Raw genomic sequence first — 144,179 nt, 5'->3', positions numbered from 1 at the left:
TTGGAGGTGTTGTTCATGAGCCCTCTGGCGAACTCGAAGTTCTATGACTTCGGCTCGCGAGGCAGCTAGTTGATGCTGCAGAGTCTCATTGGTCCTCCTGGTTCTTTCCATTGCTTCTTCAAGAAGACGAATGCGGACCGTGTTGACACCCGTGTTGGCATCAATCTCCACTACTCGGCTAATGGCTGCTCGACCTTGCTCCACATTCCGAGCAATCCTACGGACCATGATACGTAGGGCTTGGTCAGCCGAGCCACCCTCGCTTATGTTAAAAAAGCTTCGGTCCCCATTATAGGGTAAGGGATAACCTCGTTCATCGCTCCAACAATTCAAGTTTGTTGCCCACAAGGGTGTGGGACCTTGAAACGGGGGTCAGCGGTTGTTATTCGGGGATTGACCTACTTCAGGTAGGTTGTTGACTTTGGGCTGCGAGTTAGATCCATCGGAGAAGCCTTCTGCTTGATGATCATCCAAAGGAATTTGATGCTCAACATCAGACTCTGCTTCAAGCCATCTAGCATTGCCGTTGGGTGGAAAGTACGGGTCGTCATGATGATGGAATCCATCCATGATATCTATGCGATAAAAGGGGTAAGGAAATAATTAATAGACGAACTAACTAGATAATTATAAGGTAATCTTTATCAGTTACTCCAATACTTGTCTAGGGCATACCAGTTATATGTATTTCGGAACATGATAGACCTTCCAATAAGTGATCCTAACTCTAAGCCCACAACCAAACAAGGATAGGAAATAAAGCAAAAGGTCACAGATTCTTAGTCTATGACATCCTAGATATATGTAACCTTAGTGTATCCATTGGACAACCAGTGACATACTAATAAAGACCTTTAGTGTTCAGATAAGTAATTATAGTAATACAAAATACTCCTATAGTATTTTAAGTTTAATGTTATGTTCTACTGTTCTTATGGTAGTAGTGTTGATAAGTTTTTAGACATGTTCCAACCTCACAACCATCCTTAGGCACATGCTAGTCACTCCTCGTATAATGTAGTTTATCAGGCTACATCTTCCCAGGGTTGACCATATGTCTCTGAGTTTACTTTTGCTGTCCAACAATCGTAATACTTTTGTTATGTCCTAGTGACACTGATTTTAGTATGAATGCAGATATGAATACTTAGTTAAATATTTTATTATTTAAAAGTATAAAATCTTTATCAGAGTAATTCAATCCTGCTTGTGTTTATAGTTCATATATGTTTTATGGGTTGACACACTCGATTCACTATAAAAGATGCTCTGATACCAATCTGTCACACCCCAAAACCTAAACAGCAGAATCGTTCGGGGGTGGAGGACGTCATGTATAGTATCACAACAATGCAAAGTAGTAAACAAGCAACAACCTCATCCATTACATTAATAATATAATTTCATACAAGTGTGTTCTGTCAACTTATATAGACACCAAAAAGTACATCAAAATAAAAAAGGAGTCTTGAACAAGCTCCATCTTCTCAAAACCCTGGCACCGATACATGTCAACTGGTGACCTGAGATTAAAAATTATTTTGAAAGAGTTTATCAGCTTTAAAGCTGGTGAGATCATAAGTATATTAGTGTCTGAGTTTGTACGAAAGCATTTGTAAGATGTAATGTATAAGTTTTGTAAAGTTTGTATTTGTTTGAACATTCCTAGAAAACCCTGTGTTTCCTACTAAATGTAGCCTTTTACCAAGGCATCTAGTAACTGTGTGTGTCTCTCTTGAAAGAGTGTGTATTTTCCCAAATCCGACTATCATTAACCAAAAATATAGTTTTTACATTACCGTGCATCGTGTGAATGTTCACGAAGTGAATGTAATGGGAGAAATATTATAGTATTGTAGTATTGTATTAAGTAACTACTGCTATGCGAACTACCTTAAACCAATTTTTATTTAAAGTACCATGTGATCGGCCTGTACCCTGTTACCGACTCAATAGTAAAACGATGATGTAAGATGCCGTAAGAAATGACATTTGACACCGGTAGACTTGCAAGTCCCACTGTAGTGAGCAGCAAGGTGTAGGATAGCCAATCCAATATAGATCTATATGCAAACTCATACGCTCTCCAATTAAGGATAATCTGGATACAAAAACAGTCATGGCAAGTAGTGCCATGCCCCGTTTAGTGGCTCAGAAAACTGCATGAATGTATATGTAATGTATGTGCTTGCTGTATTGTGTGTTCTCTCTATCTAGCATGTATAGTAATGTACTGTGTGTACTAGCTGTATTGTGTGTTCTCTCTCTATCTATCAAGTAGTGACTCATGTATGAACTGACTCATTGTATGATTTATTGTTCTAGTAATAGTATTAGTAACTTCCTAAACTATGCCTATTGTAGTTTACTAGTAATATGACTTGTACTTATGAACATGAACGTATAAGCTTGCTACCCAAGGGTATTGAATTGACTCATGGAACTTTTATGTCTATATATGTATACATAGTATATAACTAATATTTAGGCGACCGTCGGACGAATACCTGATGCCCTAAAGCGACATCTAAACAAGGAAAAATAGATAAAGTGAGCTAGCCTTCCTAAGTCCTTTAAACATTCTTATATAACTATCCATACATAGGCATGCATTTGACAATATTAAAGTATAAAAGAAGCTTCGTAAAAAGAATTTGGTATGTAAAAGAGTTTGTAAGATAGTTTGAAGTTAAAGAGTTTGGTAACACAGTTTGAAAGTAAGAGATTCACTTGTTCATAGTTATTAATCACATGTGATTGATATAATAACTATAGTAGCTTTACTTGTATTCCTGCCCCCCCCCCCCCATAAAAGCATTTAAAAACATTTAAAAGGTTAACTAAGGGGTATGAACTCACCTGTAGTGAGTGGTATTGATGAACTGATGAAACAGGATTGCTAGGCGTCAAGTGAAGTGTTGAACACACACAAGGATCCTAGTTGTCATATAATATCACATATATGTATCCAATTAGTCTCTAAACAACTAGTAAACAAAGTTAAGACATCCTAGGACATGCTAAACACCTTATATAAATGTTATAAGTCCTAATGATTGCATCTAAGTGTTGTAGGACAAAGCTATTAAGTTTAGGGTTCAAAAGAACCCCTTTCATGAGTTTACGGTTTTGTGACCACAACCCATTGAGTTTACGGTCGTAAAACCTTGAGTTTACGGTCGTAAGCTCATACTCATTTGACCATTGGTTGATTTGAAGCCTTATATGTCCTTAGAAGTGTTTCCACTTGAAGTATAAGCCTAAGGAAGAAGTTAGAGCACCATTTCCATCCTTTAAGGGGTTTACGGCCCTAAGACCATTTCCTTTTGGGTTTATGGTCGTAAACCCTTATGGATCATGGTATTTTTAGGTTTGCAAGTCGTTAACATATCAATGAAGGGATCCATGTTAGTTACTAAGGTATAGCAAGGGACTAGGGTTACTTTGTCCCCTAAAGAAGGGTTTACGGTCCAAGGTAAATTATATATATATATATATATATATATATATATATATATATATATATATATATGATAGGTCAAGCAATATTATAGATATATATATATATATATATATATATATATATATATATGATATGATATGATATGATATGACAGGTCAAGCAATATTCCAATAAATACAATGATATTTTTAAAGCTAGCTTAAACATTCGAATAATGCAAGGATAAAAGAATCACCTTGTGTGATCCAGGAGGCTCATGTTTTATGGATTGAACACCTTTAAGCCCAAGAAATATACCAAAGCCCACATAGATAGATCTTGTTTCTTTTGTGAAGAAACTGGACACTGGAAGAGGATTTCATCCTCTTATTTGGAAAGAAATTCTGGAAGACATTAATATAATATTTGTAAATGGCTTGCAAATATTTACTGAACAGTAACCAAGCTGAGCACAATTAAGTAGGAACTACACTCTTAGAGTTTAGTTTATTATTTATGCTTAGAACATAGATTACTTGAAGTATAAAAAAAAAACTTATTTTGGAACAGTGTATGTTTTAATTTAACATGTCTAAATTTATGTCTCACTTATTTTATTCAAATGTTTGATAATTTATTCAATCGTTTTTCATAACGATAATATTCATATTCTGAAATGAATAAATTCTATTTATGAGACTAAATATATTAATAGAACTGTAGAGTAAATATCAACATTTTATAAATAAAATTAAGTTCTATATGCCAACACTTTTGACTTACATTTGTTTAAAATCAAACTCATCTTTGACATTGTTATCTTTATGATATAAATGACATTCAAATATTTCAACTTCAAGAAAGGGATCTGTAGCACCCCGACTCTCAGGTATAAATTTTACATTTTTATATTTTCATTTTGAAAGATCGAATCGACGACTTGGATGCAATGACTCGTCAAGTAGGAATTGATTTGGCTGCATAACTTAAGTGACCAACTCGACGAGTTGGAGGACACAACTTGACGAGTTGGATCTGGAGGATGAAACCCTAATTTCTGGGGTTTTGCACCCTATTTAACGAGTTATTAGCCTTCTTTAGCCTCCCTTATAGCCCCCTATGAGTTCAGAAACCCTAAATCGTGTTTTCTCTCCATATTTGTGTGTTGATAAGCTTAGAAGGAAGATCATGTTGCAAGGAGCTTGAAGATCAATAAGTTTGAGGTAAGGCATGGTTGTGGATTTGAAGTCTACTCGAGTTTAGCATCATTTCAAGGTAACAATTCATCACCTAGATCTCCATCTAGCTAGATCTTTCTATATTTTAGTTTTGGGGCCATTTTAGCATGTTGGTGTTTCATTTCGGCTGTTGAACCAAGATCTGAAGTTGCAACTTTAGATCTAGGCTCATCTTTGTCCTTATAATCATAAAGTTTCAGCCTTTAGCATGATAGTGCCTTTCCCTTACCTAGAACCTCTTTTTTAGCTTGATTTGGGCCATTATCACCTTGCATGTACGTAAAGTTTGCAACTTTACACAGGAAGTATGCCTTAGGAGCTTATATCTGCATTATGGAGTTTTAGGGTGGCTTAAAATCATCTGAAAGGAGAAAGGACTGATGGTACTCGAGAAGTTGCATGGACAACTCGACGAGTCTAATGAAGATTAATCTTGAGGGTTTCTGCATGAACTTGGTGAGTCAAAAAGATGACTCGACAAGTTGATTAGGCTTTTCTCGACTTTTGGACACACAGGGACTCGACGAGTTGTCTGGAAACCCGATGAATCAACTGGGGATTTCATGACTTCTCGAGTTCTGGAAGGACTCAACGAGTCAATGAGCTGCACATGATGAGTAGGATCAACATGGACTATTGCCCTTAACAGTTGACTTTGACTTTGACCAAGGGCTCACCAGTTTGACTTCTGGGGGTATTTTGGTGAATTGGAAATTTATGGAATGATTTCACGGTGACTATAGGTGGTAGAGTCCGTGGTTGTGTTTGAGAGTTTGAACTTATTACTTCAGTTCGACATTTTCAAGGTGAGTTTTCCTCACTATACTGAAGGGTTGAAGGCACCAAGGCCGACCCTTTCGATTTTTATCCTGATATGTTATGCTACTATGATCTGTTAGATGGGTATCCTGGTAGATACGATGTTATTATGTTTATATGATATGTTAGACCAGTTTATCTGTTTATAGACTATTATGTGATCATCTGTAATATGTGCACATGTTTGATTGGTGTTTGAGGCTTATTTACTTCGTGCGAAAGCCAATAGACCTAGGCATTCCAAACCGATAGTTGTGGGTCGTGAGTAATCCACCATAAGGATGATTGGACTCGTCGTATGTAGGCAGTCCAAACTGTTGGTTGCTGTCATGTGGTATTCCATCCTGAGGATGATTGGACCTATAGTATGTTGGCATTCCTACCGGATGGTTGAGGGTCTGGGTTATTCCAACCAGATGGTTAACTGGACCCATGGTATGATGTTTGTGATTATATGTATATTGTTGTATGTATGGGTATTTTGGGGGAACTCACTAAGCTTTGGGCTTACAATATCAGTTTTGTTTTAGGTACAATAGATGATCACGGGAAGGCAAAGGAGTGATCGTACAACTCCTCACATTCATGATTTTGTTTCTGGGATACTCAAATATTATACTATTTTTGAAAACAAGTTCGTAATGTTTAACGGTTTTGAAATGTCTTAAAAAGTTTAAATTTGGCATGATTTTTATGGATGTTAAAGGATCTGTTAAGGCAAATAATGTAGCTTCTTTGACATATGTGAACCTTACTTATATATAAAGGATTCCTAATGATATTTTCACTAAGGAGTAGAGAAAATAATTAACAAACAATACTCTTTGGTGTATGACTTCCTTTCTGAAGAATGTGTGAGATTAAGCACAAGATACTAAATCAACTTTTTTTACAACTATAGTACTTTTAATTATATTTTATGTGGTAAAGTAGAATTGTGAAATCTTTGTTAGAGGTTTTAAAAGTTGAGATACAAAGCGGTAAGGACCATCTAAGGCTTTTATGATAATAAAGGATGAATTAAATCCTACTTGGTATGATTTACTTTCTAATAGTTAGAAATATGCCCCTTTAATCTTTTTGGGATAATACTTCAATCACTATTAATTGTATCTTGAATACAAATACCTACTAATAAGTAGATTAAACGCTTTATAAGATTTAGTATGGAAAGGCTTCATCCTCATCATACTTAATCTTTTGTGGATTTAAAGTCGATGTTGGACTAAATCTTCTAAACCCAAAATCTACTAATTGTATAATACTCTAAATGTGGCTTAGATTACTATATGCAAACCCGCCAAGAATAAGTCTTCTTATTCTTGTGAAAGCTAAGTTAGTAGAAAGCAAGCTTCTAATGACAAAGTTAGTGGCTGGTACTTGGAACTTGAAGCAACTTATGAACCATAACCTTATGTAGTAGTAGTTAGCACTAGTTTTAACAAGAATTGTTAAAATTTAATAATAGCTATTGACAAACACAAATTGTTCGCATTAATGGTAGAATTTGTCACACCCCTAAACCTGAACGACGGAAACATTCGGGGGAGGAGGACATCATGTGTAGTATCATAACAATTGAATAGTAAAGAATGTAAACACAACCATCATATACATAATTGAAAAAGCTACATCATTGTAAGCGTTTAGATGTTTCAAAAGTCATTTACAATATGATGTCAAAACTTTTGTTTAACGCCCTAGCATCAAATCTTCAAAAGCTCTTAATAACCTGTCTTACTAATTTCCTGAGAATACAAGTTATTTGAGAAAAAGTGTCAAAATTTAAGTTGGTAAGTTTATAAGCATTTGTATGAATAAATATATGCCATTCAATGAGATGAAATCACATTTGTTTCTAGAAAATCCGACATTTTCTATAAAATGAGTTGTAAGTTGTTTGTTTGAAAAGTAATCGTATTTATCCCAGAAAATCCTATACTTTCCATAAAACTAAACTGTAAACAGTTTATTTGTAAAGTAAGCGTATCTATCCCAGAATATGCTATATTTTCCATAAAAACTAAACTGTAGTCTTATATTATTCCAAGACTGAAAAGTACATGTAACAACGCAAATTTTCAAATAAAATTTTCATTTAAATAAAACAATTTCATTCAAACAATAGTATTTATTCCAAGTTTCATTTCAAAATACAACTAAAAGAATCCCCAAGATCTCCAACAATGGCAGTGTGTACGCATCACGCCGGCGCCTTCCCACGGTCCTCGCTAGTACCTGAAACACATACATACAACTTGTAAGCATAAATGCTTAGTGAGTTCCCCAGTATACGACTTACACACATACGCCTTTCCAGGCCCTGACCTTCCGGTCCACAATACATTGCCTTCCGGCCCGTAACATAATCGCCTTCCGGCCCATCACATGTTGCCTTCCGGCCCGTATCATATTGCCTTCCGGCCTATAGTATATTGCCTTCCGGCCCATAATATTTACAACACATAATACATTTAATATGACACACATAGCACATACATCATACATCATACCTGACCTTTCTGTCACATAATATATCGCCTTCCGGCCCGTATAAACATACATATCATGCATAGCATCTACCTTTCTATTTATAGCATAAATAACACATATCATATACGACCTTCCGGTCTCACAGTCAAACCCTTCCGGGTGAAGTATAGTGAGAAGACTCACCTCGTAGTATGTAAACTATAAACTCTTGAAACTACTCGCACTTGATCCGCCAATCTGCGGACTCCCTATAATACCATATACCCTTATTAATAATCTTATCAACAAGACTACTGACCCTACGAAATTACATGCAGGTCAACTCTGGTCAACGGTCAACTTGACCAGACTCGTCGAGTGCGGAGGCGACTCGGCGAGTCTAGACGTCCTCCCCGACTTCCCTGTTGTTCCCCTTTCTACTCGTTGAGTACCCCTCCTGACTCGACGAGATCCTCGTGGAAGAATCGCGGGGCCACCCCGACTCCACTCGCCGAGTCTGAAGAACAACTCGGCAAGTCCCAGTGAACCTTCAAGCTACTCGCCGAGTCTGAAGAACAACTCGGTGAGTCCCAGCGGATCTTCAAGCTACTCGCCGAGTCTGATCATTGGACTCGGCGAGTCCATGCCATGCAGTCGATCAACTGCCTCCTGTAATCCGCATGGTCCCGAAATATATAATCATGGGACTTTCTGGACCTCTAAACATTCTATTACTGGGATTTAAATGCTTGGGTAACAACATAATAAACTATCTAATCATCAAATGGGTCTCATAAACCCTAGATTCGTGTACACCACCAAAACAACAGAAATGGTCCGAGTATTACCTGAAAAACGTGTTCTCTGTGTCCCCAACCTTCAGAACTCAATCCTCTTGATCTTCCTTTGACCAAAACCTTGCCTCTTCTTGTCTAACAATCTCCTCAAGGACCCAATAGCCTTCCCTTCTCCTCTAGTCGGTCCCGTATAGATATATACACAAGTATCACGCTCTCCGGGTGGAGACTCTGGTTATAAAACAGGACTACCATGGATACCTTTGGTAAGTACGATGAATACGAATGTCTCACAAATTTCCAATGATATATGTGTTTTTGTAATGAATATATTCATGCAAGAAATTTTTACCCATTTCATCATAATTAATATGTACATAAAAATAATCGTATTTTTATATAATCTATTCTCTGTCCTGAACGGCTAAAATAATATGAATGTTTCTCAAACTATACCTAATATAGTTTAAAATATATTATTCCGTTGAAAATGATAATCATTTCGTTTTAACATGTTTTGCGTGTAACCGTTTCTAAATTTGGTAATAACGTTGTGCTGAATGGTTTATATTCTTACGTAAAGCTATTTTAAGGTAATAAAATATAAAACAATAACTTGTATATTAGCACAAGTTTCTTGCGTTTTACTTGTATCCTCCCCTTAAAACATGGAAAAATTTATGAAAATGTAAGGGTATGAACTCACCTTCATTGAGATAACGGTTTCGTTAACTAGATAGAAATGGTGAACTTCAATTTAGAACATGCAATGATAGTCGTATCCTAATGTATAAACACATAGTAATGTGTGAATAAGGTGGTCAAATAACACAGTGTTTTATAAAACACTAATAATATGAAACTAACTTACAATAGTATCATAAGGATGGATGTTCAAACATGTTCCAGGTAGGTTTGATCTTTGCTTCATGAGAAAGGATGGCATATGATTGCTATTTGAGAGAGAAATGAAGATGTTTTCGTTTATTGGTTATAAGAATGAGTATTTAACCTAAGTTATGACTTATATATGAAGGAAGATATAAGAGGTTGAGTTGATGTTTGCATTGATTAACTGGAATTATCACACACAGAGGTTGTATTAGGATAAGATATAAGATATTTAGAAGCGTTTTCAGATTAAACGATGAATAATAAAAGAGGTCGTCGGATTTAAGGTCAACGAGAAAAGGGTTTTCGGATCTATGATCGAAGGGAAAAGAGATTTTAGTCCTAGGTTACTTCATTGAGGGGGTTTCAGACCTATGAGAAAACACAATTTTTTTTGAAAACTCCAAGTTGTCTAATATACTCAAATGAAAAACCTACTTGGTGGGGGCATATACCATGTATTTGATTTAATTCTTTGACTTGCATTGACTTATAATAATTAACTCTAACATGGGTTTTCACACATATACTTATATATATAACCCATATAAGCATGGTTTTCAAAAAGTAAGTATGTATAACTTATATAGGTATGGTTTTCAAAATTTGTTCATACAATAACTTATATAAACATGCCCTTATGGCATTCCAAGTTCTTCTTGTTTAAATGTTATGATGTGAATTCACTTGTACCTGGTTGTAGTTTAGACTTTTATTGAATTGAACTAATGGGTTGTTATATTATCCCCCCGTTAGAGGGAATTTCATCCTGGAATTATTTCTATGGTGAGTACATCATGGACCAGGGAAAAGATGCAGGTACTTTCATTGTATTTGGTCTTCTCGTTCCCATGTAAATTCGGGTCCTCGTTTAGCTTTCCAGCGGACATTCACCATTGACATACGACTTTGTTTTGTTCATTTGACTTCTTTATCCATGATTTATACTGGTTCCTCCATGAATTGTAGGCTCTCATTCTACTCGATTTCATCAAGTGGAATCACAAGAATCTCGTTAGATAGCCACTTCTTTATATTAGACACGTGGAAGATAGGGTGTATGTTATTAAGTTCTTGGGGTAGTTGGAGTTTATAAGCTACTGGACCAATCCTTGCAAGTATTTCAAATGGTCCAATGTAAATTGGATTTAGTTTTTGTGACAACCCCAAATCTATTCCCATTACAAATCCCATTTTCACTAACGGAATGCGTCAACATACATTATTTTATGTGATATTTGGAATCGTCAATATACGAATATCTAATTACATGCATGTCCTAAGATCATTATAAGCAATATAACTCGTACGTGTTAACCTAGTTTAACCTAATAGAGTTGTATTACTATTTCAACCACTTCACCCGGGTAAAAAGTTTTAACCCCATTAAACTTTAGCATCGGGTAGCCGTGTATCGGGTACAATACCCGAGACATATAAAAACGCTTGAACACTACAATTGAACTCTTTTACCACACTTTCACCTCTCTCTCACTACTTTCTCTCTCTAGACCCGAAATCGACTCCAAATCCACGAATTTCCGACTTCCAAACGTAAGGATTCATCCCCTAACTTAATCTAAACATACTTTACTGCTTTTAGAGTCTAAAATCATAAGAATCAAGGACCAAAAAGGAGTTTACGGCCTAAGAAGCTTCATAGACCGTAAACCCCCAAAATCATGCCAAAAACTTTGTTTTTCCTTCCTTTAAGCTTATGGACTAGTTAAGGCATAAATCTAGGGGACTTTGGACACTAAAACACAAGGATTTGACATGTAAAAAGGAGTTTACGGCCCAAGCATGTGCTTAGGCCGTAAACACCTCAAACACCCCAAAAACACTTGTTTAATGTCCCAAAAACTCATCTAGGGTGTTTGGCAATTTAGACTTGACAACAAGGAAGGCTTAAATGCATCAAACAACATCATTTGATGGCAAAAAGAGGAGTTTACGGCCAAAGTTAAGCTTGGGCCGTAAACACCCATATTTTTGTGTCAAACAAGTCCCAAAACCCCTCAAATGCATGTACGGATTTTAGCTAAGGCCTTTGGAAGTGTGTTGTACCATTAAACTTCACATATGAACACAAAATGAAGAGTTTACAGCCAAGGATGTTCTTGGGCTGTAAACTCCCCAAAAATGTATGCCAAATTGTCCCAAACTCACTATAGGGCCTTCTAGGATTTATCTAAGGTGTATGAGACCTTGTTGTACCATTAAAACATACATCTTGAAGGGTTTACTTGAGTTTACGGCCCAAGAACAAGTCTTGGCCGTAAACTCCCCAAAAATGTCACAAATTATGATGTTTAATCCCTTATAATAGTCCAAGACACACACCACTAAATTAAGGAAGTGAAATAAGACCCTAATCATACATTTTGGAGTGCCACAAGAGTTTACGGCCAAGCCTAGGGGGTTTACGGCCGTAAAATTCCAAAGGATGGCCTTTGGGCCATAAACTCCAAGGGAGTGAGCTCGTGGACCCTCCCGTAAATCATCCATGACGTTGTACCACTCCCGGGAACCCCTTCTAGGCCTTAAAACCCCGAAAACGATGCTAGAATGTCCAAATACTATAATGAAAAGCATAAGATGATTAACTTCTTGTAAAATACATATTTCATATGACATTAGGGTCCTAGGAGGTGCTCAAGTGGTTATTGGGTACCAAACGCTCAATCGACACTTTTACCCGATTTACCCGATTTCCGCGATTTCAGGTGAGTTCATACCCCTTAAATGAACCTTTCAAATGTTTTACAAGTTGAATATACATGTTCATGAAAAGTTATACAAGACTATTTTCAGATTACAGGATTAATCACATGTGATTCACAACCTGTAGTTCAAATCACATGTGATTTATCACTATGCTTTATAAATAAATCAATTGTTTTCAAAACTATCTTGAATTAACAAACAAGTTTCAAATGTTCCTTTCGTACAATACTTTTGTCTAATAAAACTCTTTATAAGAATGTAATCATACTAATATACTTATATAAGTAAGACTTGAAGGACTTAGGACCGATAGCTCTCCTTATTTCCTGTTTCTTGTTTGATTGTGGGCTTAGGGTAGTGGTTATCCATCCGACTGTCATTGATTTCTTAATTATATATCTCGTATATTAGTACGGATTATGAGTACTTCTCATTTCATTAATTACCTGAATCACTAACTTGATTAGAACCACACACACTAAATTAACTATAATAGGTATAGTTAAGGACTCTATCCCTTGTTTCCACTATTACTGTACACTACTATAATTCTCTCTATTATGAAGCAATACACTAATAAGAGAATACAATACAAGTTATACGTAAGATTACTACACTATAATACAAGAGAATGCACTAATCATGAGATAATTCACTAATCCACTACGGGATACTCTATACACTATACACTATGCCCGAAGTTTTCCGATAGGAAGACGACCCTATATGTATAGATCTATACGGGGCAGACGCTATTACATCCCGACTGATAATTTAAGTCTGAGCCGCTCAGGCCCAGGGATGCTTTTACTCTACTACACTATGCATGACTGGGAAGGTCATGGGGGTCCGCTATTACTCACACTATTGGGAACATACAAGAAAGACACTATAACCGCACTAAAATACTAAAAGAAAGATGAAGTAATATCCCGAAGTAAATAAGTATCTAATACTAAAGGATGCTGCACCACTATTATATACTCCAAGAATAACTCAATATATTACATTACTTAATGGTGAGTCACTATTACACTTCTATGATAAATGGCATTCAAAGATAGAAACAACATATTTCTTAAAGATTTTCATTTACTATACAGTTCTGGAGAATACGGGATTTTCTAGGTTTTACCACTATTTATGATTTCAAACTTCAGTTTTCATACTAATGACTCTAATGCTTTTTATACAAGTACTCACAATAAAACTCTTATGAACTCACCAGCTTTATGCTGATATTCTTTTCAAAATAACTTGTATCTTCAGGTCAAAGATAGACAGGTACAGCCGCAACATTTTTGGAGAAGATGGAGGATGCAAGACCCATCTCTTATTTTTGTTTACTCTTGGTGTTTGTCAAACATTACAAAACACACTTGTAAATACACTTACTATGTAAATGAAATGGTTGTATGTTTCTTGCTTTTACTATTATACAATTGTGATGATACTGTACACTACGTCATCCACCCCGAAACGTATTCCGCCGTTATCGGTTTTGGGGTGTGATAGATTGGTATCAGAGCATTGTTTATAGTGAATCAAGTATATCAACCTATAAAAGATATACGAACTATAAACACTTCGGGACTAAAACACTCTGACCAAGAATATATACTGTTAAGTATCTTAAAGATTTAACTAAGTATATATACACACATCACTATAAAACACAGAAGTCAGTGTCGTCCTAGAACCAAACAAAAGTATTAAGATTGTTGGATAGCACAATTGAGCTTAGAGACATATAGTCACATTTAGGGGGTTGTAGCCTGATCAACTACGTTTTCCTGGGAGTGACTAGCATGTGCCTAAGTTTGATTGTGGTATTGCAACAAGTCTAAAACTTACCAGCACTACCACAATAACGTTAACATTGGAATACTATAGGAGTATTCTGTACCTCTAAAAACATACATCTGTGAGAACTAAAAAAAAAGGGGTCGTTACTGATGGAGCAATAGTCGCTAAATGGATACTTTCCGGTTACATGTGACTAGGGCGTTATAGACGTAGAATCTGTGATCTTTGCCTTACTTCCTGTTCCTTGTTTGGTTGTGGATTTAGAGTTAGGGTCACTTATTCGACGGACTATCCTGCCCCAATCACATGTAATTAGTATGCATTATGCAAATATTGGTCCAACTCGTGTCGACCGTCTTATAAGTAATTTAGGTTAGTATGCCTATTAACCTTCTTTTCCCCTTTTCTCGCATAGATACCATGGCTGGCTTCCACCCTCCAGGCGACCCGTACTACCCAAACCAGGGTAATGGGGGATGGCTCAGTGAAGAGTCGGACGATGATCACCCAATTCCCTTGGATGACCACCGAGCAGAAGGCTTTCCGGATAACTCCGACTCTGAGCCAGAAGTTAATAACCTACCCCCTGGGGTTCCGAACCCCAACCCCCGTCCGACATTTCAGGGCCCCACTCCTATGTGGGCCATATCCTTGCACAGATGGAGCGAAGAGCAAGGTCAGCCCATGCCATACAATGGAGACCGAAGTTTCTACAACATAAACGAAGGAGGATCAGCAGATCAGGTTCTGCCCATCATGATCCGAAGGATTGCCAGGAATGTCGAGCAGAGTCAAGCTGCTATAGGTCGAGTTGTAGAAGTGGATGCCAACTCAAATCTCAACACAGTTCGCATCCATCAACTCGAAGAAGCCATGGACAGGACAAGGAGGATTAACGAGGCTCTGCAGCACCAGCTGGCTGCATCCCGAGCCGAAGTTGGAGAACTCCGTGTACGCCAAAGGACTCATGATCGACACCTTCAAGAAGTTATGTGTCAGCTAGCAGAACTGAGGATTCACCCGACAAGTAACCTTCGCCAGTAGAGGACGTCTAGTTACCTCAATCTCTTGTTTAATGGATTAACCTATTCACTCTATGATCCGTAGATCTATTATCTGTAAACATTCCTAGCTTGAAAGTACTCTAGTCAAAACTCTAAACTGCCAAACATTTTCTCTATGGTATGATGTAAGACCTATTGCTAGATCAAATTTTCATGAACTTGTGTTGCATCATGAATACCAATATATTGGCAGTTGATTTCTCAATTGCAATAACTCTCATCTTGATCTTGGATTATGTTGATTTAGTCCACGAAACACTCTATTTATATTCGCAATAGGCTCTTACTATTGCTATCATTTCTATAATTCTTCCAGTAAAGGATGCCTCCACGAAAGCGTCCCGCCAGAGGAAGGCCTGCAACTCAAACCCCTACTCCACCATCCCTTCCTCCACAGATCGATCCGGTGCTATTCCAAACAGCGGTGACTGCATCCGTGATAGCAGCCATGGCCCAAATGAATTCTAGGGATGCGAGCGGTGGTAACCAAGGTTGCAGAACTCGTTACTCGGTACCTGTTCGGCCGATTACCGAGTAGCGAGTACCCGGGAGTACTCGGGAGTACTCGGGGAGTACTCGGATTCGGTAATTCGTGTAGAAATATTTTTAGGGAAATTATATATGTCAAAATCATAAGTTAAAATCATAAGTTGATTGAAATATATAACAAAATTAGATACATGTGAATACACAAGAGCTGAAAAATCACATAATGGTCTTACTTCGTGAATAATTACTGAAAATTTAAGATATATATGTAGTAATAATCACATGTATGTGTTAAATAATAAATCATTAAGTATATTATACATATTAATCACCGAGTTGACCATGTTTTACAACACTACTCAGTTTAGTAAATAGGCCGATTGGGGAGTACTCGGTATTTTGTAACTCGCCTCGGTGAGGGGCCGAGTAGCGAGTACTCGGAGGAGTAATCGGCCAACTCGGAGAGTTTTACAACACTAATGGTAACTCCAGGTTCGGTGAAGTCCATCATCGAGTACAGGGATGTGCTTATAAGGATTTCATGAACTGTAAACTTACCTTCTTCGACGGTACTGGAGGAATTCTGACATTATCCCGATGGTTCGAAAGAACCGAAGCGGTGTTTGAGATGTGCTCTTGTCCCGAGGAGAGCAAAATCAAGTTCGCTACTGCTACCCTCACCAACAGGGCCTTGACATGGTGGAACGGCCATGTTAGTTCACTTTCCTTGGTCACAGCCAATGCTATGGGCTGGGACACTCTGAAGGACCTCATGAGAGGAGAGTACTGCCCTAGGGGCGAAGTTCAGAAACTTGAGGAAGAACTCTGGAACCTCAAGATGAAGGGGACCGATATAACGGCTTATACGGCCAGGTTTTGCGACTTGGCAGCTATGTGCCCCAATATGATCCCTTCGGAGAACAAGAAGATTGAACGGTACATCTGGGGTTTAGTGCCCCCGTATCGAGGAAATGTTCTAGCTTCACGCCCTACAACTTTTGATAGCGCCAAGGAATTGGCCCAGAGTTTGATCAACCATGAAATCTCCTCCACTCCAGCGACAGCAACCACAACAACCACTGCACCCCCCACTTCATCTGACAGAAAGAGGAGGCGATGGGATAAGATGAAGGGCAAGAAAACTCAAACCTCCTCAAAGGACCAACAAATTGTGGCGGTCCATGCTGCCACCACCCCGACTACTCCAGCTGCTCCAGCCCCGCCAAAAGCTTACAGTGGAAACTTGCCCAAGTGTCCCAAGTTCCCTTTCCACCACAACGGCCCCTGCCGTGAACTGCAGTGTTCCAACTGCGGTCGAAAGGGCCATACTGTCCGATTTTGTAAGGCCCCTCCCAAACCTATCACGCAGGTTCCTGGTACGGGAGTGACCCCAACTTGTTATGGCTGTGGATAGGCGGGTCATTTTAAGAGAAACTGTCCAAAGACCACAAATGCTGGAGGAACTGGAAGGCTACTCGCTATCGGTCACAATGAAGCGGTAGCAGATCCCACAGTAGTCACGGGTACGTTTCTTCTCAACAACTCCTATGCATGTGTCTTATTTGATAGTGGTGCAGAAAGAAGCTTCGTAAATCATAACTTTAAACACTTACTCAAACAAACCCCTCAACCACTAAAAGAAATGTTCGTCGTAGAAATGGCAAATGGGAAAACAGAAAGCTCTAGCGAAATCTACATAGGGTGCACTCTCATGTTAGACGATCACTCATTCCCAATCGATCTTATGCCAGTCGCAATCAAAAATTTCGATGTCATTGTTGGTATGGATTGGTTGAGTTTCCATTGCGCTGATATCCTATGTTCCGACAAAGCCATTCGTCTGAACCTTCCAAATCACGAAACCTTCTTGATATATGGAGATAAGCCGAGTACGAGCCTTCGTATCATCTCTAGTGTTCAGGCTCAGAAATACTTACGCAAGGAGTATCGCGCCTTTCTTGCCCATGTCGTCGACACTAACCAGAAATCGAAAGATCCAAAAGACATTCCCGTAGTATGCGATTTCCCTGATGTCTTTCCAGAGGATCTTCCCGGCCTACCTCCCAAATGTCAGATTGAGTTCAGAATCGACCTAATTCCAAGAGCTACCCCCGTAGCTAAGTCGCCCTACCGTTTAGCGCCCGCCGAAATGCAAGAACTATCCAGCCAACTCAACGAACTGCTCAGCAAGGGCTTTATAAGACCGAGTTTCTCACCTTGGGGAGCTCCGGTCTTGTTCGTGAAAAAGAAAGACGGATCGTTTCGGATGTGCATCGATTATAGAGAACTCAATAAACTCATGGTTAAAAATCGCTACCCCCTCCCTCGTATCGACGATCTGTTTGATCAACTACAAGGAGCAAGTTACTTCTCCAAGATTGACCTTAGATCTGGGTATCATCAGTTACGGGTACTTGAGGAAGATCTTCCGAAGACAGCTTTCCGAACCCGCTACGGACACTTTGAGTTCGTAGTGATGCCCTTTGGACTGACCAACGCCCCCGCAGTATTCATGGACTTGATGAATAGAGTGTGTCGTCCATACCTGGATCAGTTCGTCATCGTCTTCATTGACGATATCCTCGTTTACTCTCGGAACGAGGAAGAACACAAGGATCACTTACGACGAGTCTTGGAAACGTTGCGATCTGAAAGGTTATACGCAAAGTTCTCTAAGTGCGAGTTCTGGATCCGAAGAGTCGATTTCTTAGGTCACGTGGTTAGTGAAGAAGGAATTCATGTGGATCCCTCCAAGATTAAAGCTATTGAGAACTGGTCAGCACCGAAGACGCCTACGGAAATTCGTCAATTTCTAGGCCTCGCTGGCTACTACCGTAGATTCATTCAAAACTTTTCTCGGATTGCGAAACCTCTCACTATGCTGACACAGAAAGGAGTACCGTTCGACTGGGAGGAAAGACAGGAGAAGGCATTCCAAACCCTGAAGTGAGCCCTATGCACCGCACCAGTATTATCCCTTCCCGAAGGGACAGAAGATTTTGTTGTATACTGTGATGCATCCAACCAGGGGCTCGGTTGTGTCTTGATGCAACGGGGTAAGGTTATCGCATATGCCTCGAGACAGCTAAAGACCCATGAGACGAACTACACTACTCACAACCTCGAGTTAGGAGCGGTTGTCTTTGCACTAAAAATCTGGAGACACTACTTATATGGGACGATGAGTGTGGTGTACACTGATCATAAAAGCCTTCAACACATTATGAACCAAAAAGAACTCAACATGAGGCAGCGTAGATGGGTCGAACTACTTAACGATTACGACTGTGAAATTAGATATCACCCGGGAAAAGCCAACGTAGTAGCAGATGCACTGAGCAGGAAGGAGTATACTAGTCGAAGGACCAAATCGTTGACGATGACTATCCATTCGCACCTCTCCACACAGATCAAAGAGGCTCAGCTGGAAGCCTTAAAGCCCGAGAACGTGTTGGGAGAATCTCTGCGCGGAATGGATAAAAATATGGAGGTTAAGGGTGACGGAGCCTACTACTTCATGGACCGAATCTGGACTCCACGCCATGGAGGTCTTAGAGATTTAGTTATGAGGGAAGCGCATAACACTCGCTACTCCATCCACGCAGTTTCAGATAAGATGTATCTAGATCTCAAAGAGCTATATTGGTGGCCAAACATGAAAGCGGAGATCGCTACTTTTGTGAGTAAGTGCCTTACATGCGCGAAGGTCAAGGTCGAATATCAAAAGCCTTCAGGACTCCTTCAACAACCTGAGATACCAGAATGGAAGTGGTAGCGGATCACAATGGACTTTATAACCAAACTTCCCAAGACAACGGGTGGATTAGATACTATTTGGGTCATTGTCGATAGGTTGACTAAGTCCGCACATTTCCTACCCATCAAGGAAACGGACAAGATGGAGAAACTCACTAGAACATACATTAAAGAAATAGTACGACTGCATGGCGTCCCTATATCTATTATCTCAGACAGAGATAGTAGATTCACCTCTAGGTTCTGGCAATCATTGCAAGAAGCACTAGGGACGAGGCTGTACATGAGTACAACCTACCATCCGCAGACCGACAGACAGAGTGAGAGGACGATTCAAACCTTAGAGGATATACTGCGAGCTTGTGTAATTGACTTTGGTAAGTCATGGGACACACACTTACCTCTTGTGGAATTTTCTTATAATAATAGTTATCATACGAGCATCAAGGCAGCCCCATTCGAAGCCCTCTACGGCCGTAAGTGTAGATCCCCTCTGTGTTGGGCTGAGGTGGGTGACACTCAGCTAGCTAAAGGAAGAGTTCCTGATAGCTCTCTCACTGGTCCGGAGATCATTCGAGAAATGACCGAGAAGATTGTACAGATACGCGAACGACTAAAAGCCGCTAGGGATCGACAGAAAAGCTATGCCGACAAACGAAGAAAACCCTTGGAATTCCAGGTGGGAGATCGAGTCTTGTTGAAGGTCTCACCCTGGAAGGGCACGATACGCTTTGGAAAGCGTGGAAAGTTGAACCCAAGGTACATAGGGCCTTTTGAGATTCTCGCTAGAATCGGCCCCGTAGCTTATAAACTCAACCTACCTCCTGAACTAAGCAACATACACCCTACCTTTCACATCTCTAACTTGAAGAAATGCCTGTCAGACAAGACACTCGTAATTTCCCTTGACGAGATTGAGGTCAATGAGAGCCTCAACTTCGTGGAAGAGCCCGTTGAGATTATGGATCGAGAAGTAAAACGAACGAAGCAAAGCCGTATCCCAATTGTGAAGGTTCGGTGGAACGCCAAGCGAGGACCGGAATTCACTTGGGAGCGTGAGGATCAAATGAAACTCAAATATCCTCATCTCTTTACTTAGTAATATTGTAGTAACGTGTCTGTTGTATTCTAAATTTCGGGATGAAATTCCCCTAACGGGGGGATGATGTGACAACCCCAAATCTATTCCCGTTACAAATCCCATTTTCACTAACGGAATGCGTCAACATACATTATTTTATGTTATATTTGGAATCGTCAATACCCGAATATCTAATTACATGCATGTCGTAAGATCATTATAAGCAATATAACTCGTACGTGTTAACCTAGTTTAACCTAATAGAGTTGTATTACTATTTCAACCACTTCACCCGGGTAAAAAGTTTTAACCCCGTTAAACTTTAGCATCGGGTAGCCGTGTATTGGGTACAATACCCGAGACATATAAAAACGCTTGAACACTACAATTGAACTCTTTTACCACACTTTCACCTCTCTCTCACTACTTTCTCTCTCTAGACCCGAAATCGACTCCAAATCCGCGAATTTCCGACTTCCAAACGTAAGGATTCATCCCCTAACTTAATCTAAACATACTTTACTGCTTTTAGAGTCCAAAATCATAAGAATCAAGGACCAAAAAGGAGTTTACGGCCTAAGAAGCTTCATAGGCCGTAAACCCCCAAAATCATGCCAAAAACTTTGTTTTTCCTTCCTTTAAGCTTATGGACTAGTTAAGGCATAAATCTAGGGGACTTTGGACACTAAAACACAAGGATTTGACATGTAAAAAGGAGTTTATGGCCCAAGCATGTGCTTAGGCCGTAAACACCTCAAACACCCCAAAAACACTTGTTTAATGTCCCAAAAACTCATCTAGGGTGTTTGGCAATTTAGACTTGACAACAAGGAAGGCTTAAATGCATCAAACAACATCATTTGATGGCAAAAAGAGGAGTTTACAGCCAAGGCTAAGCGTGGGCCATAAACACCCATATTTTTGTGTCAAACAAGTCCCAAAACCCCTCAAATGCATGTAAGGATTTTAGCTAAGGCCTTTGGAAGTGTGTTGTACCACTAAACTTCACATTTGAACACAAAATGAAGAGTTTATAGCCAAGGATGTTCTTGGGCCGTAAACTCCCCAAAAATGTATGCCAAATTGTCCCAAACTCACTATAGGGCCTTCTAGGATTTATCTAAGGTGTATGAGACCTTGTTGTACCATTAAAACATACATCTTGAAGGGTTTACTTGAGTTTATGGCCCAAGAACAAGTCTTGGCCGTAAACTCCCCAAAAATGTCACAAATTATGATGTTTAATCCCTTATAATAGTCCAAGACACACACCACTAAATTAAGGAAGTGAAATAAGACCCTAATCATACATTTTGGAGTGCCACAAGAGTTTACGGCCAAGCCTAGGGGGTTTACGGCCGTAAACTCCCAAAGGATGGCCTTTGGGCCATAAACTCCAAGGGAGTGAGCTCGTGGACCCTTCCGTAAATCATTCATGACCTTGTACCACTCCCGGGAACCCCTTCTAGGCCTTAAAACCCCGAAAACGATGCTAGAATGTCCAAATACTATAATGAAAAGCATAAGATGATTAACTTCTTGTAAAATACATATTTCATATGACATTAGGGTCCTAGGAGGTGCTCAAGTGGTTATTGGGTACCAAACGCTCAATCGACACTTTTACCCGATTTACCCGATTTCCGCGATTTCAGGTGAGTTCATACCCCTTAAATGAACCTTTCAAATGTTTTATATGTTTTAGGGGGGAGATACAAGTTGAATATACATGTTCATGAAAAGTTATACAAGACTATTTTCAGATTACAGGATTAATCACATGTGATTCACAACCTGTAGTTCAAATCACATGTGATTTATCACTATGCTTTATAAATAAATCAATTGTTTTCAAAACTATCTTGAATTAACAAACAAGTTTCAAATGTTCCTTTCGTACAATACTTTTGTCTAATAAAACTCTTTATAAGAATGTAATCATACTAATATACTTATATAAGTAAGACTTGAAGGACTTAGGACCGATAGCTCTCCTTATTTCCTGTTTCTTGTTTGATTGTGGGCTTAGGGTAGTGGTTATCCATCCGACTGTCATTGATTTCTTAATTATATATCTCGTATATTAGTACGGATTATGAGTACTTCTCATTTCATTAATTACCTGAATCACTAACTTGATTAGAACCACACACACTAAATTAACTATAATAGGTATAGTTAAGGACTCTATCCCTTGTTTCCACTATTACTGTACACTACTATAATTCTCTCTATTATGAAGCAATACACTAATAAGAGAATACAATACAAGTTATACGAAAGATTACTACACTATAATACAAGAGAATGCACTAATCATGAGATAATTCACTAATCCACTACGGGATACTCTATACACTATACACTATGCCCGAAGTTTTCCGATAGGAAGACGACCCTATATGTATAGATCTATACGGGGCAGACGCTATTACATCCCGACTGATAATTTCAGTCCGAGCCGCTCAGGCCCAGGGATGCTTTTACTCTACTACACTATGCATGACTGGGAAGGTCATGGGGGTCTGCTATTACTCACACTATTGGGAACATACAAGAAAGACACTATAACCGCACTAAAATACTAAAAGAAAGATGAAGTAATATCCCGAAGTAAATAAGTATCTAATAGTAAAGGATGTTGCACCACTATTATATACTCCAAGAATAACTCACTATATTACATTACTTAATGGTGAGTCACTATTACACTTCTATGATAAATGGCATTAAAAGATAGAAACAACATATTTCTTAAAGATTTTCATTTACTATACAGTTATGGAAAATACAGGATTTTCTAGGTTTTACCACTATTTATGATTTCAAACTTCAGTTTTCATACTAATGACTCTAATGCTTTTTATACAAGTACTCACAATAAAACTCTTATGAACTCACCAGCTTTATGCTGATATTCTTTTCAAAATAACTTGTATCTTCAGGTCAAAGATAGACAGGTACAGCCGCAACATTTTTGGAGAAGATGGAGGATGCAAGACCCATCTCTTATTTTTGTTTACTTTTGGTGTTTGTCAAACATTACAAAACACACTTGTAAATACACTTACTATGTAAATGAAATGGTTGTATGTTTCTTGCTTTTACTATTATACAATTGTGATGATACTGTACACTACGTCATCCACCCCGAAATGTATTCCGCCGTTATCGGTTTTGGGGTGTGACAGTTTTCCATGCTTTCCGAAGCATATGATGCCCTTCCAGAGTGAGAACTTTAACAGAACACGGTCACCAACCTAAAATTCCAAGGGTTTTCGTTTGTTGTCTACATAGCTCTTTTTTCAATCTTGAGAGGCTTACAACCATTCACGAATTTGAAAGATCTTCTTGGTCATTTCCCTGATGATCTACGGAGCAGTGAGAGTGCTGTTAGGAACTTGTCCTTTAGCTAACTGTGTATAACCTAATGCCGCCCAGCACAGAGGTGCTCTGCATTTACAACCATGGAGGGCTTCAAATGGAGCAGCTTTGATACTTGTGTGATAATTGTTGTTATATGATAACTAGACAAGTGGTAAATAGGTATCTCATGCTTTACCAAAGTCGATCACACAAGCTCTCATCATGTCTTCTATTGTCTGGGTAGTTCTCTCACTCTACCCGTGTATTTGTGGGTGGTAGGCTGTACTCATGTCCAACTTAGTTCCTAGGGATTTTTGAAGTAACTTCTAGAACTAAGAGGCAAATCGACTATCTCTATCAGAGATAATAGATATTGGTTCTCCATGCAATCGTACTATTTCTGTGATGTATGTTTTGGTCAGTTTTTCCGTCTTGTCTGTTTCTTTGATTGACAGGAAGTGTGCGGAATTGGTTAACCGATCGTCGATCACCTAGATTGTATCGAGACCACCCATTGTCTTTGGTCATCTAGTTATGAAGTCCATTGAAATCCACTCCTAATTCCACTCAGGTATCTCTGGTTGTTGTAGTAAACTTGGGGGCTTTTGGTATTCTACCTTTACTTTGGTGCAAGTAAGACACTTACCCACATAGGTAAAAATTTCTGCTTTCATGTTTGGACACCAATACAATTTCTTAAGGTCCAGATACATCTTGTCTGAACTTGGATGAATAGAGTATTGAGTCTTGTGTGCTTCGTTCATAACAACTTCTCTGAATCCACCAAACTTTGGTGTGTAGATCCGATTCATGAGATAACAAACTCTATCACCCTTGATTTCTAAGTTTTTATCCATTCCTATTAGGGCTTCACTGGTCATGTTTTCTGATTTTAGGACCTCCAATTGGTCTTCTTTGATTTGTGTTGATAGGTGGGAATGGATAGTCATGGTCAGTGGTTTTACTCTGCGACCTAAAAACACTTTACGACTGAGAGCATCTACTACTACTCTGGCTTTACTGGGATGATTACGAATTTTACATTCGTAATCATTGAGTAGTTCAACCCATCGTTGTTGTCTCATATTCAACTTCTTCTGATCGAATATGTGTTGAGGAATTTTGTGGTCTGTAAAGATGGTGCACTTAATGCCGTAGAGGTAGTGTCTATAGATCTTTAGAGCAAACACTACTACTCCCAGCTCAAGGTCACGAGTAGTGTAGTTTACCTCGTGTATCTTCATTTGTTTTGAGGCATATGCGATAACCTTTCCTCTCTGCATTAGTACAAATCCCAGCCCTTGATTGGATGCATCGCACTATACAACAAAGTCTTCTATCCCTTTTGGAAGAGACAAAATAGGCGTGCTGCACAGAGCTTGTTTCAGAGTTTGGAATGCAGTGTTTTGTTTCTCTCCCCAGCTGAAAGTTACACCCTTCTGAGTTAGGGTAGTAAGTGGTTTAGCGATCCATGAGAAGTTTTGTATGAATCTGTGGTAGTAGCCAGCAAGGCCTAAGAATTGGCATATTTTCATTGGTGTTTTTGGTGCTGACCAGTACTCGATTACCTTAATTTTAGAGGTGTCCACATGACCTTGAGAATCTACACTCCAAATCCAAAATTCACGCTTTGAGAACTTCACATAAAGCTTTTCTGCTCGCAATGTTTCCAAGACTTGTTGAAGATGCTGAATATGCTCATCCTTGCTTCGCGAGTACATGAGTATATCATCTATGAACACAATCAAGAATTTGTCTAGGAAATGACAGCATACCATGTTCATTAAGTCCATGAACACTGCGGGTGCATTGGTTAGTCCGAAGGGCATCATTATAAATTCGTAGTGACCATAACGCATTCAGAATGCCGTTTTGGGAACATCGCTTTCCTGGAATTGTGTCACACCCCGAAAACCAAAGGCGGAAACATCTCCAGGGTTGACTACCATGTTGTGTATCAAATCCAATGTACATAGTAATCACAGTAAACAAACATTACATTACATATATATGAAAGTTTACATGTGTTTCAAAAGTAAAGTTATACAAATATACATATGCATCATATAAACAAAAGTTGAGACGAGTCTTCTACGCACTCCGTCTTCGCCAAAAGAGATCACCGGGTACCTGTCTAACTTGGACCTGAGAATACAAGCGGTTTGAAAATCAGCATAAAGCTGGTGAGTTCATAAGTGGTTTTGTTTTGTGAAAATGTATCGGTTTCCTTTAGTTTCCGAAAAGATTTGTTATCCAAGAAAATCCCATATTTTCTTATGTGAAATTGGTTAAGTTATCGTTTGTTACCAATTCGGTTATGTATTGTATTTACCCCAGGAAAATCCCATATTTTCCTAATTGTAAGATCAATAGTATATCACAAAGTATAGTTTAGCACACAAAACTATATAATGAAATCTTGGGATCACTATCCCGAAAGTCATATAAGTTAGTTTGAGATATTCGAAAGTACGGTACAAGATCATGGGACTATCATCCCGGACTAACACGAGATAAGTTAATGTATATATGTAAATATAGATTTGAAACCATGGGATCACTATCCCGAATAAGATACAGCTTTTAGAAACCATAGGATCACTATCCCGAATAATTTACAGATTTAGAAAACATGGGATCACTATCCCGTATATAGATTTAGAAAACCATGGGATCACTATCCCATATAAGTTATCGATATGAAACCTTGGGATCACTATCCCGTATAAGATATAGATTTTGAAAACCTTGGGATCATTATCCCGAATAAGTTATCAATATGAAACCTTGGGATCACTATCCCGTATAAGATATAGTTAAAGATCATGGGGAAAGACATCCGGTACAGATAGTAGACATAAAACCATGGGATCGCTATCCCGAACTAGATACCAAATAGTTTAGTTAATACCATGGGATCACTATCCCGAAAGAAATATAAGAATAAACCATGGGATTCATTATCCCGTATAGGACATAGATATAGAATAGTTTGATAATACCATGGGATCAGTATCCCGAAAGAGACATAGAAACAATACCATGGGATCACAATCCCGAAAGAGAACTAGAATATAGATACAAAACCATCGGATCACTATCCCGAACGAAATAAAGATCCCGAACCCAAACTGTGAATAAACTGGTATTAATACATATTGTGAGTCGGGTAACCATACTGATATGACAACGTGACCTCCTTAACGTTTGTCAGACGTCGAACGATATCCAGAAATTTGTCACCCTAGGCGTGCCCGCCTAACTGTAGCTAGCAGTTAAGGTGTGGGATTGTCAATCCCGAATAGATCTATTCACAAATTCCGCGCTCTCCCTCCAGGAGACTCTGGTTACACTTCCGGAGAGGATTTACTGATCATCCATAAAGGGTAGTGACTATCTCACAAGCTAGTACTAAACTATTCACAGGGTTCTTATAAGATATTGACATACAGAAAGTTATGAAACATAGTACAGTAAAGTATAGATACATATATGAAATCATCGGATAATACATTCAAATGATACGGAGATAAACTGAACAGACATAGTTTATCTAATAATTTAGTATAGATATCAGTATACGATAGAAAGCACAGTAAAGACCCCCAAATTATTCTCATAATAATTTGATTAGTTTGATTGTTTCTTAACTAAAATCCATTTAGTTGAAATCGAGTAGTCATTCCTTATGCTCAGCATAATACATAAGGAGTAAAAGAGTTTATAGATTTGTCAAATATTGTTTGAAACACATCAATGTTGTGATTGGAAAACAGTTATAGTTTGCTTGTATTCCCCCCTGAAAACATTAAAAACAGTGAAAAAGCCGTAGGGGTATGAACTCACCGAACGAGGTATGAGACGGTTTGGATGCTAAGAGCTGAGCCGGGACTTGTAAACGCACGAGGTTCCTAATTATGAAGTAAAGATACACATTTGTATCTAATTAGGACTTAGATTGATTGTCGGATAGGAACAATTGCTTCAGGTCGTGATAACACTCCGATACAAGTGTTTGGTGGGACCCGGGTGGCGTTTAGGGACATGAATGGCACAAGGGACTTGGGAAATGAGTTGGGACATCATAGGAACACCCCCCTTTAAGGGAGTTTACGGCCAAAACACCCTTCCCCATGAGTTTACGGCCGTAAACTCATGATGGGTGGTTTATGGTGCCTTTTGGACTTCCAACACTTAGGGGGTAATTTCTAGACTTGGTTTAAGGACTTGGCCTTTAAGGGAGTTTACGGCCTAGCAAGGCTCCAAGGCCGTAAACCCTTATTTGTCCAAGAAAATGATGTTAAATGGTGCTAGAACAAATCATATGTGATTGGTAGAATTAATCCAAGGCCTAACATGAGTTTGCATGGGACTTATGAGTGATTTGTGGAGTTTACGGCCAATGAAACCCCCTTCATGGCCGTAAACTCTAGTGTGTGAGGCTACAAGGTGTTTCAAGGTCTAGAACATGCATGAATGGTCTTCTAAAATTCATCTAAGGGCCTTAGGGGTGTGTAGTTTGCATCTTAACACCAAATATTTTCGAGTTTACGGCCCAAGAACATGTATTGGCCGTAAACCCTTAGAAACCTTACAAATGTTGTGTTTTTGGCCCTCAAAGTATTTTTGGTTGGTCCCTTGATTTATTCCAAGGCTTTTGGTGGTGTTGGATGGCTTTCTAACACCTTAGAATGAGATTTATGCCAAGTTTAGTGGAGTTTACGGCCGTAAACTCATCTAAGTCCCTCAAAAATCATGTTTCAAGTGTCCAAATGCAAGAATCAAAGTCCCATAATTCATATCTAAGCTATAGGGGTGATTTGGAAGGGTTTAAGGGCATGAAAACCCTCATTATGTGAGTTTACGGCCCAAGAATGATCCTTGGCCGTAAACTCCTCCAAACATCACAAAGTTCAAGTTTTACATGTTTAGATTCCATATTTTAAAGTCTCATAGCCATATCCAAGGTCCAAACTAGTCAAGGAAGGGTTTAAAGGCTCAAAACCCACCATCTTGGGTGTTTACGGCCTAAACACCTTCTTAGGCTGTAAACTCATGCATTTTGTCCAATTTCATGTTTAAATCTCGGATTTGGAAGCTAAAGATGCTATAGTTTAAGGCTAGGGAGGTACCTTAAGGATTTGAAGCCTTAAAATTGAGTTTTGGACACCTAATCTTTGGATTTTGGAGAGAGGTTAGAGAGAGAGAGAGTAGTGAGAGAGGGAAAAAGCTTCAAATGAAAGCTGAAACTCGTTTATATAGTCCCTAAAATTTGCACGCGGTGGAATTCTACCCGATACCGACGCTAACCGTGGCTTTTGGTCGCACCCGATTGAGTTTCCGTCACCCGACGGGAACATTTCTAAAATTTATGAAATAATGATTTTGGGCGAATAACATAAGTTCCTGAGTGCTTTAGACACTCATTAGGATAAAATAAACATATAATTTATACAAATAAATTCCAAAGAGAAATCGGAACGAATCCGATAACGGCGACTTTTCGGGTAGAACGGGTCTTGGTGACGAACAAACTTCGGGTTGTTACAAATTGTAATTGGTGATATCCAGATCTCAGGTAGATCTTTAAAAAGTAGTTTGATACTTGGTGTTGATCGAAAAAGTCGTGTATTCTTGGTAGGGGATATATTTTTTTAATGGTAAGTTTTTTCAGCTAACGGTAGTCGATGCACATTCGAAACGATCCATCCTTGTACTTTACAAATAGTACTAGTTCTCCCCACGGTGAGAACCTAAGTTTGATGAATCCTTTGTTGAGTACTTCGTGTAGTTGGCTGGATAGTTCCTTCATCTCTACTGGGGCTAGATGATACAAATATTTATCTACCGGGGTAGCTCCAGGAATAAGGTCGATTTGAAATTTGATCTATCGCGTAGGTGGTACTCCTGGAAGATCTTCAGGAAATACATCAATGCTCTTGAGGTCTTTTACTTCATGCTCCTCATTCACGATATATGCCAAGAATGCATGGTATTCCTTGCGTAGGTATTTTTGAGCTTTGATGCAAGAAATGATGCGAAGGTTTGTACTGAGCTTGTCGCCGTAAATGACGAGGCTTGCACCATTTGGCAGATTAAGGTGAACTGCCTTTTCGTAGCAAAGAATATCAGCACGATGGGGACATAGCCAATCCATGCCGATGATGACATTGAAACTTTTTATTGAGACTGGCATGAGGTTGATTTGAAAATAATGATTGTTTAGTGTGAGGGTATAGTCTATGTATATGTCGTTATTGTTTTCCGTCTTTCTGTTTGCTATTTCAATGGTGAATGTTTCGTTTAATGGTTTTGGTGTTTGATTGAGTAAATGTTTAAACTTGTGGCTCACAAAACTCCTCTCCGTTCCACTATCAAATAGTATGCATGCATAAGAGTCGTTGAGGAGACACGTACCCGTGACCACAGTTGGGTCTGCTATTGTCTCCACCTATCCCATCGTTACTACTCTTCCTACCCCATGCATTCCTTGTTTTTGGGAAATCCCTCTTAATATGCCCTGTTTCTCCACATTCGTAGCAAGTATGACTTGCTCCTATGTTCTTGTTTGGGGTGGCTTGTTGAGCTGCCTCTTTTGTAGAAACAGACTATGTGTCTTTTCTTATTGCACTTCATGCAATACATTTCCTGGCATGCGCCAACATGGTGGTAGTTACACTTATTGTATTTTGGTAGATTTCCAGCATATTGTTTTGCTGGTGTTGGGACTGCCGGGATAGTGGCGGCGTGAGTGCCACCACTTGTTGTCTTTTAGAATTTTCCTCTATTGTTTTGCTCTTTCTCTTATTCCAAGGTCTTTTTTGGTTGTCACTTTCCTTCAGTTGTTCAGGAGCAGCTGTTATCGTTCCCTGGGTGACTCCATGATCAAGGAGTTGCTGTGCCAACCGTTTTGCGCTGTCGAAGGTTGTAGGTTTGGAAGCTATTACATACCCTTGAATATGCGGTGACAATCCCCATAGGAATATTTCCACTTTATTTTCTTCCAGGGTATCCATTCCGAGACACAATACGGAGAGATCACAAAATCTAGTCGTGTAGGCGGCAAGGTCAGATCCAGTCATATTAAGGGTCCACAATTCATGCTCCAATTTTTCCACTTCGCTTCTCGGGTAATATTTTTCTAACATCAAGATCTTCAGGTCTTCCTAGTTCATGGAATTTTCCACTGGGAGGGTTAATGCTTTTTCATGGCTCTTCCACCAAGTAAGAGCTCTATCGGAGAAGTTGACAGCTGCATATTTAACTTTACTTGTTTCTGGGAACACACATATTTTGAAGACTGATTCAGTCTTTTCGAACCATTGCATTAGTGCGATAACACCTCCAATTCTATTGAAAGTTTTAGGCTTTCCATTGATGAAATCATTGTATGAACATTCCCTGAAGTGTCCGTAACTTTCCCTATGGTTGAGTGGTTAGTACCATTTCCCCCTCCATTGGTGCTACTTGCGTTTATCTCTGTTATGGCGGTTGCTACAACAACAATTACCGCACCTTGGAACATAAAAAAGTCATATTGTGGAGGTGGTGGCGGTGGTAAGTATTATTGAAACATATAGGATTCTTTCTTGGTGGCATCTTTCTATCATAGAGTGAAAAAGTGAAAAGACGGTAAGTCTTCAATATTAATTCTAACTCGGGTGCTAATGAACTAGTTTTATTATGTTTAGACTCATAATGTGATTTGTATGCAATTCATAATAGAATTTATGTAAGAATAGAATTATGAATTTCGATAGTAATACCCTCAATGAAATCAAATGATTGTCAACTTCTTTCATATATATATATATATATATATATATATATATATATATATATATATATATATATATATATATATATATGTATATATATATATATATACATAAGGATTTGGAAAATTTCACGTTATCACTGGTCTATACAACATTAAAGTTTTAAGGAAAGTTTTGATAGCATTACTATTTCCATGGATAATGTAAACACCTAGTCGCCTGGTTGATTTTATATGTAGATAAGACTACTATTTAACGCATATCCGCAGTCCTAATCTATATAAAAAATGTGAATAGGGTAAACATTACTCGTGGCTTGTCTTGCCCTGAGTGCTAAGCTCTGCCACATGGCGCTCTATTTCCATCAAACGCCATTCTAATGTAGCATGATGCTCCCAAAGTGCTCTTATTTGGGTTCGGGAAGCAATTATCTCTTCTTGAAGAGCTTAAGTGTGGTTCTTAGTATGATCATGCTCTTCTTCCAAAAAACAAAGTCTAAGTGCGGTGACTTGAGTAGTAGCGTTAACATCCATGATTTGGTTGACTGATGCTCATGCTTATTCCCCATTATGAACGATACGACGTAATATAATGGGAAGAGCACGATCCGCTGAACCTCCTTTGGAGACATTATAGAATGCTCTTTCCATTCTGTAAGGTGGACGTTTGAAGGGCTCAATTAATGGTTTGGTCTAGGCTTTCAATTGTAATAGTTCTTTTTAGTAATTTTGGTGTAATAGTAGGTCAAATTAGGGTTCACGGTTTTGTGGTGAGTTTATGGCTGTAAACCATGTTTCCGGCCCATGTTCTGTTTGCGGTCATTGTCCCATATAAATAGAGGTTGTGTAGGTCATTATCGGTTGTTGATACCACAAAGAGATCATGGCTATAGAGAACAAGTTGTACCAGAAGTTTTAATCAATAAAAGTGTGTGCAAGCTTGTTTAAATTCTGTTACTACTCCGATTATTATTCTATTTGATTGTTTGTTTGCTTGATCATTGGTAAAGATCCGTTTCAGGACCTTACAATTGCTTCAATTTTGCATCTTACAATCGATTTTTTGGGCGTTTAAACTCGTGTTCTTCACTGTTCGATATTGGGTTTTGCATTTTCACTGCTAAAAGGGATTGAATCCTCTTCAAAACTGTTTTTTCGTGAACTTCTAGGAGTTTACTACCACAAGCTTACAACTGTAAACCCAGTTTACAACCATAAACTCAAGAACATTCAAGGATCGTAAACTCTTTTCAAAGACCGCAAATTGTGTGTCTTCAATAACCGTAAAGTAAGCTTCAAAAACCGTAAACACTCAGACCGTAAACTCCGGACCGTAAACTGAGTTTACGGCCGCAAACCCATCTTTGACCGTAAACTCAAGTTTTGACCGAAAACTGATTATTGACAATTTTGACCGGAAACTGATTTTTGACAATTTTGTTTTAAATATTTTTCTTAAATATTAATAATCAATGGATTCTCAAAGCCAAACACATCATCATGAGCTGGATTCTGTCATGGGCATAACTACACGCCTTCCAAGACTTCTATATGCTGATGGTTTTCCTGAGTGGAAATACAGGATTGAAAAGTACATTAAAATGAAAGACTTCGAGGTTTGGAGGAGCATCATCAAGGGTCCTATCCAAATTACCACCACTGTTGCAGGACAACTAACTGACAAAGCAGTTAAGAACTATACAGATAAAGACTTTGAGAAAGTTGAGAAACAGGAAAGGGCATTGGCCACTCTGACCATAGCTTTATCTCTGGATATAGCTCAAGGCTTCAGAGAGTATACTTCAGCTAAAGCCTTGCGGGAAGATTTAATTGAGGTATATGAAGGAAATGAAGATATGAAGGAAAGCCGCCAGGATATGCTACGTCAAAGGTTCAATATGTTCAACTACATTCTCAGAGAAACCTTGGAGGCAAAAACGAATATAGTTGGGATCTTCTTAACTAAATATGAGATAAACAAAAAGTTGCTTAATGCTCTTCCAAAGTCATGGGACATGAATGTAGTTGTTATTAAGAAGACCAAGGATCTGAATCGCATCACTCTTGTTGATACAATGGCGATCATCAAAGCTTGTGATATTGATGATAAACAGTGAGAGATTAAACATGTTAATTCGTACTCGACTGCAAATCTTGGAAGTTCCTCCAACAATGCTCTTTCATCAATCATTCTCTCTTCAGGTCAAGCATTTGCTGTTAAACAACCTCAGATTCAAACCACTACTGGTGCATCATCAATGCCTCACTCGCAAAGCCAGCTCCTGTCACTCTTCAAGCTGCTCCATCCTCAAATGTACCAGTCGTAGCCTCTTCCTCAAACACAAAGGAATGTGATGATAATCTTGCTTTTGCCATAGGACTAGTAAACTACTATAATGCTCTTCTTACTGGAGATCTTCCACCTCAGTTGTCATTTGTTGATGTAGACCAGATTCATCCAGAAGATGTGGAAGAGATGGACATCACTTGGCAGGTAGCTATGGCAGTGTTCAGAGCTAAGCAGTTTGCCAAGAAGACTGGGAAGAACAACTGGCTATGAATGCTGACAAAAAGGTGGTGTTCAACAAAGGGAAGCTGCGTTGTTTCAACTGTCACGAGCCAGGACATATTGCTCGTGAGTGCCCGAAGCCGGATAGAAGATTGAATAATGATGGGACAATGGTTGCAGTAGGAAACAATCGGGGAGGTGCTCAGGTCAACGATGACAAGGCTATGGTTGCTCAGTCATTTGACTGGGAGGACCAGATTCAGGCGTTGAACATTTCAAGACCGGAGAATGCTCATCTGGCCCAAGTCAATGATGAAGCTCCCATGAAGAATGTTGTAGCTGATCTAGAAGAAAAGATGATGGAGCTACAGTTTGCGCTAATGGTATCTTCCACTTCCGAACCCAAGAAAAGTGAGATAAGTTTACCTTCTTGCTCTCAAGCATGTACTGATTATGTTAAACTTCTTCGTGAGGAAATAGAATCATTACGTAGAGAAGTAGAGGATCTTAGATATGAGGGCTATCAAATTAGAAAAGCACAATACGTTAAAAGACAAATTTGAATGTATCAGGAGGACTACATTAACAAATGTGAAAATTATGACTATATCAAGAGACGGAATGTTGAGTTAATTATTGAGCTTAATACATTAAAAGACAAATTTGAAACTGCATATTTTGATTTTAAAAAGTATGATGTATCAAGCGAGGTAGTTACCAACATGATTGACCATTGCCTGCAGTTCAAACAAAAACAGAAAAAGGGTTTAGGATATGATAAAGTGCCTCATCCTTTCAACCATAATTATCAGTATCACCATGTCTCTAATGAGGAGATTGCCAATGAATCTTTCATAGTTTATGGCAAGCTAACTGGTTTTGTTTCAGGAGCAGTTATTAATGTTGAAAGTTCTAATGTTTCTACTTCCCCTGCATATCAATCCTTAGATCAGTCAAAGCACGAAGTTGAAGGATCTGTTTCTAATAACAAAACTGAGTCTGAACCTGAAGTTTTAGTTTCAAATAAAGAATTTATTGTTTCTGACGTTAAAAATGACAATGTTTTTCGTGATACTTCTGCATCTGCTGATACTGAATTAAACTCTTTTGAAGTGTTTGATGAATTGTTTGATAATTCTAATTTTTGTAATGCTTCTAACGAAAACACACCAATTCCACAAGTTACACCATCTGATGCACCCTTACTTATCTCACAACCTACTTCTTGCACATGTCCTTGTGGGAAAAGTAAGGATGTAAGGAAAGAAAATAAATCTGAGAAAAGCAGTACCGGTTTTAATAATTAACTGTAACAACCCGTCATTTTAGGTCATCAAAGATCGAGTCTTGTAACCTCTTTGAAAAAAAGAGAAAGGATTAAAATATCATCGAAAAATGAAGTATTCAAAAGCTCTGTTTGGAGTACGCTATGTAGTAAATATCGTCTTAACGTTTCCAAACATATAAATAACACAAAAATCCAAGTTATAACGAAAAAGTTGTGACCATTCTAAGTTTTCCGACAAAAACCGGCGATACAAAGTTACGTAAAAATGCAAAGTTTTAATAAAACACTTTTTGACCTTAGGTGTCTAAATGAAAGTCATAGATATCGTTAAACTACAAACGTGCATAAAAAGAACGCTCAAATCGGACGTCGTATGAAAAAGTTATGATTTTTTAAAGAAATTCCTTAATCACGTCATTTTAATAAATAAATAATAAAAATAATTTCGGAATTTTCCGACGGAATCTAAACGAAAGTTGTATATCATAGTCTCACCTACGCGTGGATATAAAGAACATAGAAAACGGAGTTCGTATGAAGGAGATATGAATTTTTGAAGTTTGATAAATTATTAATATATATTTTTATTGAAAACTTCGGTATTATCCGAAGTCTGAGTCACGCAAGTACGCCCTGCGTACACGAGTACGCCCAGTGTACTCAAGGCCTTGTCCTCGAATCGTCCACGTCGCCCCTATGCGAGCCTACCCCCCGTCCCATCCGAAGTCCGAGGCATTCGAGGACTCGGTCATGCGTGACGTACGCGTACGCCCCACGTACGAGCGTACGCCCCGCGTACCGAGGCGGTTCCAGCCTCCTATAAAAGGGATGCGAGGGTTCCCAGAAAAATTGCTCATTCTCTCTCACTTTTCTTGCGTTTTGCCTCGTTTTCCGTGCTCGCACTACCCCAAAGCCCTGGTCATTTTGTGCAAGTCCCGAAGGTCGATTTTACTCCCGAGAAATCCCAAGAAAATCCGCTTTTTCAAGCCAAAGTTCCGCTCGATTTTCGTCACACCTTCTTCAAACTATCAAGTGAGTTCATACCCCTTTCAAACACACTTTAAATACATTTTAAATGCTTTTATACTCCTTGTGACAACCCTATATTTTTCCAAAAGCATTGTAATGCTTAAAAGTCAAATATAACTAAATTAACCTTGAAAATAAAGTATTCAAATATCTAAGTTGGGATGCATCAAATATTAGATATCATGCCAAGATTTCCAAAAACATAAAGAACGCTCAAAACCGGGTTATATTGAAGAAATTATAACCACTCGTATATTTACGACACGACGTTAAAACATTATTGGACGTAAAAAGTAAAATCTTAATAAAATGCATTTTAGCCTTAAGTATCTAAACAAAAGTCGTAGATCTCGTTGAAAGGTGAGCGTGCACAAAAAGATAGCCCAAATTGGACCTCGTATGAAGAAGTTACGAATTTTCAAAGTTTCGCAACAGTAGTAGAGAGCTAAAAACTCGGATTTAAGATCGAGTGTTATTTAGCTATCGCCACCTAAATGGAAGTTGAAGATCTCCTCAGTGGTAATAAAACGATAAAAAGACAAACGAAAACCGACGTCGAATAAAGAACCTATGAGTTTTTAACGAACTTTAGGAGGCCCGACCTATTAAAAATATATCATTAAAATAAAGACAAAACTAGCCGACGGAGTCTAAATGAAAGTTGTTGAGCATAATCTCACCTACGCGTGGATTTAAAGAACACGAAAAACAGAGCTCGTACGCGAAAGTTACGAAATTTAGAAGAGGACAGACCAGATTACGCCCCGCGTTCTCTGGGAGTACGCCCCGTGTACTAGACCCAGAGTCGAGTCCCATCGGCCCGCCCAAGCTACGCTTAGCTAGCCAGGAGTCGTAAGCCATGACGCATTTTTACGCCCAGCGTAACGAGGTACGCGCTGCATACGTGATTACGCCCCGCGTACTCCAAAATTACGCCCCGCGTACTCACTCTTCCAGCACTATAAATAGATGGCATGAGCTTCGAGTTTTGGCACACCTTCACAATTCCTCAGCCATTCTCCCAGTTCCAGAGACCATTTCCTTACCTTGGTTTCCACACTCGAGCCCCCGACGAAGGATCTACACTGCAGAGATTCCCGAGAACCCGAAGACGCAACTTTCCGCGGTCGAAACTCTGCTCAACTCTAGCCTCTCTCTTCAAACTTAACGGGTGAGTTCATACCCCGACTTTTCAATTCTTTTCACGTTTTAGGGGAGGGGAATACAAGTACATTACACGTTAAAGTATCGTTTTATAAACATAAATGAAATTTCTATCTTCGAATATCGATACAAACATCTTATGTATACAAGAGCTATTATGTCACTAAGTTATTTCTACTAAATGGAACATACTATCAAAAGAAACATTTTCAAAAGAAGTAAGGTCATTTCATTGTAAATCTACTTATACTAGGCAATGTGAGATATTCAAACTTCAACGTACATTTTTGTATGCATTTCAAGTCATGTATTATATACCATAATCTCTTGGAGGGAGAGCGTGATACTTGTGTATAGATATATACGGGATTGACAATCCCGCACCTAAACTACTAGCTATAGTTAGACCGGCAGGTCTGGGGTGACAAATGTCATAACACTGCAACACCTGAAGAATGTTGTTACAGGCCGTCAGTGTCAATAGCATGGTTATAAATCTCACATAAAAAGTATAAAACAAGGTTGATTTACGGGATTCATATGTGCATTGCAGTTTTCTATATTATATTTCATACAAAGATCTTTTTATCATTCACGTATAAAAGATACCAACACATTCCAACTTTGGGAACTTTTTGAATCACTTACAAGAAAATATTGGATTTTCTAAAAACCTCGTTTACCAATTTCCTACCAAAAAGGATATACTTTTCAACTCGAGACACTCATGAACTCACCAACTTAATTGTTGACACTTTTTCAAAACCACTTGTATTTCTCAGGGAATCAGTGATACAGGTAACTACCAGCTTTTGGGAGAAGGAACACAAAGAATGTTTTTATTATTGAACATTTATCATCATATTGTAATATTCTTTTGATAACATGTATAACGCAACAATATACGTTTTCATTATATATATATATATATATATACATATATATATATATATATATATATATATATATATATATATATGTTGGTTGTGTTACTTTCTTTACAATATTCAATTGTTGTGATACTACGTGAAGTCATCCACCCCCGAATGTTTCCGCCATTCTGGTTTGGGGGTGTGACAGATTGGTATCAAAGCATTGTTTATAGTGAACTAAGTATATCAAACCGCATAAGATATACAAACTATAAATACAACGGGAACCAAAAACCCTCTGATAAAAACATTTTCATAGAAATATATTTTCTTTAAATATATACATTTTTACCCGCATGTATCAGTATCGTATCATGACAAGTTTTTCTAAAAAGTAGTATGGCAAGTTGCAATACCACGATTGGGCCTTGGGGTATGTAATCAAATCAAGAATAAATATAGCCCGTTCAACTATATTTATCCTGGATTTGACCAATGTACGTCGAGGAATGGTCGTAGTAGTCAACAAGCCAAAAACTTATAAAATCTAGATTCGCTAAATTGAAATACTATAAGTCTATTGTTAAAAATAATTGAACGATAAAATATCGCGCTTAGTAAAAATATAGATAGGCATAGGAAGTCATTAAATAGAAATTGGTCTTCTTATAAAAATCTCATACCTCTATCCCAGTACAGACAAATGGCCGGATTTCCTTTACCGGGAGACCCCTACTGCCTAAACCAAGGTAACGGCGGCTAGATAGAAGTAGACCCGGAGGAAGACCCAGAGGAAATCGAAGAGGAGGTCGAAGAAGAGTTCGAGGAAGGAGTCGAAGAAGAATTCAAAATCGAAGTCGGAGAAGAATACGAAGTCGACGAGGAGATCGTGGAAATTTCTAGCGGAACAGACTCCGAACCGGAAGTAATCAACCCTTCCATCCCCCATCCTCCCGTAATCAGACCATATCAACCGGGACCCATTCCCATCTGGGGAAGCCACCTCTACTACTGGAGCCGTCAGCAAGGTGTACGCCCTCCTTTCGGCATGTGCCGAGATTTTTACAACGTTAGTGGGGGAGGCTCAGCTGATCGAGCACTTCCTGTTGTCGTGAACGCTATAGTTAACCAGAACTATCAGGCAGACCAACAAGCATCCAGAGTTCGCGAGATCAATGCTGCTACCCAAGGTAACGCCGCTGACATCCGCCGTTTGGAAGGACTACATGAGAATACCTAAATCTACACGGGGACACTTCAGAACCAAATGATAACAGCTCTAGATGAAATAAGAGAGATGAAAGAACAACAAGCAGATTTCGAGAGGCAACTGATGGGAGTCAAACGGTCAGATGCCGAATCCAACTCCAAACGCCACAAGTAGAGTTTGTTCAAGCTCCAACAATTTTGATATAGACTAGGACCTCGGATAAAGTTTTTCTCTTATTTTCTTTTGTATCTGTAAACGGAGACCTCTAGATAGGTCAAATTTTCCTAAAACTAGAAGCATAATGTAACACACCTTAGGTGTGACATATATATAAATATGCAGTACTTCTTTATATACCTCTCGAAACCTCTGAAATTAACTAAATTGTTGTATCAAATTTGAAACCAAAAACTAAAGTCAAAACAAATTACAAGATACGACTAACCCTCAACTACACGATTGTCAAAACATTAGAAACTTATAGTATTCATTCTTATTGTCTCTACCAGAACATGCCTCCTCGTAGATCAACACGCAGAAACTCAACTCCAACACCACATCCACCACCCCCTCCAACTATGGATGCAGCTATGTTCCAAACTGCTGTAACAGCCGCTGTAACCGCGGTAATGGCTCAAATGAGCAACAATAGGTCAGGAGGAGGAATAAACAACTTTACAAATGGCCCAAGCCAAGGCCGTTCCGGAGTCTGCACTTACAAAGACTTCACCAATGGAAAACCTATTCCCTTTTATGGGACTGGGGGAGTATTGGCTTTGTCCCAATGGATAGAGAAAACGGAAGCCGTATTTGAAATTTGCGCATGCCCTGAAGAAAGCAAAGTAAAATTTGCTGCCTGTACATTCTCTGAACGCGCCTTGACATGGTGGAACAGCCACGTCAAGACACTAACCCTAGTGGTGGCAAACTCCATGGGTTGGGAAAACTTGAAGCGAATGCTCCTTCGGGAATACTGCCCAAGAGGCGAGATTCAGAAGCTTGAACAAGAATTGTGGAACCTTTTGATGGTAGGCTCGGACATCGCAGGCTACACCAACAGGTTCAGCGATTTGATAACACTTTGACCAGGGATGTTGATTCTAGAAAGCCAAAAAGTGGAGAGGTACATCTGGGGGTTATCACCCCAACTGCGAGGAAGTGTGTTAGCTTCCAAGCCCATGACCTTCGACAGTGCCAAGGAACTGGCGCTATCTCTCGTTGATCATGGCGTCTGCTAAGGAGTCACGACTATCGTAGCTGAACCAACCAAAGGGAACAACAACAACAATAACAATGCCAACAACAACAGCAAGAAGAAATTCTGGAACAAGAGAAAGGGGCAAACCTCGCAAGAACCTTCAAAGAAACAAATAGTGGCGGTTCATGCTGCTACTGCTCCCGCCACAACTCCTACAACCCCGACGCCAACAAAACAATATGCAGGGAACTTGCCAAAGTGCAGCAAATGCAACTACCATCACCACGGTAATTGCTGTGAGATGTACTGTAAGAACTGCGACAGGAAAGGGCACACTGCCCGTTTCTGTAAAGCGCCAGCACGGCTAGTCACTCAAGTTCCTGGTACTGGGGTAAGCCAAGCATGTTATGGATGTGGAGAAACCGGGCATTTCAAGAGGGACTGCCCCAAGACAAGGAATGTTGGTGGTATTGGGAGAGTGCTGGCGATAGGTCAAAATGAAGCAATAACTGATCCAACAGTAGTTACGGTACGTTTCTCCTCGACAAGATTTATGCATGCATACTCTTTGACTGCGGTGCGGAGAGAAGTTTTGTGAGTCATAAATTCAAACATCTACTTAACCAAAGACCCCAACCACTTAATAAAATATTCACTGTAGAAATGGCTAATGGAAAAAACAGAAAGCATAAGTGATATGTACGTAGGGTGCACATTAAATTTAAACGAACACTTATTTCAAATCGACCTTATGCCCATTTCGATAAGAAGTTTTGTTGTAATCATCGGTATGGACTGATTGAGTCTTCACCATGCCGACATTCTTTGCCATGAAAAGGCCGTTCGTCTCAATCTGCCCAACGGTGAAAATCTGATCATATATGGAGATAAACCTAGTTCAAATTTGCAAATCATCTCCTGTATTAAAGCACAAAAATATCTTCGCAAGGAATACAATGCCTTTCTAGCCCACGTAGTAGACCAGAAGAAAGAACCAAAGAACATTAAAGACATTCCGGAAGTCTGCAACTTCCCAGACATTTTCCCAGAAGATCTCCCAGGAATCCCACCGAAACGTCAAGTCGAATTCAGAATCGACTTAATCCCCGGAGCAACCCCAGTAGCAAAGTCACCTTACCATTTAGCTCCAGCCGAGATGCAGGAACTGTCCAGTCAAGTAAACGAGCTGTTGAGCAAGGGATTCATCAGACCAAGCTTCTCACCATGGGGAGCACCAGTCCTATTCGTGAAAAAGAAGGACGGGTCTTTTCGCATGTGCATCGATTATCGAGAACTGAACAAACTGACAATCAAGAACCGATATCCCCTTCCACGTATAGACGATCTGTTCGACCAACTACAAGGAGCGAGCTACTTCTCAAAGATCCACCTAAGATCTGGTTATCACCAACTACGAGTACTGGAAGGAGACATCCCCAAAACGGCTTTCCGAACACGGTATGGTCACTACGAGTTTGTAGTAATGCCCTTCGGATTGACAAACGCTCCAGCAGTGTTCATGGATTTGATGAACCGAGTATGTCGTCCCTTCCTGGACGAATTCGTGATCGTGTTCATAGATGATATACTCATCTATTCTAGAAACCAGGAAGAACACAGCCAACATCTCCGCCAGGTTCTGGAAACATTAAGGGTAGAGAAACTTTACGCAAAATTTTCCAAGTGCGAATTTTGGATTCGAGAGATGGATTTCCTAGGACACATAGTAAGCAAGGAGGGAATACACATGGATCCCTCGAAGCTCAAGGCAATAGAGATTTGGACGATTCCAAGAACCCCTACAGAGATCCGGCAATTTTTGGGACTCGCCGGGAATTACCGAAGGTTAATACAAAATTTCTCCAAGATTTCCAAGCCACTCACCACACTAACTCAGAAGAATGTGACCTTCGACTGGGGAGAAAAACAAGATGCCGCGTTTCAAACGCTAAAACGAGCATTGTGTAGTGCGCCCATCCTAACCCTGCCAGAAGGGGCGGAGGACTTCGTGGTGTATTGTGATGCATCAAACCAAGGACTCGGGTGTGTCCTGATGCAACGAGGGAAGGTCATCGCCTATGCCTCAAGACAACTAAAGACGCATGAAGTGAACTACACAACGCACGATCTTGAGCTAGGAGCATTCGTCTTCGCTCTAAAGATATGGAGACACTACCTCTATGGTACGAAATGTACGATCTTCACTGACCATAAAAGCCTTTAACATATCCTCAACCAGAAAGAACTCAACATGAGACAAAGATGGTGGGTAGAACTACTAAGTGATTATGAATGCGAAATTCGATATCACCCCGGAAAGGCTAATGTATGGCTGATGCACTCAGTCGGAAGGAATACTCAGGTCGCCGAGTGAAGTCCCTAACTATGACGATCCATTCACACCTGTCCATGCAAATCAAGGATGCCCAAATAGAAGCCTTGAAATCCGAAAATGTGGCAGGAGAAGCCCTAAGAGGGATGGATAACAACCTTGAAACCAAGAACGACAGAGTTCGTTATTTCATGGATCGAATATGGACACCGAAGTTTGGTGGATTCAGAGAAATCGTCATGGATGAAGCCCATAAAACACGATACTCCATACATCCCGGCTCCGACAAGATGTATCTCGACCTCAAGAAGTTGTACTGGTGGCCGAACATGAAAGCCGAAATTGCTACCTACGTGAGTAAATGTCTAACGTGCGCTAAGGTCAAAATAGAATACCAAAAGCCTTCGGGTTTTTTACAACAACCAGAAATACCCGAATGGAAGTGGGAACGGATAACCATGAATTTCATAACCAAGTTACCCAAAACGACAAGCGGACTCGACACCATTTGGGTAATTGTCGACAGGTTAACTAAATCAACACATTTCCTACCGATCAAAGAGACGGATAAATTGGAGAAGTTAACAAGGACATACCTCAAAGAAATTGTACGACTGCATGGTGTGCCCGTATCCATTATCTCGGACTGAGATAGTAGATTCACCTCAAGGTTCTGGCAGTCGCTACAAAAAGCTTTGGGGACAAGACTAGACATGAGTACCGCTTATCACCCACAAACCGACGGCCAGAGCGAGAGAGCCATACAAACCCTAGAAGACATGCTGAGAGCTTGCATAATCGATTTTGGCAAAGCATGGGACACACATTTACCCTTGGTCGAGTTCTCGTACAACAATAGCTACCACACCAGTATCAAAGCTGCCCCGTTCGAAGCCTTCTATGGCCGCAAGTGTAGGTCACCTTTATGCTGGGCCGAAGCGGGGGACACACAACTAGCAAAAGGACAAGCAACTGACAACACACTTACTGGGCCAGAAATCATAAGGGAAACTACGGAGAAGATTGTTCAAATTCGAGAACGTCTAAAGGCATCAAGGGATAGACAAAAGAGTTATGCAGATAAGAGACGAAAACCCTTGGAATTCCAAGTTGGAGACCGTGTCCTACTAAAAGTCTCGCCTTGGAAAGGATTAATACGCTTCGGAAAACGTGGGAAACTGAACCCCAGATACATCAGACCATTCGAGATCCTTGCCAGGATCGGTCCAGTGGCTTACAAACTTAGACTACCTCAAGAACTCCACAACGTACACCCTACCTTTCACATATCAAACCTAAAGAAGTGCTTATCCGATAAGACCCTTGTCGTCCCTCTAGACGAAATCGCAATAAATGAAAACCTCCAATTTGTAGAGGAACCAGTAGAGATCATGGATCGGGAAGTCAAAAGGACTAAACAAAGCCGCACACCTATCGTAAAGGTCCGCTGGAACGCCAAGCGAGGACCTGAATACACCTGGGAACGAGAGGATCAGATGAAACAAAAATACCCACATCTTTTTCCTTAAACTGTAAACTCTATCTTAGATTAAATTTCGGGATGAAATTCCCTTAACAGGGGGATGATGTGACAACCCTATATTTTTCCAAAAGCATTGTAACGCTCAAAAGTGAAATATAACTAAATTAACCTTGAAAATAAAGTATTCAAATATCTAAATTGAGATGCATCAAATATTAGATATCATGCCAAGGTTTCCAAAAACATAAAGAACGCTCAAAACCGGGTTATATTGAAGAAATTATAACCACTCGTATATTTACGACACGATGTTAAAACATTATTGGACGTAAAAAGTAAAATCTCAATAAAATGCATTTTAGCCTTAAGTATCTAAACAAAAGTCGTAGATCTCATTGAAAGGTGAGCGTGCACAAAAAGATCGCCCAAATTGGACCTCGTATGAAGAAGTTACGAATTTTCAAAGTTTCGCAACAGTAGTAGAGAGCTAAAAACTCGAATTTATTTTCGAGTGTTATTTAGCTATCGCCACCTAAATGGAAGTTGAAGATCTCCTAAGTGGTAATAAAACGATAAAAAGACAAACGAAAACCGACATCGAATAAAGAACCTATGAGTTTTTAACGAACTTTAGGAGGCCCGGCCTATTAAAAATATATCATTAAAAATAAAGACAAAACTAGCCGACGGAGTCTAAATGAAAGTTGTAGAGAATAATCTAGCCTACGCGTGGATATAAAGAACACGAAAAACGGAGCTCGTACGCAAAAGTTACGGAATTTAGAAGAGGACAGACCGGATTACGCCCCGCGTTCTCTGGGAGTACGCCCCGCGTACTAGACCCAGAGTCGAGTCCCATCGGCCCGCCCAAGCTACGCTTAGCTAGCCAGGAGTCGTAAGCCATGACGCATTTTTACGCCCAGCGTAACGAGGTACGCGTTGCGTACGTGAGTACGCCCCGCGTACTCCAAAATTACGCCCCGCGTACTCACTCTTCTAGCACTATAAATAGATGGCATGAGCTTCGAGTTTTGGCACACCTTCACAATTCCTCAACCATTCTCCCAGTTCCAGAGACCATTTCCTTACCTTGGTTTCCAAACTCGAGCCCCCGACAAAGGATCTACACTGCAGAGATTCCCGAGAACCCGAAGACGCAACTTTCCGCGGTCAAAACTCTACTCAACTCTAGCCTCTCTCTTCAAACTTAACGGGTGAGTTCATACCCCTACTTTTCAATTATTTTCACATTTTAGGGAGGGGAATACAAGTACATTACACGTTAAAGTATCATTTTATAAACATAAATGAAATTTCTATCTTCGAATATCGATACAAACATCTTATGTATACAAGAGCTATTATGTCACTAAGTTATTTCTACTAAATGGAACATACTATCTGAAAAACTATAATGGGTATAGTTAACAAGTCAGTCCTACATTTTACATATACATCTTGAAAAACGAAATACTTTCAAAAGAAGTAAGGTCATTTCATTGTAAATCTACTTATACTAGGCAATGTGAGATATTCAAACTTCAACGTACATTTTTGTATGCATTTCAAGTCCTTTATTATATACCATAATCTCTTGGAGGGAGAGCGTGATACTTGTGTATAGATCTATACGGGATTGACAATCCCGCACCTAAACTACAAGCTATAGTTAGACCGGCAGGTCTGGGGTGACAAATGTCATAACACTGCAACACCTGAAGAATGTTGTTACAGGCCGTCAGTGTCAATAGCATGGTTATAAATCTCACATAAAAAGTATAAAACAAGGTTGATTTACGGGATTCATATGTGCATTTCAGTTTTCTATATTATATTTCATACAAAGATCTTTTTATCATTCACGTATAAAAGATACCAACACATTCCAACTTTGGGAACTTTTTGAATCACTTACAAGAAAATATTGGATTTTCTGAAAACCTCGTTTACCAATTTCCTACCAAAAAGGATATACTTTTCAACTCGAGACACTCATGAACTCACCAACTTAATTGTTGACACTTTTTCAAAACCACTTGTATTTCTCAGGGAATCAGTGATACAGGTAACTACCAGCTTTTGGAAGAAGGAACACAAAGGATGTTTTTATTATTGAACATTTATCATCATATTGTAATATTCTTTTGATAACATGTATAACGCAACAATATACGTTTTCATTATATATATATATATATATATATATATATATATATATATATATATATATATATATATATATTGGTTGTGTTACTTTCTTTACAATATTCAATTGTTGTGATACTACGTGAATTCATCCACCCCCGAATATTTCCGCCATTCTGGTTTGGGGGTGTGACACTCTTTTAGGGGGGGGGGGAGTGGGGGAATACAAGTAAACATACGGTTATTATCGTGTATTTTACAAAGTTTCACTTCACTTGTTTTATCGAATAAATCACTTGGAATTCATTACTACCATGGAAAACTCTAGTCATACTTTGCGTGCATTAGACTTATACAAAGTATATAGTGATTTCAAAGTACCTTTTTTTCGCTAAGTCGTTTTTATACATTCTAAAAACTTATGATTTATGCTTTGTCAAACATTGTGAAAAGGATAAACTTTGCATACAAAACTATCACTTTAATATAGACTTAGTTGAGAATCCATGAGACGTGTATATCTTCAAATACTACTTTCTTATTAGAAAGTAATGCTGCAAGTCCTGTCTATAACTAGAGTCTCTCGTTAGGAGAACGTGTCAAATGTGTATAGATCTATACGGGAAGTGATGATCCCGCGCCCTGACTGTTAGCTACAGTCCTTCCTATGGGGTGACAGTTGTCATAACACTGCGACGCCTGAAGAACGTCGCCACAGGCATCTTATGTTTAGTATGGTTATAAAACTCATCGGATACACAATTATCATAGTACTTCTGATTGATGAACAAGTAGTTATTAAAACTATTCTTTATCTAAAAAACGGAAATCCTCTGATAGATTTATTATATAGATCTATGTTTAAAAGCATGTGACTTGCTTCCAATCTTTATTCTTGAACATTAAACAACTATTAGGTAAATAAGGGATTTTCTTGGTTCAACTATCTACATTTCTCAAACACAAATACTCTCATGCATTTCATACTTTTATAAGAAAATAAGGGATTTTCTTGGAAAACATACACCCATTTTGGAATGGCATTCAATTTTTCTAAACCACTTACGAACTCACCAACTTAATTGTTGACACTTTCTCTTTGAAATAACTTGTATTCTCAGGGAACCGCTAAGCAGGTTTGGAAATCAACTTTTGGGATTGACGCGCTGACGTTAATTACTTCTTTTTGAAATATGTTTATGTATTTATCTTTTGAACATGTAATGAATACAATTATGTAAACATTTTTAAAACCTATATATATATATATATATATATATATATATATATATATGTATGGTGGTGTGTACTTTCCTTTCTATGAACTGTTATGATGCTGAGTATGACGTCCTCCGCCCCCGAATGTTTCCGCCGTTCTGGTTTGGGGGTGTGATAGATTGGTATCAGAGCTTTGTTTATATGGAATTAAGTATATCAAAACCATTTCTTTTTGGTATACAACTATAAACTCAACTGGGCAAAAACACTCTGAGAAGAGTCATACTTTTGAAATTAAATTTATTTAGTTTTTAGGTAAGCATGCACTCATTTCATACTAATAACAGTTCATATCGAATAAATTTAGAAGTATTATAAATAAGTTGTGCAGTGCAGGTACGCCTTGGGACATGTAATCTGAACTGGGAAGAATATAGCCTGATCAACTATATTTGTCCGAGAGACGACTAACGTATGCCAAGGAGTATCGACAGTGGACAATAATTTTAAAACTTACCAAAAGCACATCATTACATAATACTAAGGGAGTTTTTGTGTTGTCATCAACCATTAAACTTAAGAGTAAGTTTCATGTGCTTTAGCTTATAGTTAATTCTTAACCCTATTCTCGTACAGACTCAATGGCGGGATTCCATCACCCCAATGACCCTTACTACCCCAACCAAGGTAATGGAGGATGGATTGAAGAAGATCCTGAAGAAGACAAAGAGCCTATAGAGTTGGAGGAAGGAGATGACTCTGGCATATATTCGGAGCCAGAAATTATCAATCCACCAATCCCACAACCTCTCGTCCACGTGAGGAACTTCCAAGGACCCACTCCTGTGTGGGGAAGTCACCTCCACCATTAGAGCCAACAACAAAGTTTACACCCTCCCTACGGCATGTGTCGAGAGTTCTATGATATTAGAGGCGGGGGATCAGCAGACCGAGCACTTCCGATCATGGTTAGCAAACTCGCCAACCAGTGCTATCAATCTGGAGTGCAAGCCAACCGAATCCGAGAGGTCAGCGTGGAAGTACAAATCCACACGGCCGATATCAACCGCCTAGAGATGTTGCAGAACAACATCCACCTTCACGCCGAAGCATTCCAAGCACAAGCAAATGCAGCCTTCGCAGAATTGAGGGAACAACAAGCTGCGTTTGATAGGCGCCTCATGGAGTCAAAGCAGTCTAACACAGAGTCAAGCTCCAAGCGCAAACCACGCCGCAAGTAGTACTTGCCCGACTCTCAATTTTTGTTATAAATTAGGACTTTGGATAAAAGTATTATTTTTTTTTTATTTTTCTGTATCGGAGACCTTGAGAAAGGTCAAAAACTTTTGTCTAGACCCCGATGTAACACAACTATATGTTTAATATATATAAGGGCATATCCCTTTCTTGTTTTAATTATGTGTAGTTCGTTCAATTCATAAGTACATTTATTCAAACTTTATTTTCAAGCTCAAAACCCTGTGTTGGTCAAACCCAATTTCTTAAACTATTAAAAGTTAACTCAATATCATTCAACTCTGAACTACAAAAACTTATAAATCTTTCATTTTCTTTTGGTAGCGCGATGCCTCCTCGTCCAAACCTAAGGCCCAGACCGGGCACGACACCACCACCACCTCCACCACCAACGTATGATCCAGGCATGGTTTAGGCTGCTATCACAATAGTAATAACTGCAGCCCTCACGCAAATAAACTCCAACGGAAATGGAGGGGCAGGTAGCAGCACGAATTATTCAAATCATGGCACTGGTCGTGGTCAAGTAAGAGAATGTACTTACAAGGAGTTCTCTAACGCTAAGCCAAAAACTTTTAATGGAATTGGAGGAGTCATTGCGCTAATGCAATGGTTCGAAAAGACCGAAACAGTTTTCGAGATCTGCTCATGCCAAGAAACAAGCAAGGTTAAATTCGCTGCTTGCACCTTCATAGATCGAGCCCTCACTTGGTGGAAAAGTCATGTGAATTCGGTGACGCTCACTGTCGCCAATGCCATGAGTTAGGAAGATCTGAAGGTTCTACTACTGGAAGAATACTGCCCAAGGGGCGAAGTGCAAAAGCATGAGCAGGAGCTCTGGAATCTGAAAATGACTGGGTCTGACCAAGTCACCTACACAGTTAGGTTCAACGACCTCACTACATTGTGCCCTACCATGGTCAACCCATAATCCAAGAAGGTTGAAAGGTACATTTGGGGGTTGTCACCCCAGATTCAACGCCATGTCCTAGCTTCCAACCCTATTACCTACAACATCGCTAAACGCCTGGCTTAGCGACTCATCGACCACAGAGTAAAACAGGGTACCATTACAGCAACCACAAATCCATCTAAGGAGGCTCAGGGCCAGAGTAGGCCTTGGAACAAGAGGAGGGGACAAACCCTCCAGGAAAACCCCAAGAAACAACAAGTAGTAGCGACCCACGCTATGACTGTACCTGCCAACCCTGCCCCCACAAGCTCATATAATGGGAAACTTCCTAAGTGCAACCAATGCAAATTCCACCACCACGGTCCTTGCCATGATCTTCAATGCACCAGGTGCAATAAGAAGGGACATACAACCCGCTATTGCAAAGAGCCAACCCAACCATCCGCCCCCACTACTAATACCGGAGTAAGCCGTGCCTGCATTGAGTGCGGAGACACGGGGCACTACCGCAGGGACTGCCCAAAGGCAAACAACCGGAATACCGGCGGAAGGGGCCAAGTTTTCGCAATGGGACAAAATGAAGCCATTGCGGACCCTACTGTTGTTACGGGTACGTTTCTTCTCGATAACTCGTATGCATGCATTTTGTTTGATAGTGGAGCGGAAAGGAGTTTTGTGACTCACGACTTTAAAGGCCTTCTAAAATCAATACCACAATCATTAAGTGAACCATTCATAGTAGAAATGGACAACGGGAAAACCAAAGGCACTAAGGAGATATACTTAAACTGCACCCTAACTTTAAACGATAATCCCTTTTCAATCAGCCTCATGCCAGTCTCGATTAATAGTTTCGATGTCATCGTTGGCATGGATTGGCTGAGTTCTCATCATGCACACATTTTATGTTACGAGAAGGCCGTTCGCCATAATAGCCAACTGGCGGAACTTTCATTGTCTTGGGCGACAAACCCAGTACCACTCTTCGTATCATCTCAAGTATCCAAGCTCAGAAATGCCTACGCAAGGAGTGTCACGCGTTTTTGGCACATGTTCTAGATGTGAAACGCAAAGTCCAGGACGTCAAGAATGTGCCCGACGTATGCGATTTTCTCGACGTTTTTCCTGAGGAACTTTCGGGAATACCTCCTGCGAGACTAGTCGAGTTCAGAATCGATCTGGTTCCCGGAGCTACCCCAGTAGCCAAAGCACCCTATCGATTAGCCCTGGCAGAGATGCAAGATCTATCCTGCCAACTGAATGAGCTACTTGGAAAAGGATTCATTAGGTCGAGCTTCTCGCCATGGGGAGCACCCGTGTTGTTCATGAAAAAGAAGGATGGATCATTCAAGATGTGCATCGACTACCGAGAACTCAACAAACTTACCATCAAGAACCGATACCCCCTACCCTGAATCGACGACTTATTCGACCAACTCCAAGGAGCCAACTACTTCTCCAAGATCGATCTGAGGTCGGGATATCACCAGCTGCGAGTCCTGGAGAGTGATGTTCCCAAGACGGCCTTCCGAACGAGATATAGATATTACGAGTTCGTAGTGATGCCGTTCGGACTAACCAATGCCCTGTCCATATTCATTGATCTAATGAATCGGGTATGTCGTCCATTCTTGGATAAATTTGTGATAGTATTCATAGACGACATACTCATTTATTCAAAGAATAAAGAAGAGCATAGTCAACATCTGAGGAAAGTCTTAGAGATGTTACGGACTGAGAGACTATATGCAAAATTCTCAAAATGTGAGTTTTGGATTAGAAAGGTGGACTTCCTCGGTCACGTGGTTAGCAAGGAAGGAATCCACGTGGATCCATAAAAAATCAAGGCTATCAAAAACTGGTCTGCACCAACTACACCAACAGAAATTCGCCAATTTCTAGGTCTTGCTGGTTATTATCAAAGGTTCATTTAGAATTTCTCCAGCATCGCAAAGCCTCTTACCGCTTTAACCCAGAAAGGTGTGGCCTACAACTGGGTAGAAAAGCAAGATACTGCATTTTAGACTTTGAAACAGGCCCTTTGTAGTGCACCCATCCTTTCTCTTCCAGAGGGGACCAAAGATTTTGTGGTGTATTGCGACGCTTCGAAGCAAGGGCTGGGCTGTGTGCTAATGCAGAGGGGAAAGGTTATTGCATATGCCTCACGACAACTGAAAACGCATGAGGTCAACTACACCACTCATGACTTAGAACTTGGGGCGGTGGTGTTCGCTCTTAAAATCTGGAGACACTACCTATATGGTACCAAGTGCACTACCTATACAGACCACAAGAGCCTCCAACACATCTTCGACCAGAAAGAGTTAAACATGAGACAAAGACGTTGGGTCGAATTGCTCAACGACTACGACTGTGAGATTCGCTATCATCTGGGAAAGGCAAACGTCGTGGCAGATGCCCTTAGTCGTAAGGAGTACTCTGGCCGAAGAGTGAAGGCATTAGCCATGTCGATCCATTCACACCTGTCAGCACAAGTCAAGGAAGCTCAAATAGAGGCCTTGAAACCCGAAAACATGACAGGTGAGACCCTTAGGGGAATGGATAAGAACTTAGAAATCATGAGTGACGGAGCACGCTACCTCATGAACCGAATATGGAAACCCAAGTTTGGTGGATTCAGAGAGGTAGTTATGAGCGAGGCACACAAGACTCCATACTCCGTACACCCCGGTTCAGACAAGATGTATCAAGATCGCTACATATGTGAGCAAGTGTTTGACTTGCGCCAAGATAAAAATAGAACACCAGAAACCCTCAGGGCTACTCCAACAACCAGAAATACCTGAGTGGAAATGGGAGCAGATTTCCATGGACTTCATAACGAAACTGCCCAAAACTCAGGGTGGCCAAGATACTATTTGGGTAATCGTCGATAGATTAACCAAGTCCGCTCATTTCTTACCGATCAAGGAAACTGATAAAATGGAAAAGCTATCGAGAATCTACATCCGAGAGATCGTACGAATCCATGGAGTGCCAATGTCTATCATCTCGGATAGAGACAGCAGATTCACTTCCAGATTCTGGCAATCATTGCAAAAATCCATGGGAACAAGATTGGACATGAGTACAGCCTATCACCCCCAAACTGACGGACAGAGTGAGAGGACGATCCAAACCTTGGAATACATGTTGCAAGCATGTGTAATTGACTTTTGTAAGGCATGGGATGTTCACTTACCTTTGGTTGAGTTCTCTTATAACAATAGTTATCATACTAGTATCAAGACTGCTCCATTTGAAGCCCTTTACGGCCGTAAGTGCAGATCACCCCTGTGCTGGATGAAAGTGGGCGGCACACAATTAGCAAAAGGTCTAGTCCCTAATAGCACCCTCACTGGTCCGAAGATCATCAGAGAAACTACTGAAAAGATGGTGCAAATACGAGAGCGACTGAAATCCTCAAGGGATAGACAAAAGAGTTATGCCGACAAAAGACGTAAACCCTTGGAATTTCAGATTGGCGATCGTGTACTACTGAAGGTCTCACCCTGGAAGGGCATGATATGCTTTGGAAAACGTGGGAAGCTAAATCCTAGGTACATTGGACCCTTCAAAATCATTTCAAGAGTTGGTCCAGTGGCCTACAAACTCCGACTTCCAATCGAGATTAACAAAGTACATCCAGTATTCCATGTATCGAACCTGAAGAAGTGTTTGTCCGACGAAACACTTGTAATTCCACTCGATGAAATCGAACTAAATGAAAATCTTAACTTTGTGGAAGAACCCATCGAGATCATGGATAGGGAAGTTAAACGAACTAAACAGATTCGCATTCCAATAGTAAAGGTTCGATGGAATGCTAAGAGGGGACCTGAGTTCACGTGGGAACAAGAAGATCAAATGCAACAGAAGTATCCACACCTCTTCCTCAGCCCCTAAAACTTTTCTTTTGTATTAAAATTTCGGGACAAAATTCCCTCTAACGGGAGGATGATGAAACAACCCGTCATTTCAGGTCATCAAAGATCGAGTCTTGTAACCACTTTGAAAAAAAGAGAAGGGATTAGAATATCATCGAAAAATGAAGTATTCAAAAGCTCTGTTTGGAGTACGCTATGTAGTATATATCGTCTTAAGGTTTCCGAACATATAAATAACACAAAAATCCGAGTTATAATGAAGAAGTTACGACCATTCTAAGTTTTCCGATAAAAACCGGCGATACGAAGATACATAAAAACGCAAAGTTTCAATAAAACACTTTTTGACCTTAGGTGTCTAAATGAAAGTAATAGATATCGTTAAACTACAAACGTGCATAAAAGAACGCTCAAATCGGACGTCGTATGAAAAGTTTATGAATTTTTAAAGAAATTCCTTAATCACGTCATTTTAATAAATAAATAATAAAAATAATTTCGGAATTTGCCGACGGAATCTAAACGAAAGTTGTAGATCTTAGTCTCACCTACGCGTGGATATAAAGAACGTCGAAAACGGAGTTCGTATGAAGGAGATATGAATTTTTGAAGTTTGATAAATAATTAATATATATTTTTATTGAAAACTTCGGTATTATCCGAAGTCTGAGTCACGCAAGTACGCCCTGCGTACACTAGTACGCCCAGCGTACTCAAGGCCTTGGCCTCGGATTGTCCACGTCGCCCCTATGCGAGCCTACCCCCACGTCCCATCCGAAGTCCGAGGCAGTCGATGACTCGGTCATGCGTGACGTACGCGTACGCCCCGTGTACCGAGGCGGTTCCAGCCTCCTATAAAAGGGATGCGAGGGTTCCTAGAAAAATTGCTCATTCTCTCTCACTTTTCTTGCGTTTTGCCTCGTTTTCCGTGCTCGCACTACCCTGAAGCTCTGGTCATTTTGTGCAAGTCCCGAAGGTCGATTTTACTCCCGAGAAATCACGAGAAAATCTGGTTTTTCAAGCCAAAGTTCCGCTCGATTTTCGTCACACCTTCTTCGAACTATCAAGTGAGTTCATACCCCTTTCAAACACACTTTAAATACATTTTAAATGCTTTTCTACTCTTTTAGGGGGGAATACAAGTAAACATACGGTTATTATCGTGTATTTTACAAAGTTTCACTTCACTTGTTTTATCGAATAAATCACTTGGAATTCATTACTACCATGGAAAACTCTTGTCATACTTTTCGTGCATTAGACTTATACAAAGTGTATAGTGATTTCAAAGTACCTTTTTGTCGCTAAGTCGTTTTTATACATTCTAAAAACTTATGATTTATGCGTTGTCAAACATTGTGAAAAAGGATAAACTTTGCATACAAAACTATCACTTTAATACAGACTTAGTTGAGAATCCGTGAGACGTGTATATCTTCAAATACTACTTTCTTATTAGAAAGTAATGCTGCAAGTCGTGTCTATAACCAGAATCTCCCGTTAGGAGAACGTGTCAAATGTGTATAGATCTATACAGGAAGTGATGATCCCGCGCCCTGACTGTTAGCTACAGTCCGTCCTTTGGGGTGACAGTTGTCATAACGCTGCGACGCCTGAAGAACGTCGCTACAGGCATCTTATGTTTAGTATGGTTATAAAACTCATCGGATACACAATTATCATAGTACTTCTGATTGATGAACGAGTAGTTATTAAAACTATTCTTTATCTAACAAACGGAAATCCTCTGATAGATTTATTATATAGATCTATGTTTAAAAGCATGTGACTTGCTTCCAATCTTTATTCTTGAACATTAAACAACTATTAGGAAAATAAGGGATTTTCTTGGTTCAACTATCTACATTTCTCAAACACAAATACTCTCATGCATTTCATACTTTTATACGAAAATAAGGGATTTTCTTGGAAAACATACACCCATTTTGGAATGGCATTCAATTTTTCTAAACCACTTACGAACTCACTAACTTAATTGTTGACACTTTCTCTTTGAAATAACTTGTATTCTCAGGGAACCGCTAAGCAGGTTTGGAAATCAACTTTTGGGATTGACGCGCTGGCGTTAATTACTTCTTTTTGAAAGATGTTTATGTATTTATCTTTTGAACATGTAATGAATACAATTATGTAAACATTTTTAAAACCTATATATATGTGTGGTGGTCTGTACTTTCCTTTCTATGAACTGTTATGATACTGAATATGACGTCCTCCGCCCCCGAATGTTTCCGCCGTTCTGGTTTGGGGGTGCGACATAAACTTACTTGTTTTAATTGTGGTATTAGTGGACACATAGCTAGGAATTGTGCAAATAGGATTTTTGTACATTATATGTCTCGAATAGGAGAGAAGGAATCAAGAGGAAGGTCTTTAACTAGAAAGTCCTCCAAAACTCATTCTCAGGATGATTATTGGAAGGATGATCAAAGTAGAAAAAGGGAAGTTTTTCAGAAGAACAAAAAGGTGTTTCGTGACAAAGTCACGAATAGTTTTCCAAAACCGAACAAGGCTTCGCCAAGATCGGTTTCGTAAAAGTGCAGTTCCAGATCTTCAACCATTTCTGGTAGAACATCTAGACGCTCAATGCTAACTAATAAGAGACCTATTTCAAAACCACATGTGACTGTTAAGAAACCCAAATATTAGTGGATGAAAAAATTAACTTCTTATCAATCATTAGCATCCTCTAAAAAAGTTAAAGATGACGACTCAAATTTGAAAATTTTAAAAGATCATTCAGAGATAGTGAAAGGTCAACCTAGAAAAGTGATGACCTGGGTTGCCAAATCTAAATGATCCCGCTCACTTTGTAGGGACAGTTGTGGAGGAATGTCGTCAGACCTTGGTTCGTCGACAGCGGCCGCTCTCGGCATATGATAGGAGACATCTCCTAACTGAGAAACATTCAATCCTTTAATGGGGATACATTTCCTTTATGGGCGGAGAAGGTGGAAAGATCACTCAGAGAGGAAACAATACAAATGGAGTGCTAAGCTTTGATAATGTCAACTTTTCTCCCAAGTTAAAACATAGCTTGTTGAGTGTTTCACAAATTTGTGAGAAAGGATATTCTACTCATTTCACCGACAAAGAGTGTATTATTCTCAAGCCAGACATTGTCATCCTAGAATAGTGGATTCTTCTCAAATCATAGCGGGATGGAAACGCTTACATTATTGATATGAACAACAATATTCCTGAGCAAGTGACTTGCCTCTTTTTGAATGTCTCAGAACAGAACACAATGTTGTGGCATCGAAGACTCGATCATGCTAACGCCAAGAACCCAAATCGTCTTGCGAAGAATGAGATGGTTCGTGGCTTACCTGTTAGAGATTTCATAACTTTTGAGAAGTGTGTGTCATGCAGCCAGGGCAAACATCATAGAAAACCACACCTGCCAAAACAGGTTAACTGAATCAATCATGTGCTCCCATTGCTGCATATGGATTTATTTGGTCCAATCAACGTCCTCAACATCAACAAGAATTCGTATTGTCTGGTTGTGATTGATGACTTCTCTCATTTTACGTGGGTTTTCTTCTTATCCAACAAAGTTGGGGTTGCTGATCTGATAAAGAAGTTCATAGTGTTGATTGAAAACCAAACCGATAACCAGGTGAAGGCGCTTCGTATTGATAATGGAACAGAATTGAAGAATGTTGTTCTTGAACTTTTTTGCACAGAAAACGGAATTATGCGTCAATACAGCTCTTCTCACACACCTCAACAAAATGGTGTTGCTAAGAGAAGAAATAGAACATTGAAAGACGTTGCGAGGACGATGCTATGTGACTCTAAGTTACCTGTCATCTTTTGGGTTGAGGTGATTAACACTACTTTCTATGTTCACAATCGTGTCTTAATCAACAAAGCTCAAATAAAAACTTCATACGAAACTCTATATGGTCATAAGCCTTCTGTCAGTCATTTCTACGTATTTGGCTGCCCTTGCACCCTTCTTCACATGGAGTCCAACCCAAAGTTCAATGCCAAAGCCGATGATTGTTATTTCGTAAGATATACTGCACGCACCGCATATAGGGTTTACAATTAGAATACGAAGCAGATTGTAGAATCCTTTGACGTATGTTGGCTGGAAGAGAATGAAACGGATGCATGAGTGGGACCTGATTGGTTATTTGATTACACATCGCTTTTCAATTCCATAAATATGTCTTCAGATGGTTCATCTGGGTCTTCCTTTGGTCCGAAGATTTTTTTCTGAAGACGAAGACGAAGAAGTTGCTTACAGACCTCCAACAATATCCTCTTCACCATCTGAGGGAGAGGCATCTGCTTCACCTGAAGGGGAGTCATCTGTTCCACTTGATAATCCAAAATCTCCAGTTCAAAATGATACTCCTAATGATGATGCTACACCACTTACTCCTGTTGAAAGAGAGTTCATGTCGAGAGTTGCTTCCGCTGTTACTTCAACTTTTATGAAACTACTCCTTCTTGACGAAATTGCTAATGAGTTTGTAGCAGATTCATCTAATGTGGAACAATCAGAAAATGATGGAGGTTTCAACATTCACAATCTTCCCATTTCACCCAATGATATCAACCAGGAAATACCCTCAAGAATTCAACGCGATCATTCAATTGAAAGCGTCATTGGTTAGCTAAGCGACATAGTTAAAACTAGAAGTGATAATGGAGATATTAATGCATGTCTCTATTCTTGCTTTATCTCTCAAATAGAGCATAAGAACATTGAAATGGCTATGAATGAGCCCGGCTAGGTAGATGCTATGCATGAAGAGCTGAATCAATTTGAGAAGATCGGGGTTTGGAAATTGGTTGAGTTGCCGAAGGGAAAAATTCTCTTGACACATGCTGGGTCTATAGAAACAAGCAAGATGATTCCAGCATCATTGTGCGCAATAAAGCAAGATTGGTGGTTCACGGGTTTAGACAGATCGAGCGTCTTGACTGCACTGAGGTGTATGCTCCAGTAGCTCGCTTGGAAGCTATTCATATCTTCCTTGCATATACTTCCTACATGAACTGCACGGTTTACCAAATGGATGTCAAGACAGCCTTCTTGTATGAAAAGGTGAAGGAAGAAATCTATGTTGATCAGCCCCCTGGGTTCGTTAACTCGAAGTTTCCTAATCATGTCTACACGTTGGATAAGGCTATGTATGGGTTGCATCAAGCTCCTCGAGCGTGGTATGTGAATCTCACAAAGCATTTACTCAAGCATGGATACTCTCGTGGCGCTATTGATCAAACTTTGTTCATAAAGCATGTGGGTAATGATCATATTCTAGTCCATATCTACGTTGATGACATTATCTTCGGGTCTACTAGTACACAGCTATGCAAAGAGTTTGAAGGCGTTATGAAAAAGAAGTTTGAGATGAGTTCATTGGATGAGATGACCATATTTCTGGGGCTTCAGGTTAAACAAGATTCAACTGGAATCCTGCTCCATCAAGCTAACTATGTAGAGGATATTCTTGAGAAGTTCGGGTTCAAGACGTAAAACCTGGATCGACGTCGATGGTTGAAAGACCCCTGCTGAATCCAGATATTGATGGTGAATCCGTAGATCAGACTCACTACAGATCGATGTCGGATCATTGATGTATCTTACTATAAGCCGTCCAAACATCATGTTTGCAGTGTGTCAATGCGCACGTTATCAGGCTAATCCTAAACTTTCACATCTTATTGCTGTCAATAGAATTTTTTGGTATATCAAAGGCAGCCCAAAATTGGGTATTTGGTATTCGAAAATTTTCGAATTTGATTTATATGCTTTTACTGACAGTAATTATGGAGGTTGTGAGCTTGACAGGAAATCTACATCAGGAGGGTGTCAATTTCTTGGAGATAGGTTGGTGTCATGGAAGTGCAAGAAACAACATACCGTCTCAACCTCAATAGTAGAAGCGAAATATGTTGTTGCATCTACTTGTTGCTCTAAAGTTATCTGGATCCAACATCATTTGTTGGATTACAGTCTAAATTATCTAGAAACCCCCCATTTACTTTGATAATGAGGTTGCGATTCAAATTGCTAAAAATCTTGTCCAACATTCCAAAACCAAGCACATTGATATCAAGATTCATCTTATCAGAGATTGTTATGAGCGTTCACTCATTCGGCTGGAACAGGTTCCCACTGCTATTAATGTGGCGGATCTGTTCACCAAGCCTTTTAACAAAGCTCGATTCGATGTGCTTGTGGGATTCTTGAAAATGATTCGTTTTGAGGATTAACTTTTTGTTTTAGGTTAGGATACTTTAAATTTGAGCATTTTAGTATTTTCATTCTCTCCTATGCACAAATTTAGGGGGAGAAATAAACAAAAACCAAACAAAAAATCCTAAATAAAAAATTCCCAAAACATTAAAAAATCAGAAAATCAAAAATATGTTGCTAACTATTTTGCTTGTAGGTAATGTCATGGGAAGTGATATTATCAAGTGATAATACGCAATCTGAATCCGCGTAACGTACCAAAATTAAATTGTCTACGCTCTGTGTTCGATGCGTTGATATGCACAAGAGATTATAAATGGACTTGACTAGGAAGATTTGAACTTAAGAAATTCAAGGACTTGAAAAATATTGAACTAGTTAGATCCGTTTAGCGTGACAATACGATGTTTGGATAGATTGAGCAGGGAAATATACATGAGAATCTACTGGTCACCTTAAAAGAACCCGTACCTAGAACTGTGGATTAACTTTTCCTCGATGTGTGGATTATGTCCTTAATTCCGATATTGATGGGGTGACTAGGGAATTCCGATAAATTAGGTCCGTAGAAGGTTTTTTTTTCTTTCTATCTGTTAGTCATATGTTGCCTCCTCTGCGTGATCGAGTGATCTGACATGGACCGTAACATATGCAACTCGATCTCTCTGCATCTTCTATCTATGCAATTCTTTTTATCTGTTAGTCATATACTATCTCCTTTGCGTGATTTACAATCTGACCTGGTACACAATATATGTATTCTTCTTCTTCTCAATCCCTTTAAAACTTCAGTTAGTCATATGTTTCGCTCCCTGCGTGATTAGAAGAGATCTGACCTGGGTGTATAGCATATGCATTCTAAATCTATTTTCTCTCTTAATAATTGTCTGCTCACCCGATGTAAGGAGTATTCTGGAAGTCCTTGATTACTGGAGCATATCAGGAAGCGCGAAACATGTTCTAGTACAATTAAAATTGAACAATTGCAGATTGTCTGTATATCTCGCTGCCCAATTTAGGTGGACAACAATATTCCTGGTCGTCGTCAACTAAATGGTCCCTAGGAAATTTATCTAAAAATAGGATCAAAATGTCTTGTCTTTATTAGCTTCTCCAAATTCTATCACAATTTTGTGAAATTGTTCGGTGAAACTCGAAGGTAGGCCAAAACTGACCATGAATATGTGATTATCTCATCAAATCGATGGGTTTTCGGGCTTTAATCGAAGAAAAACTGTTTGTTGGAGCTTACGGCCGTAAACTCCATTTGCGGCCCTGAGCTTACGGTCGTAAACCCTAGGTTGACCGTAAACTCCAGTTTGGTCAAAATGAATTTTAGGGCCAAAATTAAATTGATTAATTAGGAAAAATTAAACATTAATTGCTCAAATATCTTTGTTTTCTTTCTTGGCTCATTTTAGTGCAGATCAAATGACTAAATTGAAATTTGCGGATATGCATAACTTGGCTACCGTGCTGGCTAATCCTCCTGCGACACATGGACAATTCAAGTCAATGATCCACAGGCTGAGAGACTGCTGCTTGGTTTCTGCTATCACTGTGAATCTCGTGGTTTATCAGAATATAAACAAGGAATTTTGGCAGACTGCTAAAATGAAAAGAGATTATAATGGAGCAGTCATTTTTGATGCAGTTGTGAAAGGATGCAAGATTGTGATTATTGAATAATTTATCAGACAAGCGTTGTTGATTGATGACCAACCAAATTTTCCTACTGAAATTGGGATAGAAGATGCCAAGAAGGTACTTAAGAAGATGGGTTACGAAGGCACTTTTCCTCCCACAATGAAGAAGCTTCTGCCACCATATTGGAGATTCCTAGGTCATGTCTTTGTGAGCTATATTACTGGAAGGAGGTCTGGCGCTGATGATATCTCTCTAAGGAACATTGGATCCATTGCGTCTCTCGCTGCGGGGATAGACTTCAACTTCTCGAGGTTTATCCTACACGAGTTCGTGGTGAACATTAACGCAATAACCCAAGATACTTTCTTGATGTATCCAAGGTTCATCCAAATGTTTGTTAACATTCAATTTCCTGAGATTGTCAAGGAGGGAAACCCTAGATATGAAGTCACTAGGCCCACACACTGTTGGGCTTATAAAGCAAAATCGCAAGGGTAAATTCATTCTCCAAGGATTGCATCCGCTTGTAAAGTTTGGAAAATTTGATGAATTAAACGAAAGCTCTGAATCTCATGGATCGTCTGATAAAATATCCTCTGAGCCTGCTTCTTCAGAAAGGTTGATTTCAGAAGATGAAGTTATCAAGGTGTCAGCACCTGACGAAGAAAGTGAAGATACAGCCATTCCCATTGCAGCTGTGGCTGAGGAACATGATCTGACATCATTTCCAGTACAAAGTGATTACAATGAAGGGTCTTCAAAGTGTGTGACTGAAACTGACTTGTATGAAGATCTTGATCTTACTGGTTTCGATAGGGATGAAATTCCAGTGAATTTTGGAGGCAAGGAAGATTACTTGTCAACTAAAAATCTCAACTTGCTACTTGACAATATCGATGATGTTGCTCATCCATCAATGGAGATACGAGAATCTGATGATGTTCTTGAATCAACGCCTCCTATTACCAAACAAGTGGTTGAAACAGCAACTCCTATGGTGATGGTGTCAGGGAATCCTCCCCTTGAAATTGTTTCTCTTACTACAGAACCACTTCAGAGTGATCATACAACAACCCAAACCTATCAACCTCCTTTGAAAAGAAGAAGACATGAGCCTAGACAAGGAATTATTTATTCTGATATACTTCAAGACCTCCAAATTCCTCCAACCACCACTCCTGTTATTGTCTCATCAGAACCTATCAGTGAAGGCCCTAGCACCACACATGAATCTCGTGGATCTTCAGCTCCAACAGGATTCTCTCCTTCCCAGCCAGATCTGGATGCTGCCTCCGTAAAGCTGGCCATGCATTTGGCTCAGGAACAAGGTTCAGTGCCTTCCCCCAGAGCCAAAGGAATTTCTTTTAGGGAAGGTATCCCAGGAGAAGACAATCCTTATATTGTTGAGCTTCAAAAGGAAATAAGTGTGCTAAATCAAAACAACGTTGAGCTTGACATTAAGTTGGCTGATCTTATGAGTGAAAATATCATGATCAAGACTCAAGTGTTTGATATTGAAGAAGATAAGACTTTGAAGACTAAGCAGATCTCCAATCTTCAGACTCACTTTGGTCTCCTCACAACTTGTTATTTTGACTTGAAAAAGAAAATAGCAGAAGAACTTGGTGACAAGTTTAAGTCCACTGTTGATGAATCGAGTATGTTTCTGCTATCTCAAGATCCTCCGGTCATTCCGCCATCTGCTCAATCATCCCACGTTGTAGATCGTTTTGAGGTAGAGCATGTTCAAGCTCCTAATGTCATGGCTCTTAAATGTTCTAGACTTGCTGAATCTGCTGAGAAGGGATAACTTTTTTTTAAGAAGAGCTCGGATCTAAATGCACATGGGAATCAACCAAAAATCATTGTTACTGATCTCGAAGAAAAACGTTTTAGAGATACATATGGTGATAAGTCCGGAATTATCTCTTGGGGATTTCATGACACGTTAAAAATGTGGATTGTGAGAAGAAAGAGTGGCAACACATAACTGTACAAAGATTGTCATGACATCCATTCTTGTACTAAGGTTGATCTTTCAGAGTTATCTCAAGCTCCTTCTGCAAATACCTCACAAGATCCAAAGGCAACTCACTTCAAGCTCTTCTGGGAAGAACAAGTGAAGAAAGGCTTTTCGGTAATGAAGACTGCAGAATCTATTATCAAGCAATATCCTAATGTGATTGATCCCAAGACTGGTCATCCACTTCAAGTTGGGATGTGGCCTGCTACCAGTCATGTTAAGCAAATCCAAGTGCTTCAAAACTATCCAGATGGATCCTTAAGCTCCATGCTTTACTGGGTGTTTGACGTAACAACAGCCTCCACAATCATCAAGCTTAACGATGGATGCATTCGTCTATATGACCGAAGAGATCTGTACCAGCTTGGGAAATGGGATATCCATCAACGGAGTCTTCATCAGATTAAAGTTGCCGAGGAAACTTTTAAGCAAGCTGCCAAAGAGTATACGTCGATGGTTGCAGATATTAACAACAAACGAATGTGGAACGGAGCAATAGGGAAGTCAGACATGCTGGTGGTTGACAAAGATTGAATCCAAGCTAGCCCCAAACCAAGGGGGAGATTAAAGGGATCAATTAATGGTTTGGTCTAGGCTTTCAATTTTAATAGTTCTTTTGAGTATTTTTGGTTTAATAGTAGGTCAAATTAGGGTTCACGGTTTTGTGGTGAGTTTACACCCGTAAACTAGTTTACGGCCGTAAACCCTATTTCCGCCCCATGCTATGTTTGTGGTCATTATCCCTTATAAATAGTGTTTGTGTAGGTCATTATCGATTGTTGATACCACAGAGAGTTCATGGATAGAGAAAACAACTTGTACCAGACGTTTTAATCAATAAAAGAGTATGCAAGCTTGTATCAGTTATGTTTCTACTCCGATTCTTATTCTATTTGATTGTTTAGTTGCTTGATCATTGGTAAAGATCCATTTCAGGACCTTATAATATTGGCCTTGTTTTTAACTCCATCTTCATAAGTCTACGGCCCATCTTGGTTTTGGACATTGAAAATTTTGTTGGGCTGCAGGGTGTTGTACTGCCGGCGGTGGATTGTAAACCTCCAGGTTCGAGTCGGTGTCTTCAGAATCTTCTTCATCTTCGTCTTCCATTGGTTCTTCCTATTATGATTCTTCCATTGGTTCCTCTTCTATTATTTCTTCAGGATCCTCTTTCGGATCATCTTCAATCCAACTACTGTTGCCTTGAATTGGGGGATAGGGGTTTCCATCTGGGTGAAATCGTGCCATTGTGTCTATGTGAGAACAGTGATATGTGGAATATATGAAAAACTAAAGTATATGAAAATAAATAGTAGTTATGGTTGTTATGGTATTATAAAATACTCCTATAGTATTTTATATTTGATTTTCGAGTTTATGGGTTTGGTAAGTTTTTGGATATGTTGTCCACTACAACTAATACCAAGCGTATGCTAGTTACCTCTCGAATAAATATAGTTGATCAGGCTATTCCAGACCTGATTACATACTCTCAGATGTACTCGTAGTGCTCAACACATCTTTAATACTTTTGTGATGTTTTTATTACGATACTGAACTAGTACATATGTATTCATGTATACTTTTTATAAAAATATTATTATATTTTAAAAAGTATAACTCTTGGTAAGAGTATTTTAGTCCTATTGCATTTATAGTTTTATATCATATGGTTCGATATCCTTAGTTCACTATAAACAATGCTCTGATACCAATCTATCACACCCCCAAACATGAACGGCGGAAACATTCTTGGGTGGAGGACATCATGTGCAATTTCATAACAATTGAATACTAAAGAAAGTAAACACAACCATCATATACATAATTGAAAATTTTACATTATTGTAAGCATTTACATGTTTCAAAAGTCAATTACAATATGATGTCAAAAGCTTTGTTTAACGCCCTAGCGTCAAATCTTCAAAAGTTGTTGATAACGAGTCTTACTGATTTCCTGAGAATACAAGTTATTTGAGAAAATGTGTAAACATTTAAGTTGGCGAGTTCATAAGCATTTGTATGAATAAATATATGCCATTCAATGAGATGAAATCACGTTTGTTTCTAGAAAATCTGATATTTTCTATAAAATGAGTTGTAATCTATTTGTTTGAAAAGTAATCATATTTATCCCAGAAAATCCTATATTTTCCATAAAACTGAACTGTAAACTGTTTATTTGTAAAGTAAATGTATCTATCCCAGAAAATCCTATATTTTCGAAAAAAATAGAAATTGTAATCTTATATATTCCAAGATTGAAAAGTAAAAGTATATATGCCATACTTAGTTTTGTAACATGTAGTTTTATTCGAAAATAAAACCATTTGAAGCGTTGAGTAATTATGTAAAATAAATATAATATCAATTTCGCATAAAAATAATGTATTGTCGTTTATCATTTGAGTTTTCATAATTGTGCTATGAATGAATTGTTTGCCTCGACGTTCTTCAGTGTCGAAATGATATGACATTTGTCACCCATAATTTGTTGGTCGTGTTGTAGCTAGCAGTAAGGGTGCGGGATCATCGGTCTCATATAGATATATACACAAGTATCACACTCTCCAGGTGGAGACTTTGGTTATAAAACAGGACTTCCATCGATACCCTTGGTAGGTATGATGAAGGAGAATATCTCACAAATTTTCAAAGATATATGTGTTTTTGTAATGAAAACATTCATGCATGAAATTTTTACCCATTTCATCATGATTAGTATGTATATAAAAAAAATTGTATTTTTATATAATCGATTCTTTGCCCTGAATGGGTAAAATAATATGAATGTTTCTCAAACTATACCTAATATAGTTTAAAAGATATTATTCCATTGAAAATGATAATCGTTTCGTTTTAACGTGTTTTGCATGTAACCATTTGTAAATTTGGTAATAACATTATGCCGCATGGTTGATATTCTTGCGTAAAGCTATTTTAAGGTAATAAAATATAAAACAATAAATTGTATATTAACACAAGTTTCTTGTGTTTTACTTGTATCCCCCTTAAAACATGGAAAAAGTTATGAAAATATAGGGGTATGAACTCACCTTGAGTGTGATAACGGTTTTGTTAACGGGATAGAAACGATGAACTTCAATCCAGAACACATAATGATAGTCGTATCCTAATGTATAAACACATAATAATGCGTAAATAAGGTGGTAAAATAACAGGGTGTTTCATAAAACACTAATAATATGAAAATAACTTACAATAGTATCCTAAGGATGGAGCTTTAAACATGTTCCAGGGAGGTTTGATCTTTGCTTCTTGAGAAAGGATGGAATGTGATTGTTATTTGAGAGAGAAATGAAGATGTTTTCGTTTACTGGTTGTAAGAATGAGAATTGAACCTAAGTTGTGACTTATATATGAAGGAAGAGATAAGAGGTTGAGTTGATGTTTGCATTGATTACTGGACTTATCACATAGGGAAGTTAAATTAGGATAAGATATAAGATATTTAGAAGTGTTTTCAGATGAAACAATGAATAATAAAAGAGGTTTTCGGATTTAAGGTCAAGGAGAAAAGGGTTTTTGGATCCATGATCAAAGGGAAAAGAGATTTCGGTCCTAGGTTATTTCATTGAGGAGTTTTCAGTTCTCGGAAAAACAAAAAAAGGGGTTTCTAAAGCTCCAAGTTGTCTAATATACTCAAACCGAAAACCTAGTTGGTGGGTTATATACCATGTATTTGATTTAATTCTTTGACTTGTATTGACTTATAACAATTAACTCTAACATGCTTTTCACACACACACACACACATATATGTATATATATATATATATATATATATATACCAAGCTTACATAGGTTATATATATCATCTTTCGTCTCATCCTCAAACTCATCTTTCATCACACACCAACTATTTCATCTACCCATGTTCTACCCAACACATTTGTAGATATAAATTACATATATATAATTTAAATTATTTAAAAACCTGTATAAAAAATTCGTTCAACATTTATCTCAAGTAAACAAAAAACGTATAAACACATAGCTCGTATTTCATAGCTAATACTTCATATCTATGCGGTAGAAGAAAGTAATTATACACTCATGCATATAAACAACAATATATATACACATGACACGTGTTTTATAAAGTACTTCATATTTATGTGTAAGATGAAAGTGACTATACACTTACTTGATCAGAAGATGATCGAACAACACTACGACTTGTAGAAGTAGTATTCTTGGCTAGATCTGGAAGATCTTCACAAAACCGGGCTCCTCGCGGGCAGGGCTTCGGCTCGGGAATCTCACTTCTTAGGATCCTCGGGGCTTCAGAACTTGCTTCGGGGCTCGGGAATGATATCGGGGCTTCGGGATATAATTAGCACGCAAAACGATGCAAAACTTAGAGATAAAGGAAGAAAAACGGCAAGGCAAATGGCTGATCTCGGTTTCTATTTATAGGCTGCTGGGTCTGGGATTACGCTGGGTGTAATTTTGGAGTACGCTGGGCATAATCAGTATGTTGGGTGTACATATAGTACGTTGGGCGTACTCTTCGGATAACCTTTGGTATGGGTGCCACGATCTTCAAAAGTTCATAACTTTCGCATACAAACTACGTTTTTGACGTTCTTTATATCCACGCGTAGGTGATATGATGCTCTACAACTTTCGTTTAGACTCTGTTGGCTAATTTTGACTTTATTTTTATTATATTATTTTTAGTAGGCCTGGACAGGAAAACTCCGTTATAAATTCATAACTTCTTCATCTGATGTCTGTTTTCGTATGTCTTTTTACCGTTGGACTACTATCAACAAGATCTTCGATTCTTGTTTAGATTGTTTCGGCTAAAAACCGCTCGATCATAAATCGAGTATTCGGGCTGCATACCGCTAAGTCGAAACTTAGAAAAATCATAAGTTGCTCATATTAAGTCAGATTCGGACGTTCTTTTTATGCATTCTCATGGTTTAAAGAACACTACGACTTTTGTTTAGATTGTTAAGGCTAAATATCAATCTAATGTAAATTCACTTTTTACGTTGTTCAGCATCATGTTGGTTCTGTCGCGAAACTTCGACAGGTCATAACTTCTTTGTTATAACTCGAATTTCGGTGTTCTTTATATGCACGAAAACCTTGTGACATATACTACAACTTAGTTAAGATTATTTATTCTAAATAGTCTTCTATAAAAAAGTTGTTTTTGACGCTTATCGTCTCTAAATTGCTTAGCCCTAATCTACGGGCGTTACAAAATCGAACTTAACGAAAATATTAACTTTGTGGAAGAACCCATCAAGATCATGGATAGGGAAATCAAATGAACTAAACAAATTCGCTTACGAATAGTGAAGGTTCATTGGAACGCTAAACGAGGACCTGAATTCACTTGGGAGCGTGAATATCAAATGCAACAAAAAGTACCTTCTCTTCCCTAGTCCATTGGCACATATTTTGTAATTAATTTTGGGATGAAATTCCCTCTAACGGGGGGATGATATAACAACCCGTTATTTCAGGTCAATGTAATGTCTAATAATTGAGTCTTGTAATCTCTTTGTGAAGTAATAAGAATATCATCGAAAATAAAATGTTCAAAAAGCTCTGTTTGAGTACACTATGTGGTAGATGTTGTGATAAGGTTCCCAAAAATATAAAGAACACTAAAATCCGAGCTATAACAAAGGAGTTATGACCAATCAAAGATCTGTAACACTACCGGTAAAGCGTTGCTAAACATAAAACGAGAGATTTCAATAAAATACTTTTTAGCCTTAGGTATCAAAATGAAAGTCATAGATATCATTAAAATGCGAACATATATAAAAAGAACACCCAAATCTGACTTCGTATGAGGAAATTATGAATTTTCAAAGTTTATGACCTAGTAGTAGATAGCTAAAAAGTCGAAATAGAGATCGAGTGGTATTTAGCTGACACAACCTAAACGAAAGTTAAAGACCCCGGCAATAGGAGTACAACAGTAAAAAGTTTGACGAAAATAGATAACAGATAAAGGATTTATGTGATTTAAACGGACTTTTCCAAGCCTGCCCTGTTAAAAATAATATAATAAAAATAAATCATAATTAGCCGACGGAGTCTAAATGAGAGTTGTAGAGATTTTTAACACCTACACGTCGAAATTGGAGCTCATACGCGAAAGTTAGTGTAACGCCCGGGTTTCAGGGCTAAGCATTTTTGTCAGTGTAAAAGTTTAGGTCAACTATTGTAACTCTTTTTGAAGTAATAAATATGAAATATTTGAGTATTATGGGAATTATGTGTGTTTATGTGTTTATTATTTAATTATAAATGTATAATTAATAAAGAATAAAAATGAGCGTCAAAATTAAAGTGTGAGATAATCCCGATATCTCTTCATAAAGTTGTAGAATATGTCTCAAGGTTTCCGTACATATAAAGAACGCCGAAATCCGAGCTATAACGAAGAAGTTATGGCCCGCCGAAGTTTTACGGCAAAACCGGCACGGCACCGGGAGACGTAAATAGTGAATTTACGATAGAAGACTTTTTAGCCTTAGGAATCTAAACAAAAGTCATAGAATATGTTAAACTAAGAACATCGATAAAAAGAACGCCCAAATCTGACTTCGTATGAAGAAGTTATGATTTTTCTAAGATTCGGCTTAGCAGTGCACGGCCCGAAACTCGAATTTTAGTTCGAGCGGTTTTTGGCTTACGCGACCTAAATGAGAGTTGAAGATCTCATTCATAGGAACTCAACGGTAAAAAGACAGACGAAAACGGAGTCCGTATGAAGGAGTTATGAACTCTTCGCGGTCATTTAACAGTCTAAACTCCTCCTACTGTTAAATTTGAGATCGGTCGAGAATTAGCCGACGGAGTCTAAACAAAAGTTGTAGATCTTGATTTTACCTACGCGTGGATATAAAGAACGTCGAAAACGGAGCTCGTATGCGAAAGTTATGATTTTTCTAAGTTTGAAGGCTGATACGCGATAGGGGGTGACGTGGCACCACCAGAATTGGACACGTGGCACCACCAGAAGGCCACCACATGGACTGACTCGATGAGTCATGACTCAGACTCGACGAGTCCACCCAATTCCTCCCCTATAAATAGAGGTTCCGGGTTCCCTCATTCTTCACACCTTCCTAAACTATTCTTTCTCTCTCTAGACTCTCTCTCTAGCCCCCTAACCCCCCCTAAAAGCCTAGGTAAACCCCCTAGCACCCGAAGGAAGCCCCGAGGCTCCCGGAGTCCCGAGAAAAGAGCCTTTCGGCTCGGAAACGCTGCTCCAATTAAGTCCCGGTTTTCGATAAAATTCGCTGTAAGTATGCTACGCTTACGCAATTTTTAATATAGCTTCCAAATAATTATAGGAATGTTATTAGATCCTTAAAATAATTATTTGGGCTATTATTATGAGATATATCGAGTATTATTAATGCGTAATAATACTCAGACTAATTAATTTGTCGCGGTTATCATTAAACTAAACCCTAGTGGTATCGATACTAGGTTTTATCGAAGGAATATCATTTTAAGAGTATCGAAGCGCTGTCCGAGTGGTGAGTCACCACCTAATCAGGTGAGTGCATAGTTACCTTCAACTTACACATAGATATGAAGTATTTTATATAATTTACGTGCTATGTGTGCATATTATCTGAATACTTGCTATCTATGCTAGATGAACGTTGTTATACATGTTTTCAATGATTTAAACTGTATATGTATTTTATATCTACGAAAATGTTAGGGTAAAACATGGGTAGATGTAATAGGTGATGTGTGATAAAATGATGAGAGGCCTCGATGTTGTTGTTGTTGATCCAGTCATCTAGCGGAGTATAGATGACGACCACGGACTCTTCTAGACAGTCCAGTGGAACTAGCAGGCTCGCAACCTGTAGGTGTTGTGAACGATGTGTTCACCGGTGTACTCCATCCCCCACATGGTTGCCTATTAGGACATTTATTGTTGAGGAATCCCCTTAGCAGTAGTGTCCAACCCGATGATGATCCTTAGACTAGGTCCCTTATGATAGGTGTTTAGGGACGTAAAGTGAGGATAACGGGAACGGGTAATCGGGTTATTGTTGATTGATGAAATTAATAAACTTATTTATTGTGGGTTGAAAACCCTATGTGCTCACCAGGCTCCCAAGCCTGACCCACTCAGTTTTATGCATTACAGGTAGTGGCGCATGAGCATAGGTGTGATGTTTTGGACGAGGGATTACGGATATAGGCCTGTAGATATGAAATAATGTAGTAAGGCTTATATTGTACTGTTTATACTTTTGATCTGTACGAACATGACATCCTGAGTCTTTTAATGAAATACATTTCTTTGGAAATGCTTTTGATAAATCTTTATCATATTATTGTTTTGGGACAAATTCCGCAATCCTTTTATTAAAAGATAACTCTGATTTTGAAATAAAGTATAAACAAAACAGGTCTTTTCTGGCCGTGATTTTGAGGATGTCACAGTTGGTATCAGAGCATTAGTTTAAGCGAACTAGGAATTTGTAGGATTTCTAGACTTAAACTTAGAATGCTAAGTGATGATTGTGAGGTGTGAGCACTAGCTTATTTTAGGAATTGTGCCTAAAATGCTTATATGCGCTAAATGCTTTATGCATGATATGCTTTAAATTTGTTCGGATCTATGGTCTATTGCCGACCGGATCTGGAAACCTTATGTGTTTAGAATTCTAAACGTACGACTACGATATTTGAACTAGCATGTAAACGTTTCGGAGTGATAAGGACGATTTAAAACGTCTCTCCTAAATAAAGATCTAAATTCGCCTTATTCGGTATATAGATCAAGATGGTAAGGACCCGTAGCGGAAACGTAAACGCAAATGGGAATAGACACCAACCCCCAGTGGTTCAGCAAATACCTATTGTCGAAGAAGTTGCACCTGAGCCAGTTACCATGGCTGGAGTTCAAGCCATGATTCAGGCTATGCTAGCTGAACAAAGGGAAGAAATGAGACGGATGCTCCACGAGAATAGGGACGAACCTACCATACATGTTGAACCAACGGAGCCAGTTCCCGAGCCATCTGAGGAAGGGAACTATAGCCGTCAAGTGAGTCAAATAGGGACTCAGGGTGAGCAAAGGGATGGCCCAGAAGGAAGAAACAACAAGGATGGACGGATGTACAAAAATTTCTTGGGTGCAAAACCACCAAGTCTCTCAGGAAGCCCAAAGCCTGTTGAGATTATGGACTGGATCTCCAAGATGGAGATGGTGTTTGAGAGGTGTTTGAGAAGCAGAAGACTGTCTTCGCTGTGAGACAACTGAAAACTGGAGTCTTGAGTTGGTGGAAGCTATTGGCAGATACGATGCCACGAGGAGAAGCCCTGAAAATGTCATGGAATGAGTTCTTGGAACAACTGAAGGCACAGTACTGTTCAGAGATAGACCTGATTGATCTGAACAATGAGTTCCAAAATTTGAAGAAGGGGAGAATGAGCATCGATGACTATGCTGCTGCATTTACGGAAAAGATGAAGTTGTTTCCATACCTAGTGCCAACCGAACTTTCTAAGATTGAGAAATTCGCAAACGGACTACCGGCTGACTTTGGCCCAACGGTCAAGATGGCAACCACTCTGAAATCAGTTGTTCGAGCAGCTAAGAATGTGGAGACCCAACAAAAGGAAAGGGGTCTGGAAAGGGCTGAGGTCGGTGAGAAACGGAAGTTCGATGGATCCTCGAAGTCCAACAAGAAGAGTAGATTCTCGAAACCTGGTTCGAGAGGAGGAAGATCAGAAGCAAAGTGGTGTGACAAGTGCAAGAAGAAGCACTTTGGGAAGTGTGATGGAGGAGTCACTTATTACAAATGCGGAAAGCCTGGGCACTATGCCAACGAATGCACCCTCAACCAGAAGGCCTGTTATGGGTGTAATGAAGAAGGGCACATTTTGAAGGACTGCCCGAAGAAGAAGGAGGCAGGAAGACCCAACATACCACCGAAGCCGAAGGCGAGAGCCTTCCAGATGACGCTCGAGGCTGCAAAGGAGGCAGCAGACGTCGCTTCAGGTACCTTTCTTGTAAATGGTTTACCTGCAAATATACTATTTGATTCCGGAGCCAATTACTCCTTTGTGTCACATAAATTTGGTGGAAGATTAGCATTGCCTGTAGAAAAATTAGATAATGCCCTAATTGTAGAAGTTGCCAGTGGCAAATTCGTACCTGTTAGTAATCGTATTAGGAACATCGTCATTGACCTAAACGGAAACGAATTCCATGAGGAACTACTACCCATAGAGTTAAACGGTTTCGACATCGTTTTGGGTATGGATTGGCTTAGCGCCAACGATGCCGAGATATTATGCCGAAAGAAGATAGTTAGGATAAACCCACCCGGAAAGGAATCATTTATGGTGTACGGGGACAAACGCAGAGTAAATTCTAGAATCATCTCCCTGATGAAAGCCAGGAAATGTTTGTCCAAAGGATGTGCATCATACTTGGCATTCGTAATCGATGCTAAGAAAGAAAAGAAAGAGGTGCAGAATATACCGGTTGTGTGCGATTATCCGGAAGTCTTTCCCGAAGATCTTCCCGGATTACCACCTGATAGGCAAGTAGAATTTCGTATAGACTTATTACCAGGAACAACACCGATAGCAAAGGCACCTTACCGATTAGCACCGACGGAGATGAAGGAGCTCATGACGCAACTTCAGGAGTTGTTGGACAGCGGTTTCATTTGACCTAGTTCATCACCCTGGGGAGCTCCGGTGTTATTCGTGAAGAAGAAGGACGGAAGCATGAGGATGTGCATAGACTACCGAGAGCTGAATAAGGCAACGGTGAAGAACAAATATCCATTGCCAAGGATTGATGACCTATTCGATCAGCTGCAAGGTTCGAGCTACTTCTCAAAGATCGATCTTAGGTCAGGATATCATCAGCTGAAAGTGAGAGAGCAGAATATTGAGAAGACTGCATTCAGAACAAGATATGGACACTACGAGTTCTTGGTTATGTCATTCGGACTAACCAATGCTCCCGCAGCATTCATGGATTTGATGAATAGGGTTTGTAAACCATTCCTCGATAAATTCGTGATAGTGTTCATCGACGACATTCTTATCTACTCGAAAAGCCAGGAGGAGCACGGCAAGCATCTACGAGAAGTATTGGAGGTGTTAAAGAAGGAGAAGCTTTTTGCAAAGTTCTCCAAATGCGACTTTTGGATACGGGAAGTCCAATTCTTGGGTCATGTTGTTAACCAAGAAGGAATAATGGTTGACCCCGCCAAGATCGAAGCTGTGATGAAGTGGGAACGTCTGAAGAATCCCACGGAGATTCGAAGCTTTCTAGGATTAGCCGGATATTACCGACGATTTATCCAAGGCTTTTCTTCGATAGCTGCTCCATTAACAGCTTTGACCCATAAAGGAGCTACGTATACATGGAGTGAGAAACACGATGAGGCGTTCGAGAAGCTAAAGAAGAAATTATGTGAAGCACCGATACTTTCTCTACCCGATGGAGTCGAAGATTTCGCAGTTTATAGTGATGCATCTGGAGTCGGGTTGGGTTGTGTTCTGACCCAAAGAGAAAAGGTGATAGCATACGCATCTCGACAATTGAAAGAGCACGAAAAGAACTACCCCACTCATGATCTGGAGTTGGCAGCGGTAGTATTTGCCTTAAAGATATGGAGGCATTACCTCTACGGCACGAAGTGCAAGCTCTTCACTGATCATAAGAGTCTCCAGTATCTCTTTAATCAGAAGGAGTTGAACATGAGGCAACGACGCTGGCTAGAACTTCTCAAGGACTACGACTGTGAGATACTTTACCACCCAGGTAAAGCAAATATTGTTGCTGATGCTCTCAGTCGGAAAGTCAATCTTGAAAGAAAAAGGCCAAGAGCGTTAAGAATTGAAGTCGTCTAGACAATCGTGGAAAGTATCAGGAAAGCTCAAGAAGAAGCCTTAGAGAAGAATGACCGAAAGGAAGAACGTTTGGGAAAAACGTTAGTGTTCGGTACAAATAGTCGAGGACTGAAGGTATTCCAAGATCGAATTTGGTACCTAAGACGGGAGGAATAAGAGATCTTTTGATGGAAGAAGCACACAAAACCATGTACTCGATTCATCCCGGTAGCACTAAAATGTATAGGGACCTAAAACCCTACTACTGGTGGCCGACGATGAAGCTCGATGTTGCGAAGTATGTGGCTGAGTACGTAACATGTGCGAGGGTTAAGGCACAACATCAGAAACCGTATGGGAGTTTAGAACCTTTACCTGTACCCATGGGTAAATGGGAAGACATCACCATGGATTTTGTGACTAAACTGCCCAGAACGAAGAACGGACACGACATGATTTGGGTAGTCGTGGATCGTTTCACCAAGAGTGCACACTTCAAAGAAGCCAACGAGAAGTGGTCTATGGATAAGCTCGCAAATGCTTACGTGAAGGAAATTGTAAGACTTCACGGTGTCCCTCTTACGATTGTGTCAGATCGTGATAGTCGTTTCACGTCGAGGTTTTGGAGGAGTCTACAAGAGGAGTTGGGTACAAAGTTGTGTTTGAGTACTGCTTACCATCCGCAAACTGATGGTCAGAGCGAAAGAACGATTCAGACGTTGGAAGATATGCTGAGAGCATGTACCCTCGAATTCCAAGGGAATTGGGACGAACACTTACCTCTAGTAGAATTTTCCTACAACAATAGTTTTCACTCGAGCATCAAGATGGCACCTTATCAGGCCTTGTATGGACAGAAGTGTCGTACGCCGTCTTGTTGGCTTGAAGCCGGAGAGAAGCAGTTTATGGGCCCGGATATGGTCCATGAGACTGCTGAGAAATTGAAGGTGATTAGGGAAAGAATGTTAGCAGCTCAGGATCGTCAGAAGAGCTATGCTGACAAGAAAAGACGACCGATAACCTTCGAAGTTGGGGATTCCGTTTTACTTAAAGTCTCACCATGGAAGGGACTTATACGATTTGGGAAACCAGGAAAGTTGAGTCCAAGGTTTATTGGACCGTTCAAAGTTCTTCAGAGGATTGGGAACCAAGCTTACAAGCTGGAATTGCCCGAAGAACTCAATGGTATTCATAACACCTTCCATGTGTGTTATTTGAGGAAATTCATGGGAGATGTTCCCGACATAATTCCAATTTCAGAGTTAAGGATGGATGAAAATAAAAGGTTGATCGAAGAGCCCGAGGCAATTGTTGACCGTAAGACTAAGAAGTTACGACGCAAGATGGTCGACTTAGTGCTAGTCCGATGGAAACATTCTAATGGGCCGAATCTCACTTGGGAAACAGAGGATGACATGATGAATCGTTATCCACATCTGTTTGCTGATGCATGATTCCGGGACGGAATCATCCTAAGGGGGAGAGAATTGTAACGCCTGAGTTTCAGGGCTAAGCATTTTTGTCAGTGTAAAAGTCTAGGTCAACTATTGTAACTCTTTTTGAAGTAATAAATATGAAATATTTGAGTATTATGGGAATTATGTGTGTTTATGTGTTTATTATTTAATTATAAATGTATAATTAATAAAGAATAAAAATGAGCGTCAAAATTAAATTGTGAGATAATCCCGACATCTCTTCATAAAGTTGTAGAATATGTCTCAAGGTTTCCGTACATATAAAGAACGCCGAAGTCCGAGCTATAACGAAGAAGTTATGGCCCGCCGAAGTTTTACGGCAAAACCGACACGGCACCGGGAGACGTAAATAGTGAATTTACGATAGAAGACTTTTTAGCCTTAGCAATCTAAACAAAAGTCATAGAATATGTTAAACTAGGAACATCGATAAAAAGAACGCCCAAATCTGACTTCGTATGAAGAAGTTATGATTTTTCTAAGATTCGGCTTAGCAGTGCACGGCCCGAAACTCGAATTTTAGTTCGAGCGGTTTTTGGCTTACGCGACCTAAATGAGAGTTGAAGATCTCATTCATAGGAACTCAACGGTAAAAAGACAGACGAAAACGGAGTCCGTATGAAGGAGTTATGAACTCTTCGCGGTCATTTAACAGTCTAAACTCCTCCTACTGTTAAATTTGAGATCGGTAAAGAATTAGCCGACGGAGTCTAAACGAAAGTTGTAGATCTTGATTTTACCTACGTGTGGATATAAAGAACGTCGAAAACGGAGCTCGTATGCGAAAGTTATGATTTTTCTAAGTTTGAAGGCTGATACGCGATAGGGGGTGACGTGGCACCACCAGAATTGGACACGTGGCACCACCAGAAGGCCACCACATGGACTGACTCGACGAGTCATGACTCAGACTCGACGAGTCCACCCAGTTCCTCCCCTATAAATAGAGGTGCCGGGTTCCCTCATTCTTCACACCTTCCTAAACTATTCTTTCTCTCTCTAGACTCTCTCTCTAGCCCCCTAACCCCCCCTAAAAGCCTAGGTAAACCCCCTAGCACCCGAAGGAAGCCCCAAGGCTCCTGGAGTCCCGAGAGAAGAGCCTTTCGGCTCAGGAACGCTGCTCCAATTAAGTCCCGGTTTTCGATAAAATTCGCTGTAAGTATGCTACGCTTACGCAATTTTTAATATAGCTTCCAAATAATTATAGGAATGTTATTAGGTCCTTAAAATAATTATTTGGGCTATTATTATGAGATATATCGAGTATTATTAATGCGTAATAATACTCAGACTAATTAATTTGTTGCGGTTATCATTAAACTAAACCCTAGTGGTATCGATACTAGGTTTTATCGAAGGAATATCATTTTAAGAGTATCGAAGCGCTGTCCGAGTGGTGAGTCACCACCTAATCAGGTGAGTGCATAGTTACCTTCAACTTACACATAGATATGAAGTATTTTATATAATTTACGTGCTATGTGTGCATATTATCTGAATACTTGCTATCTATGCTAGATGAACGTTGTTATACATGTTTTCAATGATTTAAACTGTATATGTATTTTATATCTACGAAAATGTTAGGGTAAAACATGGGTAGATGTAATAGGTGATGTGTGATAAAATGATGAGAGGCCTCGATGTTGTTGTTGTTGATCCAGTCATCTAGCGGAGTATAGATGACGACCACGGACTCTTCTAGACAGTCCAGTGGAACTAGCAGGCTCGCAACCTGTAGGTGTTGTGAACGATGTGTTCACCGGTGTACTCCATCCCCCACATGGTTGCCTATTAGGACATTTATTGTTGAGGAATCCCCTTAGCAGTAGTGTCCAACCCGATGATGATCCTTAGACTAGGTCCCTTATGATAGGTGTTTAGGGACGTAAAGTGAGGATAACGGGAACGGGTAATCGGGTTATTGTTGATTGATGAAATTAATAAACTTATTTATTGTGGGTTGAAAACCCTATGTGCTCACCAGGCTCCCAAGCCTGACCCACTCAGTTTTATGCATTACAGGTAGTGGCGCATGAGCATAGGTGTGATGTTTTGGACGAGGGATTACGGATATAGGCCTGTAGATATGAAATAATGTAGTAAGGCTTATATTGTACTGTTTATACTTTTGATCTGTACTAACATGACATCCTGAGTCTTTTAATGAAATACATTTCTTTGGAAATGCTTTTGATAAATCTTTATCATATTATTGTTTTGGGACAAATTCCGCAATCCTTTTATTAAAAGATAACTCTGATTTTGAAATAAAGTATAAACAAAACCGGTCTTTTCTGGCCGTGATTTTGGGGATGTCACAGTTAGGGATTTTACAAGTTCGGGACACAAAACCCGAGGCTGACTCATCCTCACGACGTGAGGGAACCATGCCCACGACGTGAGCTCGTGATTGATGGGTTCCAGAGTGTTAGAAACATCAACTTATCGAAGAGGATAATGCTGACTAAGCCTCACGAAGTGAGCAATCCAAGACTCTCGACGTCAGACCCCAAATCAGCCCCTATAAATAGAAGCTTAAGGGTGCTCGATTTTGTGCTCATCTCTTTCTATCTAAGTGTCGTCACTCTACGTGATTACCTCAATAAACCTTCCCGAAGCCCCGATTTTTCATACTTGAGTACCAAAGGAAGTTCTACACTCCCGAGATCCCCGAGAATCCAGAGATTTCAACTCTCTCTAGTCGACATTATGCTCGAGTCTTCTCTCGACTACTTCAAAACAACCACTTCAATCAATTGAGTTCGTACCCCTTTATACATACTCAAATACTTTATAATGTTCTTTAATACATTTCGAGGGAGAATACAAGTAAACACCCGGTTAATCCTGAGTGAAAACGTGAAAACTCTTGTTATACCTTGCATGCATTAGATTAATACAAAATGCATAGTATCCAGAGTAGCCATCTTTGTTAAACCATTTTATGCATTCAAAGAACTTATGATTTTATGCTTTGTCAAACATTGTGAAAGAGGATAAACATTGCATACAAAACTGTGACTTTAAATATAGACTTAGTTGAGAATCCGTGAGACGATTACATCTTCAATACTACCTTTTTGTTAAAAGGTACTACATAAAATCCTGTCTATTATAACCAGAGTATCCCGTTGGGAGAGCGTGTCAAATGTGTATAGATCTATACGGGAAGTCATGATCCCGCGCCCTGACTGTTAGCTACAGTCCTTTGGGTGACAGTTTTTCATAACGTTTCGACACCTGAAGACCGTCGCCACAGGCATATTATGTTTAGTATGGTTATAAAACTCATCGGATAGACAATTATTATTGTAGTCTGATTTTATGAACGATTAGCTATTAAAAATATTCTTCATCTAACGAGTGCGATCTTCTTATAGCTTTACTATATAAAACTATGCCTGTTGGGTCAATATTATGGTTTATACTTTGCTTTTCTAGGAAATTGTATTTTTTATGTAATATCTTATGTGTTTACGTTCAGGTTTATGGCCAAGGGGATGTTTACGGCCCATATTCTCATGTGTGTGTGTGTGTGTGTGTGTATATATATATATATATATATATATAGGGGTGAGGGTGTGAGAAAAAGATTGATGAACACTAGAGGAGCTTAAGTGTGTGCATTTGAAGGTGTTCTAGAGAGAGAAAAGAGAGTGTGTGTTAGTGTGTGTGAATCTTGTATCCAGATCTTCATTCATATCAATACATATAATATTCATCATCATCTTCTTCTCCTTCTCGTCAATTTGATCTGACATCATTCATTTGATTGGGATTCCGCACCATCAAACGGATCTGAATGATACACAAGAAGATTGGGGACTGATAATTGGAATCAGAGCTTGGATTGTATCACTCATCTTTGTCAGATCTGGAGCCGATTTGATCTTATTTTGGAAAGATTCTTGCGTTTTTGGATAGATCTCGGAAAATTAGGGGGGGTTTGTTCTTCACTTTTTCGTAAAAACGAGTTTTTGATCGAGTTTTGGAGCAAAAATGGTAAAAACCATCGTTTTTTTTCTCGATCTGAAGCTGTGTTTTCGGTCTTTGAAGGGTTTACGGTCGTAAACGTGTTTACGGTTGCCGGAGTTTACGACCGGCGGTTTATGGTCGCCGAAGTTTGCGGCCGGCGGTTTGCAGCCTCGGCTCAGTGAACGGTGGATTGCGGCTCGGTTCGGCTAAGTTGTGGTCGGCTTGAACGGCTCGGTGATCGGCTTGAAAGACGGCTTAGCTCAGCAGCACGGTCGTAAACGTGTTTACGGTCGCCGGAGTTTACAGCCAGCGGTTTATGGTCGTCGAAGTTTGCGGCCGACGGTTTACGGCGGCGGTTTGCAGCCTCAGCTCAGTGGACGGTGGATTGCGGCTCGGTTCGGCTAAGCTGTGGTCGGCTTGAACGGCTCAGTGATCGGCTTGAAAGACGGCTCGACTCAGCAGCAATAGCTTCGCGCTAAAAATAAAAACGAAATTTTGGGCTGCCGGGATACGGACCCGGGTTCTTGGTTCAACAACACAGCGTCCTTACCAGCTAATCTAGCTTGCTAGATGGAATAACACGTCGAAATTTTAAACTTAACCACTCCCTGCCGCTTCCAAGTTTCGCAAATTTCACCCTTTTAGCCCAAGAATTGAAAATTTTATTTTTTAAAATCATTTTTCAGCCCAAAAATTTAGTTTTTATTATTTGACTTTATTTTTAACTTTTGACTTTTATTTTTATTTTTATTTTTCTTAAAATTTTGACTTTGACTTTAAATTTTGACTTTCTCATTTAACGTTTAAATTTTCAAATTTAGCTTTTCGGTTTGACTTTTAAGTTTGACTTTTTAAATTTGACTTTTAAGGTTGACTTTTGAGGTTTATAGTCAAAAGGCATTTTTAAATTTGACTTTTAAGTTCTAGTTGTGCTTTTAGTAGTTTTTGAAGTTTACAAGGGAATTGAAGACATGAAAGAGAGTCATCAAGAGATGTTAAGACAAAACATCAACATGTTCGATTATATCCCTGGAGAAACCCTAGAAGCTCAGTTGCAGCGATTTACCACACTCACTACTGAGATGAATATAGCTGGGATCTTCTTGACCAAATCTGAGATAAACAAAAGACTGTTGAATGCACTTCTGAAATCGTGGGACATGAACGTGGCTGACATCAAGAAGACAAAAGATCTTAATCATCTTATTCTTGCTGATATAACTAAAGAAATTGACGCTTTGAAGTGTGGAAAAACAATGAGTTCCGCAAACCTTCCGATCAATGAAGTTTCATATTCTCAATGATGTGAAGTTTCATGTTCTTAATCATGTGAAACTATGATTAAACTTCTTCGTGAACATAATGATTTATTATGTAGGGAAGTTAAGGATCTGAGATATGAAGGATATCAACTCAGGAAAGGACAGAAACCCCTGAAGGCCCAGTTAGAAACAAAAATAAAGGATTTTACGAGAATTCAGATAGAATATAGTGAAAAATGTGAACTTTATGACTATATTAAGAGAGGACTTGATGTTGTAACTGAAGAACTTGACGCTTTAAAAACTAAGTGTGGAAAAACATATGTTAGTTTCAAAAATTATATTGCATCAAGTAAGACAGTCGAGTCCTTATTTGAAACCCAATTAAAATACAAAGATAATCAAAACAAGGGTCTAGAGTATGATAGTGTTCTTCCACCTTTCAATCATAACTACACATCCATCCCTATGAAACAGGAAGAAATTGACAGGGAGGCACATCTTCAATATGGAAAACCGGCTGGATTTGTGTCACGAGGTATTCAAGATGAAAATACTAATGCTTCTACTTTATGTGCAGGTAAAGTAGTAGAAGATGAGAACAAGGAGAAAATCATTGAACAAACCAACATCTCCTTGAACTATGAATCTGTTGCTTCGAACTCAGCTCTTTCTGATCAACTTGCTGTTGAGAAATACAGGCTACCAATTCCAGTGAAACAAAATGCCTCCTGCAATTGTGGATGTAGGAAAAATCAAAGACAAGGCAAGGATACGCCACAAGGGGCGAGAAGAAACAATTTCCCAGTGAAGAAAAAGACTTGTTTTCACTGTGGAACACCTGGTCATATTGCCCGAAACTGTCCAATTTGCACATACATTCCCTATTACGCACAAGGCTAACAGAACGCGCCAAGAGGGAGATACTCCAAAAGATACCCCTCGAGATCACGATTAGATATTGACGAGTGGAATGCCAAGAAGGCCAAGAATTCAACTCCCAAGGCGAAGAATCAAACTCCAAAGGACAAGAATCAAAATCTCAAAGTCAAGAAGGGAATGTCGGCCAAGAAGCCCAATCAAAGAGATGCTCCACTAAAACAAAGACCAGTTAGGTAAAAGTCATCTCAACGGCCGGCATAAAAAACAAAAGCAAGTACTAAGCCACCCATCAAATCGAAAAAGAAATATGTTAAACCCAACTACAAATGGGTTCCAAAGGCTCACTCTCCCAAATTAGCTAATGACTCTAATATCACTTCATCTTCTGTTTGTGATAAACAGGATATGTCATGGGAGAAAGTACCGTGCAAGGATGACAAAGGTCGGCCAGTTTCAAAATGGACTAGGTTCCAAAGACCAACTAATCCCAGTCTGTGTCGGAGCAGCTATGAAGGCATATCATCAGACTTCGGTTTTTTGGTAGTGGCTATTCTAGGCACATGATAGGAAGCATCTCTCAAGTGTACAACACTCAGAACATTGTTTGGGAGTATGTGTCCTTTGCGGTAAAGGAACAAAGGAAGAGATCGCGAATAGGGTTAGTGCTTAATGACATGAAGAATTTTCGGATCTGTTCTGAGATTATGCGTGTTGTTCTCAGACCTTAATCCCGGTATTGATAGGGCAACTGGTAAATTCCAGTGAATTAGGTCTATAGAAATTTGTTTTCTTTCTCTATCTGTCTGTTAGTCATATTTTACCTCCTCTGCGTGACTCAAAATCCAACCTGGACTGTAACATATGCAACTCTATTTCTCTACATCTTCTATCAATGCAATTCTTTCTATCTGTTAGCCATATACTATTTCCTTTGCGTGACTCACAATCCGACCTGGTACACAGTATATGCATCATTCTACTTCTCAATCCCTCTAAAACCTCAGTTAGTCATGTGTTCCACCTTCCGCGTGATTGGAAGAGATCAGACATGGGTGCATAGCATATGCATTCTAAATCTATCTTCTCTCTTAATGATTGTCTGCTCACCCGATGTAAGGAGTACTCTGGAAGTCCTTGATTAATGGGGCATATCAGGAAGCGGGAAACATGTTCCAATACAATTAAAATTGAACACTCAAAGATTGTCTATGGATCTCGTTGCTCAATTTAGGTGGACAACAATATCCCTGGTCGTCGTCAATTGAATGGTCCTTAAGAAATATTTTCTAGGAACTTAGGTTCAATTCGTCTTATAACTAATAGTATGTCCTAATTTTGTCACAATTTTTCGTTTTTAAGTGGACAACAATATCGGTGATCGACCAGACAAAGACGTGAAGATAGAAAATACCGAAAAGCGGATAAAGGTTGTCTAAAACTTTGATCCCAAATCACTCTTAAAATTAGATATCATTTTATTTTTGTTAAATTTGTTTAAAGTTTCTTCTAATTTAAACACTAGGGGAGAATTAAAAAAACATTTAAAAAACAAACAAAAATCAGAAAATTAAAAATCCAAAAATAGTGCTATTTCTGTTTTATTTCTTTTTCAGAAAATATGAAAAATCCAAAAATATTGTGTGCTATTTTTTTTTTTTTTTAGTTTTGTTTTGTCTTGAAAAGTGAATTCAGGGGAAGATGAAACTCATGGAAGTTTGTGTCGAAGATTTCTAAGCCAATGAAGATTATTCTTTCGACATTCAATCTTTCAACCCCAGAAGCAAAGTGAAGCTGAAATTGAAGAATATGTGACGGATTGCATTGAAGCCTCCTCAATCAATCTGCTGCTATCTTAAACTTGCTGAAGAGATCCAGAAGATTTATTCTCTTTGATGTTCTCTCTAAAGATTCTCAAGCTAAGAGTGCTATCTTTCAAGAATCAGTACATCAAGCCTCCTCACCCAATGTGCGTTAAATGCCAAACTTTGAAGAAAATGCCCAAACTACTCAAGATGAAGTCATTCATGGAAGATTCATATGTTCATCCTGATGCTGTGAAGAAATCGAAGATAAACGCTGAAGCCAATCTCCCAATGAAGATTAACAAGAAAAGCTAGCTACTTTTAAGGGAGAGCTTGTTGGGTCAATTAAGAAAAGAAAGCTATAAACCAAGGGGGAGATTGTTGGGTCAATATTATGGTTTATACTTTGCTTTTCTAGGAAATTGTATTTTTATGTAATATCTTATTTGTTTACGGTCAGGTTTATGGCCAAAGGGGTGTTTACGAACCATATTCTCATGTGTGTATATATATATATATATATATATATATATATATATATATATATATATATATATATATATATATATATATATACGGGTGAGGGGTGTGAGAAAGAGATTGATGAACACTAGAGGAGCTTAAGTGTGTGCATTTGAAGGTGTTCTAGAGAGAGAGAAAAAAGAGTGTGTGTTAGTGTGTGTGAATCTTGTATCCGGATCTTCATTCATATCAATACATACAAGATTCATCATCTTCTTCTTCTCCTTCTCTTCTATTTGATCTGACATCATCCGTTTGATTGGGATTCCGCACCATCAAACGGATCTGATTGATACACAAGAAGATTGGGGACTTACAATGCCTCAACGTTTAAGCATGTCAGTTGCTTGTGATTTTCGGTCTTGGACATTAGAGACTGCCTGTTACTTTAGGAAAATTAGGGATCTTCCTGTATCCAAAACAATCAACTAATAGGAAATAAGGGATTTTCCTGGTGTAACTATTTACAATTCACAACATGAACATTCATATGCATTTCATACTTTTATAACGAAATAAGGGATTTTCTTGGAAAACGCACGAACTTTGGAATGGCATACATTTTTCTCAAAACCGCTTATGAATCACCAACTTAATTGTTGATACTTTTTCTTTGAAATAACTTGTATTGTCAAGGAACCGCGGGTTTGGAAACCAACTTTTGGGGATTAACGCTCTGACGTTAATTACTTCTTTTGAAAGATGTTTATGTATTTATCTTTTGAACATGTAACAAATACAATTATGTAAACATTTTGAAACCTGTATATGTATGGTGGTGTGTACTTTCCTTACTATGAACTGTTATGATACTGAATATGATGTCCTCCGCCCCTGAACATTTTTGACGTTCTGCTTTGGGGGTGTGACATTTACCCCTCAATTGAGGTGTCGGTTAACCACACACGCTCCATCGATACTATGATAAACATTAAGTTACCATTTTCTTACCTTGTTAAATATGAGTTAGTGTGCTGGTTAACCACACACGCTCCACTAACCGACTTAAACAAAGTGTGAAGTGTAATTTCATGTATTAACACCTTATTCACATTTTCCTAAAGTAACTAATATTGGGAATTATAAAAAACATTTATTTACTTTATATTTATCATTAATACTTTTAATGAAAGGAGAATTATAGTCCTTGTCCTACCTGTTCGGCTAACAACCCTCCACCAGTTAAGGAAGCGGTGGTGAGAATGGACACCCATTAAACTGTCATTTTATAGGCACTAACCTTATACCCCCCTTATAGACCGGCTTCGTGAATGAGGCCGACTAATGGTAAGACGACTTGCTCTTATATATACATATAAATATTATTAACTTATAATATTATAAAGTATAAGTGTTGAATTTTAATTTTTAAAATTCTAAGGGCTTAACTTGGAATTAAAGTATTCATGGGAAAACTTTACAAATTCCAAAACTTGAGAGCAAGTTTTTGGAACTATTCAAAACTTTTCATTTCATAACTTATGAGTTTAATGGTTCATTAAAATGAAGACTCTTCATTTTTTTATGTAACCTCTTATTCTTTCATAACACTTTTAAAAAAGTGACTCTTATCATCCATAACTTGAGGATAAGTGATGAAGTCATAATACTATTTAATGAAAAGACTCTTCATTTTTTATGTAACCTATGACACTTTTATGAGTTTTAAGATTTATAAATCTGACCTTTTATGTAACTTGAGGACAAGTTACAAAAACACATTTTATGAACTACCCCTAGATTAATTAGGATTGAAAACAACTAAAACACAATTTTTTTCCATTAATCTAAACTAATTCATAAATCAAGGAAACATAAAACTTTTGGTAATCCATAACTTATGGAGTTAAATGACTGTTTTATGATGAAACATTTCATGTTCCATAACATAAGAATAAGTCATGGAATTCTTTTAAAACATTAATACCAAATTTTGTAACTCTATAAAAACTTTGAATCAATTTTTTTTAAAACCTTTTCATATCTATAACTTATGGAGGTTTCAAAAAAACTCTTTAGATCAAACTTGTAAAACTAATAAAATAATTATATCATTTTATCTTTTACTAAATTTGACCTAATTCAACTCATATATCAAATGATTTAAATTTTACAAATAACTAGTTTTTCACAAAAACTAGTAATTATCTTAAAAGTTGACAAACGTCATGTTTTTTTCCCTTTTTTTTCAAGTTTGAAAATAAAACATTTGCATCAATATAACATAAAACACCCTATGACTCTAATACCACTATTGGGTTTTTAAGCATTCTAACACTCCTATGGTGTACATGCAACCCTAAATACCTTTGGATATATGTTTTCTCTATTATACATGCAAATATGAATATTCCAAGGTATTACCCTAACTAGCCTACAATCTTTATGATACTTGGGTAATAACATAGATAGAATACATACCTTGTTGATGTAGCTTGACTCCATGAAGCTCGAAAGCCTAGTGCCCCAAGTGTGACACCTCAAATGGTTCACACAAAATCATCAACACTTGGAATAACCGTGAGAAGAACACATGAGACATGGAAATCGGCTTGCCTTCCATTTTATGCACTATTGCGAATTTCTTGAACTAAAGGGGTACTTATGTAGTGCACATTAGGGTTACACCATGTAACCCATGACTTTACCCATTCCTTATGCTCCATGGGTTTTAACCTCTATGGAGTATCCATGGGTCACCACATAGGTTAAACCCAACATAAGGAATCATGGATCATAAGCCCACATATATAAGAATGAATGGTTTACACAATTAATCCCCATATATTTAATTAGTCTCTTTTTGATCACTAAATTAAGAATGAATGGTTTACATAACAATATATATTTCGAATTTTCTCATAGTATTGTACTATACAAAATACAATTCCCTCCAAAATAATTTTCTTTAGTATTTTCATCCATAATTAATTTCACCCAATTTAAATTTGTATTTTCTTTATATAATTTTTTTTAATGATCCCGATATTTTCCCTCCAAAAGTATATCAAACATTTATGTCTTAGATAATGCTGCTCCATTATAATTATTACTTTCCAAAATATATCCGTTTAATGAGGAATTTAATTTAGTGAAGGAAGTAAATCTTAATTCAAACAAGATATACATTCCATAATTATTACATGAGTTTATTAAAAAAAATATCAAGATGTAAACATTAAACATTTTTAAATAAAATTTCAGAATACATACGAACGATAATGTTGTACAATGAAATATAAAATTGAATAGACTTAAAAAAAAAAAAAAAAAAAAAAAAAAAAAAAAAAAAAAAAAAAAAAAAACTATTAAACCAGTCAATCTTAATAATAGTATAGTTATGAAAAATTATAACGTAAGATAAAAATTATAAGATATTAAGAAATTTTTAATTACAATTAGTAAAAGCGTTACGATTATTAAAAAAAATAAGATCGTTAAGATTAGTAAAAATGCAATATACAAATTAAATTATCACAATAGTAATGAAATGTCATTACTTGATATTTCATATGATTGAAAGATATATTAAATTATATTGATGATATACTAAAATTATTCGCCAATACTAATGCAAAGTTCTTGCGAACACCAAATAAGTAAGAAAAAATATAAAAGCTAGCACGTATATTCATAATCAATTTAAAATAAATCATTCATGATTTAGAAAAGAATTTTCATTGATGATAAACTAAAATTAAATTTATATAACATTTAACATTCCATAAGTTATCCTCTATGAATTTAATTGAATAAATGAAATAGCTATCAATATTTAATACAGTAAAAAAAACCGTATATTAGTTGTCAATATATGCTTAAATTAAGTAACCTTATTATGGAAGCAACGTCTAATTAGAATACTTATGCTTATATAACAATATCATACTCATATGTGACGATAAAAGTCATTCAATCAAAAAAACAAAAAATGTTGTAGACAAAGAGGTTATTCAACAATTATAGATATTTATCGATTTCAATATATCTTCTACACATTTCAATAATACTAATAACCATAATTTTTCTTATAATTATTATGCAACATCAATAAACATTTGTATGTTTTTTATGCGTTCCTCGCATTTAACGCGGGTTATAATCTAGTTTCATATGATACTATAGATTTTAACAACGTTACTTACTGTAAGGATTTATGGTACATCATTTGGATGATTTATTATAAATGGTTTCAAGAAAATTCATCTATATATGGTTACATATATTGTAATTATTATTACAAAAACAAATTGGGTATACATTTTTATTCTCTTTTATTTAGCCCAAAGGAAACGTAAGGTAAATGGTGTAAATATATATCAACTAATTTAGCGGAACTGGAACAACACAAAGAGGGTTAGCCTTTTGCAAGGTGATTCCAAATTTCTCATTTATGTCCAATTCCTCATGCCCAAGTCCATCAAGGTTCCAATCGAAATTATTGAGTAATGATCCCAACATCACATGAAGTATACGAATTGCGAGTGGCAAACCAGGACATATTCTTCGTCCAGCACCAAATGGTATTAGCTCAAAGTCACGACCCCGAACATCAAGACTTGAGGTCAAGAACCTTTCTGGTATGAACTTCATTGAGTTATCCCACAAGGTTGCATCCCGCCCTATAGCCCATGCATTGACAAGCACCTGTGTGCCCTTGGGCACAATGTAGCCATTGAGTTTCACTTCGGTTTGAATTTTTCGTGGGATCAAGAGGGGGACTGGAGGATGAATCCTTAGGGTTTCTTTCACTATGCAGCCTAAGTAAGGTAGCTTTGAGATGTGTGACTCTTCTATAATCTTCCCTTTGCCAACTACTTCTTCGAGCTCTTTTTTAGCTTTGGTCATGATGTGTGGATTGCGCAATAACTCTGTCATTGCCCATTCTAAAGTGTTTGCTGTCGTATCGTTTCCAGCAACAAACAAATCCTACAACAGATATACAAAATAATATGCTAATAGTGAAATAAGAAATAAGATAAGCACTGAAATAATCGTTGCTAATAAAAATTATTTGCAAATCATTAAACAATACTTCAAGTTGCGTATCATACAATTGTTGCCAGCCAAAGTTTATAACTACAATGTGGGAAACTTTTCAAACTTAATCAAACTAAATTGAAAAATAACTAAACTTTATTAGAATAACTTAAGTAGCCCAAGAGTAGTGGGTCATCTAATTTAAAGACGTAAGAGTGACAGGTTCATGTGGGCATAACACGTAAAAACATATTCAGTATGAGTTGTATATACGATGTATGATGAGACTGGGTAGACTTCTATATATGTTGTATGGATTAAAGGGGGGGGGGGGGGGGGGGGGGGGGGGGGGGGTGGAAGTGGATTGTTAGATTTTACAATGATGTACCCATTGAATGAGCTTATTACTATTATTTGTTATGATAAATATATAAGAATGTGTTTAAATGATAAAAAGAAAAAAGTTATTAGCATGTATAAATTAAACAAATTTTATTAATTTATAACAAAACGTCTATTAGTACCAAAATAAGGCCCATTAACATTTTTAGTCTTCGTAATATTTTATTTTCATATTGTTCTAGGGATGGACACGGATCCGGAATGGGGCGGGGAATATTTTCCCTGAAAATTTGAGAATTTTAATGAAAGTATTAAGAATTAATTATTATTAAATTAAGACAACTTTTTTCCTACTTCTACACTTATATTTTCTAAAAAATGAAACATAGGCTGAAAATAGTGTATGTTAAACAACATTATTAATCTACAAGATTTTTTAATAACTGTTATCTCATAGCTGAGTAAAATTTCCAGCAAGGTTATTATACTTCTACTGATGTCGAATTCACGAGATGTCTCTACTTACTTTTATGAAGTATGAACTGGTCAGCGAAATATGCTAAACATAGTTAGTTCCATATGTATAGAAATTTATATGCAAAAACTTTCTTTGATGATATCTTTCTTTCTAATTTTTTTACTAAAATGAATCAACTTTTAGCGTAGCCCTTGGAAGATTCAAGGGACTAGCTTTTGTGCATGTTGTTATTACATAGAATTCGTGTCACTTAGGAATTTAGGATTCAAATTGATATGTGTCAAACTCAAATGAAATACATAATAAAAGGGTTAAAAAGATTATCGAGCCAATGATACCATTTAAGCCAAATATAATATCAAATTTAATAATGGAAGATCAAAAATAATTAAAAAAAAAAAAATACTTGTAAATTTAAAACCAATAAATTAACAATTTAACGTTACAAACTCTAAGTAACCACTAAAACCAGTAGCAATATAGGAACAAGTTGTAAAAATTTATTTGAGTGTGAATTTAAACGTACTTATAGCCAATTTATCAAAGGAATAGTAACATTGGTAGCTATACCTACTTGTCACACAATTTATGACCATCTATTGATATTTAATTTTTATTTTATTTTATTTTATAATTTACATACTTAAGAAAGAACTGTCATACATTTCATGTTCTCTCTTAAAACTTTATAGAAACCATCGATTTAAAGAAACCATCGGATATTTAAAGAGAAAGACAACCTACCTGATTTACAAGAACAAAACTGCTTTCGGGCCTCCGGTGGATGACGCACGACTGAGACATGCAAAAGTAAGACTGACAAAAAAACGTGGTAGATCCCGTCGAAGAGACAAGCAACAACATAATGTAGTGGTTGCCGCCTGAGATTCCGAGAGGCGTAGAGTTGTGGAGGCAACAGACGAGGGGTTATTCGAGAAACCAATTGCGTTGATTTGTTGATTATAAAAGTTTTTTGTCAACATTGTTAGGGCTTTTTGATTATTTTCCTCATCTTGTCCTATTTTTTTCTCACATTCCATTTTTATAATTTGTTACAACTTAAAAATTAAAATTGTATATTGTTATTAGTTTTATATTATGAAATCTAACGGTGTCTATCCTTAAATTTTAAGGGTGTTGTAACATCCCAAAGTCAGAATCAAGAGTTCAAGGGGGTAAAGTGTAGGTTTGGAAAAGAGGGAGTCGACGAGTAGGAGCTGCAACTCATCGAGTCTAACCGTATGCCCGACACATGTTAAGTGACCAGACTCGCCGAGTCTGAGGCTAGACTCGACGAGTCCGTGCTGGAATGAGAAACCCTAATTCCTGGGGTTTGCACCCTATTTAAAGAATGATATGCCTTCATTTCAGCCTCTCTCTTCCCTGAGTATTCCAGAGAAACCCTAAATCGTGAGAGGCTCCATTGTTGAGAAGATTGAAGCTTGGAAGGAGAAATTTGTGAAGAGAAGTTGGAGGAAATTGAGGATAGCATCAAGAGGGTTTGTGGATCTGAAGTCTACATCAGTTTAGATTCATCTCTGAGGTAAGAAGCCCTTATCTTAAGCTATTTCCTTTGTTGTTCATCCATGGTGGTTGTTTTGGGAGTTTCTTAACTTGTTTTGAGCCCTCTTGAGGATTTGGAGCTGGATCTGGGGTTGCTACTCAAGATCTAGACTCATGATGGCCTAGAATGTCATAAAGCTTCAGTCCTTGAGTTGTTAGTGAATCCCTTTGTAACATCCCAAGTTTAGGAGTGTAAGTTTAGGGTTCAAAGTGTAAATGTGAAAGAGAAACACGGCGAGTCCATGAGTGGACTCGGCGAGTAGGGTCACAATTATGGTCGCGTGTTAAGTGGCCAACTCGACGAGTCGGAGGCTGGACTCGGCAAGTTGGTACTGTGTGGAGAAAACCCTAATGTCGGAGGATGAGCCCTATATAAAGGACATTATACCCTCTCCCCAGCCTCTTTACCCTCTCTTGAAGTCCAGAAAACCCTAATGCGCGTTTGTGAGTGATTTGAGAGCATTTGAACCTTGGAGAAGAGAATTTGGAAGAGATATTGGAGAGTTAAGAGGCTTGGAGCAAGGGGCTTTGCTAGGATTTAGATTTCTCTTCTGTTGGAGCTTCCTTTTGAGGTATTATTTCGTTGCTTGGGCTGTTATTCATCTAGATTCATCATTTTGGAGTATTTGGAAAGAATAGCTTGTGATATTTCGAGTTTGGAGGTTAGATCTGGGGTTGCTACCTCAGATTTGGAATGGAGAAGGTCTAGAGTGCATTAAAGTCCCTGTTCGTGAGTGATTGGTGAAGCCATCTTGTCCCAAACCCTAACTCTAGAGTGTTATATGCTTAGATCTCTTTGGATTCACATAAAGTTTGCCACTTTACATGATGGATGGGTTGTAGAAGGGTAGATCTACGGTTTGGATCATCTGCATGGCCTGGAAAGCTTCTGTATGGATTAAGATCTAGGGGTACTCGGCGAGTCACAAGGGTGTACTCGGCGAGTTACATGAAGGTAGGCAGGATCTCGACAAGTTGGAAGAACAACTCAGCGATTTGGTTGAAGATAGCATTGGACTCGGTGAGTCTGTTATTGGACTCGGCGAGTCTGGTCTTGAAGTTCTAGCCTTTACTGGTTAAGCTGAGAATCGGTGAGTCAAGGGATGACTCGGTGAGTTGAGATGAGATTTTTCAGAGTTGGGGTCCCGGCGAGTCAGCGGGCTGACTCGGGGAGTAGGGTTAGTCATGAAGTTTGACTTTGACTGAGGACTTTGACTTTGACCAAGAGTTGACCAATTGACTTCCAAGGGCATTTTGGCAATTATTGGTATTTATTGGGTTCATTCTTTTGGTATTATCAGGGGTGGAGTTTGTGTCGGAGGTTGCAGCAGCGTGATCTTATCTTTTCAGTCAGTATCCTCACTATATCAACAGGGTCTAAGGCACCAAGGCCGACCCTTTATCGGATTGTAATCCGGGTATCGTGTTATGTTGTTTCTTTGCTATGTTTGCATCCTGGTAGTTAGGAAGGTATATGTTAGAGACCTGGTTAAGGTTGGTATCCTGGTATATAGGATGATGCTATGCTAGTGACTGGTTAAGTCGGTATTCTGTTTAGAGTATGTTATGTTATGTGATCTGCTAGATCGATTTGATTGGATGTGAATTATTATATGATTGTATGTTTATGTGCACATAGTTGTTTGACTGGGGTTGGGTTGAGGCGGGTCCTACTTTGTGCTATAGGCCAACATACCCAGGACGGACCGGTTATCCCGAAGGCCCAGCGAGCGGTCCGAATAGGCTGTAGGCCCCACGAGGGCGGACCAGACGTGTCGAGGCTTACAGAGTGGACCTGGCCGACTGAAGGCCCGATGCGGGCGGACCAGTCATACTGTAGACTCAAAGAGTGTATGAGGAGGGTTGAAGGCCCGGTGCGGGCGGACGAACCACACTGCAGACTCGAGGGACATGGCTAGACTCAGAGGGTGGACCAGGTGGACTGAAGGCCCGGTGCGGCGGACCAGTCACACAGCAGATCCGAAATGCATGGTTGTTCTGTTCGGTTATGATACATTATGTGTGGTATATGTGGTTGGTATTTTAGGGGGTATCTCACTAAGCTTTCAGGCTTACAGTTGTGGTTTAATGTTTTTCAGGTACTTCAGGAGATCGTTTGCAAGGCGAAGGCGTGATCGTACCGCTCCTCATGTTTATGTTTATGTTATGGTTCTGGGAATACTCTGATAATAAATGTATTGAAAACCTTTTTGTAATAACTTAATGAAATTGGGATGTTTTTGAAAAGTTTAAATTAGCTTGAATTTTTAGAGTGTTACACCCTTTCTCCTAAAATTTTAGCCCTAGAGCATTTTAGGCTCATAGCTCCTGGAGTTCACATAAAGTTTGCCACTTTACATGAGGAATGGCTTGTAAAAGGGTAGATCTAGGGATTGGAGCCCCTGCATGGCTTGAAAAGCCTCTGCATGGAATGAGAACTAGTGATACTCGGTGAGTCACATGGGTGTACTTGACGAGTTGCATGAAGATAGGCAGGAACTCGACGAGTTGGAAGAACAACTCGGCGAGTCTATTGAAGATAGCCTTGGACTCGGAGAGTCTGTTCTTGGACTCGACGAGTCTAGTCGTAGAGTCCTATCCTTTTCTGGTTGGACGGTGAATCGATGGGTCGAGGGATGACTCGGTGAGTTGAGCGAGAAGGGACTTAGAGTTGTTGGACTCGGCGAGTCTTGGGGCGACTCAGCGAGTTGAGTTGCGACATGGGAGTTTCTGAGTATAGGTACTCGGCAAGTCGACGGGGCGACTCGGCAAGGAGGGTCACGCAGGAAGGTTGACTTTGACTTTGACCAAGAGTTGACCAGTTGACTTACAAGAGTATTTTGGTAATTATCGGTATTTATTTGAGTTCAATCATTTGGTATTGATCAGTGGTGGAGTTCGTGTCGGAGGTTGGACCAACGTGATCTTATCTCTTCAGTCAGCAGTTGCAAGGTGAGTTATCCTCACTATATCGATCGGGTCTAAGGCGCCAAGCTCAGCCCTTTATCGGATGGAAATCTGGGTAGTTGTTATGTTGTTGCTTTGCTAAATGTTCGCATCCTGTAGTTAGGATGGTATGTGTTAAAGACCTGGTTAAGGTCGGAATCCTGGTATATAGGATGATGTTATGTTAGTGACCGGTTAGGTCGGTATCCTGGTTAGAGTGTGCTATGTATGTGGTCTGTTAGATCGTTTGTTTAGTGATGAATTGCTATATGACTATATGTTTATGTGCACATGGTTGGTTAACTGGGGTTGGGTTGAGGCAGGTCCTACTTTATGTTGTAGGCTAACATACCCAGGGCGGACAAGATATCCCGAAGGCCCAACGAGTGGTCCAAATAGGCTGTAGGCCCCACGACGGCGGACCAGACATGCCGAGGCTCGGATAGTGGACCAGGCCGACTGAAGGCCTAGTACGGGCGGACCAGTCATACTGTAGACTCAGAGAGTGGACCAGGTTGGTTGAAGGCCTGGTGCGGGCGGACCAACCACACTGTAGACTCGATGTATATAGCTAGACTCGGAGGGTGGACCAGGTGGACTGAAGGCCCGGTGCGGCGGACCAGTCACGCTGTAGACCCAAATTGAATGGTTGTTCTGTTTATGATATGATATGTTATGAGTATGGTATATGTGGTTAGTATTTTGGGGGTAACTCACTAAGCTTTCGGGCTTACAATTTTCAGTGTATTGTTTCAGGTACTTCAGGAGATTGTGGCAAGGCGAAGGCGTGATCGTACCGCTCCTCATGTTTTATGTACTTATGATGTGGTTCTGGGAAATACTCTGATAATAAATGAATTGAATACCTTTTTGTAATGAATTAATGAAAATGGGTTGTTTTTGAAAAGTTTAAATTGGTTGAAAATTTTTGGATGTTACAAATTGGTATCAGAGCCTTGGTTTAAGTGAATTGGAGGAAGATTCGTGTGAATCCAGCCTCCAATCAAGGAGAGATTTTTTTTTAAAAAAAAAATCTGATTTCAAATGGTTTTCAAAATGAGTAAAGGAGTGTACAGAGGGTACGATCAGTCGGAGCCAGTAAGTTACCCCAAAATTACCATACAAGTTAATTGTTTATGTGATATGTTAGAACAATATGCTAGTGTTAGGCTAGGGATCTTCAGGAAGTGCATGATAGAGTTGCCTGATTGTGATGCCTGCTATCCTAGGGTCTCCTTTTATGAGATTTTCAGTGTTCCTATAGGAGTGAGGATAGAGTGCTTGCTGTGTACGTTAGTGCTTGGGGCATTGTGATGATACTTTAGACAAATATTGGTAGGTGTGGAAGGTAGTATGGGCCCGTACTACTGAAAGCACAGGACCCATACACTATCAAGGAAATGACAACCCCTGGGTGGTTGATTAGAGAGTCATTGTGGGTGGTTATGCGAGGTTTCTGAGGATCTCATAGTGTATTGCAGAATGGCGATTACGAGACGTTTTGGGGCAGGATCCGGTTCGGGATCAGAAGCAGGAGAGGGTGGTCAGGATGGGTCATCACCACCCGAGGTTGATGGCTAGATGAGTACGGACGAGTTAGATGTCAGGATTCGTGAGATCCTACATGATGAGGTTGCTGCTATGTTTTGGGCTGAGTTTGTCGGAACTGTTTGAGTCAATCAAGACAGCTATGGTTGAGTATTTTGATGAGCGCGATGCGGCTCTCACAGAGAAAGCTGTTACGGAAGCCGCAGCGGTTGTGGCAGCGGCGGGGGGAGGAGCCAGTCGGGGTTTTCAGTATCGGGACTTTGATAATACGAAGTCCCCTACTTTTGATGCGGTTCAGGATCCGATTGTTGCTATGCGATGGTTGTCATATGTGGAGGGATGTTTCTTCACATGTTCATGCCCTGGTGATCAGAGGGTGAGGTGTGTTCTAAACCTGTTGAGGCTCGGGGTGAAGGATTGGTGGAGGTTGACTATGAGATCTTATTCTGATGTGCAGCGAGTTGCAGTTACATGGGATTAGTTCCGGGAGATGTTCAGCACTCGTTATGTTCCATGGGTTGAAAGAGAGACGTTCGCTCAGGAGTTCCTGGAGCTGAAGCAGTATTCAGAGTTGGTAACGGAGATCACCAGGATGTTCACTGAGAGGGCGATGTTTTTCCCGGAGTTTGCTTCGGAGTAGGCTCCGATGTCCCGATATCTGAGTATGCTCAAGAGGGATATCAGGCAGTTTCTGTCTACGTAGAGGTGCGAGACCTTGTTAGAGTTGTAGGAGGCCGCCAGGCAGCATGAGTTGGAGATTGAGTTGTAGTTGAGAGAGCATAGGCAGGCCCTGACGCAGTTGCAGCTGGCGCCAAAACGGTCCAAGACCGTTGATTCTAGGTTGGGAGATCAGGGCATCCGCACTTGTCGGAAGTGCGGGAAGATTCATACCGAAATTTGTAGGTCCGGTGGTGCGTGCCGCAAGTACAGGAGAGAGGGGCATTATGTAAGGGATTATCGTTCGTCAGCCCCAGTTCAGGATATGAGGATTTGTTATCAGTGCCATCAGGTTGGCCACATGAGGGCCAACCGCCCACAGCTAGTTTCCAGGCCAGTGTAGGTTCTAGCACCGGCTACTTTAAGGACTACTAGCGGGGGTCAAGGTGGAGCGGAGCGTCTGAGGACTCAGGGTTGAGCTTTTCAGCTTACTGACGAGGAGGTTAGGGCAGAGCCAGATGCAGCTGCGGGTATGTCTCCTTTTTGTTTTCTTGTTATCTTGTGGTTGTTATGGACTATTGTATATCTGCTAGTCTCGTTCGCATGATTCATGATATTATATTCATTCGTCCTTTCGATGGGTTTATTGTATGATCGAGGGTTTTGGTATTGGGAGTCTTAGTTGGTTATCATCCATGGGGATTGTTGGTGGGGAATTAGGTTTTTGGGTCTGAATGTCGTGTTTAGCATTTGCAATTTGAGGAGTACTCAGCTGAGGATCGAACTCCCTAAGAGTTTGAGATATGCAATGTCGGAACGTGATTTTGTGGAGGTTGCTCGTTTCAGAATCAGTTCATGGATGAGAGGAGTATGTTGAGTAGGAATGATTGATTTATGTCATTTGAGTCACCGGTGGTTGGTAGTCAGTGCCCTAAGTGGGGAGAATTGGAAAATTCTCAGGCGGATCGACAAGCATTAGAGGTTGATTAGCTGTTTGGGATTCAACAGTGTTCCAGTCAGCCAAGAGTGTGGGATGGTGTGAGTAAGTGTCGGACAAATGGGGCGGGATACAGACCAAGGTTTTCGGAAAAAGGTGATTGGTGGCTGTGAGCCCTAGGTTTAGGCCAAGATCTGAATAGATGGGATGGAGTTAGAGTTCGGAACCCCTAGAGGGCTAGAACAATATGTACGGGAGGTATTCCTAGGAAGGATAGTTCGAAATAATGTATGATAGTCTGAGCGGTCCGGGGAGACTGAAGGCCTGTGGGTGTACCAGTCAGGTCGAAGGCTCGGAGAACAGTCCAAACAGGTTGAAGGCCCTGGAGGACAGTCCACACATGCTGAAGGTTCTGAGGGTGGTCCAGATTGGCTGAAGGCCTGGTAAGGCGGTCCAGTCATGCTGAAGACTCTGTATGTGTTGATAGATCTATATGACGAGATGGATTGAGTATGTTGCAATGCAATAGCAAATAATAGGTCTGGCCACGGGTATTGATCATGTTAGTGGAAGGAAGTGCATGGACCCGAGAGTCCTTACGAGCAGATTCAGAGTGTGTGTGACACATGGAATAGCGGTTACTCTACGAGGGGATGGTATAGAGTGGGGTGTGAGCACCGTGGAACTTGTTGAAGTAATGAGGTGTTCAAGTAGACTTCCTTGGATAAGGAGAGGGAAAGGTACGTAACTCCGGGAAGGAGTTTTGGTTCACGGAAGTGAAAGCGGAAGTGAGAATAGATGATTGAGAGTATTTTAGTTATGGTTGTCGAGCACTGTGATTATGCCAGTGGTATGGAAGCTCATCCGGATTTGTTTTCTGTTGAGGTTGCAGAAGAATTTCCGGTAGTATAGAACCAGAGGAGTTTGGAAGGGAAGCAAGGATGGAGCCCTGGATTTTTCGTATGGTTGTGATCAGGAGGATTTTGTATGTAGTGGTAATTCATCCTGGGGATGTCTGGAAGTATCGTCAGTGTGTCGGGTTTTCCAGCCCAAGGATGTTAGAGCAGGTTCAACATGCATATGTGATTGCAGAGGGGGGAGCTGATGGGAGTTGCTGAGGAGCTGAAGGATGTGCCATCCTGTCAGCTCGGAAAGAAACGAGCTGGATTCGGAAGGGAAAGCGGGATAAGTCCTAGAAGTGAATTCGATAAAAGATATGCCAATCAAGGAAAGGGGTAGCATCTTGGTACCGGGTCAGGACCCGATGATTCAGGGTGATGTCTAGCTTAGAAAGATTCAAGTGATTGTTGTGTTATGGAGTGATGAAAGTATCATCGGGTGATCATTGGTTAATAAGGGTCGTTATAAGAGAAAGAAGCCAGTGGTCGGCTTGAATCAGTTGTCGTAACTCTGGAAGGAAATAGTTGGACTTTATAGAGGTTGATAGTAGTGTTCATAGGAACCTGGGTCGATTGACACCAGGAGGGGCATTGTGGGAGTATTATAGGGAAATGTGTTATTGCAGGCTTCGAGGATGAAGCCTAATTTAAGTGGGGGGGGGGGGGGGGAATTGTAACATCCCAAAGTCAGAATCAAGAGTTCAGGGGGGGGGGGGGGGTAAAGTGTAAGATGGAAAAGAGGGACTCGACGAGTAGGAGCTACAAATCATCGAGTCTAAGCGTGTGTCGGGCACATGTTAAGTGACCGGACTCGCCGAGTCGGAGGCTGGACTTGACGAGTCCTTGCTGGAATGAGAAACCCTAATTCCTTGGGTTTGCACCCTATCTAAAGAATGATATGCCTTCATTTCAGCTTCTATCATTCCTGAGTGTTCTAGAGAAACCCTAAATCGTGAGAGGCTCCATTTTTGAGAAGATTGAAGCTTGGAAGAGGAAATTTATGAAGAGAAGTTGGAGGAAATTGAGGATAGCATCAAGAGGGCTTGTGGATCTGAAGTCTACATCAGTTTAGACTCATCTCTGAGGTAAGAAGCCCTTATCTTAAGCTATTTCCTTTGTTGTTCATCCTTGGTGGTTGTTTTGGGAGTTTCTTAACTTGTTTTGAGTCCTATCTCGAATTTGGAGCTGGATATGGGGTTGCTACTCCAGATCTAGACTCATGATGGCCTAGAATGTCATAAACCTTCAGTCCTTGAGTTGTTAGTGAAGCCCTTTGTCCAAAAAGTCTAGCCCCAGATCATTTTGGACTCACAGCTCCTGGATTTCACGTAAAGTTTGCCACTTTACATGAGGAATGACTTGTAGAAGGGTAGATCTAGGGATTGGAGCCCCTGCATGGCTTGAAAATCCTCTGCATGGAATGAGAACTAGTGATACTCGGCGAGTCACACGGGTGTACTCGACGAGTTGCATGAAGATAGGCAGGAACTCGACGAGTTGGAAGAACAACTAGGCGAGTCTGTTGAAGATTGCCTTGGACTCAACGAATCTGTTCTTGGACTCGGCGAGTCTGGTCGTGGAGTCCTAACCTTTTTTGTTTGAATAGTGAATCAGTGGGTCGAGGGATGACTCGGTGAGTTGGGCGAGAAGGGACTCAGAGTTGTTAGACTCGGCGAGTCTTGGGGCTACTCGACGAGTTGAATCGCGACATGGGAGTTTCTGAGTAGAAGGACTCAGTGAGTCGACGGGGCAACTCGGCGAGTAGGGTTACGCAGGAAGGTTGACTTTCACTGAGGACTTTCACTTTGACTAAGAGTTGACCAGTTGACTGCCAAGGGTATTTTGGTAATTATTGGTATTTATTTGAGTTCAGTCATTTGGTATTGATTAGTAGTGGAGTTCGTGTCCAAGGTTGGAGCAACGTGATCTTATCTCTTTAGTCAGTAGTTGCGAGGTGATTTATCCTCACTATATCGATAGGGTCTAAGGCACCAAGGCCGACCCTTTTATCGGATGGAAATCCGAGTAGTTGTTATGTTGTTGTTGTGCTATATGTTCGCATCCTGGTAGTTAGGATGGTATATGTTAGAGACCTGGTTAAGGTCGGAATCCTGGTATATAGGATGATGCTGTGTTAGTGACCAGTTATGTCGGTATCCTGGTTAGAGTGTGCTATGTATGTGATCTATTAGATCGGTTGATTAGTGATGAATTGCTATATGACTATATGTTTATGTGGACATGGTTGGTTGACTGGGGTTTGGTTGAGGCGGGTCCTGCTTTGTGCTGTAGGCCAACATACCCAAGGCGGAACGGATATCCCGAAGGCCCAACGAGCGGTCTGGATAGGTTGTAGGCCCCACGAGGGCGGATCAAACGTGCCGAGGCTCGGAGAGTGGACCAGGTCGACTGAAGGCCCGGTGCGGGCGGACCAATCATATTGTAGACTCAAAGAGTGGACCAGGTGGGTTGAAGGCCCGGTACGGTCGGACCAACCACACTGCAGACTCGATGTATATGGCTAGACTCAGAGAGTGGACCAGGTGGATTAAAGGCCCGGTGTGGCGGACCAGTCGCACAGTAGACCCAAAGTGCATGGTTGTTTTGTTTATGATATGATATGTTATGAGTATGGTATATGTGGTTGGTATTTTGGGGGTAGCTCACTAAGCTTTCAGGCTTACAGTTTTTAGTGTATTATTTCAGGTACTTCAGGAGATCGTGGAAAGGAGAAGGAGTGATCGTACCGCTCCTCATGTTTTATGTACTTATGATGTGGTTTTGGGAAATACCCTGATAATAAATTAATTGAAAACCTTTTTGTAATGAATTAATGAAAATGGGTTGTTTTTGAAAAATTTAAATTGGTTGAAAATTTTTAGAGGTTACAGGTGTCTTGATAATTTTCTTTTACATTCTCTAGCAAATATTCCAAAGCAAGGGGTGACTATGAACATTCTTTGTATACATGTAGCGTCGTCTTTGCCTCGTGTAAGCAAACAAATGAACTTTTCTAAATATATCACCATTTATAACTGGATCGGCCAGTTAATCCATCAATGTCACCGGTTCTATAGAATCAAAAACCAATTGTGCATTGAAGCACCTAAAACCATGATTTGATTAAAAACCGGTTAAAACCGAACACATTTAATCATTAAACAATTTTTTTTATAAAGTACTCGGACAATTTCCAGCTTTTTATCAACTAACTTTAAAAGCTCACTATACTCTGCAAGTCTGAATGTTGTTGTTAACATGACAAACAATATGCTTTCATTCTCTTAAATAAGATAACTAGGTAAAAAAAAAAATATTACCCATGGATGTGGGATGCATCTTCATTAACTATTTTTTTTCACATTCGTTTGTTCTATTATGAAATAATTAAGAATACGATTAAAATGATGGATTATTTTTACAAATTAGTTTCTAAGATGCATTTAAAAGAAGTAATATATATATATATATATATATATATATATATATATATATATATATATATATATATATATATTTGCTTGATTGAGTTTGTTCCTTTTAGCCCTTCATATTTATATTTTCGCATTATTGGTCATTGGAGTTAGTATGCGGGACGTACCACATGGTACGCTTAACATACTAGCTGAGAAGCTCGTACACTTAACATACTATGGACGGGTTGATCGTAGGTTTGAAGCCTCGTATGTTGGGCATACGAGGGTTATGTATGTCGTACGAGTAGAAAAGAAAACCTTAATTTTAGGGTGTTGCACCCTATATAAGGTCCATAAGACCTTAGGGATGGCCTCTCTACCAGCCTCTATTGCCTTAAAATCTTAATCTCGAATCCCAATAGCCTCTTTGAGTATTCTTGAGCATTGCTCTTGATTTTTGTGGTTTATGATCCTTAAAGTGAAAGAAGAAGAAGTTGGTGCACTCATTCATTAGAGTGAAGCTTGGAGATCCAGATTTAACTCCATCGATTGGTGACTTTTGAGGTATAAAGTCGCAACCTTTATCCTTGTATGTTTAGATCTCTTAATGTCTTGGTTTTTATGCTTTTGCTCCCTTTTGGGTTAGTTTGATGAGTTAAATTGTTTACGGGGATTCTTCTTTTAGCTCTGGGCATATTATGTGTTTCTTAAGCTTAAAGGTGCAAACTTTATGGTGCTTATGGTCTCATATATGCATTAAGTCATCTATTAAGTCCTTTTGAGCTCTAAGAGCTTCATAAAACCATGCATGCACATAAAGTTAGCAACTTTACGTGATGAACCATCTCAAGGAAGTTAGATCTAAGTTTTGGAGTGAAGTCTTAATGGATTAAGAGGTGGAAATGGAAGTTGGCTGAATGGGGGAGTATACTGGTCTATGTGACACTTGTATGTGTATGTCCTTGTATTATTATGTATTCTATAACCTTCTATGCTTATATTAATTGTATGTGGGCAAGGCCCATTATAGAAGTTTGGATGGGGCTGTTGTACTCGTTAGGTGGGGCCCGTTATGTGTGTTTGGTCGAGGCCTCTTATACTCATTGGGGAGGGGGGGGGGGGCATTATGCCAGTTTGGGCGGGGCCTGTTAAACTCATTGAGTGGGGCCTGTTATACTAGTGTGGGCAGGGCCCGTTATGTTTTATGTATGCATGGTATCTGGTATGTTGGGGAACTCAGTAAGCTTTGTGCTTACGGTTTTCAGTTTATGTTTCAGGTACTTCCAGTTCCAAATGGAAGAGCTCGATATGTCGTTCCGCATTTTCTTGATTTACATTAATGTGATATGATGATTGATACATTTGTTTTATTTTAATTTATATGATGATGTTTTTGGGATACTAGTCTTATTAATTTAAAAGTGAAATATTTTGAAGTCATGTTTTTAGGACGGTACAATATATATATATATATATATATATATATATATATATATATATATATATATATACGGATTGTCGAATTTTTTTTTAAATTTATTCATATACATATAAATATACAGGCCCGGTGATGAGGGGGGGCAACCTGTGCACGTGCACAGGGCCCAATTTTTTTATAATGTATTCAGGAATTAGGAGTCCACACCCTAAGGCAGAGAAGCGATCATTCAAGCGAGGGCAAAGGATCGATTACAGACCAACTCAATAGGTGGTTACACAACCTGTTCATGCAACAACAAGAATGTTTGTTCATGCAGCAACAAGAATGTTGTTAGACATCGGGGCTGGCGTCTGATGGAGAAAGGGAGACGTCACTCAAGTACGCTGAAGATTTTATGGAGAGAGGATCGACAGTTAACAAAGAAAAAGACTATGCCGAAGTTATCGATTGCTTCAGTCGTGCCCTAGAAATCAGGTTATAATTTCGAACTCTATAGACTGTTTTATTTGTTTTATTCCATTAAGCATCTAGAAGTCATTTTCCTGTTGTTATATGCAAAAAAATGTCGTATTCTACTTTGTTGAAAGCAAACAAATCATGTTTTGAAGTGTAATTTTGTTTGTCAGAGAATTAAATAGTTATAATTAACAAATTTGGTGTAGTACTATTAACTAAGTATTGTTCATTCAAAAGAATTTGCTTTTGAACTAAAAAAATTTGAGATATATGTTGAATTTTTTAGGTTATATTTAGTTGCAAATGTGATATAACTGAACACGTCTATTTTGAGATAAAGATGATAGGATTTCTTTCTTTTGGGTTGTTGTATTAGAGCTGCACATTATGTCGAGCTTGGGCCTGAATGTGTGAGATCATATTATAAATATAGATGTGCACATGTGTACAAGGCTCAAGAGGAATTCGATTAATTAGTCTCAGGTCCTGTTTCCAAGTAAGAATCCACTGAAAAGGATCCACTAAATCTGTTGAAAGTGGTGAAACTACTGTGAATAAAACAACACTAAAGAAGGTACTTCAAATCTTCATAATTCACATCAATGATGTTTGAAAATGTTTTCAATAATACAAATATGGATGACAATTGCATTTATGTTCATTGTTTTTTTAAGTGGAAAATGAAGATGAAGATGAAGAAGGAAGTGATGGTGAGGATGAAGAAGACAAATCTGGCCTAGATTTAGCTTGGAAAATGCTTGATGTTTCAAGGGCAATTTGGGAAAAAGAACCAGATTACACAATTGAGAAAATAAACATTCTTTCAGTTTTAGCAGAGGTAGCCTTGGAAGGAGGTATGCACATTTCAGATTTATATAATTGAATTTGTTATACGTTAGGGCCTAAGGGCCTTTTTTCCGACTCGTCCTGAGCATTTGAAACCTCAGGACCGGCCCTGTAAATATATGTGCATATGTATATGCAAATGCATACACAAATATGCACACAATACTTGACCTCGGCATCGAACTTTCGATAGGGGTAGATGTCTAAATTTAAGTTGTCTTGTCGTATGCATATTTTAAAAAAATAGATTTTTTTGAAATAACGTATTTGACACCACTTGTATGTATGTTTGATGTTTTTTTTCCTCTGTATGATATATTGTTTGCATATTTGTGTATGCATTTGCATATACATATGCACATATATTTATATGTATATGAATAAATTTTAAAAAAAATCAACAATTCTTTATATATATATATATATATATATATATATATATATATATATATATATATATATATATATATATATATATATAAAGATTGTTGATTTTTTTTATATTTATTCATATACATATAAATATATGTGCATATGTATATGCAAATGCATACACAAATATGCAAACAATATATTATACAGAGGAAAAAAAAACATCAAACATACATACAAGTAATGTCAAATACATTATTTCAAAAAAAATCCATTTTTTTAAAATATGCATACGACAAGACAACTTAAATTTAAACACCTACCCCTATCGACAGTTCGACACCGAAGTCAAGAAAAGTGCCACAAGAAAACAATTATATGAAGATCCGAAAAATCTATTTTTCTAAAATATGCATACGACAAGATAACTTAAATTTAAACATCTACCCCTATCGACAGTTCGACACCGAAGTCAAGAAAAGTGCCACAAGAAAACAATTATATGAAGATCCGACCCATTATCACATCTTTGTTAAGGAACTTTAGTACCTCATCTTTAGTTCTTTAAATATATCTTACACGATTCTAGAAATTTACCTAATATAAATCACCCTCACCTCATCTCACAACTTACATTGACACGAACTAGGCAATATAACCAATCACATATCCAACCACCTTCCACCATTGCATTTTCTACGAGACAACCTTATATCATGGTCTTCAAAACATTATGCTACTATCTCTAATGTCGAGACAAGATAATACATGATAGCTAGTTTAGTGTTTGAATCATATTGGATTCACAATATACTCCTCAAATTATTTTTACCTATCACTAAAGTAACTATAGTCTATTATGATATTGTTATAATAACTTATCTTTCAAGGAATCTCGTCAACATCAACAAACGAAACATATTAAATATGATAAACATTATGTATGTGAACAAATTGCCACTAGACAATTTTGTGCGGTGGTGGTGGTGCTGGTAGTGATAACATGCGGTGGTGATGGCGACGATATTTATGGTAGCGGTGGTGATGGCGGCGGTGGTGTTGGTAATGGGGTAGTGGTGGTTGTGATGGTGATGATATGTCGGTAATTATAATAGTGGTGTTGGGTGGGTAGGTGTGTGTGTATGTGTGTGTTTGTGGGGGTGTGATTATGGGTGTGGGTGTGAGTGTGTGTGTATGTGTTTGTAGGGGTGGGTGTAGGTGTGAGTTTATAAGTGTGTATGGGGGTAGGGGTGTGTGTCAGTCTAGGTGTGGGTGTGGGTGTTTTTGTTGGATTAGTGTCTAAGTCCATAACTATTTTGGTATGTACTTGACCCGATGGTGCATGGTCCTTTTGGGTTGCCTTCACCAAAGCAACTTGATTGGAGAAATGAATAAAGAGAGAGAGGATAATATGATTTATTAATATGTTATAAGAATAATATATTAAAGGAGAAATCATATTTGTTTAATTAATATTGGTCAATAATTAATTAAGAATTAGTTTTGTGATCAAATGTAATTAATTAAACTAGAGGGGCTGATTTGTAATTATGTGATAGTTACAAAATAAGGTAAGGATTATCTTATTTATATGGTGGACGAATTTAAGGTTGGAAAGCCTTAGAATTCGAGTATGATAAGGATTCAAGGATTATCTTATTGGTTGCTTAATGGATAATCAACTAGATAAGGATAATGACTGAAACCCTATCTCTACACCTATATAAACACCCCTAGGGTCATGAATTCGTGTATCCCTTCCCAAGAGGTCCTAGATACGAATTCTAACCTCTCACTTCTTTCTTTATACCTTCTCCATTTGCTTATGGTGTTTGTAAGCCATTAGAGGAGTGACACTTGTAACTCTAAGCATTCCAAAGTCAATACAAGGAGATTTGGGATTGTTATTGCTACGTAACAATCAAGGTAACACTATAAACTTATTCTCATGTTAATATGATTATATGAATGCTATAATTAGGGTTTATAGTCTTGGATTCAAAGCATGTACAATAGAGAAACCTAGATCCAAGCATTAGGGTTTGTATGAGCACATACGATGTCTTATGACCAAAACCCATAAGTGGTATCAGAGCCTAGCTTGGTTTCAATTGTATTTATGCATTGTATAACTAAAAAAATTCGATTTTTTGGATTGTGGAGGCTGGACTCGCCGAGTCCATGCAGACTCGACGAGTCCATGCCTGACTCGACGAGTCAACTCGTTAGATAATGCTTATCTCGGGATTTCTTGCTGTTTTTGGATATGGATAGTTACCTTATCATGCTAGATCAATATAAATCCGATTTTATGATATATATATGACTATATTCTTGATCTAATTAAAGATAGTTATCAATTAACAAGATAATTGTTTCCTTATAAGATAATTGATTAATTATTTTGAGTAAATTGTTTTGCAAGAAATCATTAAATAAATCAAATATGGATAATTATGTGATTAAATGTTAATTTAAAATTATTTGTTATTTGATCCTTGTTGTTATGAAAAGTTTCATATCTTCCCCCTTTAGGTTTTATAGTTTAAATTTGAACCCAAAAGTTTTGAAGTTTTGAAATTTAAATAGTTAAAACCCTAATGTTTTGAAATATTTCGAAACTTGTCCTCAAGTTTTGGAATTTAAAAGTTGATTAAAGGTTTAATTAGAAATGTTAAATTCTAAAACCCTAGTAATGTTTTTGAAAAGTTCAAATCACACCCTTATGGTTTTATTAATTAATTAAGGAGTATAATTAAAAGAGGTTTAATAAATCCATAAAAGTTTAGGTTAACCTTTTAATTGAATTAAAAGTGTAATTGTTAAAGTTAACCATATAGTATTTTAAAAGTATAAAATACACTCTATACTATATATAACATTAAAAAAAGTCAGTCTTACCGTTAGTAGGCCTCATTCACGAAGCTGGTCTATAAGGGGTGTTTAAGGAAATTGCCTATAAAATGGCGATTGAATGGGTATCCACTCTTACCCACCGCACTCTTGACTAGTTGAGGGTCGTTAGCCGAACGGGTAGGATAGGACGAAATCTTCCATTATAAGTATAATGAAATACAAAGTAACTAAATGTTTTTCTAATTCCCAATCTTAGTTAGTTAGGCAAAAGTGAATTGATGTAATTCCATGAAATTACACTTTGTGCCCTTGCGAAGACGTTAGTGGAGCGTGTGTGGTTTACCGGCACACTAAATGGTTCTAAGCAAAGGTAGCAAAGGGTGACTCAATGTTTGTCATAGTTCGATGGAGCGTGTGTGGTTTACCGGCACATCGAATAGGTGACTGTAACATGTGAGGGCACCATGTAGTTTGCATGGTTATTCACACCCGCTTTGTGATCCTTGGCATCCCAGTCACAAACAAGAGGGGCATATCGAGATTTAAACATGCCATTGAAATGTTCAATGAATCTCAAAGGATCTAGGAGTTTTCATAGATTTAAAACTTAAATTTCTTTTTCGTTTTTCATGGTGGAAACTAGTGAACCGTCATTCACTTACCTTCAAATGTTCTGCAATTTGGGTTACGGCATCCCTCTCCCGAGTTGTAGGATATTGTGTTGGGTCCTAGCCTTGGAATTTCATTTGGGTGATTTACCAAGGACTCAATCAATCAACTAACTTGAATTCGTTTTTCTCCCGGTGTCAAAGTTCGACAACTATGGTCTTCTCAAGTCCCGTGGAACAAGCATTCCACATGAAGATGATATTCCACGATTCGATCGAGGAACAAGAAATCATGCTTCACTTCCTCCTCCTCCTCCAATTATTCTCCCTAACCCACAAGATTGTAAAATTAAAAGGTTCAATATCACTCAAGCCCTTTTGGCAAGTGAACTTAAAGAGGGCAAGTCGGTGTGTGCACACGTCTTAGGGATGAAGTCACACATTGATAGATTAAGAATGATGGGATCCGTTGTCGGTGAAGCGATGACTGTTGATTGGGTTCTTCAGTCACTTCCTAACTCGTATAGTGAGTTCGTAAGAGAGTACTATATGATGAACCACGACGTGACACTTATAGATCTCACCTACATGCTTATTGCTGTTGAATCAACAATGGTTTGGCGCAATAGAAAAGCAAAGTTGATTGGTGAATCTGCCTTCAAGACCTCTATGGATATAGACAATGGCAATGAAAGACATGCAATGATCGAAAAGTTTGATCATAAGAGAAAGGCGATGTCTGAAGTAGTTCCATGTGTTGTTCCAAAGGAGTCAATTTGCTTTTATTGCCAAGAGAAGGGGCATTGGAGACGAAGTTGCCCTATTTACCTAAGAGATCTAAGAGATGGGAGAGTCAAAAGTATGAATACGCTTTAGGTAAAAATCCACTATCTAACTCCATTAAGTTCCTATTCATTGATTCTTAATACATGATGTGATAAGATTACATTTGAATGTTTTGTAGGATCTATGAAAAGAAAGGAAACTTGATAAGAGAGCAAGATGAATCTAATCACAAGAGATGGATCTCGATCGCATGGACTTTGAAGATTAGATTTTGAGCTTAGAAAGTTATGATGGAGTTGTTAGAAATTTTCTTTTGTACATAGTTTTCAATGGATTTTGCATTGTAAGGACAAATTTTTCCGCTGCTTTTATAAATAAAATAAATTTTGACTTATTTATTTATTTATTTACTTCCTTGCAATGAAATCGTTATGAAAAATTGATGTTCGAATATTTCTACAACAAATGGATATGATTCGTAGTAATGTTATTATGGAAGTGTCAAGAATTTACCAAATAGGGAGAGTTTCTCATCGCCCAAAGTTTCAATTGGATAGAAATTTGGAATCACGCAACTTGGTTGCATGATGAATGAGAAATTTCATATTTGGAAATTAGACAAATTCGTTGACAATGTGTCAAGTGAAGGACTAGGAGATCGAGTACACAAAGTTGTGTGTTAATCAAGTTCACCATAAGAATAACAAAGATATTCGTCATGATTTACTAAAAGGCTTAGTAAATATGATTATACTTACAACATTAAGTGTAATTCTAAATTGATTAAAGGGTTTAGATCAATAGTAGAACGAATAAGAAGAATCATGTAGGCAGAAAGATAAAAGTTTCTCCATTCTAAGAAGTAGGGAGAGTAGCTTTTATGCTTTATGATATGTCTTAATGATTAAGAACCATATCTCAATTGATCCTCTAAGTGAGTCTTAGTACAATTGTATGTTTAAGAAGAGGAGTCAAGGATTGAAGAAATGGTTAAATCAAGAAGTCTATCATACTTCGTTCCATAACAAGTCTTAAAGTTAAGATTGTGACAATGAGTGAAAAGTATTAAAGGTTTATAACATTCATCAAATGTGGGAAGTTGTGATGTCTTGAATAAGACAAAGGCCAACTAGTACCAATTTATGAAGTGTTATGATAAAAGCTACACTAACTCTTGAATATTTGTTTGTCAAGAAATGTTTATTGACAAAAGAATCTTATATGTCAAGGAGTCAGTGGGAGTCTTAATGGTCTTGAATAGTTTCAAGAACAAATCAAATAAACCTAATCGATCATCACTAGCACACGAGTTGAGGTTTACAACCTATCATGTTGACATTATTTTGATTCTGTGTTGTTCCAATTGAGTTAATTATGCATGTGAGTCCTATGAGTTCTCATTTTGAATGCATAAAAGGCAAAGCACCTTAATCAATGAAAGGTACATTGATAGGAAAAGGTGAGATGCTTAACTACTTGGAAGACGTGGTGGGCAGCTGTGCTACCATAAGGCAAGAAATCAAGATTAAGAAAGTTCGATCCATATGAGTTTGAATTTGTCGTAAACTTTGGTTTTAACAAATTCGCATGGATAGGAGCACATACACCGTTTAAATCTAAGTGTCATAAGATTTCCTCCTTCATGAAAATGATTGTGAGAAAATGCTTTCACTAAGAAAGATTTTAAAAGTTAGTGACTGTAAAATTGCATTCTCAAATTCGATCATGGTTACGGCATCCCTTTCCATAATTTGAATTGTGAGGTTTGGCAATTAGTCTTAATTGTTAAGACACACATATGAACTATCTAAGGCAAAAGTGTATAAGTTCAGGAAGCCTTGATAAAAGATTATCAAAGCACTAAGTATTAGAAACATGAACTTAAGAAATTCAATAAGTATGGTTTTTCTGAAAGTTAAGATGTTTATGAATACATGTCGAAGCTAGTGGGAGCATAAGTGTTATGTTTTATAATAATCATCATGATAGTGGGAGCATAAATGTTATGATTGTATGATTATTAAGGCACGTATTGCATAGTTGGCAATATTAATTATAGAAAACAAGAGTCATACTTTGCAAAGTTGTAAGAGTTGAAAGGTTGTTTTGCTATAATTAAGGGAGAGAATATTATGCTTCATTTCAAATCTAAAGGATTAGGTTGCGAAATGTTGATAAATTTAGTCAAAGGTACATAGTGTGTTCTTAAAATTTCGATTGTGATTACGGCATTCCTCTTCGCAATTCGAATTTTGAGAACATAGCAAATAAAACATTGTGCGTCGTGTCCCATACGCTTCGGGTATAGGATCGATTGCAAATGCTTTAATGTTTGACCATTCTAAAATTTTCCAAATGTATAGTGCATTTAGAGGGAAAAGAGACTAGAATTGGTTTTGACTAAAATAATTAAACAACTATCAAAGGACAATCCAAAGTTCGACGAGGATTGGTCGCTTGTGAGTAGTTGGAAGTATAGTATTGGAAATTATGGAAGTGTTTCCATATTGGATGGACAATATCGACATCATTACGAATAGATAAGATTCTATTAAGAATGAGTTGTCATATAGAAAATATGGAAGTGTGTCCATGTTGGGAAGTAAATATTGAAAATCTATGTCTAGATTAGAAACTTTATGCGAAAGGATGTTCAAAGGAATGTACTTTGAGTGAGAGACATCATATCTAAGGAATTGTCTTGTAACAATATCCGATAGAGGAATTTGTAATATCATTGGCAATAGTCTTTGAGACTTTGGTGCAGTGACATTACAAAAGGATCGTTGCATAAAGCGTTAGAATCTAGTATATTCTATAAGTAACAAGAATTTGATATTCTTACACTTAAGAAAATGGATTTGGAGTTGTAAAATGAGAATGATTGGAAATGTGTTCAATTTGTCTATTTCACAAAAGTAAGAACCATAGGTAAACATTGTGTGCATGCTAGAAGCATGGGACAAGTGTTGGAATTCAAATGCGAAGTTGATTACCCGAAACGACAAATAATGAGTAATCGGTATGGTGATAAATAAAACGTGTTTTGTTTATACTCAAAGGTTTGAGGCCATATGGGATTAGTATTATTCTTGTGTTTCACCTTGCATGTTTTGACTTCCAGAATAATTGAGTTTATTAAGAATAATCGAATTATTCGAACGGGCCACAGTCGTTCATATGTTGGAAGTAGATATGAATGAAGACTGTCATGAATTGGTGTGTGGATTGTCTAGAAGAGTATTAGACATAAGCAAATGTTTGCTGCAACGTTCATGAGTGCTTATGAATATGATTTGAGCATTGGATTAAACCCACGCTCACTTGGATCACTCCATGAATTGTATTACGAGTGATTAGTGAGACGATAACATCTTATATTCTTGAAACCGAGATGTGTGAGTTGTATCTTGCGAATCGGTTGCACATTGATAATATGTAAACGCACTAGTAACTTGGTGTTATAAAACATATTGTTGTGTGTAATTCGGTGAGTGAGTGCAAGCAAGCATTGTATCAAAGTTTATCCGTTCCTTTTATCCAAAGTAGGATAAAAGCGATATCTTTGGGCCCCTCGATGGTTTAGTGATGACATACGTAAATGCTCGGCCGGGCTAGGGCTAATTTGATTTGTTCAATTAGTCTGTCGTCATAAATCGGAAATCGAGATATAGTACAAAGAGAATGATTTGAAATCATATCTCATACGATATCTAGAATGGAGGAATATATGATCCCTTATCTAAGGACACGCGTATCTGATATGATCAGAGTTGACAGCGGCTTTGGAAAGCTACGATTGCAGATCAGGATCTGAAGTCATACGCAGAATAGTTGTTAGACTTATCCAAGTGGGAGACTGTTGGATTAGTGTCTAAGTCCATAACTATTTTGGTATGTACTTGACCCGATGGTGCATGGTCCTTTTGGGTTGCCTTCACCAAAGCAACTTGATTGGAGAAATGAATAAAGAGAGAGAGGATAATATGATTTATTAATATGTTATAAGAATAATATATTAAAGGAGAAATCATATTTGTTTAATTAATATTGGTTAATAATTAATTAAGAATTAGTTTTGTGATCAAATGTAATTAATTAAACTAGAGGGGCTGATTTGTAATTATGTGATAGTTACAAAATAAGGTAAGGATTATCTTATTTATATGGTGGACGAATTTAACGTTGGAAAGCCTTAAAATTCGAGTATGATAAGGATTCAATGATTATTTTATTGGTTGCTTAATGGATAATCAACTAGATAAGGATAATGACTGAAACCCTATCTCTACACCTATATAAACACCCCTAGGGTCATGAATTCGTGTATCCCTTCCCAAGAGGTCCTAGATACGAATTCTAACCTCTCACTTCTTTCTTTATACCTTCTCCATTTGCTTATGGTGTTTGTAAGCCATTAGAGGAGTGACACTTGTAACTCTAAGCATTCCAAAGTCAATACAAGGAGATTTGGGATTGTTATTGCTACGTAACAATCAAGGTAACACTATAAACTTATTCTCATGTTAATATGATTATATGAATGCTAGAATTAGGGTTTATAGTCTTGGATTCAAAGCATGTACAATAGAGAAACCTAGATCCAAGCATTAGGGTTTGTATGAGTACATACGATGTCTTATGACCAAAACCCATCAGTTTTTGTGTTTGTGTGGGTGTGTGTGTTTGTGTGTTTGTGTTTGTTTGTGTGTGTGTTTGTGGAGGTATGGGTGTAGGTGTGAGTGTGTGTATGTGTTTGTGGGTGAGTGGGTCGAGGGGGTGGGGGTGGGTGGGAGGTGTTAAGGCAATGGTAGGGAGAGGTAGATGGAGTGAGAATGGGTGTATGTTTATATTTTAGAAATTTTTTGGAATTAGAAAAATGTGAAAAACAATAATTATTGGTTTTTAAAAACTTTCAACTTCTTTGTAATTTTAGAGAACAAAAAAATTTATTTTTCTGTGAAAAATTTAGAAAATAGGCGAACTAAACGTATTTTCAAAATTTTCATTTTTCTCAAAAAAATTTTCCAGACAACGATCTATTTTTCCGCAAGTAAACGCACCCCTAGCTTTTAGCGTAAACAAAATGCTCCAAAATTAAAAGCTATATGAGGTAGCTTTCAACAAAACGCTCCAAAATTAAACGCTACCCACTACCCATTAATTGTTAATCATTATCCGCTACCAACTATTTTTACCGAAGACACACCCATAATAGTTTTTGGATATCAAAAGGTTTTTAGTATAGTTGTATTAGGTGTTGTTCTTTCTTTTTGAACTTGAGAGTTTATGTCTCGTTGAAGACATAAATGGTAATAGATAGATGGAAATATACGTAGTTTAACACTAGATTGGATAAAAAAATATATATTTTTGGATAATTAAATCGAAAAAGCAAGGAATTCTTTTGTATTTAATTGAATAATAAATATACCTTTTGATATTTCCTACAGCTTAATTGATTGAAAATCACTTAAACGGAATTTCAAATTAGGTGTCCAACCTAACCCGAATGCAATATTAATGACGAAGACAAAGTTGTAGTTAAGAAAATAGGTTTATGTATAGTTGTCAAAACATGCATCGGGTGTTTTCTTTTTCTTTTTTTGTTTAGTTTTTTTTTTTTTTTTTTTTTTTTTTTTTGCTCTAAAAAAAAAAAACAAAAAAAAAACCTTTTTAGAGGATCAACAAGAAAATGTCATGTTTTGTTTGGGAAAAACCTAATATGACGATTCTTGATTATGGTTTGACACATGGATTAAGTACCAATTAAACTTGATACTACTTTTGCATGCTTGAAATACAAGGAACTTAAATAGGGTACGTACCAAAAACAAGCTTTTGATATGTGTTCGATTGATCTCCTCTGGATTCTCTCGACTGATTTTCAAACAGGCGTCCAATACATCATCGTACTTCGACTCGCTCATCCCCAACCTCTCTTCAATCAATTCCTCAAAAATCTCATTAATCCTCCCAAAATAATTCGTCATTCTCCTCCTGATCCCTTGTGGATCGATCTTCTTCAACACCGGGAAAAAGTCCACCAGATTTGGCTTCCCAACCTCCACCATGACGTTATCAACCAGCTCCTTAAACTCTTTACCGGAATCCTCATACGGGTCTGTCAAATCCTTGGAGAAAAGAGTGTTGGATAGGAGATTCAGGGTGGTTCTGAAAGCAGCTCGACTGATGTTGACTGAATCTCCGGATTGGCTGGCTTTCCGGCAGTATGCAACGAGTTCTTCCACTTTCTGCTTCCGTAAGTGCTGATTAGTATCAAGGGATTTGGTGGTGAAGATGTTGGTGTTAAGGATTCTACGGAGGATCCGCCACTGGGTGGCAGCAGGGAGCCAGACGACGGAGTGAAGTGACTGGTTATGGGCGGTGACGGCGTCGGGGATATGGCGGGAGGAGAAAGCAAGGTCTTGCTTTTGGAGGACTTCTTTGGCGGCAGCGGCGGAGGAGATGACAAGAGCGGTGGCGCGACCAAGTTTAAGGAACATGATTGGGCCATAGATCTTGGAGAGCTTGGCTAGGGATTGGTGTGGTTTGTCGCCGAGCAGGTGGAGGCTTCCGATGATCGGCAGTGGGGTTGGGCCTGGAGGCAAGTTCTTGGGTTTCCGGAGGCTGAAAATTGTGAGAGTGGCTCCAAAAAGTGCGTTGAATAAGAACAGGCCAATAGCGATAACCACAAACTCCATTGATGCAGGGTCGTATAGAGGTGTTATGGAAGAGAGTGTCAAATTAAATATTGCTTTTTTATACTATATATTGCATAAGTTGGGTTAACGAAAAAATGTAGTATATAAACAACAAAAAAGGATGCAAATCTTTGACTTTACGGAGTCATATTTATGTGAAACACTAAATGAACTTTTTTTTTGATTGAGTGTGGTTTCTCGCACTACGAGTGCTATAAATAGTTTGTAGGTTATAAATGTAAATATTTAAGTAATCGAGTTAATAGACTTAAAAATCCATATGACAATCCATTAATTTTTTTTCTTTGATAAATGGATATTGTAATCATATCATAAAATTTAATGTTTACGAATAAGATATTAAAAATAATGATTTTAAAATTAGTGCAAAATGAAATAGACATCAATGTAGTTTTAACTTCTTATCATATAATTTTCTTTTCGTATATTAGAGAATTGTATTTTAAATTATTCTTTATTAGAACATTGTTTTTAAACAACCAACTTAAAGTTTTCATTTATATTATAAATATCATTTTAATATGTATGTAGTTAGAAATCATATTGATTTGAAAGCTATATTATTTTACATTTCCTAAGTTAATAACAACCACTACAATAGTTATAAATTTCAAATAATGTTTTATATTTCTATTTTTATATATTTATTACTATAAAAAGGTCAATTATTTTAGTGAACACACTACACGAAATTCACATCAAAATTTAGAGAAATATTACGATAAAGAAGCAATAGATCGATAAGCTTGAAGATTTTTGAAGTTTTGATTTATAAAAGAGATTATAGGATATTGATTTTATGTTGGTGTTATTAAGGAAGTATGTACGATTTTTTGTTAGAGATTGGTAAAACATGGAATAAAGTATTTATTTTACAATAGATGTTATTTAAAATAAATGGATTTATAAAAAAAAAAAATCTATAATTCTATATGATTTTTTTTTGCAAACAAACATATGGCAAATTCGATCTAAAATATGGTAAATTTGATGTAATTTATATTTACAGTTTATTTATAAAAATAATTTTCTATTGATAAACCAACGAAATGTATTTATATTCTATAGCTTAAATATACTAAAACCTTTGTAAAAATAAACAAAATTAATTCAAAAGAAAATGAAATTTAATTTCATCTAAATTTTACCAACCAAAATCATAATAATATTTAAATTCATCTAAATTCAAATTGATACATTCAAATTATCACGAAAATAATTCAACAATCTAAATTCACTATTATTATCTTTATTTCTAGAAAAATGAATATCTAGTAGTATAAAATAAAGTTAAAAATGTTTAAATTATATAAGATGGACTAAATCACATACAAAATTTAGAAAGAATACGAAAATAAACAAGAAACACACAAGCTTGAAGTTTTTTGAAATGCTGATTAATAAAAAAAATATATTAAATGATGGTGAGATTACGTTGATGTTCTGGAGGAATCATGTAACACCATGACTCTCAGGTATAAATTTACAGCTTTATTTACCTCTTAAAAGGTCTACTCGACGAGTCGGATGCCCTGACTCGTCGGGTAGGAACAAAATCAGCCGCGTGTTTTAAGTAGCTAACTAGACGAGTCGAAGGACATGACTCGACGAGTTAGAGCTAGTGGATGAAACCCTAATTTCCAAGATATTGCACCCTATTTAAAGGGTCATCCATTGGCTTCCCTTATAGTGCCCCCTCCCCCCCCCCCCCCCCCCCTTGAGCCCAGAAACCCAAATTCATGTTTAGTCTCCATATTTGTGTGTTTTAAGCTTGGAAGGTATATCTTGTTACAAAGAGGTTGAAGATCAAGAAGTTTGAGGCAAGGAATGTGTGTGGATCTGAAGTCTACCCCAGTTTAGCATCATTTGAAGGTATCAAGTCGTTACATTGATCTCCTTCTAGCTAGACCCTTCTATATTTGAGTTTTGGGGCCATTTTAGCATGTTGGTCTTTTGTTTCGAGTGATGAACCAATATCTGAAGTCGCAACTTCAGATCTACGCTCATCTTGGTCCTTATAATTATAAAGTTTCAACCTTTATCATGATGGTGCATTTCCCTTGCCTAGAATCGTCTGAATGAGTGTTGGACTGAGGGGACTCGACAAGTTGATTGGCCAACTCGGTGAGTCCGATGAAGATTGTCGTGCAAGGATTTCTGCATGGACTCGGTGAGTCAGTAGGACGACTCGGTGAGTCAGCTAGGGTTTTCCCGACATTTGGACATGCATGAACTTGGCAAGTTGCAGGGAAACTCGACGAGCCAACTAGGGATTTCACGACTTCTCGAGTTCTAGAAGGACTCAACGAGTCAGTGAATTGCACTCAACGAGTCGGGTCAACATGGACTCTTGATCTTGACCGTTGACTTTGACTTTGACTAAGGGTTGATCAGTTTGACTTCTAAAGGGCATTTTGGTAATTGGTAATTTACGAGAATGGACCATTAGTGGTTACAGGTGTTGGTGTTTGGAGCGGTGCGTGAAGGAGTTGATTGTATTAGCATCGAGCTACTTGTGAGATGAGTTCTCCTCACTATATCAAATGGGTCTAAGGCACCAATGTTGGCCCGTATCGAATTTGTATCCAAGTTTATTATATGATATGCTTATTGATTAATATCCTGGTAATTAGGATGGTGATATGCTTAGTGACCTGGTTAGATCGATATCCTGGATATAGGATGATGCTATGTTAGTGACCGGTAGGGTCTGTATCCTGGTTATAGGATGTTGCTATGATTAGTGATCTGTTAGATCGGTTTAAATGTCATATATGCTAATGTATGATATTATGTGCACATGCTTGTTTGATTGGGGGTTGGGTTGAGGCGGTCCTACTTTGTGCTGAAGGACAACATACCCAAGGAGGTTCGGATAAACTGAAGGCCCTACAAAGGGATTTAGTTAGGTCGAAGGCCTGACAAGCGGTCTGGATAGGCTGTAGGCCCTGCAAGGCGGTCCAGACATGTCGAAGGCTCGGAGAGGGGTCCAGATAGGCTGAAGGCATGCGAGGCGGTCCAGTCAGGCTGAAGTCTCATTATGCATGTTGTGTTTGTTTATATGATATGGTTATATCTATATGGCATTAGTATTTTGGGGGTAACTCACTAAGCCTTCAAGCTTACATTTATCGATTATTGTTTCAGGTACTTCTGATGATCGTGGGAAGGCGAAGGCATGATCTGTTGGATTAGATGTCTAAGCCCATAACTATTATTGGTATGTATTCGACCCGAGAGTAGCATGATCCATTTGGGTTGCATGGCATCAGAACAATTGGATAGACAAAATGAGAAAAAGGATACTTACGATTTGTATTAATATATTATAAGTTCTAATATATTAATTTGAAATCATATTATTTAATTAGTATTGATCAAGAATTAATTTAGTGATCCAAAGGAACTAATTAAATATGAACTCTTATATATTGATATGTGTTTAATGTGTTTATATTTTTATTCAAGTTTTTAATTTATAAAAGTTATTTCCTTCACTAGACTATTAAACACACTAGGCAGTGTACCTAATCGTGCAATAGTATAGCTATGGTAAGAACGAGTGTCGAACTCAAGGAACGATGTTTCTATTAGCTTTATTCTACTATTAGCTAATTACTAATTAAATAAGAAAAGATTTTGTTTTCCTAGTTTTGCAAGACTAGATACTTAAATTACCAAATTAACTCAAAATTCACTTAAATCAAACTAACACTAAGCTAAACAAGCAAACAAGTATGAATTAACCAAGGTGACAAAGAGACTTTGGTTTAGTTTCAGGTTTGTTGTTATTATAGCTGTTTCATAGAAGTGCAACGGATTTAGTTTCTTTGGATACCGATTCCAAATATGACCAAAATGGTATTCACCAATTTAATCCTTTAGCAAACTAGCTTATTTATTCGGTGATCAAGCGAACAAACTTACAAGTTCACTACTGTTCGGTTCGAGTTGCTTAGACTTATAATTATTTGACCAGTTAAATTTATTGATTCAATTTTATATATGATTTTTCATCATATATTGGCTCCTATACTTTTTAGCCACTTTTCTACTTAACCCTAGGTTTTAATCAAAACTCTAGTCCTAAAATTTTGCAAATCACAAGATCATAAGATTCAAATTCAACTAAGAAAAATAGTCATTCTAACCTAATCAAATTCAGCAATAAGCAGATAAAAAACAGTTATCAAAAGTACTTGAGGTTCTTTCATAAGCAACAGTCAACAAATAATCAAAGAACTAAATCCTAACTATGAAATCAACCATGTTTAGTCAACTCATCCTAGCTAAACGAAAGTAATGAGTGTTTAGCTCATGATTTCAGCAAAAAAGTTGTAAAATCGAGATTCAAAAGTAAAGACATAGCTATTCCTAATGAAAAATCGAAAAGTAGAGTTTAGTTGCCTTTGATCTCCTCATTCTAATGATTGTGGTTGAATTCCTTGCTTCCAATGCTTAATTCCAGTGCCTTTGCCTCAAAAAGCTTCGAATTCTCCAGAGCCAAAAGCTCTCATTCGGAGGTTTATGTGAGATATTTATACTTTTCCTAAAAGCAAGGCACCACGTTGTGGTGGGCCCACCATGTAGTGGTGATTATGTTGATCCCGTAATCTACAACTCAACGAATCTGATCGGGAATCTTCAAGACGCCACGTTGTGGTAGGATCACCACGACATGTTCGGTGTATTTTTCTTCATTTTATTGCTTTGGTTCAATCTTCCATCTTCTAGCTTCCTTAATCCAGCTTCCAACTTCCTTTTTACTCCAAACAAGTCTTTTAGTCCCTACAACACAATTCATAGCAAATTAAGTATCTTTTGTTCTATTAAGGGCATAAAAGTAATTAAAATATTAATGTATGTTATATAAATATGCACATATCATATATGTAGGATGGGTCAAGTTTATTTAGGTTGGGCTAAGCTTTCATGGATAGTCCATGGAGTTTTAACCCATAGATCCTATGGAAATGAAAGGTCATGGGTATTAGAGTTTACATGAATGTAACCCTAATCCTCCACACTATATAAAGAGGTCTCTAGTTCATGAAATGGGCACTAGTGCATACACAAAAAGAGGGCAAAGCCGATTTCATAAGAGTAAACCTAAGTATTCTTGTTCTCAAGTTATTCCAAGGGTTTTTGGTTTTGTGTGAACCATTTGAGGTGCAACACTTGGGGCACTAAGCTCTTAAAGGTTCAAGACTTCAAGCTCCATCAAAAGGTATGTCATTATACCAGATTCTTGTACTATATATACTTCATATTATGCTAGTTAGGATGAAACCTTGGAATATTGAATATTTGCTTGTATAATAGAGAAAACATAGATCCAAGGTTTATAGGGTTGCATGTACATCATAGGAATGTTAGAATGCTCAAAACCCATCAGTGGTATGAGAGCCTAGGCTTGTTTTCCTTATACTTGATGCAAATTGCTGAAAAATGTTGAATTTCTACACTCTGCCCAATTGACTTGCCGAGTCCCTCATGGAACTCGACGAGTCCATGCATGTATTCAACCAACTCGCCGAGTTTGTTCATGCACTCGACAAGTTGGCAAGCCTGAGTGCAGATTTTCGAGTTTTGGTGCTGAAATTGGTCTAGAATCATTACCTTAAACTGTTTTGGACTTATAAATCCTATTTTTGATGTGGTAATGTTTATGGTAAACCAATTTCAACGTCATTATCAAATTTTCAATGTTTTATATGTGTTTATATGATTCTTGAAATTGTTGATATGATTGTTCATACACGTATGAGTTTTGGTAGATCTTAGGAATTATTTGCAAATTGTTTGTTAGTTAATTCTTGATCTAAATGTTTTTAATGGAGTCCATAATTTTTCCTCAAGTTATGGATTACTAAAAGTCATTTCTGTTAAAGATCCTTTAAAGAGTCATAGGTTACATAATTGAAGAGTCTTTCTCATAAATAGTTTTATGGACTCCATAACTTGTCATCAAGTTATGGATGTTCATGAGTGTCTTCATTAAAGTTTTTAAAACTTTAATTAAACTCGTAAGTTATGAAAATCCAAAAGTTTTTTGAATTGTGCAAAACTTGCCCTCAAGTTTTGGAACATGTAAAGTCACTTTAGAAAACTTTAGTTCCAACCCCTAGAATTTTAAAAGTTATAATTCAACCCTTATACTTTATAGTATTATAAGTTATATATATATATATATATATATATATATATATATATATATATATATATATATATATATATATATATAAGATCAAGTTGTTTTACCGTTTGTAGGCCTCATTTACGAAGCCGGTCTATAAGGGGGGTATAAGGTTGTTGCCTATAAAACGGCAACTTAATGGGTGTCCACTCTCACCCACCGCTTCCTTGACGAGTGGATGGTCGTTAGCCGAAGAAGTAGGACAATGACTTTAATTCTCATTAAAAGTATAATGATTATTATAAAGTAACTAAATGTTTTATAAATTCCCAATCTTAGTTACTTTAGGAAAATGTGAATTTGGTGCTAACCCATGAAATTACACTTTGCACCTTGCTTAAGTTATTAATGGAGCGTGTGTGGTTAACCAGCACACTAACTTGGATTTAACAAGGTTGGCAAAGGGTGGCTTAAGTTTTATCATAGATCGGTGGAGCGCGTATGGTTAACTGGCATATTGATTAGGTGATAAAAACTAAGAGTACCAAGTATATTTGCATGGTTATTCACACCTTGTTTTGTGATCCTCGGCATCCCAGTCACAAAACTTGAAGGGCACAATCGAGATTGAAACATGCCATTGAAAAGTTCAATGAATCTCAAAAGATCTAGGAGTTTCAAATCCAATTAAAACCTAATATTTATTTTGTTTTTCATGGTGGAAATTGGTGAATCGTCATTCGCCTACCTTCATATATTTTGTAGCTTGGATTACGGCATCCCTCTTCCAGGTTATAAAATATTGTGTTGGGTCTTAGTCTTAATATTTTATATTAGGTGTTCTATTATAGACTTAAATCAATTAACTTGAATTTCTCTCGTTGTAGATGTCTGGTTGAAACAACTACGATCTTCCCAAATATCTTCGTACAAGCTTCCCTAATGAAGATGATGTTGGATAAGGTGTCTAAGTCCATAACTATTTCTGGTATGTACTTGACCCGACCCGGCATGGTCCATTTGGGTTGCATGGCACCATGCAATTGGATAGACTAAATGAAAGAAATAACACTTGGAGATTATTAATATATTATAAGTTCTAATATATTAATAATATTATTTGATTAGTTTGATCAATAATTAATTTAGAATTAATTAAGTGATCAAAAGAGAACTAATTAAATATATGGGTTGATTATGTAAATCATTCATATCTTGTATAGTGGGCTAAGAGGCTCCATGGATTATCAAGTTGGGTTCTACCCATAGGATGCTCCATGGAAGTTACAAACCCATGGGTCATAGAAATGAAGAGTCATGACACATTAGGGTTTACATGGTGTAACCCTAGATGTGTCAACACTATATAAGGATCTCATTCTCCACCAAAATCGGCTACACTAAGGAAACAAGAGGGCTAGGCCGATTTCAAGAAGTGTGCATTCTCTCAAAAGTCTTTCCAAGAGTATTTGGTGTTGTGTGAAGCATTTGAGGCATCACACTTGGGGTGCTAGGCTCATAAGGTTTCAAGGAACATAAACAACAACAAGGTAAGTTATTCTATCTATCATTCAAGTTAAAATTGTTCCCCATGTATGCTAGTTAGGAATATAGCCTTGGAATTCAACTTTGCATGATAATTAGACAAACATAGATCCAAGGTTATTAGGGTTGCATGTACACTTAGGAAGTGTTAGAATGCTCTAAACCCATCAGTGGTATCAGAGACTAGGCTTGTTTGCTTTTTATTTGTGCTTAAAAGTTGAAAAAAGTCGAAAATCTTGCTGTCTAACGAATGGACTCGTCGAGTCCATGGGGGGGACTCGTCGAGTTCACGTGTATCTTCAACCTACTCGACGAGTAAGTTCATGCACTCGACGAGTAGGGTCGACAGATTGCAGAATTTCGACTTTAGTTGCTGGAAATGGACTAGAAACATTACCCTAAACTGTTTTGGTACTTGAAAACTTGTTTTGATGGTGTAATGTTCTTTCTAATTCATTTACAACAACTAGTTATCAAAATTACAAAGTTTTAAGTGTAATTTTGATTTATGAATGTGTTCATATTCATGTTCTTGTTCTTATGATGTTTTAGATGATCCTAGGAATTATTTGTAACCTATGTGGTAGATTAATTCTTGATCATAATGTGTTTTAATGGAGTCCAAAACTTGTCCTCAAGTTATGGAAAACCAAGAGTCACACTTGAATTAAAACCATTAAAAAGAACACAAGAGTTAGAAAAATAAAGAGTCTTCATTTTATTACTCTATTAAACTCATAAGTTACAAGAAATGAAAAGTTTTGATAGTTACAAAACTTGCCCTCAAGTTTTGGAACAAGTAAAGTTAAGTTAAAACTTTAGTTCCAACCCTTAGAATTTTAAAAGTTAAAATTCAATCCTTATACTTATATTATGATGATTTAATAATTATATATATATATATATATATATATATATATATATATATATATATATATATATATATATATATATATATATATATATGTATAAGAACAAAGTCGTCTTACCGCTAGTACGCCTCATTCACGAAGCCGTTCTATAAGGTGGGTATAAGGTTGTTGCCTATAAAATGGTGACTTAATGGGTGTCTACTCTCACCCACCGATTGCTTGACTGGTGGAGGGTCGTTAGCCGAACGGGTAAGACAAGGACTTATAATTCTCATTCAAAGTATGATGAATATTATAAAGTAACTAAATATTTTATTAAATTCCCAATCTTAGTTACTTTAGGAAAATGTGAATAAGGTGCTAATCCATGAAATTACACTTTACACTTTGTCTAAGTCGTTGGTAGAGCGTGTGTGGTTAACCGGCACACTAACTTGGACTTAACAAGGTAGGTAAAGGGTGAATTAAGGTTTATTATAGTATCGGTGGAGCGTGTGTGGTTTACCGGCACATCGATTGAGTGATAAAATTTAAGGGTACCAAGTGATTTGCATGGTTACTTCACACCTCGTTTTGTGATCCTCGGTATCCCAGTCACAAAACTTGGAGGGCACACTCGAGATTGAAACATGCCTTTGAAAAGTTCATTGAATCTCAAAGAATCTAGGAATTTCTAAGAACCAATCATAAAACCTAATATCTAATATTTCGGTTTTCGTGGTCGAAATTGGTGAATCGTCATTCACCTACCTTTCAAATATTGTATAGCTTAGACTACGACATACCTCTTCTAAGCTATGTTATATTGTGATTGGATCCTAGCCTTAATATTACATTTGGGTGTTTTATTCAGGACTCTCATATATCTATACTAAACTTGTTCTCCTCTTTCAGATGTCTTCAAACAATGCTGCTTCTGGCCCGAATCCTAATGGCTCCTTTACTCTTATGAGCTTGTGTGGGAAAGTTACCTTTGATGGATCCAAATTCAATGAGTGGATCAGAAGCATCAGGATGATTACCCGCTACGAGGACAAAGAATATGTCCTTGACAAGGAGCTTAAGGAAATTGATGAGTCCACTGCAACTCCCCAGGAGATCGCTGACTTTCATACTCATGAAATAGATGCGACCAAGGTGGCTTGCATCATGATGGCCACAATGATAGCGGAACTCCAAAAGTCCTATGAGGATTTCTACCCTTATGAAATGCACCCAGATTTGATGGAAAGATACCATCAAAGTGCACAACAAGAGAGGTACGAAATCATCTGCTCCATGATAACAACCATGATGAAGGATGGGGATTCCGTCACGAGCCACATGCAGAAAATGCAAAGGTATGTGGATCGATTGCTGAAGCTTAATGTGAACTTCCCTGAGGAGCTTGCAATAGACATCATTTTGCACTCCTTACCATCGTGCTATGATCAATTCCGCATGAAATATCACATGAACAAGGAAGAGGTCACCCTCAGCAAACTTCAGGGACTTCTCAAGACCGCAGAAACAGGTCTTAAGGGGAAGTCGGTTGCTATCACTCCTACTCCAAACTCAACTCCGGTTTTGGCAATCGGGAAAAGTCGAGGGAGGAAGAGAAAGAGATCTACGAAGGGTACCAAGGCTCGGACCCTTGATGGCTCTTCTCCAAGTGGAACCAAGAAAGGTTTCATTACTCCTTCTTCTGACCCAAAAGAGGCTGAATGCTTCTATTGCCATGAAAAGGCTCATTGGAAGCGGAACTGCCCAAAATACCAGCAGGATGTGAAGGATGGGAAAGTCAAACCCAACCATGCAGGTATTCACACTATCATTTCTAATAACTCACCCCATTCTAAATCTTGGGTCCTTGATACCGGTTGTGGTATTCATATTTGTTGTGACTTGCAGGGACTAAGAAGAAGTGAGGATGTGGAGCAAGGAAGAATAAACTTGATCATGGGGAATAGGAAAGCTTCACCTGTCACCAAGATTGGAGTTTATACTTTATTGCTAAGTAGTGGGTTTAGTTTAGATTTGAATAAATGTTGTTACTTGCCAGGAATGGCAAGAAATATTATTTCCTTTCATGCTTTGTACGAACAAGGGTTTACCTTTTCGTTTAATAATGAAGTTGGTTCTATTGATGCTTTCTTTAATAATGTTCTTTATTTTAAAGCATTACCTTGTGATGGTGTGTATGAAGCTGTGTCTGTTGTAGATAACTTAGGAAATAATGTTTTGTGTATTGATTCTACTAATAATAACTTGGATAAAGCATCATTATGGCATTGTCACCTTGGACATATAAGCAAGAAACGCATAGGCCAACTCTAAAAGGATGGAGTCTTGGATTCGTTTGACCTAAAGTCAGATGATAGTTGCGAATCATGCTTACTTGGAAAAATGACAAAGTCACCCTTCACAGGCTCATGTGAAAGGGGTGAAGGTTTGTGACCTTATACACACGGATGTGTGTGGACCATTCAAACATGCCACAAGGGATGCTAATCGTTATTATTTGACTTTTACTGATGATTACAGTAGATATGGATATGTCTACTTAATCAAACATAAGTCAGAGACTTTCGAGAGGTTTAAGGAATTTAAATAGGAAGTCGAGAATCTATTAGGCAGGAACATTAAGATGCTTCGATCCGATCGAGGTGGTGAGTATCTTAGTTCAGAGTTCCTCGACTATCTAAGGGAATGTGGGATTGTATCACAATTGACACCTCCCAAGACACCGCGGTTGAATGGTGTGGCTGAGAGGCGTAATCGAACCTTGTTAGACATGGTTCGTTCCATGATGAGTCGAGCTTCGCTACCAATCTCATTCTGGGGGTATGCCTTAGAGACTGCCGCCCATATTCTTAATCTAGTTCCTACAAAGAAAGTTGCCAAAACTCCTCACGAGATGTGGACTGGTAACATACCTAAACTAGACCACATCAAGATTTGGGGTTGCGAGGCTTTCGTGAGACGCGAGACTCATGATAAGCTCGAACCTCGAAGCGAGAGGTGTATTTTCATCGGCTACCCACAGCAAACCTTTGGTTACCTCTTCTACAGACCTAGTGAGAATGTGGTCTTTGTAGCAAGAAGAGGAGTCTTTCGAGAAAGAGAGTTTATAAGCCAAGGAGACAGTGGGAGGCAAATTGATCTTGAAGAAATTCAAGAGTCAAGTGGTGAAGGAACTTCAAACTCTAACCCTCAACTTGAGGAGGAAACTCCTGTTGAGCCAATTGACGAATCTGTACCTCTGAGGCGTTCCACGAGAGTTAGGAGTGCACCTGAGCTTTACTATGGATTCCATATTACTGCAGAAGGTGAGACACTTATTAGTGATGGGACACTAGTAAGTCAAGATGACCTTAACAGCTACGAGGAAGCCATGGCAGGCCCTGAGTCTACTAAATGGAAAGAGGCTATGGATAGCGAGATACAATCCATTTATGACAATCAAGTTTGGAACTTGGTTGAAAATGTACCAGGTCGTAAGACGGTGGGGTGCAAATGAATCTTCAAGAAGAAGACCGACATGGATGGTAATGTACACACATATAAGGCTACACTGGTTGCAAAGGGGTTCTCACAAATTCCTGGAGTGGATTATGATGAGACTTTTTCTCCGGTAGCCAAGATTAAGTCTATTAGGGTTATGTTAGCCATAGCCGCATTTCATGACTATGAAATTTGGCAAATGGATGTCAAAACCGCTTTCCTTAATGGAAAATTGGCTGAAGATGTTTACATGAGTCAGCCATAAGATTTTGTCAGAAGCACGTACCCTAATAGAGTGTGTAAGCTTGAGAAATCCATATATGGATTAAAGCAAGCACCTCGCAGATGGAATCTTTGCTTTGATGAAAAGGTCAAGGAATTTGGCTTTTCTAGGAGTGAAGATGAATCTTGTGTGTATGTCAAGGCTAGTGGGAGTATAGTTAGCTTTTTGGTATTGTATGTGGATGACATACTACTCATAGGAAACAACATTCCAACCCTGCAGGAAGTAAAGTCCTGGCTTGGGAAGTGTTTCGCTATGAAGGACCTTGGTGAAGCTGCCTATATTTTAGGGATAAGGATCTTGAGAGATCGGAGTAAAAGACTAATTGGACTTAGTCAGAGTACCTACTTGGATAAGGTGCTGAAGAGATTCAGCATGCAGGACTCCAAGAAAGGAGAGTTGCCCATTCAGAGTAACGCCAAATTGAGTAAGACACAAAGCCCTAGCACTGAGGCTGAGATAGCAGAAATGAGTCAAATACCTTATGCTTCGGCTGTAGGATCGATCATGTATGCTATGACGTGTACTCGACCTGATGTAGCTTTTGCCCTGAGCATGGTTACCAGGTTTCAGGGGAACCCTGGCAAGGCACACTGGACTGCGGTAAAGAATATTCTCAAGTACCTACGAAGGATTAAGGACTGGGTCCTTACCCTCGGTGGGAGTGATGACTTGAGAGTTGTAGGGTATAGTGATGCTATCTTCCAAACTGATAGGGATAATTTCCACTCTCAGTCGGGCTGGGTCTTTACCCTAAATGGAGGAGCAATTTCTTGGAAGAGTTCCAAGCAAGAGACAGTGGCAGATTCTACTTGTGAATCAGAGTATATTGCAGCTAGCGAGGCGGCAAAGGAGGCGATATGGCTGAAGAACTTCATTGGAGACCTTGGAGTTGTACCAGCTATTAAAGAGCCAATGGAAATTTTCTGTGATAGTGAAAGTGTTGTTGCCTTAGCCAAGGAACCAAGGGATCACGGGAGATCCAGACACATCGACAGAAAATACCATTTCATCAGACATCGGATCGAAGAAGGACTCCTCGTGGCAAAGAGGGTATCATCAGATGAGAATCCAGCAGATCCCCTCACTAAGCGACTGACTCGGGTTAACCATCTCCAGCATGCTCGGAGCATAGGGCTGAAGGATGATATTAGATTTAGTAGTTAGATAACCTCGAAATTTGTAAAGTGTAATTGACATTTGATGATGAATAAAAATGTTTTATTTATGAGTAAAGTGTTGCTATCTCTTGTCGATCGTTTACTATATTTCTTTTGCATGTTTTGACTTCCAGAATAATTTTTGTTTGGTATAACATATTATTCAAACCTCCACAGTCAGTCATATGTCGGAAGTAGGTATGAATCAAGATTATCATGTTTGGTTGTAGAGGTCTTGGACAAGGCTACAGCAATCATGAGTGCTCATAAGTTCTGAGCATTGGACTCAACCCACGCTCACTGGAATCACTTCATGAAATTCTATCTCGAGTGATCGTGAGACGGTAATATCATATAAGTCTTCAAACCTACAGATATGATTTGTTACTTACAAGTTGGTTATGCATTGATTGTACGAAAACGCATTGGTAACTCGATGTTATAAATCGTGCTCTTGTGTGTAATTCAATGAGTGGTAGAACAAACATATGAGTCGAAGTTTATCTGTTCCTTCTTGGATTAGAAGCTGATATCTGGGCCCCTCGATGATTATGTTTTGACCCATGTACCGGGCCCGGTCAGATGTGTTCAATTAAGTTCTTTGTCAAACAAATCGGAAATCGGGAAACAAGCTGTTGGACAATAAGTAAGACATTGTTCCATGTATTTGTCCGACTGATATCTAAGAACAGAGGATTATATGATCACTTATCTTAAATGGCGTACCATCATCTTCTCAGTTCCGAGAAACCTTGAAAAGAGCTACGACTGCCGATCGGTTCCTGAAGTCATACTTGCAGTAATAGTTATTAGACTTATCCAAGTGGGAGACTGTTGGATAAGGTGTCTAAGTCCATAACTATTTCTGGTATGTACTTGACCCGACCCGGCATGGTCCATTTGGGTTGCATGGCACCATGCATTTGGATAGACTAAATGAGAGAAATAACACTTGGAGATTATTAATATATTATAAGTTCTAATATATTAATAATATTATTTGATTAGTTTGATCAATAATTAATTAAGTGATCAAAAGAGAACTAATTAAATATATGGGTTGATTATGTAAATCATCCATATCTTGTATAGTGGGCTAAGAGGCTCCATGGATTATCAAGTTGGGTTCTACCCATAGGATGCTCCATGGATTCTCCATGGGAGTTACAAACCCATGGGTCATAGAAATGAAGAGTCATGACACATTAGGGTTTACATGGTGTAACCCTAGATGTGTCAACACTATATAAGGATCTCATTCTCCACCAAAATCGGCTACACTAAGGAAACAAGAGGGCTAGGCCGATTTCAAGAAGTGTGCATTCTCTCAAAAGTCTTTCCAAGAGTATTTGGTGTTGTGTGAAGCATTTGAGGCATCACACTTGGGGTGCTAGGCTCATAAGGTTTCAAGGAACATAAACAACAACAAGGTAAGTTATTCTATCTATCATTCAAGTTAAAATTGTTCCCCATGTATGCTAGTTAGGAATATAGCCTTGGAATTCAACTTTGCATGATAATTAGACAAACATAGATCCAAGGTTATTAGTGTTGCATGTACACTTAGGAAGTGTTAGAATGCTCAAAACCCATCAGATGATGTCCCGCGATTGGATCATGGAAATCATGCTTCTCTTCCTCCACCTCCTCCAATTATTCTCCCTGATCCACAAGCTCGAAGACTTGAAAAATTCAAAATCACTCATGTCCTACTTGCAATGAAACATAAAGATGGAAGAACTGTGTCTACTCATGTTTTAGAGATGAAGTCACACATTGACAGGTTGAGAATGTTGGGTGTCGATATCACATGGAAGTTGGTTGTTGACTGGATTCTTCAGTCAGTTCCTGAGTCGGATAGTGAGTTCATTAAGGACTACTATGTGATAGATCACGACATGACCCTTATTGATCTTTCTTATTTGCTTGTTGCTAATGAATCAGAAATGTTTTGGCGCACTGGAAAAGTAACTATGGGTGGAAGGTCTATTTCTCAAACTTCCATGGACATTGACAATGGTAACATTAGAAATCAAGAAAAGCTTTCTCTTCCCAATGGAAAGGGATCGACCTTGATCAACTCGGTTTACCAAAAGGTAAAGGGAAATGCTAAGTCTATGATAGTATCGTGTACCATTCCCAAATAGTCTATATGTTTTTATTGTCAAGATAAGGGGTATTGGTTGCGAAGCTGCCCTAAATACCTGAAATATCTGAGATAAGGAAGAATCAAAAAAGTTGGACTCTGCTTCAGGTAAGTCCACTATCTAACTATGTTAAGTTCCTAATTGTTGATTCTTAATACATGATGTGGCTAGGTTGCATTTTGATGTTTTTTCAGGATCAAGCAAAGTGAAGGAAACTTAAAAGAAGAGTATGTTGAATCTAATCGCAAAGATGGATTTCAACCGCATTGTTCGACGATCGGATTCTTGAGCTACTACTTAGGGGTTATGATACATTACTAGGAAATATGTAATAGTACAGTTTTCATTTAAAGTTACATTGTAAGGAAAAAGTTTTTCCGTATTTTATAAATAAATAAAATTTTGTTTTATTTTATTTTATATCTCCTTGCAATGGCATATATGGAAAATTGATGTTTGTATGTTTCTAGCAATAATGGAAATATGAATTTGATTCTTTCATTTGTGGTAGTGTCTAATTTTACCAAATAAGGAAAGATTTTCATCACCCGAGTTTCAATTGGATCGAAATTTGGAATCATGCAAGTTTTATCATATGATGAATGAGAATTTTCATCTTTGGAAAATTAAGACTAATTCCTTGTTCACATTTATATGTGAGTCAAGTGAAGGATAAAGGGATCGGGTACACTTGGTGGTGCGCTGGTCAAGTCTACCACAAAGATCGATAAGGCTATTCATCATGATTCACTAAAAGTTAGTAAATATGGTTACACTTTCAAGTTTAAGTGTAATTCTGAAACACTAGAAAAGTTTTAGTATATGGCAGAACGAATGAGAAGAATCAAATTAGGCAGAAAGATAAAAATTCTCAAATCTGAAAAGATGGGAGAGTAATTTAGTATCATGTTTTGTGATCATCTTAATGATTATGAAACCATATCACAATTCATCCTCTAAGGACATCTTAGTGCATTCTTATGGATAAGAAGAGGAGTCATGAGTTTTTGAAGTGGGTAAATCAAGAAGATGAGTCATACTTCGTTCCAAAAATAATTCTTGGAGTCATACTCCAAGATTCTAACTTGAGTGACACATCTTAAGAAAGTTTATAACACTTGTCAAATGCAAGAGTAAAACGTTTTCTACTCTTGTACATTTTAAATTGGTAAGTTGTGATGTTTTGGATAAAACAAAGACCAACTAAGGCCAATTGTGTGAAGTGTTTGTCTTGATAAGAATCTGCACTATCCCTTGAATATTTGTTTGTCTAGGAATGGTTCTTGTCAAGAGAGTCTTATATGTCAAGAGGACAGTGGGAGTCAAAAAGATCCTGAAATAGTTTAAAGAACTAACCAAGAATAAAACCTGTAGTTTATCACTAGCGCAGGACTTGAGGTTTGTAACCTATCGTGTTCACATATTCTTATTTTTGTGCCTATTCCAGTTAAAGTTGACTATGCATCTAAGTTCTACAAGTTCTTAATTGTTTGCATAACAACCTAGAAGCAATGGTAGGCTGTGTGCTACCAAGTGGCAATAACTTAAGATTGCACAAGTTCAATCCATATGAGTTTGGGTTTGTCACTAACCTTGTCTTGTGATTATGGTTTTGACAAATTCACATGGATAGTAACACATAAACCATAGAAATCTAAGTGTCATAAGGTTTCTCTTCGATTCATGAAAATGATGGTGAGGAAACACTTTCAATGAGTAGATTTTAAGTAGATAGCAATTGTGAAATTTGCATTCTCAAAGTCGTTAGTGCAGCATGTGTGGTAAACCAGCACACTAACATGACTTGTGAGAAATGTAAAAGGTCTAAACAATTGAGACTATGATTACGACATCCCTTTTTATAGTTCTAAAACTGTTTAGACACACATGTGATCTATCTAAGGAAAGGTGTATGATTTTAATAAAGTTTTATCAAAGCATCTTGTATTAGAAATCTGAACTTTGTTAAGAATGTCAATAAAGTATTGATTTGTAGAAGTCCAACTGATTTTTAGATACATGTGAAAGCTAGTCGGAGCATAAGTGTTATGCTAAAAATTATTATGCTAGTGGGAGCATGATTATTATGATAAGTGTTTCAAGTTAGCAATGTTAATTATAGAAAACAAAAGTTTCAATTGGGAAAAGTTGTTTTGCTATTATTAAGTGAGAGGAAATTATTCACGGGATTCAGCCAATTGTATTGATCGTGGAATATCATTGAGAAATAGGAATCTGTGTTATCAAAGGATTTACTGCGATTATTTCTAGTATGGAATGAGTCAATCATCCACTTTGGTATCTTATTGAACAAAAATGGTGATATTGTTCCTCCATTGATCAAGAATTTAGATTTTTGGCAACTCTCATGATCATCCAATAAGAAGGGTTTCAGTTTTTTCAAATGAACGATTTGAAGACCTATTGATTCTAAATACTGTGGATCATTCGGACCTACAATTCATAGATGTAGATCTCGGACCTGTGAATGGGGATATTCCCGAAACTGACAAACAAAAAGGGAAGTGAGTTAGACAAAAAAAGAAGCAACTTGGACAAAAAGAAACGAATACTTCATTTCAATTCTAAAAGCTTATATTGAGATCTTAATCATGTTTAGTGAAGGATATATATATATATATATATATATATATATATATATATATATATATATATATATATATATGAATTTTATGTTGGATTGGTTCCACATAAGGAAATTATATATATATATATATATATATATATATATATATATATATATATATTGCATTCTGATTACAACATCCTTCTTCATAGTCGAATTATGAAAACAGTGCAAATAAAAAAAATATTGTAGCAAAAGACTGATTTAGGATCATGTCTTTCTGTGAGACATCATGAATCGTGTCCCATATGCTTCGGGTATAGGATCGATTACATGTGCTATAATATTTATCATTTCTAAATTTTCCAACTGCCTAGGGCATTAAGAGGGGAAAAGGTCTAGAATTGGATATGACTAAAATGATTAAGCAATTATTGAGGACAATCTGAGGTTTTACCAAAGATTGATTGTTCATGGACAGTTGGAGGTATGGTGTAAATTTGTGGAAAAGGACCATATTGACATATTCTGAAAAAGCAGCAACTCTTGTTCAGATGTGATAGTCAAAATGGTTATATGTAAATGTCTCCATTTGTTGAAGTGATTCAATATTTATAAGATTTGAAAAACTTAATGCAAGAAGGATGTTCAAAGGAATGTACTTTGAATTTGAGACTTTGTTTCCATATAATTGATCTCCATTGGAGTACTTTGTATCGTCTGTTGCCAAATCTTTCTGACTGTGTGCATAGTCATTACTGGAGGATCAATTCATATGAGTTTAGAATCTAACCGATTCCGGTAAATAGCAGGAATTTGGAATTCTCACACTAACAATAAGGACTTGGAATCGTGAAATGAGAATCATTGGAATTAGTTCAATTGATCTATTTCACAAAGTAAAGATCCTAGACCAACATAGTTTCCATACTTGGTGTATAGCATAACTATTGTTTGGACAAACATAGTGTGCATGCTTGGAGCATGACTTGTGTTTTAATTCAAGTATTAAGTTGATTATTTGAAACATTATGCAATGGATAATGTGTAATCAATATGGTTATAAATAAAAGGCGTTTTATTTATATTCATAAGTTCTAAGACCATATTGGATTCGATTATTCTTGTGTTTCACTTTGTATTTTTTGACTTCCCGAATAACTAGGTTATTCAAACTATCCACATTCGATCATACTTTGGAAGTAGGTATTGAGGCAAGACTATCATGAAGGGTCTGTAGTTTGTCTGGGACAAAGTGGCTACAGTGTTCATGAGAGCTCCTGGAATATGTTTCGAGTATTGGATTTAACCCACGCTCATTTGAATAACTTCATGGATTTTATCACGAGTGAATCATGAGACAATAATATATTATATTTGTCCAACTAAGAGATATGAGTTGCTGTCTACAAGTCGGTTGCACATTGATAATGTGAAAACGCACTAGTAACTTGGTGTTATAAAATGAATTGTTGTGTGCGATTTGATAAGTATATAGAGAAAGTATATGAGTCGAAGCTTATCCATTCTTTTTACCATTGGAGGGATAAAACCGATATCTGTGGGCCCCTCAATAATTTAGTGATGACACCCCTAAGTGCTTGGCCAAGCTTGGATTGATTTGATTTGTTCAATTAGTCAGTCATCAGAAATCGGAAATCGGGAAACAAAAAATAGACAGAGAGAATGATTATAATCCATGTTTCAGTCCATATGATATCTAAAATGGAGTAATATATTTATGGGTTTTAACCATAAGAACATCCTATGTGCTCATGCAAACCCGAATGCTTGGATCTAGGTTTCTCTATTGTACATGCAATGTATCCAAGACTTACAATCTTGGATCTAACATATTATAAAATGAAATTAGGGTTTAGAGAATTACCTTTGATTGTTATGTAGCAATAACAATCTTAAATCCTCCTTGTAATGGCTTTAGAAAGCTTAGAGTCACAAGTGTTACTCCTCTAATATCTCATAAACACCAAGAGCAAGAGGATGAAGAATAAGGAGAGAGGAGGCTGCCTAAAACGTCCAGAAACCCTAGTGGAACTCTTAGCCACGTTTCTGGGGCTTAAGGGTACTATATATACATGTAGGCTATTAGGGTTTTCAACTAGGAAACCCTAATTTGACTGCTTAAGCCCTAAGCAGCCCATGGACCCTTTTAGAATATCCCTTGGACGATTTCTAATGGGTTTCCCCATAGAATTCGTCCAACCTATTATTCCAAGGTAATCCATAGCCCAAATGCAATTATCTTATAATTTCAGTTCCAGTCCCTTAAGTTTAATTAATCTCTTTTAGTCACAAAATTAATTATTAATTAATTCTTGACTAATATTAATTAAACAATATGATTTCTCCTTTAATATATTATTCTCATAATATATTAATAAATCATAATTAATCCTTTCTCTTCATAATTCATCCTATCAAGTTTCTTTGGTGAAGGCAACCCAAAAGGACCATGCACCATTGGGTCAAGTACATACCAAAACAGTTATGGACTTAGACACTAATCCAACAGTCTCCCAGTTGGATAAGTCTAATAACTATTATGCGTATGACTTCAGATCCTGATCTACAATCGTAGCTTTCAAAAGCCACTGTCAACTCTGATCCTATCAGAAGCGTGTCCTTTAGATAAGGGATCATATATTCCTCCATTCTAGATATCATATAGACGTGATACATGAATTTCAATCATTCTCTCTATACTGTTTCCCAATTTGCGACTTATGACGAATGACAGTAGACTACATTTGAACACATCAAATTTAGTCCCGGCTTGGCCAAGCACTTAGATGCCATCACTAAATCATCGAGGGGCCCACATATATCACTTTCATTCCACTTTGGATAAAAGGAACGAATAAACTTTGATTCAATGCTTGGTTGCACTCACTCACCGAATCACACACAACAATATGTGTTATAACACTAAGTTACTAGTGCGTTTACATATTATCAATGTGTAACCGACTCGCAAGATACAACTCACACATCTTGTTTCAAGAATATAAGATGTTATCGTCTCACCAATCACTTGTGGTAAAATCCATGAAGTGATCAAAGTGAGCGTGGGTTTAATCCAATGCTCAAATAATATTCATAAGCACTCATGAACGTTGCAGAAAACATTTGGTTATGTATAATACACTTTAGACAATCCACACACCAATTCATGACAGTCTTCATTCATACCTACTTCCAACATATGAACGATTGTGGTCCGTTCGAATAATTTGATTGTTCTGAACCAATTTAATTATTCAGGAAGTCAAAACATGCAAACTGAAACACAAGAATAATACTAATCCCATATGGCCCCAAACTCTGGGTATAAATAAAACATTTTATTTAATCACCATATTGATTACTCATTATTTGTTGTTTCGGGTAATCAACTTCTTACTTGAATTATTACCACACTTTTCCCATGCTCTCAGCATGTATACAATGTTTACCTACGGTCCTTAATTTGTGAAATAGATGAAATGAACACATTTCCAATCATACTCATTTCACAATTCCCAATCCTTATCATAAGTATAAGAATATCAAATTGTTGTTACTTATGCTAGATTCTAACACTTTATGCAATGATTCTTTCGTAAAGTCATAGCTCAAAATCATCAAGACTTGGCCAGTCTCTGTCAGAAACAATTCTATAGATATGATGTATGTCACTCAAAGTACATTCATTTGAACATCCTTCTTGCATAAACATTTCTAATGTAGACATATATTCTCAATATCCAACTCCCAATATTGAAACATTTCCATTCTTGCCATATGACAAATCATTATTAATAGAATCTTATCTATTCATATTAATGTTGATATGTTCCATCCAATACTATACTTCCAACTACTCACAAGCGGCCAATCCTTAGTGAGCTTTGGATTGTCCTTTGATAGTTGTTTAATTATCTTAGTAAAAAACGATTCTTGTCCTTTTTCCTCTTAATGCGCCAGACATTTGGAAAATTTTTAGAATGGTCAAATATAATAGAACTAGCAATCAATACTATACCAGAAGCGTATGGGATACGATGCATAATGTCTTACATAAAGATATGATACTTTATCAATCTTCTGCCATAATATTTAATGTGTCTCGTTCTTTCAATTTGAATTATGAAGAGGGACGCCATAATCATAATCGAAATTTGTGAACACAGTATGATCCTTGACTAAATTTATTAACGCTCCACAACCTAAGCCTTCAGATTTGAAATGAAGATTAATATTCTCTCCCTTAATTATAGCAAAACAACTATTCAACCCTTACAACTTTGCAAAGTATAACTCTTGTTTTCTATAATTAGTATTGCTAACTTGCAATACTTTCCTTAATAATCATACAAGCACAACATTTAATCTCCCATTATCATGATGATTATTATCATATAAGCATAACACTTATGCTCCCACTAGCTTTGACATGTATTCAAAAAACAGCTAAACTTCCTGGAAAACAATACCTTTTGAATTTTTGAAGTTCATATTTCTAATACCTAATGCTTTGATAATCCTTTATCTAAGCTTCTTAAACTTATACACCTTTTCCTTAGATAACTCATATGTGTGTATAAACAATTTAGACTAATTGCCAAATCTCACAATTCGAATTATGGAAAGGGATATCGTATCCATAATCGAATTCGAGAATACAATTTCACAATCGCTATCTTCTTAAAATCTCTCTTAGTGAAAGCATTTCCTCACAGTCATTTTCATGAAGGAGTTAATCTTACGACTCTTAGATTTTATGGTGTATGAGTTCCTGTCCATGTGAATTTGCTAAAACCAAAGTTTGCGATAAATCCAAACTCATAACCTTCTCAATCTTGATCTCTTGCCTTCTAGTAACACGGCTGCCCACCATATCTTCCAAGTAGTTAAGCAGGTCAACCTTTCCTATCAATGTACCTTTTATTGATCAAAGTGCTTGCCTTTTATGCGTTCAAATGAGAACTCATTGAACTGACATGCATAATTAACTCAATTGGAACGGCACAGAAACAAGATAATGTCAACACGATAGGTTGTAAACCTCAAGTCGTGTGCTAGTGATGATCGATAAGGTTTATTCTTGATTAGTTCTTGAAACTTTTCAAGACCATTAAGAATCCCTCTGACTCCTTGACATATAAGATTCTTTTGTCAATAACCATTTCTTGACAAACAAATATTCAAGAGTTAGTGTAGCTTTTATCAAGACAAAACACTTCACAAAATTGGTCCTAGTTGGTCTTTGTCTTATCCAAGACATCACAACTTTCCACATTTGATGAGTGTTATAAATCTTCTTAAGATTTGTCACTCAATGTCACAATCTTAGCTCTAAGACTTGTTTTGGAACGAAGTATGATTGACTTCTTGATTTAACCATTTCTTCAATTCTTGATTCCTCTTCTCAGACATACAATTGTACTAAGACTCACTTAGAGGATCAATTGAGATATGGTTGTTAATCATTAAGACCTATCATCAAACATAATAAAAGGCACTTTCCCTTCTTCTTAGAATAGAGAAACTTTTATCTTTCCGCCTACTTGATTCTTCTTTATTCGTTCTGCTATTGATTGAAACTCTTTCAATCAACTGAGAATTACACTTAATCTCATAAGTATGATCATATTTACTTAATCTTAGTAAATCATGACGAATATCTTTGTTACTCTTGTGGTGGACTTGATCAACACACAACCTTGTGTACTCGATCTCCTAGTCCTTCAGTTGACACTTTGTCAACGAATTAGTCTAATTTCCAAATATGAAATTTCTCGTTCATCATGCAACCTAGTTGTATGATTCCAAGTTTCTGTGCAATTGAAACTTGGGCGATGAGAAACTTTCCTTATTTGGTAAATTCTTGACCTTTCTACAAATAACATAATTAAGAATCAAATCCATTATTAATAATAATAGAAACTTACAAACATCAATTTTCATACACGTCATTGCAAGGATAAATAACTAATATAAATCAAAATTTATTTTATTGCGGAAAAATTTGCCCTTACAATGCAATGCAATTCAATTGAAAAACTATGTTAATACATATTTCTTAGCAATCTTATTCTAACTCCAAGTAGTAGCTCAAGTTTCTAATCTTCAAGTAATGAGATCGAAATCCATTTCTTCACGATTAGATTCCGCTCACTTCTTCCCTTAAGCTTCCTTTCTTATCTTTGATCCTACAAAACATCGAAATGCAATCTTATCACATCATGTATTAAGAATCTAGAATAGTAACTTAAAAGCGTTAGTTAATGGAATTTACCTAAAGTAGAGCCATACGTTTTGACTCTCCTATCTCTTAGGTAAATAGGTTAGCTTTGTCTCCAATGCCCCTTCTCTTGGCAATAAAAGCAAATTGACTCTTTTGGAATAACACATGGAACTACTTCATACTTTGCCTTTCTCTTATGATCAAACTTTTCGATCATGGAATGCCTCTCTTTGTCATTTCCTATATCCATAGAGGTCTGGAAGGTAGATCCACCAATCAACTTTGCTTTTCCAGTGCGCCAAATCATTGTTGATCCAGCAACAATAAGCATATAGGTGAGATCAATGAGGGTTACATCGTGGCTCATCATATAATACTCTCTTACGAACTCATTATATGAGTCAGGATGTGATTGAAGAACCTAATCAACAGCCAGCTCCTCATAGACAATAGATCCCAATATTCTTAACCTATCAATGTGTGACTTCATCTCTAGGACGTGTGCACACACTGACTTTCCTTCTACATGTTTTCTTGGTAAAAGGGCTTGAGTGAGTTTGAATTTTTTAATCTTATGAACTCATGGGTTAGGGAGAACTATAGGAGGAGGTGGAGTAAGTGAAGCATGATCTCGTGTTCCTCGATCGAATCGTGGAATATCATCTTCATGTGAAAGGCTTGTTCCACGGGATTTGAGAAGACCATAGTTGTCATACTTTCACATCTTCAAAATGGGAGAAAAATTAAATTCAAGTTATTTGATTGATTGAGTCCTTAATAAATCACCCAAATGAGATATTAAGGCTAAGACCCAACATAATACTCTACAACCTAGAAAAGGGATGTCGTAATCTAGTTGCAGAATATTTTGAAGGTAAGTGAATGACGATTCACTAATTTCCACCATGAAAAACGAAAAAGAAATTTAAGTTTTAAATCTATTGAAAATTCCTAGATCTTTTGAGATTCATTGAACTTTTCAATGGCATGTTTAAATCTCGATATGTCCCTTTAGTTTGTGATTGGGATACCGAGGATCATAAAGCGGGTGTGAATAACCATGCAAACTTACACGGTGCCCCCAAATGTTACAGTCACCTATTCGATGTGCCGGTTAACCACACACTCTCCACCAAACTATGACAAACATTGAGTCACCCTTTGCTACCTTTGCTTAGAACCATTTAGTGTGCTGGTTAACCACACACGCTCCATTAACGTCTTCGCAAGGGTACAAAGTGTAATTTCATGGAATTGCATCAATCCACTTTTGCCTAAAGTAACTAAGATTGGAAATTTGTAAAAACATTTAGTTACTTTTGTACTTCATTATACTTATAATGGAAGGTTTCTATCCTATCCTACCCACTCGGCTAACGACCCTCCACTAGTCAAGAGTGTGGTGGGTAAGAGTGGATACCCATTCAATCGCCATTTTATAGGCAATTTCCTTAAATACCCTTATAGACCAGCTTCGTGAATGAGACCTACTAACGGTAAGACTAACCTTTACTCATACATATATATTAGACTTTTAATGTTATATATAGTATAGGGTGTATTTTACACTTTTAAAATACTAGGTGGTCAAATTTAATAATTATACTTTTAATTTAATTAAATTGTAAACCAAAACTTTATGGATTTATTAAATCTCTTTTAATTATACACTTTAATTAATTAATAAAACCATAAGGGTGTGAATTGTACCTTTTCAAAACAATACTAGGGTTTTAGAATTTAACATCTCTAAATTAAACTTTTCATCAACTTTTAAATTCCAAAACTTGAGGGAAAGTTTTGAAATATTTCAAAACATTAGGGTTTCAACTATTTAAATTTCAAAACAAAATCTTTAAGTTCAAATTTAAACCATAAAACTTACATGGGCACAAATGAAATTTTTTCACAG

At 38.1% G+C, this 144,179-nt stretch overlaps 1 protein-coding gene across 1 annotated transcript; it reads right to left on the bottom strand.

Annotated features, from left to right (window-relative positions):
- Window positions 1-90,162: 90,162 nt before the first annotated feature.
- On the bottom strand, window positions 90,163-117,847 carry LOC145037072 (7-ethoxycoumarin O-deethylase-like). The gene is made up of 2 exons (XM_078985639.1): window positions 116,911-117,847; window positions 90,163-90,880 (listed from the first exon to the last, which is right to left on the bottom strand). The coding sequence occupies exons 1-2, from the start codon at window positions 117,784-117,786 to the stop codon at window positions 90,275-90,277; spliced, it is 1,482 nt and encodes a 493-aa protein (XP_078841765.1). The 5' UTR covers window positions 117,787-117,847; the 3' UTR covers window positions 90,163-90,274.
- Window positions 117,848-144,179: the final 26,332 nt, after the last annotated feature.

The sequence above is a fragment of the Lactuca saligna genome, chromosome 3 (assembly GCF_052625555.1).
Source record: "Lactuca saligna cultivar CGN05327 chromosome 3, ASM5262555v1, whole genome shotgun sequence".
NCBI classification, from domain to species: Eukaryota; Viridiplantae; Streptophyta; class Magnoliopsida; order Asterales; family Asteraceae; genus Lactuca; species Lactuca saligna.
This window is presented reverse-complemented; position numbering and strand designations above follow the sequence as displayed.

Coding starts and splice junctions, on each gene's coding strand:
- LOC145037072 (XM_078985639.1), bottom strand. CDS start 117,786: ATGGAGTTTGTGGTTATCGCTATTGGCCTGTTCTTATTCAACGCACTT. Junction 90,881..116,910: donor ATATCAAAAGCTTGTTTTTG/GTACGTACCCTA, acceptor TATCTGTTGTAG/GATTTGTTTGTTGCTGGAAA.